This window comes from Leptodactylus fuscus, chromosome 7, assembly GCF_031893055.1.
Source record: "Leptodactylus fuscus isolate aLepFus1 chromosome 7, aLepFus1.hap2, whole genome shotgun sequence".
In the NCBI taxonomy this organism is placed as follows: Eukaryota; Metazoa; Chordata; class Amphibia; order Anura; family Leptodactylidae; genus Leptodactylus; species Leptodactylus fuscus.
Genome location: NC_134271.1, coordinates 84,565,667 through 84,709,845, shown reverse-complemented (window position 1 = coordinate 84,709,845; position 144,179 = coordinate 84,565,667). Strand labels below are relative to the sequence as shown.

Here is a 144,179-nt window from a genome sequence, read left to right as displayed (position 1 = left end):
GTCTTCTTTTAACGCACCATGTGTGAATTCCTACGGGCACCCTTTTGTATGCTGTCATTTTAATCGTTATGGAATAAAAAATTGGATGTTTTAAAGGCTCAGGAGTGTCTGCAGACCATCTCTTCACTTCATTCTCATCAACTATAAAATACAGCATTTTTTTCTGCAATGTTGGACCTTAGCTTAAATACTGCAGTGCATTGTTACTTGAGCTGTCGGTTTTAATCCTGTGGCATGTCTGTCACTGCTGTAGAGTTTACCAATGGCTTTCAATTTTTGTGATGTAAAGGTTAAAAGTATTTGGTGATTCACAGTGATTCCTGCAGAACAGACAACTGCCAAAACCTTATTGCTTTTAGGAATACATGCTGCTGAATTGTCCTTGAGAAAAATTCAGGAGCATGTCTGCTGCGTGTCCCAAACTTAAAGGGGCTCTATCAGCAAAATCATGCTGATAGAGCCCCACATATGCGTGAATAGCCTTTAAAAAAGGCTATTCATGCACCGTAAATGTTATATTAAACTACCCCCCCCCCCCGTTTTAAAATAATACCCTAAAAAAGAATGTGATCTACTTACCGAACGTGTACGCTGGGCGGGCATTCAGTGTGTGTGTTCATCTTCATCTACGTCCTTGGGTCCCATCCTCCTCCGGCGCTCGCGAACGGACATTGAAAAAAAAATGACCTGGGTGCATGCACAGTATCATGCGGCTTCTACTATGGCTACTGCGCATGCGCCCAGGCCATTTTTTTTTTCAATGTCCGTTCGCAAGCGCCTAGACAAGGTTTCAACAAAAGATAATCTAACGATAAAGATGCATAGTAAACGTAGATGTTATAATCTGTAAAAGAAATGTTCATACCTATCATACCTGCTGCATTTGGGGGAATTTTACAAATTTTTAAGGCCGGGGCTACACTGCAATTTTTTGTAGCGCTATAAATCAATTCTATTGACCTGCGCCTGAATTCCATATGAATACACTAAATACACATCGCCAAACGGATGTGAACCTAGCCTGAACTGCACGCAATTTTGTGGCTGTAGCAGTCACTCAATAGTCGCAATCAATCAGTACCACTAGAAAAAGCCGCAGTGTTGCCCTGGCCTAAATCTGCATTTTTGTTCTCATTTGCGTCACAGTTTGCAACATGGCGCCACAAATTTTAGGCCTGAAAAAATTTGCTGTGTGTGACATCGTCTTATTTTAAAGTTTTATCAAGTTTTATTAACATTGTATTACAGTGTACAACCTCAAAAAGTAACAAAGGATGGAACAAAATGTAAAACAGGAGGCTGTGTAGCACCACACTGCAACGCAAACCAGGGCCGCAGGCCCAGAAAACAAGACAGTCAGGAAGGTGCAGTTCAAGCTCTCGCAATAACACAATAAACAAAAGAGAGAAAGGGCTGGAGAATAGAAGACTTCTCGAAGACAATTGCTCCCATGGGAGCAAATGTAAGTAGGATCAGGAAAAAGTTAGACCAAAGACAAGGGGGACAACGAAGGAGAGAAACAGAGGGAGAAAAAAATGGACAACAGACCTGAATGTAATAACAGAAATGCATCCCAAGTTATCAGGGGCTCAAGAAAGGGAGCTAGCTAAATCAGTCGACTCCTGAAACACCACCCATGGCCACCAGAGTGCATCAAACCTGTAAGAGTAGCGGAATCCGCTGCTACTAGCACCTCCATACACCGTATGTGGAGGAATTCCTGGAGCTACTCATGTAAAGAAGGTGTGGCGTCAGTGTGCCAGGGCCTAGAGATGACTGCCCTGGGAGCCGCAAGGAAGCGTCACAGGTCACCCTTAACTGGTTCGTATTTACCTGGTATAACTGGGGGGAGGGCGCGAGGGTGCAACAACTGATCTTAAAGTAGAGGTCGAAAACAGAATTCCAGAATGGTTGGATCCCCACGCACTCCCACCAGATATGGAGAAGAGAGCCCGTTTCTGCACCACAGCGTCTAAACCGATGAGACACATGGGGGTACATCTTATGTAGGAGATCTGGACAGTGATACCATCAGCTCAGGAGGACATTGTAAAGGAAGAAGACTACATGTGTAGGAGTGCCAGATTGAAGCAAAGCCTTTTCCAGTGCGGTGGGATCAGAGGAGGAAACTCGCAGTAAAAAGAACTTATGGATGAAACAAAACAGTTAGTGATGTTCCAACCAGGACATAGTGAGGGGCGGACTGGAAACACGCAGCTGGTCCAAGGAGCCTGAACCTACAATGACATTACATTGTTGTGGTCAGACCAACACAGGAAACACCGAGAGGAACAGACGGCGGGAACATGGCGTTGTGAAACAATGAGCTCAAGGGGCCGGGGACCTTCGCTATACCCAGTCTACGACATACTGAATCCCAGACACTGAGGAAGTGAAAAGATAGAAATGTGTGACAGACCTATCGCGGCCGGTAGTGATTGGGAATTCAAGGTAGGGGTGTCGCGAGCAGCTCTTTCTCAATAGCCATCCACTGCTTGTCGGAATTCTGGTAGCGCCAATCAAAGAGGTTCAATAGGATCGCAGCACTATAGTACAAAAAAGGATCAGGTAATCCCGCTCCCCCATTGCATTTATGGCGTGACTATGTGAGAAACCGCAAGCGACTGCAGGCCGACTCCCATATAAATCAGCCAAAGATGGATTAGAGTCTAGAGAAAAAGGATCGAGGGCCCAAACAATATCCATTTTTAAAGCATTAATACGTCCAAACCAAGAGAGGCCCAGTGCTCCATATTTCCGTAAGTCTGCCTCGGTCTTCACCAAGAGGGCGAGGTAGTTGCTTGTAAACAAGCCAGCAGGGTCAGAGACAATATGAAACCCCAGGTACTTAATGGAGTGGGGCTGCCACCTAAAAGGGAACTGCATAGCCAGTTACCTCCGCTGATGGTAAAGTAATGTTCAAAGCCTCACTCTTAGGTTGACTCTGAAATTACTCACCAGTCCAAATCTGTGACACTCATGAAATATCGAGTGGAATGATACCTTCGGCTGCGTAACATAAAGAATTAGGTCATCGGCATACAGAGCCACCTTAACCTGTTTATTCCCCATCTGCATACCATGTACACTGGAGCTGGCCCGCAACCGCCAGGTGTTCCATGATCAGGGTGTACAACATGAGAGACAAAGGGCACCTCTGTCTCGTCCTATTCCGTACTGTGAATAGGGCGGTCCGAACCCTGGGGCAGGCGTCCCTGTATAGAGAAAAAGTCTTCCCTAAGAAAGTTGGGCCTATGCCCACTTGCTCGAGGTTAGCCTGCAGAAAGCACCAGTGGACACGATCGAACGCCTTTTCAGCGTCAAGTGAGGGGAAGACACAGCGGCAATGACCCATTTCGGGCCGCATCGATCGCCAGGAGCATTTTGCCTACGTTATCCCGAGCATCGCCTGATTTCAAAAGTATGCACACCCAAGGATTGATTTTTTTTCCAGGCTTAGGCTAAGGCCCCACGTTGAGGAAACACCGCATTTTTAGTTGCAGATTTTGCTGTGGTTTTTGGAGCCAAAGTCAGAAGTGCATTTAACAGAAAGGAAATGCCCGAGCGCTTCCTTTAGATTTTCTAATCCTCTTCATTCACTCCTGACTTTGACACTAGGAGTAACTCAGCTATCCCAAAGGTTGCATATAATAGATTATTTATAGAGATGAGCGAACAGTGAAATATTCAATATTCGTTGCGAATAGCCCCTCAATAATCGACTATTCAAATGAATATCGAACCCCATTATAGTCTATGGGGAAAAATGCTTTGTTTCAGGGGAAGCCACTCTTCGACTCAGGAGAGTCACCAAGTCCACTATGACACCTCAGGAAATGATGCCAACACCCTGGAATGCAACTGGGACAGCAGGGGAAGCATGTCTGGGGGCATCTAGCATGCTCAAGTCCCTGTATATTACCCCACTAATAATGCAATAATAAGAGTTGAGCGGGAGCTGACTGTTTCCCATAGGAATGCATTTGACCAGCGTTGATTGGCCGAATGCCATACAGAGTACAGCATTTGACCAATCAACGCTGGTTCTGTGAGAGGCTAATCTGTGAGGAGGCGGAGTCTAAGATCGGTCCACAGCAGTCTCCATTGTGGTCTGATCTCAGGTATAGCAGAGTTGACATAGCTCTGCTACACCTGAGATGCAGCAGGGTTCAGCACACAGGCAGCTCTGCTGCATCTCAGATGTAGCAGGGTTCAGCGCACAGTCAGCTCTGCTGCATCTCAGATGTAGCAGGGTTCAGCGCACAGTCAGCTCTGCTGCATCTCAGATGTAGCAGGGTTCAGCGCACAGTCAGCTCTGTTGCATCTCAGATGTAGCAGGGTTCAGCGCACAGTCAGCTCTGCTGCATCTCAGATGTAGCAGGGTTCAGCGCACAGTCAGCTCTGCTGCATCTCAGATGCAGCAGGGTTCAGCGCACGGCCAGCTCTGCTATATCTGAGATCGGACCACAATGGAGACTGCTGTGGACCGATATTAGACTCCGCCTCCTCCAGCAGAACCAGCGTTGATTGGCCGAATTCTGTACATTGTATGGCATTCGGCCAATCAACGCTGGTCAATGCATTCCTATGAGAAAATGTCAGCTCCCGAATAACGCAAGCTGACAGGGATCCTGACGAGAGAGCCCCAAAGAGCTGTTTGAGTAACATTCCCACCTAAATAAAGGTAATCCCTAGCTAACCCTGCTTGTACATCTGTCCCTGTCTCACAGTCATGTAGTTCACAGTCTCATAAGACCTGGATCTGAAATCCACTATTCGTATAAATTGGAGGTGACCTGATTTAGCCAGCCAATTGTCGTAGTTCCTGTCTCACCTCCCCTGCAGAGTTATTGGTGCAAAAAAAGCGCCAGGGAAGGTGGGAGGGGATACGAATTTTTAATGCGTTTGCCGCGTGGTATTCGATTGGAATCGAATATCTTGAGAAGCCTGATATTCGATCGAATATCAATTCAATCGAACACCGTTCGCTCATCTTTAATTATTTATTCAGAGAAATCCATCAATAGAGTGACGTTTCGGTCCTATTGGGTTTTTCTCAGACTTGGTTGAAAGCAGGAAGTATGGATTAGGAGGTAGGTCTTCCTCAGAGAAAATGCAGATAGCTGCTAATGAAAGCTGCCATCGCTCTAACTCTATTTATGGATTTCCTTGAATAAATAATCTATCATATGCAAGTAGTAAGTGCTGAGTTCCTTCTAGTGCATATTACAGGGTTGGGAGTTGGGACCCTATTCAAACACCCTATACTTTGATACGCAGAGTGCCACATACTATATATCTGTAATTAACTGTTTTATCCATATGGCAGGGGAAAAGTTGGTGGGGGTCTGAAGATCAGGAGAAAGGCTTGCACTCACTGTAGTATTAATTTCATTGAGAGTGCCAAAGGTAGCCTGTTCCATTCACAACAATGATCAAACTCCCATGTTCTCTTATGGATAAAATATGCAGCACGTTATGTGCGCCATGGAAAATTTAGCTCCACCCACTTGTACATTGATACCCATTCTCATTAATTTTCCTTGTGCCCCATACAGTATAATGCTCCTTCAGTCACCCGTACATTATATGCCCCCACATTATAATGTTCCCTTCCAAGTGCCCCACAGTATTAAGTCCCTCTCCTATTCCCACAGTTTAAACTGGGGGAAAGTAGAGGGGAATATTAAACAGTGTTGGTAGTTGGAGGGGGCCAATAAATTGATGGCAGCTGGAGTGGGACATTAAACTCGGGCAGCTGGAAGGGAACATTAAACCGTAGGGTGACATTAAACTGGGGAAACTAGAGGCAGACAGGTCCCCTTCCAGCTACTCCCACTGTTTAATGTCCCCCTCCAGTTGTCCCCAGTCTAATGTCCCCCTTAATGTCCCCCCTTCATCTGCCCCCAGTTTCATGTCCCCCCTCCATCTCTGTCCCCAGTTTCATCTCCCCCTTCATCTCTGCCCCCAGTTTCATGTCCCCCCTCCATCTGCCCACAGTTTTATGTCCCATCCCTCCACCTCTGCCCCTAGTTTCATGTCACCCTCCCCCCATCTGCCCCTAGTTTCATGGGCCCCCTTCATTATGTTCCCCCTCAATTTGCCCTCAAGGTTTAACATAAAAAAGTGATATTTACCCTTTCCTCGACCCCCCACAGCTCTGTCTGCAGTCTACACCTCCAGGGCCCAGAGCGCAGTGGTGAAGCAGGAGCTTCCAAAAGCTCCTACTTCACTCGCCTGTGTATTCACTTGCCTGATGAGTTGAAACCGGGACATACCTCACGCCAACTGGGACTGTGGGACAGGACCCCGAACCCGGGAATGTCCCACAGAATACGGGATGGTTGGGAAGTATGGGATAGGGGATAACATGGTAAGAAGGAAATATCACCATATGGCAATAGAAAGTCTGTTATATCTATTATAATGAAATTAAAGGAAAGCATAAGCCGTCTGGACACAAGACAGAGTATGAGCAATTATGTAAATATGAGAGGCATAGGGTTCCATGTATTAAATTTTAAAGCTTTTCTGCCATCTAGTGGTCAATTTTGTTTATGCATTATAAAATATATACAAATACAACATTACTGAAAAATTACATAATACATTAACATTCTTATGGGTTTCATTTAAACTAAGCTTAGTAAAATTATGATATTAAAAATACATTTTGTGACATAAAAAAATCATTACAAAGGCTGCCATGAACCTAAAGAAGCAGATTTCCACCAAACCATTAAACAATAAGGGTACAAGCCCAAAGTTAGGTTATGTGTCAGAAAGTTCTCATACATGTAAAAAGAGTTGTTTCTGAAGATGCATAGATGTACACAAACGTCATATAACGTCTCTGCCTGTTCAAGTCTCTGCTCTACCCTTCGCTCGTACATTGCGGTGCTGGAGGCGTGATTGATTCTTTGCTTAGATTTTTTTGTTGCTCTTTGTGATCACTACTCTATTACCTCTCCTCTGTAATTGAAATTCCACCACACCCATCTCCTGCACCTTGTCTGTCCATCTAATAGTTAATCTTAGCCTTGCCTATGTGATTGACAGCTGGCTACCAATCAAGTCTGAGGCAGGTCCTGGGCTTCCTATATACAGGTCATCAGCCCACACAGGTTTGCTGGCTATTGTGACTCTGTCCTGTGACTTTGTCCTGCTAGCTTACTACTTCACTTATTACATACTAACTTCTGACCTTTGGCTTCCCTTTTGACTACTCTTTTGGATTACGATTTTGTACTGTTTTGTCTCTCTGGCTTTAACCCTTGGCTTGCTGACTCCTCTTCTGTGTTGTTTGTCTTGTTCTGTGTGCCACATATATCTAGGAAGGGCTTGTCTACCAGTTGTCCTCTACCGCCTAGGGCAGTGAGGCAAGTAGGCAACAGGCAGCAGGCATTCAGCTTAGGGCTCACTGTCTTGTCGTGCCCCTCCCCCCAGGGTTTACCAGCAGCTACTGGGGAATTGCTCCTCTAGCAATCCTCTTACACTTCAATTAAATTTATGTAAGATTTTCTTTTGTGGAAATTTCTATAACAAATCTAGTGTGAACAAATTCTTATATAAGTGTCTACAGAGACCTTCAATAGTTTCAATAACAGTTGAAAAATGTACTAGAAACTTGCCTTGACTGTGAGAAGTTTTTTTTTACTATTCATTTAATCTATTAGGAAAAATACACCCATAAATTGCAAAATGAGTTTTGGTTTATATGGATATTTTGTAAAACAAATTGGGGCAGGTTCACTATTCAAAAAACACCAAAAATCTGACTCAAATGGAGCCAGAATTCCATGGGACATATTTATTAACACTGTCCAACTTTGTACTGTCTAAAACTATGAATCCCATTTGTAGTTTTAGACACATTTATAAATCTGTCTCAGTTTCCGATACATTAAAAATCTGTCTCGTATGTTTGATGTGGCAAAAAAATCTGTCTCCATTGCCGCGTGCCCAAATTCTGTCTCATTGAATTTTTAACTAAGTTTACCATGGTATAATTTGTATAAGAAAATCTGCGCCATATTCATACTTTACAACTTATATATGAAACAGAAAAGTCAGTCACTTCTAATCCATGTCCATTCTGGTGAATATTTTTCACCAGTATTGAGCCAGTCGTATTTTTCTGTTCTTTCTGATAGTCACTGTTCATGAATATTTTGCAAATTTTGGCAGAAATGTAGACAAAAAAAAGTGCTGGACTTCTATTGATAGATTTGCCCCCATGTGTCTTCTTTATGCATCTTGAAAGTGTGGCATTGGCACAACAAATACATTAGGTTTATTAAAAGTGGGCACTAGTAAGTCAGCCTTGACTGGTATAATAAAAAAATATCTAACTTCATGCAAGATGCTCCAAGTCACATGGTGTGCACCACTGTAATAAATGTGACTACCTGGACTAAGTTAATGCAATCTAACTATTAGATTAAGAGAGAAGATTTATCAATCACTCTACGCATGTATTCTGGTGTAGCGTGTAGAGGAATGATATTGTGGAGCCTTGTTCACCACATTGTACAAATGTAGGCAGAGCAGGGTGGGCCTGGGGCAGAGACACCTTGGCCCAGCATATTTATTATAGCTCCTAACTGGTGTGGATTTTCATTCTGGCACTGGCCTCTTCATAGATCCTTCATTCCCTGCACCAGTTAGAGCCTTTATGCTTGCTTCACATATCATTATGCCATCCGTTTGATTTCAGTTTGAGACTAAAAATTGACTGATGCACATACTGATTGTATACTGACACCTTTTTATGCTGATAGCAAACTCTGTCTGTCCCCTAGAGGACAGATAAGGGGATTAAAAGTAGCAATTGTAAACAGAGTAGAGATAAGGACATTTATTATATGACATAAGGGCATTTATTATATGTCCTTATCTCTACTCTGTTTACAATTGCTACTTTTAATCCCCTTATCTGTCCTCTAGGGTATGGAGAGTGTTTGCTATCAGCATAAAAAGGTGTCAGTATACAATCAGTATGTGCATCAGTCCGTTTTTAGTCTCAAACTGAATTCAAACGGATGGATGGCATACTGATGTGTGAACCAAGCCTTAGGGTTGGTTCACACTAGTGCTTGTATTCCGTCCAGAAGGAGACCCCCCCGAACGGAATACCAACACTAATGCAAGCGCTGTGCAGTTAAGCACACGGAGCCCATAGACTATAATGGGCTCCGTGTGCTTGCCGCGCACAATTCATTACGGTAGTGCGGGCAGTGCGCGGCAAGCACACGGAGCCCATTATAGTCTATGGGCTCCATGTGCTTTGCAAGCACATCGCTTGCAATTGCATTCCGTCTGGGGGGGTCTCCATGCGGACTCCTTGCGGATGGAATACAAGCGCTAGTGGGAACCAACCCTCAGTAAGACTATCTTAGTATCTGCCCCATTACTAGTAAATGTCCTCCTTTTCACCTCACTTTAAAGTCATAGGTTATGCTGCCATCTATTGTCAAGAGTTAATAATGCTTCTGGTTTATTCGCAAGCACCGATACGTATTTAAGCAAATGTCTAGTTTTTATTACCAACAGTCTATATCTATAAATACATTCTAAATTAAACATTTTATCAGTCTGTAACATACATTGCTTTATTTTTCCTGTACTGATCCTGAATTGTATATCCTGTATTATACTCCAGAGTTTGCACTCACTATTCTGCTTTTAGAGTCACTGGGGCAGATTGATTAAGACTGACATTTTGTACACCAGTCTTAATAAAGGGCCTGAGAGACGCAAGGCAGCCTGAAATATAAAGAGGAGAAGGCAAGGTGCAGAGGAAAAAGGCCCAATTTCTGGATGGATATCTAGACGAGACTCCAAGCTATCAACAAACAATATTCCATGTGGTATCCTGTGAGACTGCAAATCGTAACACTTCCATCTCTGAACACCTTAGGGTGGTTGGACAGCTATGAGGCCTGAACCAACTGCTGAGAGTGAGGGGACGGTTGTGGTGAGCCACTTGGGGCTGGAACTATCACCAGGGGTCTCTTATGACTTTGTGTCCCTGAAGCAAGGTAGGGTATATTTTTTTATTAGTTGATATGATTTTATATTTTCTATGTTAGTGGATTTGTTCTAATATTACAGGTGGAAGGATCCTGAGCATTATATCACCGCTTGGTTGTAGCAGAAATGTGATTTCTTTGATGAAAATATTAGTCTATATGAGGAGACTGAGCCTGGGCATTAGCGGGGTGGTATGTGATGGGAGACCCTGCTTATTACTGTTCCAAAGCATAGCACACAGGAATGCCACGTAGTATAATGCACCCTAGAGCCTTACCACAGTATAATGCTTCACAGTACCCTCCATATTATGAAATAATCCCGAATCCTCATTGTGGCCCCACATACTATATAACGCTCTATACAGTATAATATGATCCCCAAGAGTCTCAACACAGTATAATGCTCCACAGTGGCCCCACACAGTATAAAAAGCTCCCAATAGTGCTCCCCAGTGGCCCCACAGAGTATAATACTTTCCCCACAGTGGCCTCACATAGTATCATATGTTCCCCAGAGCCCCCACCACCCCAATATAATGCTCCCTAGTGCCCCCCCCCCCCACACACACACAGTTTAATGCTCCACAGTGGCCCCCACACAATATAATATGCTCCCGACAGTCCCGCCCAAGTATAATACTCCACAGTGGCCTCCCACAGAGTGTAATATGCTCCCAAGAAAACCCACACAATATAATATGCTCCACAGTGGTCCCACACAGTATAATATGCCCCGCACAGTGCAGAAGAATAAATTTCACAGTATAATTGGCTCCCCACACTGCCCCAATATAAAGCCCGATAGTGGCCCTATACAGTATAAAACTCCACAGTGGCCTCAAACATTAGAATATGCTCATTAGAAGCCCCTCAGTGTATATATATACCCGTCTCCTCGAAAATAAGACAGAGTCTTACATTAAATTGCCGTCCTAAATATAGTACCTGTCTTATTTTTGGGGGACATCTTAGGACAACCGGCAGTCATGCCTTCCTTAGCGGAGTGCCAGCATGACTGCCGGTTGTAGGTAGTGTAGGGGGGGGGGGAGGTATCCTACTCACCTTTCCCATCTTTGTAGCAGCACTGGTGCTCCTGTTAGTCCCGGCAGGCGGGGCACAGCGAGGCTTCCAGCACAGCCGGCTGGATGCTGTGCACTGTGCCTCTGGGATGAGCTGGGAGAGCCGACTCTCCACAGCATATGCACAGCGGGCATCTCCCAGCTCATCCTACAGCAGCAGGGACAGTGGATACAACAGCAATGGTTTTTGATCATGCCTTATTTTCGGGGGGTGTCTTGTATTAGGAAATTCTACAAAAAAAGTAACATGCCTTACTTTCGGGGGGTGTCCTACTATCGAGGAGACACGGTATATATATATATATATATATATATATATATATATATATATATATATATATATATATATATTTCAACTTGTGTATGTCTCACTGCACTTATGCCCGCATCCGAAGCACCGTATGTGGGGAATCTCTCAGGTAGATGCTTGTAGCAATGCAGGAAACAGGGACACAGACACTGGGTTGCTACAGGATAAACAAAACAATATCCTTAACTTAAACGTAAGGAAACTTTTCCCCGACTATACAGGAGACTGGCTACCAGTCTCCCACCTTGGTAACAACAATAGGTGGCACAGTATCTGCTTTGGAGGTCCGGTCTGGACAGTTCAACTCTGTCAGAGTCACTGACGGGTGATTTACTCAAGGTACTTAACTAAATCACTGTAGGAGTAAATAATACTAAAACATAACTTTTACTAATATTTGTTTAAAATTAGCCTAAATAAAATGATAGCACAATTGCAGTATGACTTCACTATTATCAGGCAACAATTAATATTTTTATTGCCTTTCCTATACAGTCATCTACAAAATATCTTTTTTCCCATACGTAGCTCTCAGATAGTTTGTTGAGAACCACAAAGTTAACCCCTTGATATCTGGGTACTAACAAATGCAGAGAACAGAGACCCAGTTGATCAGGTAGCAATCAACATCACCCAACAGGTGAATGAAAGCTCTGTGGTCTATTTACTACATATGCAAGGCTGGCTGTGGCACAACAGGTCCCAGCCAGACCTTAACAACGTTTTGCAGTGATGTTCACATATGCTGCTAGGTATTTCTATATTGTGGAGCCTGTATTTAGCATTGCATCCACAGTATACCAGTAATAAGGTCTAGAGCACTTCCTATCACTGAAGCCTAGCCACAAGCTGTAGTTCCATCTCTCCCTGTGTAGTGTTAATCAATTGTCTACCCTACAGCCTCATAGGAGCCCAGATGCAGCACGGCCCCAGGGTTATTTAGTCTCCAATTTCTCTGCTATACTAAATTACCAGGTCCTCCCCATTTGCTTTAGAGGTCCCTGGTTTTCCCGTATGTGGGGAATCGCTCAGGTAGATGCTTGTAGCAATGCAGGAAACAGGGACACAGACACTGGGTTGCACACAAGTTCAGGCTTTATTCACATGTAACGCATACACTGCTTTTGCAAAGCTACAGGATAAACAAAACAATATCCTTAACTTAAACGTAAGGAAACTTTTCCCCGACTATACAGGAGACTGGCTACCAGTCTCCCACCTTGGTAACAACAATAGGTGGCACAGTACCTGCTTTGGAGGTCCGGTCTGGACAGTTCAACTCTGTCAGTGTGGTGCCACCTTCCTAGTCTTCACACACAGACTGTTATTAGGACCTGATTAGTCAGCTGACCTCCCTGGTGTTAATCTTTACTAAACACCCTTTAGCTGCCTGGCTGGGACATACGTGTCTTCCCAGACCACACCCTTCACTCTCACACTTGTTTCTCTATTGCAAACTTAAATCTGTGCACTGTTTCTCATTTGAGTACAGGAGAGTTATTTCAGTTATGTCTCAGGCATTAATTGCCTTTGCAAAGGCACAAATAAACAAAACAAAACCTTCTCGGCTGAGAAGTAAACTAAACACAAGCAAACTTTTCCCTGTCTATACAGAAGCCTGGCTACCAGACTCCCACCTTGGCAACAACAATGGGTGGCACATTACCTGCTCTGTAGATTCAGTTTGGACAGGTCAGCTCTGTCAGTGTGGTGCCAAACTTCCCAGTCTTCACACACAGACTATTATCAGGTATTGATTAGTCAGCTGACTTCCCTGGTGTGGGCCTTTACCAAACACCCTTTAGGTGCCTGGCTGGAATGTACCTGTCTTCCCAGACCACACCCTTCACTCTCTCACAATGTATATATGCTACCTTGAAGATCGCCCTAGTATAATATGCTCCTCACAGTGGCTTCACATAGTCTAATATGCTCCCTAGAGGGACCCGTAGTATAATATACAGTGCCCCCCCAGTATATTTCTCCACGGTGGCTTCACACAGTATAATATGCTCTGCAGAGCTTTTCCCCACTCGCTGTCTCCGACGGCTTCATCTTCAGGTCTGTGACTGACATCACACATTCTGGATGTCGCCACTGAGGCCTATGCAGTGAAGTCTGCAACACGTGATGTCACCTACAAGTCATAAGATAATGCAGGATGCCTAGGAGAGGTAAGCAAAATTGTTACTTTTACACACCTCCCCTGGGCAGGCTTCTATTGGGAAGGAGCCTATAGTACATGACACCAGGCTTCTTTATTTTATCGATGTGGCTGGGCTGATGTGGGGGACCTGGGCAGTTGCCCCAATGGGCCAACCCGAGCCTGGTACAGTGCTCATGGTTAGAAATTTTGAAGAGCCGGCGATGACATCACAAAGAATTCACATATACTTTACCCATGAAGCACTTCAGCTTCTGGAGGCATCATAGACTAGTACTGGAGGTAGGAGACTCTTTTCTTATATCTCCCTCTATGTTGTAGGGGTGCTCCCGACAGTATGGGACATGTGGAAATAGGGAATCATTTGCTGAAAGTGTAAAATGCTTTATTTTCGGAGAATCCTGCTGCCAATTGCCTAGGGGTCTAAAGGAGGAGACCGTACCTACTATTAGCAGCGATGAACGTTGGTGGGAATGCAGAGATGCTGCATTTGGTGTTTGGCACTTCTGCTTAGGTATTTTGTGCAGCATAGCGGTGTATGACACAATTGGGATGAGATGTGTTGATGCAATGTGGTTTTTGGTGCTGCAGCTGAGGTATAGTGTCCTACAAAGTGGTATTTGTTTACCACCACTAGGGTGAGATCTTCTGCTGCATTGTGTTGTGGCAGATTTGGAGATGTATTTTGTGCTGCACTGAGATGTTTGGCTCTTCTGGGAGATATTTTTTACTGGACGCTAATATTTGGCACTGCAGGGGAGGTATTTTGTGCTGCTATGTGGTATTTGATGTTGCTACATATGTTATGTGCACTGTACTGTGGTATCTGTTTGCCAATGGTGAGGGCATGATGTACACAGCATGGAGGCTCAGTGGTTAGCACTGTTGTTTTGCAGCACTGGGGTCCTGGATTCAAATCTGACCACGTGCAATATCTGTATGGAGTTTGAATGTTCTCTCTGAGTTTGCGTGGGTTTCCTCCTGCATTTCAAAAAAATATACTGATAACTAAATTGGCTCCCTGTACAAACAATGGTACGAAGGGCCAGTATGGTAGTCACTAGCTCCACAACACCAACACTCCATGAGAAAACTGCATTACAAGTGTTTGCCATTGTTTGGTGTTCTGAAACTGTGAGGCCCCGGCCTCACGATTGATTGGTAAGAATCAAGTCAAAAAAGTTTGAACAGCCCCGGTTTAAAGATAATATTTTCCATTTAAAGGGGTTGTCCCGTCACAAGGATCCTATCTATAATGCTTGTTAATGTGAATGTAAGACTTTTCCTAAATACATTGCTTCAGCAAAACTGCTTTGTTTGTCCACTATCTAACTTTATTCATTTTTTTGTGGCCACAGCCCTGACCTAGCTGCTCCTGAGTCAAGTGATGTATCTGCTGCTCTCAGGGGGGAGGGAGGAGGGGCTAGGTGCATGGGAGCGAGCCTGGAGGGGGGGGTAGTTTACCCTTTGGGGGAAGGGGCTGCCAATGCAGGGTTAGACGCCGGCACAGTTGAAGCCAGCAACATCGCTATGATTCTGCCCTGCATGAAGCCAGCAGCGGCAGAAGCGATGCTGCTATTCCGTGGGGGGTGGGAGGAGCGGAATAACAGCATCGCTTCTGCCGCTGCTCGCTTCATGCAGGGCAGAAGCATAGCGATGTTGCTGGCTTCACCTGTAATAGAGAGGCGGATGCCGGGGACAGTTAGACGCCGGCACAGGTGAAGCCAGCAACATCGCTATGCTTCTGCCCTGCATGAAGCCAGCAGCGGCAGAAGCGATGCTGTTATTCCGCTCCGCGGTCACATATGCAAAGCCAAGCGGCGAGATGCCGCCGGCCCTGTGTGCGCGCTCATACACCAATCTAGCCTTCACAATGCAAATACAGACCCGATAGGGTGTCGGGTCTGTATTTGCATTGTGAAGGCTAGACTAGTCTATGAGCGCGCACACAGGGCTGGTGGCATCTCGCCGCTTGGCTTTGCATATGTGACCCCGCCCACCAATGACGAAACAAAGCCGGAAGACAGAAGGTTTCAAAGAAACGAAGACTGGTGAGTATGCGACGTGGGACAACCCCTTTAAAGGGGTATTCCCACCTCACATACTCATCAGTCTTTACTGCTGTAAAATCTTCTTTCTTCCTGGTTTCTTGCATCATTTGGTGAGCGGGGTTTCAGATGCAACCTGCCGTTTAGCTCCGCCCCCAAAATCTCATGTAGCTCCGCCCACCCATATTGGACTATGAAGTACAAGCAGCAGCAACTCCATTCTGTGTTACATACAGAGACTGCCTGACTCTGCCATAATGAACACAATTGAATTAGCTAACCTGATAACTGGGAGAACAGAAGAAATGAAAGCAGCTCCTCTCCCCTATCTGCTAACAGGAAGCTAGGTCACATGGTATAGACACAGGAATAGCTAGATACACAGGCTTGCTCCTGTGCACTTAGCCCCTCCTCCCTCCCCCTGAGAGCAGCAGATACATCACGTGACTCATGAGCAGCTAAGTCAGGGCTGTGGCCACAAAGAATTGAATAAAGTAAGATAGTGGACATACAAAGCAGTTTTGCTGAAGCAGTGTATTTAGGAAAAGTCTTACATCCACATTAACAAGCAGTATAGATAGGATCCTTGTGATGGGACAACCCCTTTAAGTAACAGCAGTGTCACATAACACAGACAGTGTCAAACACTCCTGAGGGATGGACCTCATGGCTTTGATACAGTACGATTTGATACAGTTTTACCTATTCTGCTTCTTTCACTGTTGTTGGATTTTTATACTTAAACTTCAACACCCTTTTGATGCTCTACAGCTTCCATTGCCTGATAAAGATGATAAGTACTGGAGACAAGAGGCATATCAAGCCATACATCTGAGCTGCCAACAATTCTCTTTTTAAAGGGGTTTTACCATGAAAACAAGTTATCCCTATCCATGGGATAGTGATAACATGCGGATCAATAGAAGTCAGACTACTCAACCCTTCCCCACTGATCAGGAGAACGAAGGACTTCAATCTATTCAGTTGACAAATTTCATTAACCATCTTCACCTGTGAACCGTGAAAAAATAAAACATGCTCTATTTTTTCACTGATTGAACTATCGGGTCCGTTTTTACGGATCCAGTATACCACTTGAGGTGAATGAGTCGATAAAAAAATATGCGCAAATATGTTTAACACACATCCAAGTCTCAGCTTGGTTGTGTGAATAGCGCCTAACCTTGATATTCTGTAATTTCCTTCCTTTACCCATCTTTCACATAAGAAGCCAGTCAGTGCATGCACTTTATGTCCATGCTAATTTGCTGGACCTTTCAGTCAAGAATTGTATGTTGAGTCCAGTTTTAAGTTAGAATAGACCAGAAAAGACTATTATATATTAAAAATATTGTATTCAGAGACCACTGTAACTTGAGAGACTATTGTAAATGTTATAATATACTTTATTAACATATAGTGGCCCCTGCACACAGTATTATCCCCCATAGTGGCCCCTGCACACAGTATTATGCCCCATTGTGGACGGTTGTCACGGGATGGTTAGAGTCCGGCAATAGGCAATGTGTAATATATATTTCATGTGGAATGTATTCTCTAACCTGTTGTAAACATCAGTGTGTAGTTGGCTGATTAGGGTCTAGTGTGTTAGCACATTGTATGCAAATACCTCTAACTAGTGAGGACCAGTGAGGACAATGGGTGGAGATAATCTGATCAGTGTCTCCAAGAAGATGTTGGATGGTGCATTGTCCATAGTAGACAGGGAGTCTGCTCTCCTTGGTATAGGTGAGGGGGGAAGGATCTGTGACTCAGCCCTTCCCACCCACAGATATAGGTGTAACAGTTTTAGTATATAGTTGTAGCTGGAGTTAGTATGTGTTAGCCGGCCTGTGCACAGCTCTGTAGAGAGCCAGGATTTAGTTACAGGACCAAGGAACCAAAGTTATCATTGGATTGTGACTTCTGTGGACTTATTGTTATTACGGTTGATGTGACCGCTGCCGGCTACTAACTTTGTGGATTACAATAAATTGCTGTTGTCTCCCGACCTCTTGCGTCCATGTTGATTCAAAAGACCATCCGGAGGAAGACGTATACCTTTGCTCCGTGACAACTGGTGGCAGCGGTGGGATCAACAGCGGACAGCGAGATGGACTACAGCAGCTCAGCGATTAATGGAGCCACAACCTCAGAATACAGGAACTGGACTATGGCAAGTCTACAAGTAAGGGCCCTGGAACTAAACCTGAGTTACCAGGGAAGAACGAAAGATCAACTGATCGAGGCACTGGAGGAGATGACCCTGCAAAGCGACCATGAGGAGGGCTGCCCCCAGGAGACTGGAGAGATACGGGAGTGGCAGGTACAGACCCAAAAGAGCAGATGGGTTGTTTTGTATGAGGAGGAATTGGCAGTGCTGGGGCTAGGAGCAACTGCAGAGCAAAGGAGTAGAGCATTACAGAGGGCTCAGGAAACGGAGAAGGAGGAACAGAGAATGGCGCATGAAAAGGAAAGAATGGCGCATGAAAGGCGAATGGCTGAGATAACTACGAGGAATTATAATCAAACGCCGACCCCCAGCCCAACAGTGAGAGAACCACCATATGTCTCCCATAAACACTTCAAGACCTTTGATGAAGCGGCTGGGGATGTTGATGGATATTTTCAGGACTTCGAACACCAGTACCACCTGATGGAAGTCCCAGAGAAGGATTGGGTCCGGTATCTGGTGGGGCACCTACGAGATGGGGCTGTGGAAGCTCTCAGAGCTATGGACCCTAGTGATCAGCGGGACTATGAGGCCATTAAAAGAGCGGTGCAGAAGTATTATGCAGTCACTCCAGAGACCTACAGAGTTCAGTTCCGCTCTTTGTCTTACAATGGGGGAAGCTCCTTCCACATGTTCGCCCACAAGTTGAAGCAAGCATGCAAGCGCTGGCTAGAAGGAGAGGAGGCTGTCACAGTCGATAAGATCCTCCAAGTCATACTTAAGGAACAGTTCTTTTCCCAGTGCCCCGCTGAGATCCGTGAGTGGGTGCTGGAACGGAACCCAGCCACAGTTGAGCAAGCTGCTTCTCTTGCAGATGAGGGCCTGACCATCAAGCCGCAGTGTAAGAGGTTGTTTGCAGAGGAGCGGAAAACTACCACAGTCCGCCAGACACCCTTCAGCCAGCCACCCACCTTTCGTGTCCGGCCTCAGGATTACAATTCCCCCTCTACCCTTGCCCCAGCCCATCGGCCTCCAGCTATGAACAACCCTGTCCCTAGACAACGACCCACTGGAAGAATGCTAGAGAGCAGATGTTTTGGGTGCGGGCGGCCTGGACATTTGCCAGCTAGTTGCCCTGCTAACATGGGGGCACGGGCCACCGTGGCATCCCGGCCTATTCACTACCTGGGAACCACCCCTAGGACAGAAAGTTTGGCCCCATTTCCAGATGACTCCATGAATGACTCATCTGTTCCACCTCCAGGGGTCTATGGGATTCAGCCTTCCGCCACACATCCCGCAAACCTTCAGAGGAAGCACTTGCAGGAGGTCCTACTGGATGGCCGAACAGTTGTTGGATTCCGGGACTCGGGAGCTTTCCTAACGGTAGCGGACCCCCGAGTTGTGCGACCCGAGGCCCTAGAGGAGGGCCCTGGCATTTCTATCAAGTTGGCAGGGGGTACTCAAAGACGTATTCCTAAAGCTACCGTGGAACTCGACTATGGTTATGGACCAAAACGATGCACAATTGGTGTGATGAGCGGGCTGCCGGCCGATGTTCTGTTAGGCAACGATGTTGGAAATCTACAGTGCCACTTTGTGGGAGCAGTGACCCGAAGCCAAGCTCAGAGAGACGCCAACATGGATCGACCGGATTTTTTGCCAGATGCCAGCCCTTCAAACCTACAACTTTACCATTCAGTACCGCCGAGGGAACCAACACCAGAACGTAGATGGGTTATCCCGGCAGGAGGACATATGAGCTATAGAGACTGATGTGCATTCCCCAATTTACCTGTGTAGGCCAATTGTGTCATGCACATGTTTTGAGAGGGGGAGGGGTTGTCACGGGATGGTTAGAGTCCGGCAATAGGCAATGTGTAATATATATTTCATGTGGAATGTATTCTCTAACCTGTTGTAAACATCAGTGTGTAGTTGGCTGATTAGGGTCTAGTGTGTTAGCACATTGTATGCAAATACCTCTAACTAGTGAGGACCAGTGAGGACAATGGGTGGAGATAATCTGATCAGTGTCTCCAAGAAGATGTTGGATGGTGCATTGTCCATAGTAGACAGGGAGTCTGCTCTCCTTGGTATAGGTGAGGGGGGAAGGATCTGTGACTCAGCCCTTCCCACCCACAGATATAGGTGTAACAGTTTTAGTATATAGTTGTAGCTGGAGTTAGTATGTGTTAGCCGGCCTGTGCACAGCTCTGTAGAGAGCCAGGATTTAGTTACAGGACCAAGGAACCAAAGTTATCATTGGATTGTGACTTCTGTGGACTTATTGTTATTACGGTTGATGTGACCGCTGCCGGCTACTAACTTTGTGGATTACAATAAATTGCTGTTGTCTCCCGACCTCTTGCGTCCGTGTTGATTCAAAAGACCATCCGGAGGAAGACGTATACCTTTGCTCCGTGACAACACCCATGAACAATTATTATACTCTGGGGTCTTTTCAGACTCCAGAGTATAATAACCGGAGACCCAGGGAGGATAAAAACATATAAAAAACCACTGTTACTTACTGATCCCTGGCTCTGCTGCACTCTCTGCTGCTGTCGGCCATCTTCAATGACGTCTGGGACATCATGTGACCGGGTGGCCTGTGACGCATATGGACGCAGGTCCCGGTCATGTGACATCAGGGACGTCATGCAAGTAGGCCCGAAGCCTGCCCAGAGAGGTAACACTGTTTTTTATGTTCCGTTACCTCTCCTGGGCCTGCAATCATTATACTCGGGGGGTCTGAAAAGACCCCCGAGTACAATAGTGCCTGTGGGGCCCGCCGCGTCATTTACTGATCCCAACCCCTGCCAGGATCGGTAAGTAAATAGGGCCCATTACTGGCTGGAGTAACTCCAGCCGGTAACAGCCTATTAAAAAGAACTTCCAGCTGAAACCTAGAAGAAAAACATCTTTAACTGCCCACTTTTTGAGTACCCTACCAACCTTGTCTTCACTTACACAATCTCATCATTCTGCTACTACCCCCAATTCTGTGAATGTCACTGCCTAATTGGACTTATTACTGTATTTGCGGTATGATACATTATCCCCAAATAAAATAACATTAGCGGTGCCTGAATAGCCTTTTTAAAGGCTATTCATGCATATGTGGGGTTCATACAGCATAATTTTGCTGATAGAGCCCCTTTAATGATAAAGTTTCATTGTTCTAATTGAATACACAGAACCAACATATTCCACCCCAACCCACAGTGTTATAGACCTATAGGGAAATACTGAATAAATTAATGTGGAGGAAGATAAGCAAACCTGCTCCATCAGTATTAAAAAATATTCACAGCTATGTTGTTGCGGTTGTTATTATTTTACTGTTTTCTCACAACCTCCCTCACCCTTCATTCCCTTCCCTCCCTTTCTTTTTGCCCAGATCCAGGTGAAGCGACCATGAGTTGTTGACGGAAGGAGTCGTACTTACTCATGTGGTGTGCAGTTGTTCTTCTATTTCTGTTTAATATGTATGATGTCACTCCTTCTGTGCTATATTTAAGGTCTTATGTAGGAGCGTGTTATTATTTTCCCTGCATTCTTTTTCCTTTCCTGTATTTGAAAAATTGTCTCAATAAAAACTAAATTTAAAATAAACAAAAAATATTCATAGCTACATGTAGATAGATAAACAAACTCAAAAAATATTAACACTAGTAGCAATTGTGAAACAAAACCCAAAGAAGGATAGTCCAAACCCACCATCTACAAAGTATAGATTAAAAGAATAAACGTTATTATTATTTAATTTAAAATATTACAAAAAATCATACCGATTAGTGCTGAAAGGGGAGCAGGCGGGCATTACAGCTCTTCTTAGATAGATAGAATGAATACTAGAAAGATAGAATTACTCACCTCTGATGAACAGTTGTAGCAATAATAACTTGGAAATGTGTACGGTGTATACAGTAGTCCCCAATGCTAAAAGCAGGTCTCTCTTTTACACCATAGTAGGAGAAGGACCAGACGTGGAGCCACAGGACACCAAGTCTCAGGAATTGCGCTTTCACCATAACAAATTTTGTATTGGCTTTATTTGGCAAAACAACACACTACGCGTTTCGAGCTTCACACAGCCCTTTATCAAGTGTAATAAACTGCATTGAATAAAAACAAATTCAGATCGTATGATGCATCCACACATCCATAAAAACAAATAAAAGCATTTTTTCAATTTGCATTTGGTGATAGCTGCTATAAAACGAATGAACAGTGGCATAACTACCGCCATAGCAGCAGAGGCAGCTGCCACAGGGCCTGGGACATTGACAGCTACCCCCGCTCTTATCACAGACAAACTGTTGTAACTGCGATAAGAGCGGGGAAAGATTGTAGGACCTTGTGTGACGTCATCTGTCACATGACTAGGTGGGCGTGTCTATAGCCCGTGCCGTCCTGGAAGAGAAGGAGAGATGTGCTGCTAGGTAATGAAGGGGAGGGGGAAGGGAGATGCAGGATGGAGAGTGTCTGTGTGTGTGAAAGTGTGTGTGACTGATATCTGTGTATTAGGAGGAGAGGTCTGTGAGTGATATCTGTGTATTAGGAGGAGAGGTCTGTGAGTGATATCTGTATATTAGGAGGAGAGGTCTGTGAGTGATATCTGTGTATTAGGAGGAGAGGTCTGTGAGTGATATCTGTATATTAGGAGGAGAGGTCTGTGAGTGATATCTGTGTATTAGGAGGAGTGGTCTGTGAGTGATATCTGTGTATTAGGAGGAGAGGTCTGTGAGTGATATCTGTGTATTAGGAGGAGAGGTCTGTGAGTGATATCTGTGTATTAGGAGGAGAGGTCTGTGAGTGATATCTGTGTATTAGGAGGAGAGGTCTGTGAGTGATATCTGTGTATTAGGAGGAGAGGTCTGTGTACTGAGATCTGTGTATTAGGAGGAGAGGTCAGTGTCCTGATATCTGTGTACTAGGAGGGGGAGGTCAGTGTCAGTAGATGGATCAGTACTCTACACATTGTTTGCATTCAGACTTGCCTGCAATTGCTGTTACTAATGACTGTCTAATAGTAGTCAGGGGGCGCTCTGTGTATTGTATTGTATTGAACTGATGGGGGGATGTGAGATGCAGGATGGAGAGTGTGTGTCTGTGTGTGTATGTATGCGTGGTGAGGAGCAACAGTAACCTAGGGGCAGAGATGGAGGGGAGGACATGAAAATGGGGGTAGAGATGAGGGGTGCATGAAACTGGGAGCAGATGGAGGGGGAGCATGAAATGTCACGTGACATCCGTGCGTTATTAAAGATGGCCAACACCACCAAAGACTGCAGCGGAGCCGGCGACAGGTAAGTAACTTTTTTTTTTATGTCTGTATCTCCCCTTGGTTTCCGATTGTTATACTCTGGGGTCTGAAAATACCCCAGAGTATAATAATTATTCGTGGGTGTTCATTATGGGGCATAATCCCGTGTGCAGGGGCCACAATGGGGTATAATACTGTGTGCAGGGGCCACTACGGGGTATAATAGAGTGCACAGGAATGCGGGGGGGGGGGGTGTCGGTTGGTCAAGGTTTTTGGTGTCGGTCAGGAAGGGGGGGGGGCCCCATGTCAAAAGTTCGCCACGAGGCCCCGCCATTCCTAGTTACGCCACTGCGAATGAAGTTATAGTTTTTGGTGATCTATAAGACATTTCAAACACCATTTAAATCGCATGAACAGCTGGGAACAACTGCTCAAATAGAAATATGTTGCATGTTTAGAGGAGGCTAACAACTATAGCCTCAATCTACTGATGGAAACCAAAGCAAATAAAACTGAAAAGGGTCTATAATGCCAACTCTATAATATTGGACAATCTGCCCTTGTTTAGTAGCCATATAGAAAACCCAATAGTTTAAAGGTCCTCATATTCTAATGAACCAGGAAAAAGTAGCAAAATGTCAACAGAAAAAGAAAACAAGGGAGTGATAATGATCTTACCTGTATAGCCGTACCAGATGCATACTGGACACGGCACAGGGGATACATTTATATGCCTATAGTGGGCCGTCCTATAGCGCTCGCGGTTTTTTCTCTACGCGCATGTCATGTGTGGATTTATTTTATTTTTTTTTTAAATGCTTTTATTTGTTTTAATGGATGTGTTTTCTGTTTTGTAATAAAATAGTTAAAGAAAAAAAGCTTTAAAAATAATTAAAAAATGAAATAAATAAAAGTTCTAAATCTGCTCCTTTCCCTATAATACATATAAAAGTAGAAAATCATATGTCAAACACATACACATTAGGTATCCCTGTGTCCGAAAATGCCCAGTCTACTGATAGTTTTCCTGTACGGTGAACGTCAAAATCAAAAGTGCTAAACCGCCAGGTTTTCTTTCACCGTTTTGCCTCTGATTTAAATAAAAGGTGATCTAAGCAATAGACATTCCCCAAAATGGTATAACTAAAAAGTACATCTGTCCCCGCAAAAAAACGCTCTATGCATCCCCGTACAGCTGCAGGGTCACCTGTCAATGTGCCCTTGCAGCTGTTGCAAAACTACAACTCCCATATATTAAATATTTTACCATTTTTTGCTTCAAAATTATTTTTCCCTATTTTCCTCTTATAAAACCTAGGTGCGTCTTATAGTCCGAAAAATACGGTAAATTAATTTATAAAAGATTTTTGCATAAACCGCATCCTCTTAACATTACCTATATCTACGTATTATTTATTTGCATTATTGCAATAATCCCCCTAAAAATACTAAAAAAAAAAAAAGCAGGATATCGTTGAGGTCTCCATCAGGGACCTCAATAAGCTAGAAAGGAGAACCTCCAGCAGGCCATAGCACTGCCATAGTTTATATGCAGTTTATGGTACAGGCATTCAGCAAGAGTGACAGATATGTGGTGGCCACCGCTACACTGTTCTGCCTATGTTCTGACGTTTTCTACCTCTCATTCACTTCTCTGGGAGCTATACAGGCAGAATTCACCTAAAGATTTTGCGGGACTCTTTTTAGCTAGAGGAAGAATAAATATAGGTTATAGGTGGAATTTGGAGGCAATTCTGAGGTAGAATCTGCTGCAAATTTCACCTTTTACTATCACCAAGCTCTCTTAGAGGCCCCACATAGTATCATGCTTCCCAGTGGCCCACCACACAGTACATGCTCCCTAGTGGCCCCAAGACACCTAGTAATGCTTTCCAGTGGCCCCCAAACACCAGATAATGCTCCCCACTGCCCCTCACACACCTAGAATGCTCCTCAATGGTCCCTAGATACCTTATAAAGCTCCCCACTTTCTCCCAGACATCTAATAATGCACCCTTGTGGCCTCCAGGCAAGTAGTAATGTTTTCAGTAGCCAACAAGCAAGTAATAATGTCCTCAGTTACCTCTAGACACCTTATAATGCTCCCTAGTGGCCCCTAGACAACTAACAAATGCTTCGCAGTGCCCTCAAGACAGCTAATAATGCTTCCCAGTGGCCCCCAGGCAAGTAATAATGTCTCCCAGTGGTCCCGTGACCACTAATAATGTGCCTCAGACAAGTGATAATGTCCTCCAGTGGCCCCCTGACAAGTAATAATGTCCTGCAGTGGCCTACAGACAACTATTACTGTTCCCCAGTACTGGTTAGGTGATTGGGTGCCACACATCACACAGGTCAATGCCAAACGACGCCTCGCTTGGTGTAAGGAGCGTAAACATTGGACGATTGAACAGTGGAAAAACGTGTGGAGTGACGAATCACGGTACACAATGTGGCGATCTGATGGCAGGGTGTGGGTATGGCGAATGCCCAGTGAACATCATATGCCAGCGTGTGTAGTGCCAACAGTAGAATTCGGTGTTGGTGGTGTGGTCGTGTTTTTCATGGAGTGGGCTTGCACCCCTTGTTGTTTTGCGTGGCACTATCACAGCACAGGCCTACATTGATGTTTTAAACACCTTCTTGCTTCCCACTGTTGAAGAGCAATTCGGGGATGGCGATTTCATCTTTCAACATGATCGAGCACCTGTTTATACTGCACGGCCTGTGGCGGAGTGGTTACATGACAATAACATCTCTGTAATGGACTGGCCTGCACAGAGTCCTGACTTGAATCCAAGAGAACACCTTTGCGATGTTTTGGAACGCCGACTTCGTGCCAGGCCTCACCGACCTACATCGATACCTCGCCTCAGTGCAGCACTCCGTGAAGAATGGGCTGCCATTCCCCAAGAAACCTTCCAGCACCTGACTGAACGTATGCCGGCGAGAGTGGAAGCTGTCATCAAGGCTAAGGGTGGGCCAACACCATATTGAATTCCAGCATTACTGATGGAGGGCGCCACGAACTTGTAAGTCATTTTCAGCCAGGTGTCCAGATACTTTTGATCACATAGTGTATGTCACTAACTGTACACTATCCGACCAGGATTGCTGATGTGTGACTAACAAAACCATTTTGTGGCATATAACTATGGGGTGTGTCCGAATATAATTGGTCATTAAAGGGGTCATCCAGTTTCTAACATTGATGGACTACAAACTGTACCGGCAAGAGTAGGTACTGCAGCACTGCCGCATATATTTCAATGGTATAGTGCTGCGGTGACCACACTTGCAGTTACGGTTTGTACGAGTGAGTAGCGTGGCTTACAGTATGTAAACAATACCACGAACCACGTTGTTTCAGTACCAGTGACCTGCAGTGGTACCAGGTGTGGGGCCCCCACAGATCTAATATTGATGGCCTGTGCTTAAGGATAGGCTGTTAAAGGGACTCTATCATTGGGAAAAGTCATTTTTAACTAAGCACATACATGCATAACCTTTAGAAAGGCTATTCTACACCTACCTTTTGTATGTAAATTGCCTCAGTGGTTTTTGAATGAGCCCATTTCTATTCATATGCTAATAAGCCTCTTGGTGCACCCCGGAAGACTCATTGTGCACCCTCTGCCTATTCTTTCCTATGTATGTATACAGCACAGGCTGCTGCTGCTGACTTCCTACTTCCTGTTTGCACACAGATAGTAGATAATAGCAGAGAGGAGGCTGCTGGGAACTTCCTGTGCTGGCTGGAAGCTAATTAGCATATGAATAAAAAACGGGCTCATTCAAAAACCACTGAGGCAATTTACATACAAAAGGTAGGTGTGGAATAGCCTTTCTAAAGGCTATGCATGTATGTGCTTAGTTAAAAATGACTTTTCCCAATGATAGAGCCTCTTTAATCATAATCGAGGTAAAACTTAAATTAACTGTGATTTTACTTTGGGTCACAATGGCCCAGCACTAGGATTCACCACAGACTATGTCTCAGTAGTTGATGTCTCTCCCCACAAGTGTTTGGGGACAATGCACTCTTGAGGTAATTTCTGGGGAAGTGGTGGACAATATTTATTATGTATCTGTTAATGATAATAGTGTCAATACTACCCCCCCTCATTTATCAAGTAACTGTGTGGAAATTACGCTATGTTCACACATGCGTTCGGTTTTCTGTTCGGGGGGGGGGGGGGGGGGGGCTCTGCCATATTAGGGTCCACCATATTAGGGTCCACTGTTTTCCACACAAACAGGACTTCTCTCTTTGCATTTTTCAAGCAGAATGGAATCCCCTAGCAGAGACCGAGCGCTGGTATGAACCTGGCCTTATTTGTGCTGCAATAACTTTTTGGAGGTAACACTGAGGTGATTTTTTTTGGGGGGAGGGATATGACAAATATATCTATTAGGGGGTTGTATTACAGATAATACTATCTCCCCTCCTTTCTCACTCACATTATTTGATATCAGGTAAATAGACATCTTTGAAGAAACAACAGGGGTGCAGGGATATTGAGACATTACTGACAATTATCGGGGTTCAGTTAGGACTCCCATGAGGTGAGAATCCAATATAGGATACCCAATAGTGATTACGGGAAGAATGTAAAAAATATTTAATAGGGTTGTGTCACCCTATATAGGTGATTCTATAAAAGAAATAGTGGGGTGCCGCACATGTCATCGAGGAACATATGGAAATATGTATTGGGGTACCCTACAGGTCCCCTTCTGAGAGGTGCATTATTGAGCCCACTATTTTACCTCACAACACTTTTGGGATATTTGGAGAGAACATGATTTTATGAGGTAACACTGAAATAATTACCGTACATTGAAATATGTGTAAAATATTTATGGGGTTCAGTCAGGGATTTGGGGTTCTTAAGACCTCTGCTTAATAAACATGGCTGATCCCCCGCACTTTACACCTCATATAAGGGGAATATTGGGGTGATCTCGGTGACCCCCTCCTCTTCTCCCGGGGGAGGGGGGTTAGTGAGTGAGCGCAGGAGGGAGGGGACGAGGGAATATGGCGGCGGCGCTGTGACGGACACACTGGGCCAGGCACGGCGGGCAGAGAGGGCGGGGACACCGGGAGTGAGCGGAGAGCAGCGGCCGGGACTCTGAGGACAGGCCCGGGCTCCTCCTCTCATCTTCCCGCCATCAGAACAGAGAGAGCCCCCGGGCTCAGGCCCACCTTACCTCCACCGGGGACTGCAAAGGGTTAATCAACGCTGAGAGCGGGAAGCTGGCCTGAGGAGAACAGCACTCGGTGGCGGCGTCACGACACACCGGCAACAGGAGGCCTACAGAGGCGAAATAAGACACAATCGTGGTTCTCGTTTCAGGAAGAGCCGTGCATCGGGCCTGTGCTCCGGGCTGAGGAGAGCGGTGGAGAAAGAAGCCGCTACGGGTGTCAGGAAAGTCCGGGGATCGGGCCTGGAGGGCCGCTTCGCGAATGTGAGAGGAACCCAAAGACCAGGGACGAAACGACGGACGGGCCGGGCTACGGCCTTTAGGAAAGCCCGGAGATTAAGACGTATTTTCCGGTCTACGGCTAATAGGAAAGCCCGAGTAGCGGGCCCTGCTGACCGGGGGACGGGTGTCACGACAGCCCGGGGATCGGGCCTCCCGGAGCAAAGAGCCGCCAGGATGACGGACACCCGGCGGCGGGTAAAGGTCTACACACTGAACGAAGACCGACAATGGGACGACCGGGGCACCGGCCATGTGTCCTCCGGCTACGTGGACCGGTTGAAGGGCATGTCCCTGCTGGTGCGGGCAGAGAGCGATGGTGAGTGGTGGCCACAGGGTGAGCCCTGGAAGTGACCCTAGTAATAATAATCTAGTGTATGGCGGCCATAGCGACAGTCACGTGTGTAATGTCATGTCTAGGTCCTGATGGCAATCATCTACATATTAGCCGCCAATTATGGCAGTAATCATTATATAATAAGGAGCTGCAACTTTCTCCTCTCTCTTATTGCCTCAGTGCTTACAAGATATCTGCCTGCTGTTTGTAAGCGGAAGCATTCCTGTTTACATCACAGGCTAAGGCTACGTTCACATCTGCGTTGGTGACTCCGCAACAGTGTTCGTTGGTGACTCCGCAACAGTGTGCGTTGAAAATTACTAGGTGAAAAGTCTGACGGTTTCAGTTTAAAAGAGCGGGCACCCAATGGGTCTCAGTTTTAGTCAGTGGGGTCTTTCGGGCTCTGTTTATGACTGCTGTTGTGGTTGATGGCCTATCCGTTGTTCTGGTCCTCCAATGGAACATAACAATGGAGAGTTTTCTTACATTAGGTTCACATATCTGCCTATCTGACCCAATGCTGCTCACAGCTGATGGTTAGCTATAGTGTGTCAGTGCAGACAATCCCCTGTGAGCTAAACCACTAACTAAAGATGTTGACCGGGATAAAAAATTAATTTTTAAATTGGGCTGGGGAAGGTGAAAATTAAAAAAAAAAAAAAAAAAAAAAAAGAGAACTCTTACTTACCTGTCCCTGGATACTCCAGTGACTCCTAGCTTGGGTAGTTCTGCTGCCCTGCTCTCTTCTTTTGCCAGAAGTCCTCTTCAGCTCTGGCGTCCCATGTCCCTTTCCTTAGACTGCTGATTGGACTAAGAAAAGGACACTGGACGTCACGTGTGGCAGGGAGGTCCGCCGGAAGAAAACAGCGGAGCTTCAAGACCAGACTGTGCTGGTGGGTTAGGTGGTATGGTGTTTAGGTTTTCTTAAAAAAAAATATATATATATGTATCCTGGACATCCCCTTTTAAAGCTTTAGGCCCCATTCACACAGGGCACGGGACTGCATATTTTGAACCTGATTTTGACACGGGAAGCTGCATCAGAATAGGACCAAAATGTGACTGTCCTGGCTTCCCGTTCCGGAGTAGGCCCAAATGAATGGGCGTAGCCTGGAGGGTGCTGCCGCGAGGCGGACACCGGGGCTGAATCAGCCATGGAATCCGCCTGAAGAAAGGACAGCTCATGAACAAACCAGAAAAGAAGGACCAATAGGATGGCACTGCTGGATCTGTAAAATATGATTCCTGGTGGGCTGGAGGTAAATCAAAAGGATATAACCTTGAATGTAGAGAGCCGTGGAGGTGCTACACAACCAGAGACAAGGCAATGTGATAATGTAGAAAAAGTAGAAAAATTGGAAGGGCACTCACCCACATAACGGCTCATCTTCATAAAAAGACTTCTTTATTTAAGTATCACATCTTAAAAACAATTCTTGAAGGGAGGGAGAGACAGCATCAAAATGGCAAGAAGGCGTGAAGAATGGCCTTCTTGCCATTTTGATGCTGTCTCTCCCTCCCTTCAAGAATTGTTTTTAAGATGTGATACTTAAATAAAGAAGTCTTTTTATGAAGATGAGCCGTTATGTGGGTGAGTGCCCTTCCAATTTTTCTACTTTTTCTTCATGAACAAACCGCTAGCGGAAAAAAGATCGCTAGCGGTCTGCATAGACCTCTATTGTGAGGGGGCAGATTTTGAGGAGGATTCAGTGCCAAAATCCGCCCCCTCTTGCCCCGTGTGCAGGAGCCCTTATACGCAAAACCGTAGTCATGTGCAGGTCAATGGAAAAGGAAAGGACGGCATTATTAGGCTTGATGGACCAAGGCATGAAATGGGCAAGAATAGGACCGTAGTGATGAGACCTCCATCAAAGATAAGATCTCAAGACGCCCATTTGAATAATTTGGTGATCAAGCATGTGCACTATCACTCCATTTGCTGGAACTGATGGAGATAGCAGAGTACAGCATGTTAAATGGTAGTGAAAATGCTCGACCACTTCTTCTTTCACCTAGAGCTCTAGGGATTTTAACATCTCGAAAATTTGCAGAACTTCTTATTCTTCACCAAGGATAACCAGCTTTCTTTAGATAAATACTTCATCAGTGACCTGATCTTTGGGCCTTGTTGCTGGATCAATTATCACTGGACATTGCTGCCTTTTTTTCTGGTGTAAATGTAGTGTGACATGGTGCCATTGAAGTAATTTGCAATACACAGTTGTGCATTCCTGAGGGAAACTACTACTTATGGGTATAGTTACATGATGCAGTTAAAATCACATCAATTCTGCAACAGAAAATAGCCCATGCAGTTTTTATGCAATATTTAGTGTCATAAGGTGTTTCACCTGTAAAATCTAAAATCAAGAAACTGTACCAAAACAGTCTTAGGGCCCATTCACACTGAGTAAACGCGTGCTCATTTTGGCAAAATACACGTGTAAAAAATACATGTGTAAAAATAAGACTCCCATTGACTTCAAGGACATTTTTTTACACATGTCAAAATACACGTGTAAAATGTCATTGATGTCAGTGGGAGTCTTATTTTTACACGTGTATTCTGTTCACGTGTGTTTTGCCAAAATGAGCGCGCGTTTACTCTGTGTGAATGGACCCTTAGGCCGGGTCCCCACGTTGCAAAATAGTGTTTTTGCCAGTACCTGGAAAGTGAGTGGGATTTTGGTTAATCTCATCCACACAAAAAAAATTCCACAGTAGAAAAGCTGCATTTTTAAAAACACTTTTTTTTTTTGTTTGGTTTTTTTTGTTTGGTTTTTTGAAAATTGCAGCATGACAATTAAAACTATGGAAATGCTGACATTTTCCATGTAGGTATAATATGGACAGAAAGTCACTTTCTGTGAAAACTGCTTCAGAAAAAAATGCAGTGCGTTTCTGCCGCGGTCTTTTCTGCAGCGTTTTTCTTTGTTTTGCTGCGCCTTAAAGATGACTTTTCACTACCTCCACAGAGTCATTTAATAGATGCTGCTCTAGCATTATAAGCGCAATTGGGACTTTTTTCTCTAGCCCTCTCTTTCCTGTGCAGTTAGTTTATGGGCCTAATGTACTACTTAGGCGTTCTACTGTCAAGTGGACAGTGTAAGGCTTCATGCACACGACAATGTTTGCTATTCAAGCCATGGGGAAAAAACGCGTTGTTTTACAGCCACAGCGAAGTTATTCGCTAGAATCCCATCCCCACCTTTTGGAAATTGCAGCATGTCAATTATACCTATGGAAATGTCGGCAGTTACACTATAGGTATAATTGAAGCAGAAAGTCTATAGAGACTTTCTGTCAAAAGCGCTGCAGGAAGAACGGCGATGTGCTTCCATCACGGGTGGGGCTTTAGCTTTAAGTGGCTTAGTTTTCCGTTCTTTCAGGTTCCCAAGTGTGAACCTAACGTCAGTCGAATGTCATCTTGGTCCGTGTGCCCATTCCGACAGCTCCATAGAAGACCTGCTCTAAAAGTATTGGAATGGAGCTGAAAACCGGGATACACTGGGATAGCACACTTACTCATGTGCATGAAGACTGATTCTAGCCGATGACACTGTTCACATCTGTTTGCAGCTCAAAATCGTACCCCTTGTCTGCTCCCTTGCCTGACACTGCCCACTTGACAATACAGAGCCTAAATACAATATCAGGCATCTAAACTAACAGCAACTTCTGCTTGGGGACTGTGGGAGGTTGAGAAAGAAATTCAACTGTGTTGGATTAATTGGAGCAGCGCCTATTAACAGATGCTAAGAACTGGAGTTGATAGAGGTGCTGAAAGGTCCTCTTTAAAACTGTATGCTGTTTTTCTGTTGCAGTTTTAATTTTACCGTGTGAATTCAACTTAAGAGGCTCCCAAGTGAGTGGCCTGCCTCTATAAAGGTAGTCTGTCACCAGAATCCAGCCCTGCAGATAGGTTAGTGTTCCCGAAATCAAATGGTGTTTTACCCTTGCGAATTGGTGCCTCCATTGCTGCGTTGTCACTGTTGCCATTGATTAAGCTCATTTGCATATTGAAAAATGGTAGTATCTTGGCAGTGGAGGCGCTGATTCACAAGTGGAAAACACTGTTTGAATCATGTTTGCGTTTTTGTGACCGTTTTTAAACACAGTTGAAATAAAGCGTACTTTTCTGAATTTAAAGAGGACCTTTCATCAGTTGAGGCACATGCAGTTTTATATGCCGCTAGAAAGCCGACAGTGTCGGCCTTCACGATCTGTGCCCCAGGTGAAGAGCTATTGGTCCCGGTACCGTAGCTCTTCACCGTCAGAAAGGCGTTCCTGATAGTCAGTCAGAAACATCCTTCTTCACAGCAGCGCCTATAGCACTGTACTGCAAGAGCAGGAGGAACGCCCCCTCCCCTCCTGATAATACGCGTCTATGGACGAGTACTGTGAGGAGAGGGAGGGGGCGTTCCTCCCCGGTCTCACAGTACAGCGCTATAGGCGCTGCTGTGGAGAAGGGTGTTCCTGACAGACTGTCAGGAACGCCTTTCTGACGGTGAAGAGCTATGGTATTGGCACCGATATCTCTTCACCTGGGGCACAGAATGTGAAAGCTGACAGTGCCCTGAATTCAGCGCACTGTCAGCTTTCTAGCGGTATATAAAACCGCATGTGTCCTAACTGATGATAGGTCGTCTTTAAGAAAAGGCATAAACAAAGCGGTTGCACACAGTGACATTTAGAATTCTATATTTGCCAATGTGTGCATCTATTACTTTACTTATGCATTTTTAAAGGGGTTATCTGGAAAATAATAAAGTTTACTAGTGTATTCCCTGCACTGGTTAAGCTTTATAACTAATATACATCCCAGTTCCCCAGAGCAGAGGGCAGCTAGGGAGGCCAGAACTTTTACTCCATTGACACTCTTACTATCAGTCATGTTGACATCACAGAGTTGCAGTGGAGAAAGGGAACATGAGTTCTGGACTTCCCAGCTGCCCTCCACACATGTAAATTTTGGCCTCTTAGGGACCGGGGTATGTTAGTTAAAAAGTTTAACCAAACCAGGGAATGTACTAATGAGTTTTTATTACTCCCAGGATAATCCCTTTAAACTAAAAGCATGTGCTTTTAGCTAGACTTACAAAATGCCATGTGAGAACTCGGACTTACGGTATGTCCACACAGAACGTGTTCACTACTAATTTTTCGCAAAACTAGCTGTGCATTAGCCAATATTCTGTCTCTACATATTCAGCAGGTGCATAATCCAAAGGGTGAAAATTGTATGAAAATGTGGTTTGTAAATGTCTACAATAGGTCAATTTGCACAGCAGGTTCTTTGCTCAAAGTGTAGATGAGATTTGTTAAGTTTTTTTTTTTTGTTGTTAATTTCACCCAACTCATTGAAATTTATGAAATCCACATGTCATTTTCTGTGCTGAAAAAAAAAAAAAAATCCTAATTGTGTACTTAAGAAAAGGTCATTGATTTAAATGCTACTGTATTACGCTGCAGATTTTTTACAAGTAAATCCTACACCAGTTTTCATGTGTCAGAGCTTAGGCTAACTAGTGTGTTGTTTCTATTGAAGTCTTTGTAAAATTACCAGGCAGCCCAGTAAGGAGGAACAAGGGTCTTGTGGTCTCCATACATTTTGGCCAGTTGTACACGACTATGTGCTTCTGGACGGCCATGAATTAAAGGCATGGGCGGCACATGGGGGACACATGGATGTCACCTGTGCAGCAGCTGTGCTTCAGCGGTCCCTTTCATTAAATGTATGGGCCCATAGAAATAAATTGTTCAGTTTGCTATCTGGGAAAAACAAAGCGCACTGATCTTGACATGGATGTCTGCAAAAGGTCTTACACAAATGGAAAAAAACAAAAATTGGGTTTTGACTGGAATTTTGAAGTTTTATCAATCCACCAGTTTGAATTAATAGGACTCGCGAATCTTAAGATCCCCAAAAACTTCTAGAAGGAGCGCCCCAAATGCTGTTCTTTTAAAGAGGATCTTTCATGTTCTCGGGCACATGTGATTTTATATTCCGCTATGGTCAGAGGGGGCATTCCTTACTGCCCAGCCATTACGCTGAGTGGTGAGGATCGTCCCTTTTCCTGACAGTACTCTCCCATAGACTGGGGGGTGCATTCTACACCGCTCAGCGTCATTGCTGGACGGCAAGTAACGTCCCCTCTGACTGCACAGAGCTATGGACAGTACTGTCAGCTAGACTTTTAGGAACGCCCTTCTGACAGTGAAGAGCTATCGGTAACGGCACAGATTGCATTTTCCATGGGGCACATGACGGGAAAGCCGACACTGCACTGAATTCAGTGTACTGTCTTCTTTCTAGCGGTATGTAAAACCACATGTGCCCGAAGACATGAAAGGTCCTCTTTAAATCCAGATCTTGTGTTTAAGCAGATGAACAATCTGTAGGAAGTTAGTTGATCCACTTACTATGTTCTTGGCACCTCCATTGCCAATATTCTTTGAGGAATCTGATATTATGATGCTGCTAGTTGGATCCAAATGACAAAACAATTCTTCAAAGTGTAAGGCTTAACAATGCATTCTCTGCTCCCACCAATAGCAGGTGTTATCCAGGGCTGGATTTCTGTGGTGTTTCCCAGTTTTTACTTATTATCTGTCATAGCTCTAGTAGCATGTTATATAATAATAATAACAGCAGAGCCTCCAAAACAGTCCATTGCTGGCCTTCTGTGTAATGTGCATTATATTTTTGTGCCATGTCTCATACAATGAACCTGTTTACATTTCTGATTCCTTAGTCTCAAGTGACGTTTGTGTTTTCCTTATATTTTCCAGTGAATACCACCCACTTATATCAATATATTTGGCAACTGTGGGGTTGTGTTATACAGAAATTGCAGCCATGTTGGATTTATTCATAAAAAAAATACATATTTTGCTTGCTTTTTAGGCTCATTACTTTTGGAATCAAAAATTAATCCAAACACTGCTTACCAGAAACAACAGGTAAATACCTGGACATCTGCTTATTTATAACTTGTACAATGGTCAGTATGCTTAAAGGTTTGTTTTTGTTTTTCCAATACGTCATTAATATCTGATTGGTAGGGTCTGATATTTGGACCCCAAATCAGATGTTCGGAGATGGGAGCTGGGCACACTACTATACAGTGTACAAAGCTGGAAGCAAGTTAATCTGTATGTTATGCCGTATTACTGTGGCTTTGCTCTCATTGAAGTGAATGGGAACTGAGCTGTAATGGTGTGATTTGGCTGCTTTATGATGTACGTGGTCTTCTGTACAGAGCAGTCCTGAACAGCTGATTGTGGGAAGCCCACATATTGTACCCACGTATTGTACCCACTAGTCAGATATTGATGACCTATTTTAACAGTCCATCACATAAAACCCAGAATGCCCCTGACATATAGTGTATTTTAAAATCTGTTACGGTACCCTGAGATTACCTAAAATTGAAGCATGGGAGCAGACCTAATCCCATGAGTACTGTGTCCTCTCTGCTCATACTGGCTTTGTTTGGCTCTTCCTAGGATCATAATATCTAGAAACCTGCTGATAAGTTCTGTCCTGTTACTGACACTGACCTGTGTTTTGGGGTCTTTTCCACCCTCTCCTTGTCTTATTCATAGATTATTTCCCCATAACTAAGAAGCTGTACTAGGTGAAGTGCCATTATTTTGGTGTCCTTTCCTGCTTCCCACAGATCTCACAGTACAGTGAGCACGATATTCACAGCCAATCGGATTCATGTCTTCCCACTCCTGCATCTCCGACCTTCCCTACTTTGTCTACTATTTACTTTGGTACTGAGGATGTCACTCCACATCTAGTGCCCATGCACTACTCAAAGCTGTCTTCTGATTGAATGAAAAGATACAGTATAGGCTCACAGCATGCTATATAAGCACTATAAGGCCGGGGTTCACACGATGTATTTTGGCACGTAATGTGGCACATAGACGCTGCAGGAGCTTTTGCGGGCCGTATATGCTCTAATTGATTTCAATGGGAGCTGGGACCGTATATGCGGTGCTATTTTGCGGCCGTGATTTTGCGACGGCCGCAAAATAGCGCCGCGTATACGGTCCCGGCTCCCATTGACGGCATTCTCTTTCTGTTGGTGATACCCAGCAGAAATGCAACAGATTTTACTCACTGTATTGAAATGGGTGAAATGTGAAAATATGTGCCTGCAGTGTATGAACAGGCCATTGCTGAAGACATTGCACCAGTGAATGGTTAATGGGTATGAAAACTGACAAGTAGATTTGAAATCAATGGGAGCCTATACGGTCCCCAAAAGCTCCCGCGGCGTCTACGTGCCACATTACGTGCCAAAATGGAAGATTATAAAGATAATCTGTTTTCCCTTAGCCCAAACAGCAGCACAAGATGGGGTATTCCTGCCCCTGTGTGCTGTTAGGACAGGTGGAACTTTTAATTAGCTAACAGTTTTTCCCCCTATAAGAGGCCAGAGCGACCTCCTCCCCCCTGTGTTAGTCAAAAAGTATAAAAGGCAATATAACGATACAAACATTACCATAAACAATGGGAGGGAGCCTTGTGCTGCTGTTTGGGCTAAGGGAAAACAGATTATCTTTATAATCTTCCATTCCCCCTACGCCAAACAGCAGCACAAGATGGGGATCTAGCAAGTAAAATCCCAACTAGGGTGGGAGATCTTGGCAAGCAGATGCCAAGACAGAATGTCCGAAGGCTGTGGCCTCTGAGCTGCGCCAGTCCAATCTGCAGTGTCTGGCGAACATCAGATGAAAACTCCAGGAAGCAGCGGAACATATCTGCTCTAAGGAGAGAGAGCGTCTCTCTGACCGGGAAGTTGGTCCAATTCCGGTACTGGTAGGTCTTGAGCGCGAAGAGAGCAAGCGATGGCCTCCCTGATCCATCTTGACAGGGTGGCTTTAACACCTTTGTTACGGCCGTAGGTATTGATGAGCAGGTTCTTCGAAAGGAAGCTGTACAATCCAAATATATGCGCAGATATATGCGACCCTAGGACAAAATCCCTGGATGAACCCAAGTTGAACCCTATCAGGGAAAAAGGTAATGAATGGCTCCGAGGCAGCCAAAGCTTGTAATTCTCCAATCCTTTTGGCAGAGGTAATTGCCTTGTAGGAGAGATATCTCCAGTCCACTTCTGTTAAGAGTTCAAACGGGGGAGAACAAAGCCCCTGAAGAACCGCAGCCAAGTCCCATTGCGGGACAGGGGGCTGCATCTGAGGGCGGAGCCTAGAGGCCCCTTTAAGGAATTACTTTAATAGAGGATCTTGTTATAACCAGGTCCCTAGAAGAGCGGAAAGTGCTGAAACATGAACCTTCAGGGTAGCTGGAGTTAGCCCCTTATCCAGGTCACTCTGTAGGAACTCAAGACCGATTTGATAGCAGAGTTATTAAGCTGCCTATCCGAGATCCTTTGGTAACTCCTGTTAGTTGAATCCGCTCTTGAATGGGCCAACGTTCTTAGAACGGCCTGGGATAATCGTCTATCTCCGTATACGATGCGGTCAACCTCCAGGCCATGAGGTTGAACCTGTCCAGGTCCTGGCAGAGCTGTCAGTTCAGAATTACCAGGTTTTGGACTTGTGGAAGCCTCCAGTAGGTCCCTTGACTCATTAGGATGAGGTGGGTAAACCATGCCCTTTTTTGGCCAGAACGGCATGATCACTATTGCCGAAGTCTGGTCCTGCCTGAGTTTCGCCAATACCTTCGGAATCATCAGAATAGGAGGAAAAACATATGCCAGTTTGAACCTCCAAGGTATTGACAGGGCATCTACCGCCAAAGGATTGTCTTCCCGGTAGAGGGAGCAAAACCTTGTCACTTTGGCGTTGTACTGGGTGGCCATCAGGTCCACCTCGGGGAGACCCCACATCTCAGTGAGATGATGAAAGATGTCCGGATTTAGGGACCATTCGCCTGTCATCACCAGGCCTCTGCTTAGCTGATCCGCAAGGATGTTCAGCCCACCTTGAATATGAACCGCTGATAGTTGTGAAAGATTCCTCTCCACCAGGAGAATATTAGATTTGTCACCTGCAGAAGCGAGGGGGATCTGGTTCCCCCCTTGTTTGCTGATATATCGGACTGCTGTTAAGTTGTCTGTTTCACTCTCACAGCTTTCCCTTGCAGGTGGGGTGCAAACATTAGAAGCACACGGTGCACCGCAGTGAGCTCTCGCCAGTTGGACAAATGAGCCTTCTCTAAGCTGGTTCCAGGTCCCACGTACCGGGGTCTCCCCCAGAAGCACTCCCCATCTTGTGAGGGAGGCATCTGGTCAACAGGGTCCAGGATGTCTGGACCGTGGATTTCCCGTCTCTGAGCTGGGACCACCAAGCCAGTGATCGACGGGTTCTGATGGATAACTGGATAGGCTTCTGTAGCCCCGAAGGACTGTGGTTCCCGACTCTCAGGATCTCGCACTGTAAGGGGCGCATGTGCCATAGGGCCCACAGAACTGCCTTGATGGCTGCGGACATGAGACCTAGGACCTTCATGGCGGTCCTGATAGTAACCTTCCGGGTTGTGGATAGGTGATGAGCCGCTTGACCAATCTTCTCCTTCCAAGGAGGAGGCAGGGAGATCATCATGCTGAGAGAATCCAAGATAAACCCAGAAATTGAATCGGGGTAGATGGAACCACTACCGACTTCTGCCAGTTTATTAGCCAGCCCAGCTCATTTAGGAAAGCCACAGTGGATTCCAACTGTGTGGCAAGCACCTCCTTTGACCGGGCTTTTAGGAGCCATTCGTCTAGTTATGGGACAATAAGATCCCTTGGAGGCGCAGGGCGGCTACGACCGGGGCCACTACCTTTGTGAAGGTGTGGGGGGCCAAGGATTTGCCGAATGGGAGAGCTGTCTAGATAAAGTTGCTTGATGCCCTGGAGAGGGAGGGTCCTTACGTATTTGTCTGGCTTGAACAAGTTGAAGGACCAATGGATCTTGGATAAGCCGTGATCAGGCGGACATATGATGAGACCAAATAGCCTACCCAGCCGATCTAGATGTGCTCTCCTCAGAGAGGGAGGCATAGGTAGTCAACAGGGTCTGGCGTTAGATGGACCATGGCCACTCTCCACCAGAGAGGGATGCATCAGTGGTCAACAGGGTCCAGGTAAACTGGACCGTGGACTCTACATTTAATTTCATGTTCCTCCTATGGAATGCTTCTCTAGATGTGCTCTCCACCAGAGAGGGAGACATAGGTAGTCAACAGGGTCCGGCCTTAGCTGGACCGTGGACACTCTCCACCAGAGAGGGATGCATCAGTGGTCAACAGGGTCCAGATAAATTGGACCGTGGACTCTACATTCAATTTCATGTTCCTCCTATGGAACGCTTATCTGGATGTTCTCTCCACCAGAGAGGGAGACATAGGTAGTCAACAGGGTCCTGCCTTAGCTGGACCGTGGACACTCTCCACCAGAGAGGGATGCATCAGTGCTCAACAGGGTCCAGATAAATTGGACCGTGGACTCTACATTCAATTTCATGTTCCTCCTATGGAACGCTTATCTGGATGTTCTCTCCACCAGAGAGGGAGACATAGGTAGTCAACAGGGTCCGGCCTTAGCTGGACCGAGGACACTCTCCACCAGAGAGGGATGCATCAGTGGTCAACAGGGTCCAGATAAATTGGACCGTGGACTCTACATTCAATTTCATGTTCCTCCTATGGAACGCTTATCTGGATGTGCTCTCCACCAGAGAGGGAGACATAGGTAGTCAACAGGTTCCAGCCTTAGCTGGACCGTGGACACTCTCCACCAGAGAGGGATGCATCAGTGGGCAACAGGGTCCAGGTAAACTGGACCATGAACTCTTCATCCAATTCCACTTTATTCCTATGGAACTTTTCTCTAGATTCGCCCCACTAGTGAGAGAGGGGCGTTTATAGTCAACAGGGTCCAGCGCTAGCTGGACCATGGACATCCCGTCCTTAAGATGGAACACCACCTGGATGAAAGACAAATTTTGAGGAATAACTAAATTGGCTTGACCCAGACTGCTGAGTTTTTTGTCAGCTGGATGACACAGCCTCCTCCATCCAATTCCTCATTGCCCGTATGGGAATCTCCTGTAGATGCGCTCTCTACCGGAGAGGGCTGTCTCTGTGGTCAACAGGGTCCAGACTATCTGGACATGGACATCCAGCCCTTAAAATGAAGCCCCTCCAGGCCCCACGGGTTGTGATTCCAGGCCTCAGACTTACCTTCTGCAGGCCGCATGCGCTATATGGCCCAAGGGACTGCAACTGCATACCCTGACATAAGATCCAGTAACCTTTGGCAGTTAGGATGGAAACCCGCTGTATTACCTATAAATAATGCACTGCTGATATGATCTTTTCCCACCTAGAGGAGGGAGATTTTCAAGCAGACAGAGTCCAGCATGAAGTTTAGAGACTTTCTCCATGTGAATGGACCATGAGAACCACAAGTACCTTATTAACTTTTTTTTTTTTTATATATCACAAAAGCAAAGTGCAACTGGGATTGAACCCAGGATACTGTGGATTCAGGCATACAAGTCTGTAACCCTACAGCTTGAGCCACTAGGGCTTCTATTTCTAAGTAAGACCTCTTATGAAAACTGGGAGAGGGAACCTTACCAGAAATCTGCATGTACTCCTTCACCCAGGAGATGACAACAATAAATGAAGGGCTCCTAGCTGGAGGACCCCGTACTGACAGCAGTGCAGACATGCATAACCTTACAACAAATTGCCTTAGAGCATCCACCATCATGTGAGCAATAAGCAAATATGCACCTAATAAGTAATGATAGTACATAGGTATCTGAACCCTTCTTTTAGGTTCACAGCATATAGTCCCCGCTTAGGAATTAAATGCACATTGAAAAACCGCAAGAAATACAAAAATTTGGTTGGATCTTACCATAATGGCGGTGAATCGACTTCGATATTGTGAAGTTGACAGAGTGCCCATAGCAATAGAAATTAGTGCTTTTAGTCTCTGCAGTGAACACAGAGGGAAAGCTGAAAGAGGACACGGCTTACCTTACTGCAGGGCAGTAAATGAACTGCAGCTGAAAAAAAGTCAGTAACCTGCACAAGGCAGGTAAGACAAAAGACTGCAGTATAAACCTAGATCTTTCACTCAGAAAGAAGGGAAAGAGAAGAAAGGATCTAAGACACCTTATTCTAAACCATAGAGGAGGCCACAGCCTCCTCCACCTGTCCAGTCGCACAGGACAGAAAAAAACACAGGGGGGAGGAGGTCGCTCTGGCCTCTTATAGGGGGAAAAACTGTTAGCTAATTAAAAGTTCCACCTGTCCTAACAGCACACAGGGGCAGGAATACCCCATCTTGTGCTGCTGTTTGGCGTAGGGGGAATACGTTGTGTGAACCTGGCCTAATAGTGATCTGTACAACATAGATCTTTAATGTGCCTACTGCAATTGAAAATAAACTACAGAAGGCTATACTAAACAATTCAATATATACTTGTATTTCTAAATTCTGCAGAAATTAATAGGTACTCTTAAAAAAAATAAAGATATATGCTATACATTTGTCAGCGAGTTTACATGCATAGTACAAATACAACAAGTACAATAAACCCACAACTAACAGGATGACTAGCGTGCTACAAGTAGGAAAGAGGACCTTGCAAACCTTATTTTCCACTGAAGTACATGTTCTTTTTCTGGCATCCTGCTATTGACAACATGCACAATGATAGGGATTATAGCATCCAATATTGTGTCAACACTAAATTGATAAACTGCAGGATACAACCTGGAGAACTTTAACTTTCTTACAGTTTATTAACAGATTATTTCAATTTTTGGAGTGTGATTACTCTTACAGACACCAGTTCTTGATTTAACAAGGACTTTTCAATGTCTCTGCCTCTGCTGCAATGATCGATAGGGGTCATCATTTTACCTGGCCCATGTAGGGACATTTATATTGCACCCAAAAGAGACCCAGGTGTATGGGGTGAATGATGGTCCATAATCCCTTGTTTAAAAGTATTGAGCTGAAAGGGGTTGTCCATACTCAGACCTATATTAAGAGACCAATATTATTGTTTGTACAACGAAAATTTTCTGTATCGTTTTCTAGATCTGTTTGCTGTCATTCATTGTTTACTCCCAGTGGACAAAATCCGTCCATGGTCATGTGATGGACGCAGAGGTGCACAGCTCGTTATCAGGCAGATGTCTGATTACTGAGCTGTGACTGTTAATGAGCTGTGCACCTGTGTGTCCATCACATGACCATGGACTGTATATCACATGACCATGGACTGATTTTTATCCACTGGAAGTAAACAGAACGAATGACCGCAAACAGAGATCTAGAAAACTACGAGGGATTAACATAGAAAGTATATTGGAAAACTTTTTACTGTACAAACAATAACATTAGTCTCCTAATACTGGTCTCAAACTGAACAACTCCTTTAATATAGATACCCAATGAATTTTCCATGTGGAAGTCATTGGCTTTTTTTTATGATGTAAAATTGCTGATCTTTTATTCCTCTTTTGCAGGACACGTTGATTGTTTGGTCAGAGGCTGAAAACTATGACTTGGCTCTTAGTTTTCAGGAAAAAGCTGGATGTGATGAAATTTGGGAGAAAATCTGTCAGGTGCGTAAGGAGAATCTACGCTTTGGTGAAACTATCAATGTAGATTGGAGGCAATGTTAATGAAGTAACAGCTGACGGCATTCTCTTTCTGTTGGTGATACCCAGCAGAAATGCAACAGATTTTACTCACTGTATTGAAATGGGTGAAATGTGAAAATATGTGCCTGCAGTGTATGAACAGGCCATTGCTGAAGACATTGCACCAGTGAATGGTTAATGGGTATGAAAACTGACAAGTAGATTTGGCTGTTGTAGTTTAATGCTGTGTTCGCATGTTGCAAGTTTTTTTGACTGTTCCTGCAACAAAATTCATTGGTGATGCGTGTTGTTACTGCGTGAGGCAAATGGCCATTCTCATTTCTACTGAATACAGCCTTTTACAAATCTACAATGGCTACTCCATTTTTCCTCCAATGTTTTTGTCTTATGCAAATGAAATAAACATAATTGAGGGCCAAAAAAAAAGCTTGCATCTAACATCCAGAAATTGTTTTGTTTTTTTTCCTACAGGTACAAGGGAAGGACCCTTCCGTGGACATCACTCAGGATCTGGTGGATGAATCGGAAGAAGAACGTTTTGAGGATATGTCCTCTCCAGGCTTGGAATTGCCATCCTGTGAACTTAGTCGGTTAGAGGAGATCGCTGAAGTTGTGGCCTCTTCATTGCCATCTCCACTTCGCCGTGAAAAATTGGCTCTGTCTTTAGAGAATGAGGGGTACATTAAAAAACTCCTTGAACTTTTCCATGTGTGTGAAGACCTGGAGAACATTGAAGGATTACACCACTTGTATGAAATTATCAAGGGCATCTTCCTTTTAAACCGAACTGCACTCTTTGAAGTCATGTTTTCTGAAGACTGCATCATGGACATCATTGGCTGCCTGGAGTACGACCCCTCCTTATCTGTACAGCGTAAACACAGGGAGTTTCTAACAAAAACTGCTAAGTTTAAAGAGGTGATCCCAATATCGGACCCTGAATTGAAACAGAAAATTCACCAGACTTACAGAGTGCAGTACATACAAGATGTGGTATTGCCCACACCATCTGTCTTTGAAGAAAACATGTTGTCTACTCTTCACTCCTTCATATTTTTTAATAAAGTGGAGATAGTTGGGATGCTACAGGTGAGTCTGAAATGTCCGCATACTCCATGCCTAGCTATTAATTGAGAACACGAAGTATGGATTCACATCTAGCAGCTTTTGTTACAAAAATTTTACTCTGAAAATTACTCTCTGACAAAATAACGCACCTACAAGGTATCAAATGAAACGTTGTGTGACTGAAATGATATGTGACTACAATATTAGAATGAACGGATAACGTTATTGTACAGTTGAAAGGAGGCGCTAGCACCCTATTGGGCTGAATCTAGACTAGATACAAGATGAGAAACGATCAGGCATATAGGAAGATTCTGCTTGTACTACACAGATGTTGCTGTAGAGCTTGCACACTTGCAGGTTGTCCAAGCTAGCATCCCAGCTGGTCCCATAATTACTCAATTTACAATAAATCTTCCAGGAAGGCCAAGGATGCTTTGCAAACGGCAGCAGACATTGCTTGGAAACCCTTGCTGCATGTGGGGTAATATTATCCTGCTGAAAAACGGCTGTTGGAAGCCTGGAAATTGTATGGGCAGAGATGGGATGTGTAGTGAAGGTGCCGCCTGTATTTTGGATGATGGAGAAAGAAACTGTAGCAGCGATTTGTCAGCAGTTAAATCAATCTTCTTTACTAGTAGTCGGTCTGGGCCATCCAGAGTCTCTGCCATGTGTTTGTTCCTCCACGTAACCACTTATTCTAACCTTCTAACTCAGAACAGCCTAGATCGGCATTTAGTTAAAATGGCCATCCTGATTCTCTGATTTCAATGATACGCCCCATCTGTGAGCTTTTAGAAAGGTTATTCTAGTCCTACCTTCCTAACACAAAGAAAATGAGAAAATGGCCGCTTGCACGGTATTGTAAGCGACCATTTTCTCGTGGCCTGTGAGCGTGTGCAGTCTGCTCTGCCCAAGGCCCGGGTCGTCCTGTGGGGCCTTAGACTTAAAGGGATTTTCCCCCAAAAAAAAGTTGAAGCCAAAAAATGTTGGAGTAGCTAATAGTTTATGGGTTTTTTCTCGTTTTTTTTTTTTTTTAATTTTAAACTGAGGGCTAGTTTACACGGGGGCAGAGAGGCTGATTTTGACAGCGAATTTCGTGAACAGCTAGATTTTTTTTTTTTTTTCTGCTAGCAGAAAAAGAAGCGACATGACCTTTCTTCAGGCGTTTTCCGCCTGAAGAAAGCAATAGAAGTGAATGGGAGGCTAAAACCGCGTGGTTTTTTGCAAAAATAAGCAACGCTCTTTTTTTGCAAAAAAAATATACGGAAAAAAACGCTAGCTGTTTTTTCAGCCCTTTCACTTTATGGGAGGGGAAAACAGCCTGGCTTTTTTTGGAAGCTGTTTTTACAAAAAAAAAAAAAGCTCCAAAAAAAGCTTGGCAAGGTAAAAAAAAAAAAAAAAAAAAGCTTCCTAATTAGGAAGCTTTTTTTTTTCCAGTGCCAAAATAAGCCACACGTTATTTACATGTGAACTAACCCTAAGTTCAAATCCCCCCCACTTTCCCTAGAATATAAAACTAAAAAATTACTGTGAAACACATACACATGAGGTATCCCTGAGTCTGAAAACATCAGGTCTACAAACTTATAAAAATATTTTTCCTGTACAGTGAATGCCACAGTGGGAAAAAATCTAAAGTTCTGAGCCTCCGTTTTTTTAGCTGTTTCACTTCTAATAAAAATTTGAATGAAAAAAAAAATAATAATAATAAAAGCAATGAACATTCCCCAAAGTGGTATAACTAATACACCTGGCCTTGCTAAAAAAAAAATAAAATAAAATGCCCTATGCATCCCTGTATACGGAAATATAAAAAACTTACCACTGTCAAAATATAGTGACATTACAGAAAGTCTATCATTTGGTTTAGTCAGATTGCACTAATGACATGTTGGAATAGCCTTTAGAAGCCTATTCTATCTCTACTTGTCTTCATCTGTACTCAACGCTGTTTTTGAATAAAACACTATATTCTTATATGCTAATTCTGTGCTCGGAGCTCAGGGAGTGTTCCCCCTCTTCACAGAGCACAGCACCGTCATCCCCACTATTCCGCCTCCTCCTGCTTTCTTACATGCCCCTTCATGTGAAGGCATCTTCCTCTTATTCTTCACTTTGGGTACTCTGGCCTAGAGTACAGTGCATGTGTGGGATTTGCATGTGCTGTACTTGAGTGCTGCTAGTGACGTAGGGAAGAGTAAGAGGAGGAGGATGCCTTCACATGAAGGGGCGTGTAACAGCAGGAGGAGGCGGGATATTGGGGATGATGGTGCTGTACTCTGAGCAGGGGGAACACAAAGCAATAGAGACTTTAGGGACTGTTAACATGGTGGAAAATGAAGAGGAATAAAGGCAGACTGTCACCTCTGTTTCCTCTCCATGTGCTGAACCTCTGGTTAACCATGGTGGAAAGCTTTCAAACACTGATCCTCCTAGGTAAATGGGGTTAGTCAGCTGAGTGTCTTGCACCACAGGTTCTGCAGCTGATCAGCCACGGGAAGAAAAAGCAGGGTGCTCCTTCCCCCCCCCCCCCCCCAGAGCCTTGTCTTGATTTCTGTCACCTATTGAATATAGTGGGAGACAGAATCTACCTCAAAATCACTGACAATCCTGTGTGATCATACATTCAGATTTTGCACTTACATAATGCCCAGCAATACATATATATACTGTGTGTATGTGTGTGTATGTATGTGTGTGTGTGTATATATATATATATATATATATATATATATATATATATATATATATATATATATATATATATATATATATATATTTTTTTTTTTTTCCCAACATTGCTATGTCAGTATTGTAGTTTTTACTATATTTTTTTTTCTTCTTGTTCTACAATGGGCTTCAATGACTATTTATTTATTTTTTTGCATGTTATGATTCAGAAGCCCTAGCAGTTGTATTTCTGTTGTTACCAAAATAAGTGTTGCACAATTTTTCCCGTAACTCACAGGGCTATTTTTAACAGAGCTTGGGGGCACCAAGGACAACTACTCCCGGACATCAACTTTAATCTTTTTACCTTATTTATTTTATTTATTTATTTTCAATTTATATTAGTACTTTTTAAATTAACACAAATTTTATAATGAGTTCCCTATAGTGTTTTGGCCATTTTGATATGTGTGATCTTGAGTGAACAGTGTGATTATGGTTATTTAATTTATGTATTTTTAAAATAATTTGCACAGATTTTAATTTTTCAATTTCTCACTGTAACTGGGTCAGGGGATAATAACACTCCTTGAGGAGTGGGCACCTTTGCAGCCGTATGGAGACTTACAAAGCCATTTTCGCTCCACTAAGAGATTATGGGGAATATATGCAGATCTGTTTCTCAGGATGTAATTAGGAATACAGTGCCTCTGTTTGCTGCCTCTCAGGACAGCCCCCTTACCATCATGCATGACTTTTTCAATAAGCCTAATAACATGATGCTGGATTATTGCCAAACCAGTATATCTATTCCAAAAGGATCCATTCCTGGATGTACTGGTTTAGCAATAACCCCACATCATGTTATTAGGATTATCGAAAATGTCATGCATGATGTTAAGGGGCTGTCCTAAGAGGCAGCGTACAAAGCCACTGTTTTCCTAATTACATCCTGGAAAACAGATTTGCATATTCCCCATAATCACTGTATAGGGGCCATCTGTAGGAGGTTACAGGTCAAAGCAGCACCCTGAACGCTATATAGACTGCAAAGAAGGCAGAAGTATATACAAACCCCTTCTGTCTTGTAGGTGGGAGTCCCTGGCTGTCCTGACCTGCCTCTGCTAGATTGCATGAGCTTTATCCTGGTACTGTACATATTCAAATGCATTGGACTAAAACCCAACATCATGCGCTGTACACATACTGAATTTTCAGATTGAAGTATTATTTCTGCAGTGATCACTTCCACAATGTTATCTGCACCTCTACCAGCCCAACAACCAGTCTATGTACATTTGTTGGCTGAGATGCATTACTTGAGCAGTGCTGAAATGCTAGGCTAGGTTCACTCTACCATTATTCAATGTCTATGGCTTTCATCTGTCACAGGATGAGAGCAACAGACATTAAATTACACCTTTGGGTGTCCATCTGTATTCACCCTAGCATTCTTCCGTCACTTGGTCCTAACTTCTGCATTGATGTTGTTTAGGTGGTGGTAATATTTAAAGAGCATTAAAGGGATATTCCCATGACGCTTGTTCACTAACCTGCAGGCTGTTGTGCTCTCTTCACTTCCTGCTTCTCTTGGCACATAGGTGGGCGGGGTTTCACTTGCACGGGATTGGTTATAAATGAATTACCACAGTGTGAAGCTGATGTAGCAGAGCTTTATTTGAGTCAGCTTGCATTACATACAGAGGTAATGGACTCCCTATCTCAGCCCTTCTCAGCCAAATTCAATTAAACCAACTGATAAGAGCTCAGAAATCCCAGAGCTCTCTGAGAAGCTCCGCTACTTAAAAGACACAAACAGCTCAGAGCTGCTCCCAGCCCCTCCCTCCCCCTCTAAGAGCAGGCAGCTACATCACTTGACAAATGAGCAGATAATCCCAAGGGCCACAGAAACGGAGTGTAAACAATGAAGTGAATAAATTAAGATAGCGGCCAAACAAAGCAGTTTGGATAAAGCAATGCATTTAGGAAAAGTCTTAAATCCACATAAATTAGCAGTATAGATAGGATCCTTGTGATGGGACAACTCCTTTAAGAGTGTAAGCTCCTGTGAGCCACATCATCTTCACTATTTAAGTTCTCAATATCAGTATTACTATGCAGTATTATTTCTCTTCTATTCATTTGTAGTCTTCTTTAATTGTTTCCTGTCAGAGTGCTGCATTTTCATATCCTAATGGAGATTGCCAACCAAATTATTTTTATTATTCACTAAATGGGTCATCTGTACTTCTTTTATAGTGATAACCTATCCTGTGGACCCAGACTCTGTGCATATCAGCTTTTCAGGAACCCACTAAGCGGCAGAAGTTACAGCAGTGGACGGGGAGAGTGTGCAGTTCCCCAGAACCAACGCTATATGGTAAATGGGGCTGCATCACTGCTCCTGTTACTTGAATAGGCGCAGCTGCACACTCTGCGCCCACTGCTTCATTACCAGGGCCTAGAGTCTGGAGGCCTAGAGCCAGAACAGTGTTGAACCCCCAAAGATCACACACTGATGCCCTATCCTGAGTCATTCTAACCCAAAAATTACTGCTCAGCTTTTGGAATATATTTGATTCAATTTTTCCTTATGGTTGCTTGAAGCCCACTGTGGGGATATGGTCGTGTACAATGACACTTTTTAGGTAAACCTCCTTTGGTGAGGATCAAGATTCAACTGGTACATTTTTTTTAAAGAAATAAGATGGTACCTCCAGAGCCATAACAACCCAGAGGAAAAAGGTAACATTATTTAAAGTCATATTGCCAGTGGCCAGAAGCAGCCCTGCACCCATTTAAATGAAATGCGACCAGCGTTGCAGTTCAAGGCACCACCGCTACAGTATAGTTGGCTCTATACACTTTACAAACCGTACAGTGTAGAGGCACCTAAAACTGCAGCCTCGCTCCCTTCACCATGAGTAAAGCGCACCTGCTTCTGACTGTATATCTAGTATATGACTTCCAGTGACCAAATTGAAGTTTTGAATTGATGCGCAAACTGCTACACACAGTTACTCTGCAAGCTGCTAACACCTGTTTTCCACTTTAGGAGGATGAAAAGTTTCTAACAGAATTATTTGCGCATCTCACAGATGAAGCAACAGATGATGAGAAGCGTCAAGAACTGGTATGCATAGCTATTGCAAATCGTATAGTGAAACGCTCCACACCGTACTAATGATTCCTCACCTACTATGTGTGTCACTCATGTTCTCTTCTGCTCTTCAGGTGAACTTCCTGAAAGAGTTTTGCGCTTTCTCCCAAACATTACAACCTCAGAACAGAGATGCTTTCTTCAAAACCTTGTCTAATATGGGAATCTTGCCTGCCCTAGAAGTCATTCTTGTAAGTAAATGTTGTTCAGTGCCATTTTGGTATTACATTGTTTTATTTACCATTGAATTTTAAAACATATATGGAGTCGTTCATCCATAACCATGTATATTCTGAATGAGCTGCTTATAGTGTGAACTATCCATCCTAGACTCCAGCCTAATACATTGTACTTGCACTGTTAAATGGTAGCAGACTTTCTCTATTTAGTAATATTTTTTGTACTTCCGTTCTCCAGGTTTAAGATCTCTGCTTGCTGTCAGTTAATGGAAACAATATTTTAAAGTTAGGAACAGTTATCTAGAGTAGAGAGTGGAGCCCCAGTAGGAGAAGAAGCGCCCTTAATGCTGTGCCTAGGTTGTGCAAATGCTGCAATTTGGCCATATCAAAAAATGCTGTGTTTTATAGTACCTGAAAAGTGGATGGGATTCTGGCTAATCCCATCCACATATTGCTGAAAAATATCTGTAGCCGAAATGCATACAAGTTCAAAAACCATTACATTTTTGTAAATCACAGCATGTCAAATATATCAATCTAAACACTGACGTTTTCCATATAGAAATAATAGAGGCAGAAAGTCTGCAGAGCAACACTGCGGACTTTATATTAAAAGCGCTGTTAAAAAAACCAAAACTTGGTGTTTCCACCTTAGGCTTTTCAGCAGTGCTTTTTGGCTACAGCTCACTACATGGGGCCTTAGCCTAAAGCCCTTTTCAGGGAGTTGTCTTAGAATAAAATGTTGATTTTCCTGAAATTGGAGCTGCTATGCAGAAGAAGAGAGGCGTTTTTGGAAAGTGTAGAAGCCACTCTACAAAGTACTGTCATTAGTTTAATACAGATTTTTATGCTGACAGACTCCCTTTAATATTAAGAAGCTAGAAAACAAATATATAATTTAGGACTGCTGAAGTTTTACAACAGATGTATGTAATATACTGTACTCTGCTTGGTATTCAGTACAGTACTGGAATTGTGACAAACCCTAAGGATTGAGAAGTATTAGGACTGTACAGGTTTTTAGCATCTGGTTATAAACATGTCATGGAAAATGTCAATAACTCAGAGTCAAGATCAGTTTTGAATGGTGTCAAAATTAGAAAAAAGTTAGAGACTGACTCCATCTCCAAAATAAAACCATTTCAATATCGTATGGTATTGTTCACTGCAAATTTACTTTCATATTGTTTCTGACAGATCATGACTGTTGGTCATTTATGAAGGAGTCGGAGCAGGAGTTGCAATGTATGTTAAAGGAGTATTCAGGAAAAGTTACTGTTGGTCTGTGTCAGGGATTGGCTTCTGACACCCCTGCCGATCAGCTGACTGTTGGTCCCACCATGCATGAGAACTAAGTATAGCTCAGTAGACCGTGTACTGCCCAGGAGCACAGCGCCTTACCTGGTTACTGCACTTATATCTCACTCACTTGATGGTTCTGTTTGACCCTGTGTTGATCATAAGCGGGCCATGCACCTCTGATAGCTGTTGGACAAAGGTTGCTGTCTGACACCAGTTCTGATTTATAGGCAGGCAAATTGTTCTTCTTGGCAAATGTTATTAAGCTCTAGATGTTACCTTTATATTGTGTTTTAGTACTTTCATTGTCATTTTCAGGGCATGGACGATACACAAGTCCGCAGTGCGGCCACCGATATCTTCTCCTACCTTGTGGAGTACAACCCATCCATGGTGCGGGAGTTTGTAATGCAGGAGTCGCAGCAAAACGATGATGTAAGTACAATTTTTGAATTCACTTGCAAATGGAGATTTATTTCAATGTACCATTAATGAACCTGTAAAAAAAATGTACATATTTTTTTTTTTTTTTATATGTATAAAAAAGGACATCTTGCTGATTAACTTAATCATTGAACATATGATTTGCGACACTGATCCTGAGCTGGGAGGAGCCGTGCAGCTAACAGGGCTACTGAGGACTTTGGTAGATCCAGATAACATGCTGGCAACTACAAGTGTAAGAAAATGCTCAATTATTTCCAGATTTTGTGGGGATGTGTGTGTAGGTAGTCTATGTATAACTGGTATAGGGTTCATGTTATGCTACATATTTATCTCTAGGGGCTTTTTAGCACTTAATAATAATAAATCTGATTTAAATGAGTTGGTCACCTTCTTCCTGCCATTAAAGGGTTATTCCCATTAACATAATTCTAGTTAGATTTGCAGACATTAACCTATTCCTATAGCAGCCATTGTTCAATTTTAGTTTATTACTTCCTTGCTTTCCACAAACCATAGATTTATTTGTTCATTCACACAGAGCTGTATGAGGGCGACAAATTGTGGCTTGCAATGTTACCATATTCCATACTGGAAGCTGGAAAAAAAAACTTAGAATGGAGTAGAATTGGAGAAAATCTGTGCTTGTGCAACTTTCGTTGTAGCTTGATTTGTAAAGCATTCACTGTGCAGCCAAATTGACAGGTTGCCTGAATTCTTTCGGTTGGAATAGTTACGGGAATGCCACATTTAAATTGTTTTTGTCATACTTTTTAACACCTTCACAGAAATCCAAAACGTTGCCAAAAATTAAAAATAGAAAATTCTTGGGGTCGCCATATGCCGGTAACTTTAGTATATTTCCGTGTATGAGGCTTTGCGGAATGCATAATTTTGTTTATTTTTGTCATCGTTATTTGTCATTTGTTATGTGTCATGTACATGTCTGTACTGCACAGACATGTACTGTCGTCATGGCTATGCCCCAGCATACAATGCTGGATGGTACAAAATAATATTTAGCCTTATGTCCCCTCCATCCACAGTAGGATCTATTCCAAAACTTGAGAAAAGGGGTTTGCCCCGAAATGCCATACTTGGCGTTGTGTGTTTTTGTTTGAATTGTAAATAAAGATTCTTTGATGATCATCTGTGGAGCACTGTGCCCTGCATCAAGATTTCTTCTTCCATCCATTGGTTGGGTGCTGATTTCTGGGTTTGTTACTGCTATTTCTTAATAGCAGATAGAAGATGGCCAAACCATTTAGCAACATATAGTGTACCTCCTTTTTCTTGTACATTTGCATTAGGGCTCGTTCACATCTGTGTTCTCCTCTCCGTAGTTCAGGTTTCCGTTTCCTGCCTAAAACAGAGGCAGGAGACGGAAACCTGTAGGAGTCTTTCTCACCTATTCATTTGAATGGGTGAGAAAGCTGTCCGGCCGTGAGCGGCGGTGAGCGTTTTAGGCTCTCCGCCGCGAAACCAGGTTTTATAATCCGGACACAGAGTCGGACATGCAGTACTCTGTGTCCGGATTAAAAACTCCGGTTTCGCGGCGGAGAGCATAAAACGCTCACCGCCGCTCACGACCGGACCCGGTCTGAGCTTTCCGACTTCTGGCATGCAGAAGACGGAAAGCTCAGAACGGACAGGTGAACGCTAGTGTGAACCTAGCATTACTTTGTATTGTACCCTGTTTGTGTTCAAGAGTGTGAAGTTTAAGGCTGTTGTGCTCATTGTTGCACTCATTCATATTGCACATTGGGAACAAACCTTTTTGTTTTATTTTCATAGAAAACAGAGAAGACTGAATTCTTGGGCTTCTTCTACAAGCATTGCATGCACGTCCTCACTGCTCCATTACTGGCTAACACTACAGAGGAGAAACCCAGTAAAGGTCAGCAAGACCAAAGGGGTATTATCAGATATCTCTCTTCATATATGGTAGCCAATGGAGAGAAAGTGGCCAATACAAATGGGTGCTCTTAAGACATCCACTGTATTTTGTTAACACTTTGGTTGTGTGGCCTGTGGGGTTACTTTAATATTTTTTTTTTCTGGGCGTGTGTACAATGATCCCTATAATAGAGAAAGATCTGCATCCAGGTAGTTTTATAAACATGGATTCCATTGGCAAATTAATAAGATTAAGTTTAACAAACCTGTCAATAATCAAAACCGACCATCAATCCGGATAACCCCAAACTCATATTGGTTATTTCGGTTTGGTTATTACATTATTTGTGAGACTTTTCCGTCCGTTTCGTTTTTGGCTGAACACGTCCGAGCCAGAACTGCTTCAGACCCCAGAGTATAATTAGTGGAGGCCAGGATGAGGTGAGTAAATATGGGAAAAAATTGTTATTCACATCCCCTGGGCTCCAGTGCTGGTCTTCATCTTTTTCTAGGCTCCTGAATAACGTCAAGGACCACTGAGTACCACTGAGTCTCAGCATCAACAGTAACATGACATTGTCATACAAAGATGTCAGTCATATTTCTTTGCGTCGCAATGCCACGTACTACTGAAATCCAATTATAGGCCTCACTGGTCCCTGATGTTATTCAGCGGATCTGAAGAAAACCAGGGGCAGCAACGGAGCCAGAGGGGAGTTTAGTTACACTATCTAAAGAGACCCCAGAGTATAACAGCAGTTCCAGTTTGGATGTGGTCGGTCTGAATAAAACCGCCGGGAGAACCCAACACACTCTCATACCTGTTGCAGTGTGTTTTAAGGGCCGTGGCCTAAACAATTGCCATTGATCGTCATCAAAATAAAATGCCCAATTAATCGCAATTATTTTGATTTAGGTCATAATTGCCCAGCTCTGCTTGTCGTTACTTTCTCCAACAATACTATAAACATTTTATTTTGGGGTTTTTTTGTTTTGTTTTTTTTTACTGGTGTTTGAGGCACAAAGTGTAAAGTATATTTAATAAAAAAAAGTTCACTTTTCTATTATCCTAGGCAGTTTGTTTGATGATGTGTAGACTTTACTTGCTAGGATCATCTGCTTTTCCACATAATAATTTGTAATTCACTTTCAGATGATTTCCAGACTGCTCAGTTGTTGGCACTGATCTTGGAGCTTTTGACGTTCTGTGTTGAACATCACACATATCATATAAAGAACTACATCATCAACAAGGACATACTGCGCAGAGTGCTGGTACTTATGTCCTCGATGCACTCTTTCCTGGCTCTATGTGAGTACCTCAGAGACTCAAGTTCTGATCTTTTGTTATTCGCTACATTAAATGGATTCTATAATGGGGAAAAAAACAGTTTTTAAACTAAAACCATGTAGGAATAGCCTTTAGAAAGGCTATTCTTCTCTTATCTTTATTTTGAAGGTCTGTGCTGCTGTTTTTGAATCTTTCTTCTTTATGTTAATTGTGCTCAGAAAACACAGACGACGTCCCCCTGTGCTCTCAGTACAGCGTTGTTATCCATTCCAGTGTTGCCTCTGTCTTCTGCTCCTTGTGTGTTTCCTCTTCTTATATGAGACCATCATGAAATGGTGACGGAATATGCACAGTCGGCTGTTCTGTTGGCCATTTTGTGATGGTCTCTTACACGAGACCACCACAGAATGGCGGCAGAACGTGCGGTCGGCTGTTCCGTTGCCCATTTTTCAGCGGTCTCGTATGTGAAGAGGAGACACATTAGGAGCAAAAGGTAGAGGTAACACTGAGATGGCTAAAAACGCTGTACTGAGAGCACAGGGGAACGCCGCCTGTGTTTTCTAAGCACAATTAGCATAAAGAAGAAAAATTCAAAAATGGTGGCGCAGACCTTCAAAATAAAGGTAAGAGAGGAATAGCCTTTCTAAAGGCTATTCCTACATGGTTTTAGTTGAAGAAAATTTTTTTTTTTTTTTTTTTTAATGATAGAATCCCTTTAATCCCAAATTTGCTACTGCTTTTGATGATGACTAGAGATGAGCGAGTACTGTTCGGATCAGCCGATCCGAACAGCACGCTCGCATAGAAATGAATGGACGTAGCCGGCACGCGGGGGGGTTAAGCGGCCGGCCAACGTCAAAGCGAAAGTACCAGGTGCATCCATTCATTTCTATGGAGCGTGCTGTTCGGATCGGATGATCCGAACAGTACTCGCTCATCTCTAATGATGACGGACACTGTGTCCTTAGTCTGTATTGCTGAAAATGCAGCTGGATCACTAAACTCACTCTAATGATTTGCCAGGTTTTCTATTTATGCTGCTTCTGTTGATTGTGGCATCCTCTTTGGTATTAAAAATGATACTGTATGTTCTGTCATTGGACGTTCTTTAATATAGCCGTGTTTCTATTGCAGGTGCCCTGCGGTTCATGAGGAAAATAGTTGGTCTGAAGGATGAGTTCTACAACAGATATATAGTGAAAAGCTTCCTGTTTGAGCCTGTGGTTAAAGCATTTCTCAATAATGGGTCTCGGTATAACCTTTTAAACTCTGCCATTATTGAGATTTTTGAATATGTCCGAGTGGTGAGTATTGTGTTTTATTTGATCAGTACAATGTAAAAATATAATGAACCATGGTACTTCTGAATTATAGAGTAGTCATATTTTCATGTATTCCTTTCCTACATTGAACAATTCCTATCTCTTACAGGAGGATATCAAATCATTAACAGCTCATATCATTGAAAATTACTGGAAAGCTCTAGAGGATGTGGATTATGTACAGACATTCAAGGGACTTAAATTGCGATATGATCAGCAACGTGAAAGACAAGACAACCCTAAACTTGACAGGTTTGTATCAGAGAGTGATGTTATTGGGACAGATATAGAAAGACTGACGTTATTAACACCACCTATTAACCTGTGACTTGGCAGAGGGTATGTCTTGGCATAAAACGTAAATGAGGTGTACCCTTTACCAGGCCATACACAATGCTAAATGTGGTGGGGCTGATGACTCTGCCCCCTGCATGATCCCACCATGCCTCCTTTTTTGAAGAGTCAAGGATTACATAGAAATGAAAAAAGACTAATTTGTTCAAACAAATGTGAGTTTTTATGTCTTGTACTACATAAAACTGGCGTACATTAAATCTGCCCCATTGAGTACTGAGTCCCATTGTGTGAATTATTACTATGTAATGTTTCATTTTGTCTTTACTTGAACCCTACAATTTGTAAAGTGCTGCGGAATATATTGGCAGTATATAAATAAAATGTATTATTATTACTGAGTAATGTTTAGTAGTGACTTGCGTTGTCCTTTTTTTTTTTTCTCTCTGTTGCTTTCTCTTTTGACTTGTACTTTGTTTGATCCAACTTGCACAGCATAAGGCAGTGAAGAGGAGTAGCAGGAATAAACTTCCTGCCCATGTCCCAAGGCATTTTTGGGGTTGAATTCTTTTAAGGTTGTTATCGACAACTCCTGGAATGATGTAACAAACTCCTAAAACCAATTTCTGTCCCTTTAAGTAGACTCAAAGATTGATGACTTTACTTGATGGTGGGGAATTCTGGGTATTGGACCCCCATCAATCTCATATGGATGGCCTATTTTTAGGACAGGTCATCAGAAGCCCAGAAAACCTCTTTAGGCTGAGGCCCATCGTTGCAGAAAGCAGTTTTTTTGTTGCAGATTTTGCTGCGTTTTTTTAGGAGCCAAAGTCAGGAGTGGATTGAGCAGGAGAGAGAAGTGTAAGAACTTCCTTTATATTTCCTTTCTTGGCCAAAGCCATTTTTGGCTTTGGCTATAAAAACCTCAGCAAAATCCGCAACAACAAAAAAAGCTGCGTTTCTTCAACGTGGGGTCTCCGCCTAAACCACAAATATTTCATGTTATTGGAGATTTTAAGCACCTTAATTTATCTCTTCAAGATGCATTAACAATACTTGGTATACACAACGCCATTTTTTTGATGTAGCCATTTAAATGCTTTGTCCTTCTCAGCTTTTGACCTGTTCAGCTGATCTTTGCCCTTTGACCTATTTTTGACATCTGAAATAAGTGAGACACTTAATGCTTTAGTGTTTGTTTTGCTCTACAGCATGCGGTCCATCCTCAGAAATCACAGGTACCGGAGAGATGCTCGTTCTATAGAGGATGAGGAGGAAATGTGGTTTAACACTGATGAGGATGACCTGGAGGATGGAGATCCAATGGTGCTACCTTCTGACAAAATAAAGAACAGTGATGATCTCATGGATCCCATCAGCAAGTTCATGGAGAGAAAGAAATGTAAATATTTCATCCACTGGGTTATATATTCATCATTTGGTCTATGTGTTATTAACTTTCAACCTGGCAAAGAATGCTTTACATGGTGAGGTCAGACAGGGCATTGAGATGTGAGGTTCCATTTCTCTAGCATAGTTGCACTAGTCTGAAGTAGACAGTGATGCTCTGGAGAAAGGATCTTTTAGTTCATTTCCCAAATGCTGACCAAATAAGTGGTGGTCTGATCCTGCAGCAGAACAGCTTGTCAGGTAATCGTTGATCTCCAATATTCTTGCTAACCATAGCTGTAAAGGGGAGGTTAATACATTTTTCAAACAGCATTTGGAAAGGGATATACATCGAGTCAGCTTTAGGCTAAGTTCACAAACCTTGTGAGTGGCAGAGTGCCAAGTTTGGCCTCCACACCTATACAGGGCACTGTAAGGGTCCACTCATACAGTGTTATGAGACTCATTTTTGTCAACTCTGATAATGGTATCTGTGTGGCTGCAGCCTTATAATACCACTTGTTTTATGACCATTCTTTTACCATCATTTTGTCTTTCTTGCTCTGCAGTGAAGGAAAGTGAAGAGAAAGAGGTTCTTCTAAAGACCAATCTCGCTGGCCGTCAGAGTTCAAGTTTTAAACTTTCCTTTTCTGGAGGGACAAAGACAAACCTCACCAGCCAGTCTTCAGCAAGCAGCTTACCGGGTTCACCAAGTTCTCCTGGATCTCCTGGCTCTCCTGGTTCCCCTGGATCAGTTTCCAAAAGCACACCCCAGACGGCAGCTATTACTACAAAGGTATTAATGTTAGTGATGACAAATGCGAGATCCAGTGAGTTACTTAGAGTTGTCAGACCAATACGTTTAGCAATTGTTGGCAAAGTTTGTCACATCATGTGTAGTGCAGTGTCTTCATAACTCTCATCTCTTCTGTATATCATTGTAGGACACTGCACCATGGGTATAGGCCTGTCAGCTAGGAGGCTGACATGAGAAATCTAGAAACAAAAGGCTATACCCTCTTCTCAGATACTAAGCTAACCAGCTTTAGCCTTGCGTTTGTGGGAGGCAGACACAGCCTGCTTGCAGTTCTTCTGGGTTTTTTCTTACTGTTAATAAGTTGAAAGAATTTTTCTACTAAGTCCAAATAAGTCTTCAGTCCATAGATATTTAGAAGAGTGGCAGTGCACATGCTTGGCTACTGATCTAAATTCCTCCTCACTAGTGTTGTGTGCTGAGGAGCAGTCTAGGACTAGATTCAATGATCGCTAACCTTTTAAGCTTGGTGTGTCAAAATTTGTAAGAAAAAAACCTAGCTTAACTCGGGTGCGCGTCACATCTACAAATGTCCATAATTTTGTGGTATTTATATCTCTAGTAACAAAATAGTTATATTTTTGATATATTTATTTATATTACCGTATTTTCCGATGTATAAGACTACTTTTTAACCCCTATAACTTTTCTGAAAAGTTAAAGGTCGTCTTATACGGTGGGGCAGGGGGTGGAGGAGCGGGATCACAACCATCCTGCCGCCGCTGGCTTCCTGCAGCGGCAGGAGTGGAGCGATGCTGCAGCTCCGGCCTCCACGGCATCTGCCGGGTATAGAGCCCCTTCACACGGAGGATACGCTGGCTGATTCTGAACATGTAAACGTTCTGAATCAGCGGCGTTTAAAACAGATCCCATTGCTTTCTGTGGGAGCCGGCATACGTGCGCTCCCCATAGAAATGAATGGGCTGCTTTTTTCCATTGATTTCTATGGGGAGCGCACGTGTGCTGGCTCCCATAGAGAGCAATGGGATCTATTTTAAACGCCGCTGATTCGGAACATTTACACGTTCAGAATCAGCCAGCGTATGCTCCGTGTGAAGGGGCCCATAAAGCTAATGGCGACCGCTCTGCTGCCATAGCAACCTGTTATAGCAATATTACTATCGCAGCTAGTAATGTACAGAATCTCCCATAAACGGCAATACACTTGTATTGCCGTCTATGGGTCATTCCATATCAAGTGATCCAAATAGGAATATTTTTTTTACCTGACGTCTTTAGATTTTTTTTATGAAGTACAACTTAAGTTAATTACAAATAAAAAGTTTTGAATTTTTTTTTCTTCATCAGTTAATTTTTTATAGACTTCTAAAGTTTTGAAAAAGTGTGAATTTTGGCCTGGTATGGCTTTACATTTTTTAACATAACTCGGGCTAGAATTAAGATAAAGTGGTGGGGGAGGCATCATTTTTCTCAGAGCGGTACCGGCTTTCATTTGATATGTCACAAGACGATGTTTCTTTATATTTTGTTTTGGAGAAATCAAATTCAAAATTTCGATGCGCAATTGTATGTTTTAAAATTGTGAAAAAATGCATTTGTGTTACTTGTGTTCTTGATTATATTTGTACAGGTTTTCAACTTGGGACCAAATTGGGATCAATTTTTTTTTTTTTTTTTTTTTTTTTTTTTATTTTAAGCCTTGAATTATCTGATTTTATGTTTGTGTGGCTTCTTCCTTTTTTCTTTTCAAATTACAACTTGCTGAATTCAACATTTATATGCAACAATAAAAAAACATAAAAAAACAAATACTGTAAGTGCCAGAACAAATACATCTTATCATCAGAACACAGCTTGTTCAGCATTTTCAACCTGAATGCATTGAACAAACCGAAAGAAAAAAGCTGCTCATATCCTCAAGTGCGATTTTCTAAATAGTCTCATCCTAATTATATGTTAACAAGAGTACAAGAACCAATATTTATAACACCTATTTCTACATGTAACAATTGTTTTTTATTATATCACTAAACATGTAATTTATTAAGAAAAATAGTCCAGTAGATAAATCCTCATTCTATAAAATATGAACTAATCAAACAATTAATAGGACATTTATTTTTTTATATATAATTATACATTATTTGGTAATTACCGTATTTTCCGGACTATAAGGCGCACATAAAAACCTACGATTTCCTCAGAAATCGTAAGTGCGGCTTATAGTCCGGTGTGGCTTATATATGGATGGAAGCGGCGGCAAAGACTGCGTGCCGCTTCCATACATACATAAAAGGCACCGTAAGGGTGCATTCACACTACCGAACGCCGGCGTGTATCACAGCCGTACACGCCGGCGTTACAGCAGGGCTGCCGGACACTTCATATTCATTTCTATGGGAGCAGGCATGCGAGCGCTCCCCATAGAAATGAATGGACAGACACTTCCCATTCATTTCTATGGGAGCCGGCATGCGAGCGCTCCCTATAGAAATGAATGGAAAAAAGCAGTCCATTCATTTCTATGGGGAGCGCTCGCATGCCTGCTCCCATAGAAATGAATAGGAAGTGTCCGGCAGCCCTGCTGTCACGCTGAAACAGAACGTGAAACTTACCCAGCGGTGCAGGGCGGGCGGGCGGGCATTCAGGCCTCCTCTGCCTCCGATGTTCCGTCCTTCTCCTCCGGCGCTCGCTGATAATGGCCTGGGCGCATGCGCAATATCATAATGCTTCTACTGCGCATGTGCCCTGGCCATTATCAGCTTGCGAGCGCCGGAGGAGGACGGAACATCGGAGGAAGAGGAGGCCTGAATGCCCGCCCACCCTGCACCGCTCGGTAAGTTTCACATTCTGTTTCAGGCTTTTATTTTAAAACGGGGGGGTGGTAGTTTAATCTAACGTTTACGGTTGGGCTCTATCAGCATGATTTTGCTGATAGAGCCCCTCCTCGCCTGCCGAGTGCTTCCAATAGAAGCGGCTGGCACGCGGGGGGTTAAGCGGCCGCTGGCAAAGTCTGCCTGCCGCCGCTTTCAATAAGATATAATGCGCACCGGACTGCGGCTTATAGTCCGGTGCGCCTTATATATGAACCGAGACGGACTATAAGGCGCTCATGGGCAATGCGGCTTATAGTCCAGTGCGCCTTATAGTCCGTAAAATACGGTATATGTTGCACACCTAATCAGTTGACACTGGTGTGGTGGTGGTGGGGGGTTATATTCTTTATTAACATTCATCTGTAATAATAAGGGACATGCATCAAACATGGAGATTAGGACCTCCCTTCTTCTTGTTATCTGAGGTGCACTACAATAAGTGTCCTTCCATACTACCTAGTAATTGTACATTAGCATCAAGTCCTCAGTCATTCCTTACATCAGTGACTGCATCAACATATACTGAGCAATGCAATATGAGAACATAACAACATGACTTCTGTATTAATTACTCTGCTCTACCTTTAATAATAAGGGACATGCATCAAACATGAAGATTGGAACCTCCCTTCTTGTGGTTATCTGAGGTGAACTACAATAAGTGTCCTACCAGAAACACACCTCTGAGATACATGGTCCCACTCTAGTGTCCTATTACAGGACCTGTATACTGCTAGTCTGACACTAGTTAACATTAACATTTTGTGAGGTGGATCATTCTCTGTACATATCTCACATATAGACCCCACACTTTTAGACCACAGGCTGAACAGATCTGAATTCAAGATTTTCGGAATGACACTGTAATAGTTATATTTTAAAATATTATCCCATCGCGATCCCAATTTGAATTTTGGTACAGATGTGGCTAAGGGCATTGCAGGCCCAGGTGCATTTTTTTAAATTTTTTTAAATAAAACGTTTTTTTCGGAAATGCGTTTTAAAATTTTGCGTTCACATGGGTAAAATATTAACAAAGATACTCTTGTGTCATATTTGGTGAAAGCCTGTATAGTTCTGAGTAGAATGGCGTTTATTTTGTTTCTCTATCTTTTTTCTAGCCTAAGTTATGAGGAGGAATGTAACGGCAGGCAACACAGAAATTCGCACTTTTTCTGAACTCTGAAAATCAATTAAAAAATCAAAAAAAAAATCTAGAATTTTTTTTTCTTCACATTTTGCATTCTCTGACACACTATTACCAAATAACAAAATCTCAAAAGAATTAAAAATATAGAGGGAAAAATCATTGGTTCACTTGACACGGAATGACCCCTATGGGGACTTGCAATCAAATGATTGCAGGTTCAAGCCCCCTTGGTGGGGGCTAATAAAAATAGTTAAAAAAAAAAAGTTCTAAATCACTTCCTTTCCCTAGAATACGTATAAAAGCAGAAAACTACTGTGATACATATACATATTAGTTACCCCTATGTCCGAAAATGCCCGGACTACTTATAAAATATTTTTCCTGTATGGTGAATGTCAAAATCAAAAGTGCCAAACCCCCTTTTTCTTTCACTGTTTGGCCTCTGATTTAAATAAAAGGTGATCTAAGCAATAGACATTCCCCAAAATGGTATATCTACGGAAAATCTGGCCCTGCCAGATTGTCTGTGCAAAAATAAAAAAGGTTATCCAGGTGGAGAGGCCGCATACGGACATCGGCGGTTTGCTTTACAACCCATTCAACCATTCAAATGAATGGGTTGTAAAGCAGACCGCTGGCAAGCCGCCGCCTGTCCAGTTTCCGGCGGAAGTGTGAACCCTCCTTTACATAGAAGATTGGGTCGAGACTAGAGATGAGTGAATAGTATTCAAAACTATAGTTTCGAATACCTCGCTCCATAGGAATGAATGGAAGCGGCCGTACACCAAGGGGTTAAGTGCCGGCGTCGGCCGCTTCCATTCATTCCTATGGAGCTCATCTCTATTCGGGACTGGAAAGCAAATAAAAAAAGCATTAAAGAGTATGCCATGGGGTAAGTATGCATTAAAAAGAGGTACCCCACAGAAGAGGAGTAGTCTTATACGGTGAGTATATCCCAAACTCTAGATTTTAACTGGAAAAGTTGGGGGTCGTCTTGTACGCCGAAAAATCCGGTATATGCATTTCTGGTTCATCACATGGTATATGAGCCCATTCTCCTGGCCCATCACATGACATATGACCTCCTTTTTTAGCCTTCACACGTTGACCCCATATTCTTACCCCCACAGTATATCAAACCCCCCCCCCCCTTTTTTTTTTTTTTTTTTTTTTTTAGGGGCTCTATCAGCAAAATCATGCTGATAGAGCCCCACATATGCGTAAATAGCCTTTAAAAAGGCTATTCAGGCACCGTAAAAGTTATATTAAACTACCCCCCCCCCCTTCCCGTTTTAAAATAATAACCTAAAAAAGAATGTGATCTACTTACGCATCGTGCAGACTGGGCGGGCATTCAGGGTGTGTGTCTTCATCTTCACCCACGCCTCTTCTTCCTCTGATGTCCTCGGGTCCCGTCTTCCTCCGGCGCTCGCGAACGGACATTGATAAAAAAAAAATGGCCTGGGCGCATGCGCAGTAGCATGCGGCTTCTACTACGGCTACTGCGCATGCGCCCAGGCTATTTTTTTTTTTTAATCAATGTCCATTCGCGATCGCCGGAGGAAGACGGGACCCGAGGACATCGGAGGAAGAAGAGGCGTGGATGAAGAAGACGGCGCACCCTGAATGCCCGCCCAGCGTGCACGATGCGTAAGTAGAGCACATTCTTTTTTTAGGTTATTTTAAAACGGGGGGGTGGGGGGGTAGTTTAATATAACTTTAGCGGTGCCTGAATAGCTGATAGAGCCCCTTTAAAACACCCTTCCTGAACATACAGCATATGATACCTCTATTTATGGCCCTCACACAATTTGACACCTTTCATACCCCCTCACAAACACACACACACACACACACACACACACACGGTATATGACTCCTTTTTTTTGTAAAGCTCACCCACATTATATGACACCCTGTTACCTCCCCACCACCACACAGTGTAGTGGCTATTACTTTTTACTCACCTGTCCACTCTCCAGACCTGGACACTTTCCTCTACTGCCTCTAGGGTGCACTGTTGCTGACGCTGAAGAAGGCTGGGATGCTGTACATAGAGTCCCAGCTTTCTTCAGCATCATGATGTCAGTGTAGTGCTGCCTACAGCGGAGGGCAGCCAGGACCAGAGCGTGGACAGGTGAGTAAAAATATCGGCAGCTGCTTATTGCAATAACAGAATAAGTAGCTGCCAATGCATGTCACCTGTGACGCGTTTCTTAGGTTCGCCATCACTGGACTGGGAACTCCTGTTCTGATAATAGTTAGGTTCCCCAGTATGCATACATTTATTAGCTATCCTATGGATTGGTGAGAATTGTCTTTGTAGGTGATCTCACTTGTAGCTTTTCTTTTTTCCTTTTTGGAAAATGTTTTGATACAGTTCTTTGAGTGGATTCATCAAGAAAATCCTTCCTTTATAGTTTCCAATCCTTTTGAATCTACTTCTTTGCTAAAAAAAAGCAGTGACATTTTTCTAGAAAACAATGCTGTGTGTAAGGCCACCCTTGAGGTAAGCTTTAAATTAATTGTATGTTTACTTTTTTATTTTGTTTGTTTTTTCAGGGAGGCCTTGTGGGACTTGTAGACTATCCAGATGACGATGAGGAAGAGGATGATGACGAGGAGGAGGAAAAAGAAGAGACTCTACCACTCAGTAAGAAAGCAAGGCTTGGCTCTTAATACCAGCAATTTGTTTGGACAAATTCCATCAAACAACTGATCTCCCACAACAACAGAAAATCCTTCACAGCCGGGCACACCGCGCTGTGAGCGAGTCTGACACAAACCAACATGTAGATATCTGCTCATAAGTGCCAATTCCCAGGAGCACGAGGGAGGGAAGACATGACATTTGGAAAGGACATAGACGCCTTTTACTCTCCCGCAGACCACACATTGCCCTTTTCTCAGGGAAGGAAATAAAGTCAAATAAAAAAAAAAGCCAACAGGGCAGGAGTTTCTTGTTGAACTCTCGATTGGCTGGTCATATGCTCCGAAGCGTAAAGCAAGAAGAGGAGAGAGGTTCTGAGATGGCGCCATTCAGGAGAGGAAAGTCTGCAGCTACATATACAATGGATGCCAGCACTTCTGATTGGGTGGAACATTTCTGCCTATATAGGATTCACACATCCTGAACATTTTTTTTTTTTTTTTTTTTTTGTCATTACATTTGCCATAACAGGTTTTAAAAGAAACCCTTGGTGGGGTGAGCCGATTATAACATTTTTTTCCTCAGTCTTTTTTTTTTTTTTTTTTTTTTTCTCTGATTTTGTTTCCAACTCGATATTCCCCTTCCCCTCCCTGATATGCCCTTAAACTGCAGCTTTCTTTTGAAGGTGTAGGGGAAAAATCTCAACCCCATCTTGATTAAAAAAAAAAAAAAAAAAATTGAGTGGAATTCTAGATGTGGTCACCTCGTGTCATGATTTGTATCATTTTATATTCCTTTTTACCCACCCTGGGTGTATGCTGAGTTGTTGAATCTATATTTGGGACCATTAAATTTTTTTCATGTAATATGATTCCTCTTGTGATGGTTACCTGCTTTCCATTGCTTGTCGGCGGCAGAGCATTGGATCTGGAAAAATGGAATCTGTATTAAGTCAAATATCTCCAGCTAGTGAGTGTTCTGTTTTTTCTTTGTATATATGCCTCTTTATGTAACTAGAAAACACAAACCTTGTTACAACAGATCCCTATGGTAACAATAGTGTTTGGTTTTGTGCAGAATTGTACAAAAACGTGTCATCCACATTATCATGAATTACTATAGTAAATATACTTGGGTCACCAGGAGGGAAAAGTAAAGTAGCACCACATGCACACATTGATGAAAAACAGACTTTTTAGCAAGTCAATTGATACATACATGTGTCTGTGCAGGTTTTGTTTGTTTTTGTTTTTTTAAATGTCAGTTTAAAAAAAACAAACCTATTTTTGGTCATTTTTCAAGTTTGTACCCAATGCAAGTCTGTTTTTTGATAATGTATCAATTAAGAAAAAAACAACAAAAACCTGACAATTAAAAACTGCTGCAAAACATACATTAATAACTCACACACAGCCAGAAAACTGAAGAGAAATATGTGATACACTGTAAAACAGACATTAAAAAATGACAATTTCATCCATTTTTTTGTTGGTATGTAGCCTTAAAGGTAGCTTTCTTGTCTTAAAGAGGGTGTTCCAGGATAAAGTATACATGGGTTTGATTTGTGGAGGTACATTCAACTTGTTTTGCCTGTAGAAGACCAAAATTGCCGAAAGAAAAACAAACATTGTTTAGGCTGCATGCCTATAAAACTCAATACCAATGTCATTTGTAAGGCAGGAGAGAGCGATTTGTGTGACTGTTGTTTATCTCATAGAAGATTGCCTAGGCTGGAAATACCTGTAACAAAGCCTTTTAGCTGGGAACGAGACAACATGAGGAAGAGTTTTCAGCCTGTGGATGCAAATAAGAATATTTTCACTGAAAATATTCAGTCACAAATGTGGATTTGCAGTAATTAGAGTTGAGCGAGTACTGTTTGGATCAGCCGATCCGAACAGCACGCACGCATTGAAATGAATGGAAGCACCTGGTGCTTCCGGTTTGACGGCAGCCAGCCGCTTAACCCGCCGCGTGCCGGCTGCGTGCATTGATTTCAATGCGTGCGTGCTGTTCGGATCGGCTGATCCGAACAGTACTCGCTCAACTCTAGCAGTAATCTCAAAAATGGGAAGGAATCAAAACACAAAATATATTAGAAACTTACTTAAATTGAATTTACAAAATAGGACAATATATTTCTGTAACCGTATGCATAAACTCTTTTCAGTTTTCATCCAATCGGGCTGTGTTCATATGGCCCAGAGTACAGTACAGAATGTGTGAATGACTTTAGAAAAACTGCTTCACCACCCAGGTAATAAATGACATTTGGGTTATCATATGGTCTTATTCTGAATTACAAATTGTTGTCCACATTTACAAAGTTGATTGTGTCCATTTTTTAGACAAGCTGTGCCACTAAAATGACATGCTACATTTCAGAAGCATTTTATTGTACTTTTCCTAAACTTTAAAGTGACACGACAAGTGCACGTAGTCTCCAAGAAAATGTAATTTACTCCAGATCTATAAAGCGGATTATACACCAGTTGTGGAATGAATCTGTACCAGTTCATAGCAGGTATAAAATTCTCTTCTTAATTTCTTAATGGACAAAGTGCCAAATTTCAGGTGCGATATTTTTTATTTTTATTTTTTTTAATACATTTTGTACACACACCTGAATTGTACTGGTACAAATGGAAAAGTGAGGGTCAATCAGTTTATTTTACTGCAATAAAAATACAATTTTAACTTTTCCGCCGCACTATTCTAAGCTGTCATATTCCTATAAAAATCTGATTGACAGTTTCTCATCTTTTCAGGGTATGCAGTGTAGGCAGAGACTTCAGTAATTCAGGTTGCAATGTTAGTGTTTGTTTGATGCGGCCACTTTATTGGCACTTGTATATGTTGCTAGGAGCTAACAGGGAGCGGTGAACTATGTACATACCATGTCTGCTCAACACTTGGCAAACCCTTCCTCCTAAAGTTCACTTTCATTGTTAAAACCTGTTGCACATCTGCAACAATAACCTTTTATTAAAGAGAAACCAAATGAAATAAATACTGTATAGTATCATAAGATGTGACGCCGTGAGATGTATTTCAGTGCAACTTTTGCTTATGCAAATGAATTTCTTATGGTAATCGATTATGTGTAAAAGAATACGTGCTAAGTTCTTCATTTCATGTCTCTGAATAGTCTTGGTCTTAAAGCTTTTCTCCAGTGCTGCTGGGGCCACTCACAAATAATTTCTATGAGATGTCATCCATTACCTAGTGTGGTTTAGCTGGAAAGTATTCTCTGTGTTCCTTTTCTGTTACTACTTTTTTTGGTGAAAGAATTGTAACCGGGTCTAGTGCAACTACCATCCTCCTGCCAATATAGCCTCAAACTGAAGACCCAAGTAATATGAGGGAGACTGCTAAAGACTCACTATCTAAGAGACCTGTTGTTACAGTGTATCCAGGCTGTCAGACAGGGCCCTGTTATCAGAGCTGCAAGTTTATTTATTTTTTTTTTTGTTCCGAAAACCTCAACTCTTAAAGAAACTTTGTTTTACATGCTGTAACATCTTTAGTATGGGAAAACTGTCACTGACTGCACCGCTTTCTGTTATCACTTTAGTACTGGATGCTACAAAACCTTCTATCATCTGGTTATACAAATGACTGTTTGCCTTGAAAATTTTCAGCTCAGTAGTTATACCATTTTTTTTTTTTTTTTTTTAAATACTGCACAATATGCATGGAGAACCCCCACTTCCCAATGACCACTAGAGGGGGTGCCAGTGAATTGATAAAATGGAATGTATATGCCTGCTATAATCAAATTGCCACATGCCACCCCGCGTCAAAAAAAACCCTGCAGGAAAAACCATGGCAGCAAACCATCACGATTCTTCCCGCAGCACTTTACACAGGAACTTTGTTTCAGATATACCTGTGGGGAAACTGATGGCATTTCCGTAGGTATAATTGACATGCTGCGATTTCCAAAACCATGGCATGTCTGCTTCGCGATTTTTACCGCAAAGTGGGTATGGGATTCGCTAGAGTTCTATCCACTTTGCTCTGACTGTAAAACACTGCAATTTTTCCCCACAGCGTTTCCATCGTGGGCAAATCGTGGCGTATGTGCCATGTGGTCCCTGACCTTTAAAGCAGTTTTCCACAGGTTAAAAAAAAAAAAAAAATGCAACTAATTTACGGTTCATATTAGCACCTGCCCATGATGGACCCGAAGGATGGAGAGCCAGACAGCCGGACAGCTAAAACAGTTATACATAGAGAACAGTGTACCCCCTCCCCCTTGACTTCAATGACCATTAATAACCATTTCAAAGCTGAAAGTGGTGAAGAAAAAAAGTCCTTCATGCAGGATTTTTTTTTTCCCGCCAATTTGTGGTGGTCTCCAATATAGATCGCAGATATCAATCTAGCCGCACTGTAATAAAGGTATCATGCAAAGTATAGAAAAGGAAATACTATTAGAGTGTGACACATTACTGATAAACATAAAAACATTTGATCTCTGATTTCAGACTCATTCACATATACAAGCACAGTGACAGACAGGCAAAGGATATGTCAATCACTATGACACTTTAGCAAGGGGCTAATGCACTGGGTGACAAGTTCACACAAAAACAGCGACCTCAAAGTTACTATAGATGATAGTGGAAATATCACATAACTAGTTTCTGTCTCCGAAACTGAAGACTAGCAAAGTCTAGAGCACAAATGTATAAACTTACAAGACATAGAAATGGCACATGAGTCCAAAACACAAGAAATTTAGATTGGTGAATGTAAGAAACCCTTTCTCTGCATGCATCTTATTTTCTTCTTTTGTCTCCAGGACAGAGGGTAATAACTTCTCTTGAGGAATTCCATTCTTAAAAAATTCTGCCAAAACATGAGCAAAAAGTCATAGATGGAGAAGTCAGTATTGGCGCAAGTCCAGGCCAGACATCAACATTAAGCACCTGCTTCAAACAATATCCCAATTCTTTATTCAACTTCCTGCAGCTGCTACAGATGGAGATCAGAGATAAGATAACCGGTAATCACACAACCCCTGGATCATGTGCAGATTACACCTATTATAGTGTTAGGTGTGTGGCTCTGTATATATAGGAACAGACTGCCTATAATGTGTGGGTGTAACATAATGCTCAGTCCTAGCAATGGTGATCAGCAGCATTGCATGTAATATTTGGCTGCTGCAGAATAAGTGAAGTAATTTTTACCTAGAAATCTCCACACTTCCTTTTATTATCTTTATTATAAGTTTTATGTTTATACAGTAGGACCAACTCCCACCGCACACTGCCCCAACATGCAACTCAGTCTCATCTCTATCCGGTCTGTAATAACAGTCACAGGCGGATGACATCCTGTCTTCAATGAGCCTTTGCTTGTATCAGTAATAGAGGAGTAACTTGAAGCCCCTTGGCTTAAAGGGATTTTCAGTCCCAAATTGTTTACTCACAGTGACAAACTATCCACAGAATATGTAATCAGAATGCGATCTGTCGGGGTCCGAATCCTACACACATCAGCTTTGCTAGCTAGCAGCCCCCTCTGGGTGCTAGAAGCTGTTTGTGGTCCGCTCCTATACAATGCAGTGTAATTTTACTGAATGATTTACGGACAGCTTTATTGTAAAGCTATATGCTCCCCCTCGGACTTACAATCCAATTTTACTAGAGCTTCGGACTGACTATTTGTACAAGAAACACTGGGGGGGAATTTGCTAAGGCCAGTCCATCATGCGCTAGTCCTAGTATTGTGCATGCTGGCAACAAATGTATCAGAAGTTCCAACCCCTTAATAATTCTGATACATCACAGGAGGCCAAGCGCACCAGAATCCCTGCTGACTTTACTCAAAAGTGGCAAGTAGGTCAGAAAATGGACAAAGTGGCACATATTTACCATCAGAGGAGTAGAGAAGAGGTTAGTGCTTCAGAGGGGAACATATAACTTCACAATAAATCCCTCAGTAAGTTATTTTGTCCTCTCAGACAACAAGTATACAGAATGCAGATTAAAGTGTCCAATGTAGTCAGCAACCATGTACATCCCCCCCCCCCCAAAAAAAAAAAAAAAAGAATTAATAATGAAAGAGATCTAAAAATCATGTATTTTAGTCTCAGCATGACATCAGTATTTTACACAGGCCTAGACTAGGACTAATAGCCACAAGTTGCTAGAGCTCACACACATAACCATATGGGTCTGTGACTGTCATAACCTGGTGACCTGTACATTTCCTAGTTCAAGATGGCAGCATCAGTTTTGTTGGTCCCCAGCATTGCTTCCCCTTCTCATTTATGGTACTAAGTATGGTATCCCTTTAAAGGGATTGTCCAGTTTCAGCACATAAATGTTGTTTGTCTAATGAAAATCTATACAATTTTCCAATATACTTTCTGTATTAATTCCTCACGGTCTTCTGGATCTCAGCTTGCTATAAATCACTTTACCTCCAGAGCATAAAAACCAGTTGCTGGTCATGTGATGAACTTACAGATGTGACTGTAACAAGCTCTGCACCCGTGCACTCATCACATGACCAAAGGCTGAATTTTATCCACTAGAAGTAAATTGAATCACAACAAGATCTAAAAAAAGCTGAACAATTGATATCGAATGTATATTGGAAAAATGTGTAACTCTTATGCAAACAATAACATTTATTTTTTGAAACTGGACAATCTCTTTAAATCTTGGTCTCCAGCATGGCTCACCCTCAGTGTCGCTTTAAATTGTGGTCCTCAGTATGATTCCTGTTCTCATTTCTAGACCCCAACATGGTGTCTTTCCTTTCCATTTTCCCCCACGTTTTTCTTAAATGGGTGGTCTGGTGAGGTTTCACTGTATGTATGACCATCTTGCTTACGTTACTAGACATTTCCACTAGAGGTCACTGTGATCTAGTTGATCAGGACTGACCTAGCCTATGATCGCCTCCTCACTGCTCATGCATCTCATAGACAGGTAAGATACATGTATATCTGCATCATTTGCCGCTAGACTCCATTGATGAATACATAACACAAACTTTACAATGCAAAACATACAAGTGATATCCCTGGTGGATAACAATAAATATTCATGTCTCCATATTTACTCATGCATTGAAGGTGGTGGTTATAAATAAATATTGTACATACAAGTGAATATCAAATAGTTCCTGTGGGTAGAGCAGGCACAGAAATAATTCCGAGCTTAAATAGCAATTCTTCATTATTTTTTGTCCCTGCCAGTTACTGAACTCCCTTGTCCAATAGACCTTTGTGACCTTTCAATGGCTGAGTGACCAGACAAGCTCATCTAATGGGCTCTCTCCTGTGATTCTGCAGTGGCGAGTAGCTGACATCATCCATAGAAACTATTTGCTTGGCTGCCATAGAGAGAATATAGTATTATGTGGTGATAATTTATATGATAGCCGTCAATGTCATGTATGGAAAGTTTCTATGTACCAAAGCTTTACCGCTTAGGTTAAGGCCCCACGTAGCAAAGCACGACAAAAAAAACGCGGCGGACATACATTTTTCACAGAAAGGTCACCGTTTTCTGCCCCTATTATATCTATACGGAAATCACCAGCGGTTCTGCAGGTATAATTGACGTGTTGTGATTTCCAAAAACGCATTATTTTTCACAGACACATATACATGTATGAAGTGATGTGTCTGCATCAGTGAAAAATAGCAAACGTGCTTCCGTTAATTTACATGGATCTACTACCCATGAAAAAAAACCCCAGATGTCTGAAGAAATACATTAAATTGAATGAATCCGTATGCCATCTGCAAAAAATGTGGACGGCACATGTAAGATGCAGATGTGTGAATAAAGCCCTTAGGCTAAGGATTCTGTTTGAAGTTCATAACACAGTAGGTTATATGGGCAAGGCCTTCATGTACCTAATCTTCTTATATAACATGATTTCTTCATGGCGGCGTGGCGCCTCCAGTGGTCACTTTACCAGTGTTATATGGCATACAGTATAATATGATTATTACAGTAACATCTAGTGGATTGTCTAGGCTGTGGGTCCATGGGACTGCAGGGAATTGCACAATATAGCTGACACAAGGTGACATTACATCTAATGACTATTATCGGGGTTGTGATGTTGTAAACCAGCTACATTTATTACAGGTTATAAGCCAAATTAGTAATATCGCACTACTAAAATAGTTGTTTTTTATTTTTAGTTGAGCAACTCAAATTATATAAAAGTTGCCCATAAGTAGCTATGTTGTGTTATGTGATGTGCATTGCATAAAGGTGTCCATTTTCTTAGTGCACAATATTGCAGATCATATTGCCCAGGATCCAGACTTGCAGGGCACAGGTGCAGCTCACCCAGGACCCAGCATTGTTCAAACCCCCAGCCAAACCCTTCTAACTGAATTCGGCCTCCAATTGGTGTAGACAAAGCCCACTCCACCCACTCTGCTCTGTGACTGGCTGTGACTGGTGCCTATCCACCTCTCTATGCTGTCTGTACAGTTGCTACCTGAAATTAGTTGCACACAGAGTGAAGTGAGTGTGAATTGAGTGCTAAGACCCCCTTGATCCTGCATATGCCTGATGCATGGGGTCTCTGCCTGACTGCACTGAGCACCTTAGAACAAGGCTGTAGTGAGCAGCAGGAGGAGGAGGTGGGGTGAGGGTTGTGCCTCTGCCCCCTGCAGAGATGAGACTCTCATTGTTCAGTTGTTAGCACTCAGCTCCCTCCAGGGGCACAGACAGCAGCATGGACTATTCTCCTCTACTGCTCTGCGATTAGGGCTCCAACTCCTAGGAAATTATGGATATTACAATCTCTCAGCTCCTGGACCTGTTCCTGGAGAGTCCACTGGTCACATGGGTAAGTGTCCTGCATGGGGTTAGGTATTGTGGTTGCTAGGGATCCCCTAAACATTGTTATATTGTAACCGTTCACAGGTAAACATTGTAACTCACCACCACTGGGATCTGCTGCAGTTCACTTACTTTGTTACAAGTTTGTTTCTAGCATTTACATTTAGTAACATTTGCTACAATTCTAATGTATGTGTGTTCCCTGCAGCGGGAAGTTCCCTGAATGTAGAGCTATACTATGTAAATCCTCCCCCCACACCGACCACCTGCTGCTACATTATACTTACCTACTTTTATGTTGTTGGCACTTTATTCCCAGTATTGAACTGTCCTGAGCTGAATGCACCAAGCAGCCCCTGATCTCCCTGCCCTGCCCCCATCCAGCCTGCCTAAAACTAAATAGCAGCATTCCTGGAGATCTGGGGGGTGACAAGCAGGTGATAATATCCCAGGACAATGTGGCCACTTCCTGTAGACCCAGTATATAATGTTTATGGCTATGTGACAAAACTGCTTTCTGTCTGGTGTACACTTAACCCTCTAACAAATCTGCCCCCTTAATAAACTACGAGGCCATTAGATTACTAGATTTTTAGGTTGCAAGTCCCTATTGTAAATGTATCTGCTTTAATTATCTTGAAAAAGAAGTGGAAACATGTAAAAAAAAAAAAAAAAGTTTTGGCAATGTAAAGGGGTCCGGGAGAAGCAGGTGGTGTAAAGTAAGTATTTGGAGGAGAATAAGATCTAGCTATTAGGAGAAGAGCTGACAGTGGCGAGAAACACTCCTCATTTACTTATTATCTCTTGTTGGCATCTTGTTCGGATGGCTGAGTTATAACTTGTTGTTAAATTGTTTCTTCTTGTAACTGCTCAGATTTCAGTCGGATGTTTCTATGTGGCTGTTATATGGACACATTTTACCATCCAAGTTGGAGTCTGCTGAAATGAAGCTGGGTTTGGTGGTTCTAAAGTTATATAGTAGATGAGGTTGGATGAAGACATCAGTCCATCAAGTCCAGCCTGTAACCCGACAGTGTTGATCCAGAGGAAGGCAAAAATCCCATGAGGCTCATGCCAATTGCTCCATTTCAGGGGAAAACATTCCTTCCCGACTCCAATCTGGCAGTCAGTATAAAATCCTGGATGAACTTGCCCTTAAAATCTAGAATTAATCTGGGTTTATGCATTTGCGACTGGAGGATGCAGTTATGTCATTGGTCCTTGCTCTGACTATACTCATCTTGTCAGGCCAATATCTTTAGGGCTGCTATATAGTGAGATTGGATGTATTTTGTGTGCACCCTCCATAAATTACAGTACTTGGGATATTCTAAGTGCATGGTGTGTCTATATGTGGGTGCGGTACGCTGTGTGAACTGTAATATGAAACACTTCATTACACACAACAAAAATACTGGATCGTCTTTCACCTTTTTCAGATCTTCAAGCTCTCAGTGATTGGGGAGGGGATGTTCTGGTAGGCCTAGGGAGCAATAGTCCATGGTTTAACCCCCTCCCCCATGGGCCTGAGATAAATGTCTATCTGCGTGCTGTAGGAAGGAATTTTACATTTTTCCATCAAGGAAGTGTTATTTGCATAACTTTTCTACATATTTTGGATGTGACTCTTTACAATCTGCGACAAAACTGTACAAAAAAAAGTTGTATGCCCATGTTTACTACATTGTCTATGTGTCTAGACCTTATAGTTACAATTCGTGTCATGTGGGGCGAAGACGTACAGTCCTCTTGTTAAGCCAACTCTTACTTGGTTTACTTTAAGCCGATACTTTGCACCAGGAAACTGGTTCAGATTAGTAGAATATCTGCCACGATTTAGAACTTAACCAAGCTATACCCCCTTGTCCAGATACTTTTGAACAGTGACTGGCAATGTGCAAGCATCTATTCTTTTTGGTGCAGATCAATAATAAATTAGTCTAAATTGATTTGCACCAAAAATAAGGTTTAATTTATGCCGGAATTCTAATGAAAGGGCCTAGGACGGTAAATGTGGACTAATGTGTTTTGGGTTTGAATGAAGTTTCAGTAATGGGGAGGGGGATCATAGATCCAAGAAATGGATTCTGCTGATCTTGGATCATGTGTAATTAATGTCTATTAACTGGTTGGCCAACAGTGCCTATGTTTGGGCAGTTATGGTGCCACGACCACACAGGGTGTAAATCTGTCACCACAGGTGCTGGTGGGGGGGCATATGTCTATTAAGGGTCAGGTCTCTTCTGCACTGTCAGAAAAGTTGTCTCTGTCATCATAAGACAGGTGCTGTGAGGTTAATGGTTCTTTCTCCAGAGAGAGATAGACACTGAAAGAGAGAGACTGCCATGACTGCTGAGGAGTCTCATGGGGGAGCAAGGCTCTGTAGCTGCTGCTTTTGTCTCAGCTCTGGGTCACATTAACAATAACATCCTTCTCAGTTCCAAGGCTTTTGTTTGCCTGCAGAGCAGAGCCGGGAGTGTTGTGTCCTGACTGCAGAGTGAGGGATCCCGTCTGTAATGAATGCCAAGACGCTGATGCTAAGGAGGCTGCTAATACTAAGGCAAGACGCACATTGGTGTTGATGCTGTGGTCCACTTGGTTACAACAGCAAGCCATGTGTCACCTCTGATCACTGTTATACATTTTTCATACACATGGGATATAATCGACTTAAAAAAAAAGTGTTGTCCCCACTGATCCAGAGTCACACTGCATTCACTACTTATGTGTGAGTCTTAACCTTTCTATACCCCAGAGCTGGAATTACCGAGGGGAGGGGGTGTTCCTATACCAGTTTAATAAAGTCCCCAACTGGTGCAGAGTACTTATTAGGGGGATTCAGCTTTTTAACAAATCAATACACCGCCATGTCCCAGAAATCTGCTCCAGTGAGAAACTGGTGTAAATTTCATGGTGATCTCATGGCAGTTTTCTGTTGTTAGTATAATAATTTGTCAGGCTGAGATGTCGTCACCCTGGACCGGCTTGATCTCTGCCCTGCTCCACTCACGTTTGTAAAAAGTGGTGAGTAAGGTGCAGAACAAACAACGTGGTGCTTCTATGGTGCAAAAAAGGGCCATGTGCCAAGGACGCTCCACAACTACATTCGTCTACGGAAAAAAATGGTGTAGATGGGTTAATAAATCCCCCCCCCCATAGACATAAAATATATTACTTTTCCTTTGCTCATCTGGGATTACAGCCAGGTATATACTACAGAGCTGCGCTCGCTTGTTTTTGTGTGATAGAAATAATGCAAATGACTTTACAATATAAATCTTGAAAGGTTTTTATGACAATTATTTATGTAATAAATCCTTAAAATGTAAAGGTTAAAACTACCTAAGAATGTCATTGTCTTTTCCTGTCCATTTCTTTATTCTCTTTGCATGACCTTATAGCTTGTATTGTACTTACATCCAAAGCTGCTGGACACACTGTAGCAGTCTAACATGTTGTATAGCAGACTACCTAGTTGTCTATTTTACAATGTCTGGTATCACAAAGCGTACAGTATTTTAGGATTCACTGTCCATACAAGTAGTAGTTGGTAGTATGGAGGCGTTAATTGTCTTGGAAGTAACAGAGTCCGAGGCATTACATACTCCCAAAGGAATGTGCAGTGTCCCAGGTCGGGCAGTAATCTCTTCTATTCCCTATTGAATTGCTCCTAATCTTCCTTCTTACAGTTCACATCCATTTTTATTTTTCCACTTCTCTAGGTGAAAACGGTTGGGCCATGTGGCAATGAGAATGAGAGTAAATTGGCAATGTACATGGATCTAGTAGACGGAGTGTTCCTCAACAAGATAATGCTCCAAATGTGAGTATGTCGGGTGATACTTCTATGTTTTGGGGATTTTATTTCCCACCCACTTGGTGAATAAGAATGAATTTACCCAGAATCTTGCAGGGGCCATATCTTATGAATGGATGGCCAGATTGCTGAAGGTCACAGCAGTTATCAGATGATGGGTGACATTTAGTACTTGGCGACAGATCCACTTTAAGTGTTGACTGATGGTCCTTTGGCTGACTGAGGTGTAGTGAGTCCTACAAAGATGCTCATGGCACATTATTTATACCTCATTTATATATGACTAATCACTATATAATATAAGCTGTATACTCAGTCCAGAGATGAATGTGAATCTTCAGCAAGAAAACTGCGAAGCAGCATCTCAACCACTTCCTTTCCAGCTCAGAATAAGTCATGTGTGAAGGGGCCGTGCTCGTATTACAGCTTCACCAGTACAAAAATAAATGTGCAGATGAAACCACCTGACATTATTGCAAGTCTTACCCCATTATAACTATATAGCTACTTCTCAGCCCACTTTCCTACCATGCCAGTCTTCACTGTACCAGTGGTGACTGACCAGCATGAATATATTCCATGTACCTCCACTGTATACTTTATTAGGAATTGTATAACTGAAATGTGAGCGTGAAGTTCTGTCTGTAACATTCAATAGCACAAGTTCATTAGGATGGCCGTTCATGTAATACATAGATGGGCAACAATACGCCAGAATAGTCGCCATTATTGCAGAGCAGAAGGGGTATGGGTACTGCATGGGGATGGTTGGGGCTGGTGTGAATTTATGGTGCTGGTTATCCCACTGTTCAATGAGACGTAAAGCACCTCTGGTTCTTAGCATGGCGTTGTGGTCACATGACTTTCCTGAATAGCTGCACTACCTTTCTGATACTATGGATAATTCTATTTATGTCAAATCCTTAATATTTATTAGCATCTATATTGTTGCCTTTACAAGGTATAAACTTCTGATCATCTGTAGAAACCAAATACAGGTGGCAAGATGTTGGATTCGATCTTTTGACTCAGTAGGCCCGGGCTGCTTTGTGTCATCTCATGGGATTGGTAGGGGGAATTTGATGGACCATCTCCAGCTATAATATCAGAGAATTAGTAAACGGTATAGAAATATATAGCGGATTTTATTTTATTTTTTTGTGCGACAGAGATCAACAAAAATGAAATATTGGGAAAAAAAAAAAAGGGACGAATCTTGCAGCAATCCCATTGGGACCTATAGGGGTGAAGAAGTTGTAGTCGCAACATGGCCTTAGTAACCCAGAAAAGCTCTATTCCATGTAAGTGGTCTTAAGTGCTATACAGGTGTATTGTTATGGGAGCCCTATGATGGTAGAGGCCCCCTCAGTAGACCCGGAAAGTCCTGTATCTTGGATGCTGTCCCAGATGGCAGGTAGCGATTTCAAATCTATCTCTGCCCTTAGGACACAGATAGTTTAATACAATGGTAGAGGGCAGAGCTATCAGCTCCATGCCCCACTATTCAGGTTTCGGCTGCTGCAGGGAGACCCCATAATTGCTGAGCCGCAGACATCACTAGAGCCGGACACTGCAGGCAGCTTATTGGGAACAGGGTTGTTAAAGGAGTATAACTTTTTTTTCTTTTTTGTCATATATATCACTGGAGACTGATGGGCATTAAGTGGGGACTAGTTAAGGGGGTTGTAAATTATGTGTGTGGGAGGAGAACCCGCTTAGGAAAGGAAAGTGACCCACTAATGTATTAAAACAGCCCTGGGCCCAAGAGCTACAGGCTACACCTCTAATGCTATAAATAAATGATGTGTTGTAGGTGTCTGGTGCCTCAAGCTCTGGAAAGGCCAAACCAGGGGTGGAAAATAGTCTTATACTACAACATGCTTGTGATCAGGATGTTACATGTTTAGTTACAGTGTCAATATTACAACCGATGGAGGTTTTGTGCCCTTTGACCTACGATTTTTGTACTGCGCAGCTGTCACCTCTGGCCCCAGAATGAGGTCTTTCTTTCTGATCTCATGTGACAAAGGGGAATAGTTGACGAAGTTGTTTGGATACTGATGAGTCTTTACACAAGCAGTGGACAGCTGAATGCTATAGTTACATGTGCCGGACACATGAGACTGCTGCGCTATAATCAGCTTGTTATGGGATTTACTGTCAAAGGAGCCAGACATTCACAGCTGTGTATCCCCAGAATGAGGAGAAGCTCATTCATAAACTGCAAAGACTCTAGTGCACGCCTGCAGCCATCTTCCTTTGGAATCAGGAATTTCATAAGTAGCAGTTCCATGATACAATATTAATATACAATATTAATACTGAGCTCTTTCACTATAGGAGCTGTCCAATATTAACCTTTTTGATCTGTGCATATTTCATGTTCTTCCCCAGGTATTCTGGTAGCATAACAAAGAAGGAGTCTAACAGCACTGTGAATGCAGCTTTGAATGTGACTAGAGCATAAGCATATATCGGTGTAATTGATTCTGTGATCTCTCTCCCTACACAGTGATCCACGGCCGTCTAACCAGCGAATCAACAAACATGTCAATAATGATGTCAACCTGCGGATTCAGAATCTCACTATTCTGGTACGGCACATCAAGACCTACTATCAGGTATGGTGATGGTTTCCTGTTTTAGATACAGACAGGAAATCCTCAGTGTAATTAACCAGTCATGTGCTGGGATGGATTGCAATAGCTGCCGTGCCTTTAACCCTTCATTCCCTGAATTATTTATATTATTAATGAAATTAATAAATACATACTTTAAATTCTGTGTGGTGTGGGAAAAAAACTACAAAGTAAGGCTTTCAACAATAGAAGCATTAGTAGTTTATTTATTTTTTGTCAAATAACAATATTAAGTGAATGAACACAAGAAAAATCTAAATCAAATCAATCCATCCTTTGGAGGAGAAGTCCTGGAAGTGATGATGTGGCCCGGGCAGAGCCCTAATCTTAACGTTATCCAGTCTGTCTGGGCTTGCATGAAGACACAGAAGGATTGGAGCAGGTCTGCAGCTGCAGATCACCTCAAGACTTATGGGACATCGTCCCTGCTGAGTTCCTTTAAAAAATGTGTGCAAGTGTACCTAGCAGAGATGATGCTGTTTCAAAGTCAGTTTCCGGTTACACCAAATATTTATGTAAGTTAGATTTCTCTTTTGTTCATTCACTTAATGTTGTTAATTGACAAATACTTTGGAGCGTTTTGCCTAAAACGTTTGCACATCACTGTATAAGATACTGCACCAATTTGGAGGCCTGTGGATCAGTTTCATGGACTTGAACCAATGATAAAAGCTAAATGCTGTGTAATGTCTAGGTTTCTACTGTGTAATACTTTGTATGAGCTGCCATGAGGAGTGGGGTAAGGACGTGATCATTTCTACGGTATATCATAAAAGTGGTTGTCACTTCTATTGGCCATTCAGTCCCAGGGGGACACCCTAGTTTGGGTAGATTATATACACTAGCTTGGTGGCATACCTGGCCTGCTTAGGCCCATGTTATATGATGACTTTGGACATCTGATACATTAGTCTGATGTCTTATACTGTATAAATAGAACTGCTCTTCTCTAACACAAAGTATGCATTCACTTACAGCTGTTTGTTATGCCATTTTTAAAGGATGCAACATGTATAGTTAACCATTTCATTACTTAATCCTCATGAAGCTAAAGGTATGAAAAGTTGCATTTGCTTTAGAAATTGGCTCTTTGCACAAAAAGAAAAAAAAAGAGAATTTTTTATTTCTGTGCTTCCCTTGCCACTTTCCTGAAAAATCGCATTCTTAACTAAATGAATGAGATTTTATTTAATCTCCGTACATACATTGCAGGGAAAAAAAGTTGCAGAAAACCCATAATTTTCAAAAATGCACATGTAAATTAACATTCCTGTGAAAATGCTGTGTTTCACCCCTGGACTTAACCAGGGGCATAAAAATACAAAATGTAGTGGAAAAGCAGTGAAATTGCAAGTATTTCTGGGATTGCGTTTTCACTGCCCAAGATTTACCAGTAGTTAGATGTGTAAACTTATACAGACAGCCTAATAATGCACCAGATTTATCACAGTATTTTTTTCACTGTTAAAGTTTATATTACCATTTTGCTTGCGTACTCTGAGACAGATCCCTCGCTGATCAGGAGGAAGGAGGACCTAAAGCCTCCTTGTGAATGGGAGCGCCATTGTGCTTGTGTAACCGGAGCTCCATTCACTGCCATAGGGCTACTGGACAGTAATCTCCAGCAGCCACCGCAGCCCCACAAAAGTGGAGTGAATGCGCTTGCATGACCAACACTCCAGTTACCGGCTTTAGGGGGACTCTAAGTCTTCCATCCTGACAGGGGAACCCGGCGATTGGACACTTATCCCCTGTCCTGTGGATAGGGAATAAGTGTCCATAATGGCACAACCCCTTTAACCTGCTCAACGTCAGTACTTCCTGTTCCTCTGCTTTAATTCAAAATGTCCCAGGTTTTTAGGGTGATAATTGGAAACTTCTTTTATGCATTTAGTCAACTTAAAATGAAACCTCGTGATCTATGAGACAAGATATTACTGAATGTCACCAAATGATGATTTGTTTCAGGAATTCTAACCAGCGTATCACTTTATATGACCAAATATAGTTGTGCCACAAAGTGTTAGACGTTAAATGTGGGTCACTACTTTGAGCTTCTTGCTGCTTTTTTGTGGAACCGAACATAGTTGTCATCCATTTTGTGTTGAAAAAATCTATTTTTGTTCTGGTTATGAATAGCTGCTGTAGAGACGCGACTGTTTTCTTATAGAATTGACTATTTCCATATTGTTAGCAGGTATTTTGTTAGAAAGCAATAACAGGAACATTATGTGGCTGCAGCTTCCTGATCTGCGTGAAGGGATCATTGTATATTTAGGCGCTCACTAGCGGCACGTTGTATCACAACTGCAGGGTATTATTTGGCTATGATACCACACAATGGATGGCACTCCTAAGCACATTAACACTTAGAATGCAATAATACCCCAAATGTTTCCACTGTTTGTTGTGCTACAGGAAGGAGGAGAGGGGCACATGTTTACTACTTTCTGCCTTTGGCAGGTTCAGTGTTGGGAACTTTGGTTTGATATTATATTATACACTAGCTGGTACCCGCGACTTTGTCTGCGGTGATTGTAGCAGTGGGTATATACAGGCGTGGGTAAGGTTTATGAAATGTAAGTTTGTATCTTGTTTTTGCTGTAATTCAGAGAATACGTGAGACTTTTGTGTTGAAGTTAATTTGTATTTGAGCTGCTATACGGTGTTGTGAGAAACTTTACATAGTGACTTTGGGACAGAAGTATTTGAAGTTAACCCTTTCCCGCCGATGGCATTTTTTTATTTTCGTTTTTTGTTTTTGACTCCCCTCCTTCTAAACCCCATAACTTTTTTATTTCTCCGCTCCCAGAGCCATATGAGGTCTTAATTTTTCCTGGGACAAATTTTTCTTCATGATGCCACCATTATTTATTCTATATACTGTACTGGGAAGCAGGGAAAAAATTCAGAATGGGGTGGATTTGAAGAAAAAATGCATTTCTGCGACTTTCTTATGGGCTTTGGTTTTACGGCGTTCACTGTGCAACCAAAATGACCTGTCCCCTGTATTCTGTGTTTCGTTACGATGCTGGGGATACCAAATTTATATGGTTTTATTTACATTTTGACCCCTTAAAAAAAATCCAAAACTGTTAAAAAAATTTTTTTTTTTTTGAAAAGTCACCATATTCAGACAGCCGTAACTTTTTTATACGTGCGTGTACGGGGATGTATAGGGCATCTTTTTTTGCGGGGCTGGGTGTACTTTTTAGTTCTACCATTTTCGGGAAATGTTATTGCTTTGATCAGTTTTTATTAAAATTTTTATCAGAATCAAAACAGTGAAAAAACGGCGGTTTGGCACTTTTGACCATTTTTCCCGCTACGGCGTTTACCGAACAGGAAAAATATTTGTATAGCTTTGTAGAGCGGGCGATTTCGGATGTGGGGATACCTAACATGTATGTGTTTCACAGTTTTTAACTACTTTTATATGTGTTCTAGGGAAAGGGGGGGGTGATTTGAATTTTTAATCCTGTTTTGTTTTTTTTGGTTTTTTTAAACTTTTTTTTTTTTTTGCATTTATTAGACTGCCTAGGGGTATTGACATGGGTGGGCGGTGTCACGGATTGTCAGAGCGGTGGGGGTTGGCAAACATGGCTGCTCCGGAGCGTTAAAGAGAGCCTCCTGGAGTATCGTTAAGGTGAGGGGCAAAGTGGTGAAGTATATGTATATGTGATTGTGTGGGGTTAGGGGCTAGGCTGCAGAGGGCAATATGAATTTTGTGGCTTGCTATGGTCCAAAGTGTGTGAGATTGCAGAGATGGTGGTGTGAGTTTGGGTTTTGTGGGGGTCCTGGCACAAACGTATGTGCGCTATTGTGACGAAAAGTAGCCTATTGCGCAATCGGGTGTATTAACTATGTTTGTGGAAAATTTCAGCCAAATCGGTCGAGCGGGTTTTGCGTGATTGAGGAACAAACATCCAAACATCCAAACACACAAACATCCAAACTCACAAACACACAAACATCCAAACTCACAAACTTTCACATTTATAATATTAATAGGATATTTTTTAAGACCTTTTTGGTATTTTTTTTCCCATGTCATCTATAATGCATAAGGCGGGTTTGGACCACAATTATCAAGTGTGGTTAATCAGTCATGCACACATATGATGATAGTGTGAAAAGGGCCTTAGTCTAAATAAATCCCCAAAGTATTTTATATTAATGAATGATAATCCCTTTATAATGAAAGGTTATGTAACTTTCTCTTAAACTATCACCTCCTCACTATTTTTATTATGAAAACTGGCATTTTGTATACCTGCTTTACAAAGAGACTCGCTCATCTTTATCAATCAGGCGCAACGTGTGTGCCAGAATGGAAACCTACACCATCAGGTCAAAGCCTCCCCAGCCTACCTCACCCACATTGGTAGAATGTGGAGAACAAGGCGCAGGATGTGGAATGTGGTAGCACGTTTGGCACCAAAATATCCCCTCTCTATACCAGAAACTGCCAAAAACACTTGACTAATTCCACCAATATCCAACCTTACCCCTGTGCCAGAAGGACTATGTTAGAGCAGGTCTGAGAGCAAGTAGAAGAGTGAAACGAGTGGAGTAAAAGCAGCAGATTTGTGTAAGTGTTATAATTGTGGACGGGCGCCATTTGTATTTGTGTTTTGTGACAATATGCATCAATACGGCTCATCATTATGACTAAGGCTCTCATAGTGGTTGCTCCAAATTGTTGACTTTTTTGATATTTGGGTATAAATGCAAGGTGTCATGGGTGTTTCTGGTAGTTATTGGGGTTGATAAAATTATGTAGCTTTGTAAAATACATGTGTGAATTCTTACACGTTGACCCATAAGGTAATATTATTGGCTTCTTATAAACACATGGAAATTTATTGACGTCTTCATGGAAATAGAAACCGGTAAAACTTTACAGAATAACAAAAATATCAGTCAGTGTCTATTAGGTTTACATCATTGAAGAAGTTCATAGTTAACCTCCATATTACATTAAGGAAAGCTATCAGCCTGGAACTTCATCTATTCTTGGATGTTCCTCTGTGTGTGTGTGGTCCTCTTGTGTTTCTTCACATGACATATCTCCAAGCAGGACAAAGAGACAGACAGACCAAGGCATGTGTCTGTCAATCATTTTTATTCATTGGAGGGAATGTACCCCGAACGTCCTCAAACTCACTGCCACTCTATATGGATAACTTATACCCTTCACACCCCCATATCAATATGAATATGTTTTGTCAAATTAACCCTTACATGTCATGAATATTGTAACCCAATAATATTTAACAAGATTGGTGCCACATTGATAAATTTGTGCCATATTTAAATGCCTTGTTTTTCCATTGTGAATGTGACTGTTGTTGAAGGCCCCATGTATCTGCAGTGTAACCTGTGCTGCCCCCGAGTGCTGACAGAAGCCTCTTGTCATATTTACATGCTGACACCGGTAATTGATGGCTTATGACTATGTATCAATGATTCTATTTAGAGGATCTGAGCAGCGAGAATTATTCTGTAACATTGTGGTTTGTAGGTAAACACTGAGAACAAAGCCACAGTGCAGCCTCCTGGCTAGTTGCGTGGTGCCGTCACGCTTGTGTGTTCTATCTTGTCCTGTCCTAAATGTTCCCACCTGTGACAATGACCCCTCCCCCACAGGCCTTATGCAGCCTCTTCTGGAAACTTCCGTGAGTTGTTTATTGCATATGTGACCATGGTGATAAGCCGATCATTATATTTCTATTATCTGCTTCTAGTTATGTCTACTGTCACATCTGCAATGAATGAAATATGAATCAAAGGGACACTAACACCCAAATCCTATTTGCTGTATATCCAATATTTCAGGTTACATCGCGGCTGACTGTATGCCCCCTATGTGGCTCATGATTGTGTTTCCTCCATCTTTGATGCTGAGAACTACCATATAAATTTACATCCTTGTGTGTGAATGATATCAGAGGCTCCTCATAACACTCTTTTATAGAGGCACTAAACCTCAACTCAAGTCAAGCTGGCCCCAGCGCTGATCAGGTAGCGATGACAAGAAGGCCCCCCTCTCTACCATGTGCTGCTCCCACAACCTGTATTCAGGTTCAATGGCTACAAAATCTCAGAACAAAACACACCCAAATGGTCTGGTACCTTCCAGGTGATGTTTGGGTCCTGTGGCACAGTGTTATGGAGCTTTTCCTATAACCTCAATTACTTTCTTAGGGCCTCTATAATATCTTATTCATTCTCCTGTATCTTCATCCATGCTGAGACTTTGTATTGGAAATGTATTCCTCCTTCTAATCTTCATTGTAGTAAACACTACATGGGCCCTGGGGACACCTTCTCATAAGTCTCCAAGGAGGTTGGGGAGTGTCAGTCTGCGGGCTGAGAAGCTTTAGTATAACAATTAACCCTTCATACTGAAAAGTAGCTATGGAATATACAAGCAAAGTGTGTGTATGTATGTGTGGTGGGTGGGTGGGGGTTTGGGGGTTTAAGTGCTTCTTGTTGAATAAATGTCATATGTGCACAGATGGAGCAGAGTTCATTGCTCTGAACATTAATTTGTACAGCAAGTCTAACGTCTCTATTTCAGTTCTAAAATGGAACCATAGGAATTGTGTACTACAGGCTACCCTACAGCCTACTCCTTTTGTAGGGGTAACCTCATAAAGGGAGTCTATCGCCCTCCCTCCAAGCTTATTCAACTGCCACCAACACATTACAAAGCACATTACAGTAATAAACAACATGCCTTTGTTATCTGTGTCACATTTGTAGATTTGGATCAATTGGGGCATTAGGGGCGGGACTACATCCCTCTTGTCACTTAGACCCCCTACTACTTCCTGCCTGCGCCATCCACTGATCTTCCCACTGCTATGACATCACACTACTTGAACAGCAAAAGCAGTTCTCCCAGGGCTGAAGACCCGCCCCTAGTGCACCAATTGCCTCATTTGCATAAAAATTTCAAGGTTTTTTTTTCCTAGACCAGCAAAAGTGACATATATAACAAAAGTATGTTGTTTATCACTGTAATATACTCTGTGATACAGCATTGGCAGTTGAATATTCTTGGTGGAGCTGATAGATTCCCTTTAAAAGGAACCTGTCCGTTGGATTTTCCACCATAAAGTGGCACCATCATGTGTAATTTTTCTGCTGTAGTAAAGTTATAAATGTCTGAAAACATAAAATGATATGTCAATTAACTTAAATAGTGGCGATGGGCAGAAGCAGCTTCAGCCTAGTCATTCTGTCCAATTGTTAACAATATCTCTTGGGTATGGCTGACATCTCCCGCACAGTCCCCTCACTCCCTGACGTCATGAAGTAGATGACAGTGATCCCCAGGTGGTGTTATTAGCAAGTGAACAGTGTGACTAGGCCGAAGCCTCACCCGCCCCCTGTGACTTCTTAGGTTAATTTCCATATGACTTTTAAGGCTTCATGCACACAACCATATGCAGTCTGTGGGTCAGTGTAAATGGTAAGAAGTATGTGTGTTATCTGTGGTTTTCACTGACCCATACATTGAGCCCATTGAAATGTACGGGTCATTACTTTTAGCATGAGGCCTTATGTTTTCAGGCATTTATAACTTCACTTTACTGCAAAAGAAAAATTGCGGAGGGGCAGCAATGGAAAGGGGGCTACTTCATCCTGCACATGATGGGGCCAGTTTATGATGCAAACAACCTACAGGTTCCCTTAAATTATCGGCACTTGAAGCTTTTTTTGTGCTGTTCACTGTTTGCATATTCAAGGTCCACTGCCGCTACCCTGAGCATATTTAAGGGGTACCCTACTTTGTTCTGTTCCTCAAATGCAGCCTGCAATGCAAAAATCTCTTGTAGATCCGAAGGTTAGTAAAACATATGTTGAAATTTCTACAATCTGCAGCGGTGGTCTGATTGAGATTCCTATGAGGGTGTGCTGAGCTAATGGGGAGGAGGTTGTCTTTGTCTTTCCTCTATGGGATTATCTGTCAGGTCACTCAGACAATTGGAGCTTGGCCTGTTCACATTTACACATGAGTGAATGCTGGAAGTCTTTGCTCCCTCAATTGGTAGAGCTCCATATGGCGGTGTAGTGCAGATGTTTTGGTTTTGTTATTCAGGTTGTAGCAGATGATGTGCTTGACTACCCCCTCATCTTGGCATGGGGCAGACATTTATGTATTACCAGTCAGTTCCAGTGGACTACGCTATCAACTCCCAGTTTTTGCTGGAGGTAAATTTGTGGTCAAGTGAACCCTAATGACAAGTGTTTATTAAGCTAAGTAACCCACCATACACAGTGCCTATGAGCAACATTTAAAGGGGAATTCCATCTACACATCTGTCAGTCACTTGTGCAGTGAAACCTCCTGCTTCCTCCCCATCATGAGACTTCAGCGACTCCTTGCAATTCAGTGAACCGTTGTCTAGAAAAAAGGAATTCAGAGCATTCAAATACTAAGCAAATCTAAGGGGCGACGACTGCCCTCTTATTTCTGTTCAAGCAGTGACTTTCAGTGGAGTTATTTTCATTGTAGCAAAATATTTCTGAAAGTAAACTTCATGCATAATAAATATAATAATAATAATAATAATAAATTTTATTTATATAGCGCCAACATATTCCGCATCACTATACAATTTGTAGGGTTCAAATACAGACAGATACATAACAAAGAACGTCATTTCACACAATGGGACTGAGGTCCTTGCTCGCAAGAGCTTACAATCTATGAGGTAGAGGGGGTGACACAAGAGGTAGCAGGGGCGGCATTGCTTATACAGTATTCAGACAATTTTGTAATAGAGGTGACTGTCATTACACAAACAAAACTTTATGAGCCGTCACTAGTGGTGTCCTGTAACATGTGGATGGAGCTTGGACAAATAAAGTTAGCCTGAAAAGGCATCATATCATGTGGAGTAATGTGGGAGCGGGGACAGAGGAAGGTTAAATTTTGGGGATTCTAATTATAGTACGGAAGGGTTTACGTTAGAATGCATGTTCATCGGATGGCAAGAATGCCAGCAGTATAGGTAGAAAGTTGTGGTAAGCTATTTCTATATCGTTTGGCTAAGTGAAGGGGCTGTATAGTAAAGATTACAGCGGGTCTTCAAATGCAGGTTTACACACCACTAAATTGGGGACAGGGGAACTTTGTGCATCCCCCTTCCCCCTTCTTATAATTCTTGACTTGGTTCCTCTTAAAACATACTGGAGCTCTTTGCCAGGGATTTCACCATTCTTTAAAGTAAGAGACTTGACCATACTTCATTGGAGGCTCAATAATGGTTGCATGGTTTGCCCTCTATGGTAGGTATACCCTTAGTCCTACTGGGAAGAGAGAGACACATGGTTAGACCCATTAGATGTTGGTAATGCCAGGTCAAAGGCAAATTAACCTTTCACTTCCCCTAAATGTGACATTTCACTTGCAAGTGAATTTTAAATTTATCCCTTTAAAAAAAAAAAAAACAACTTTCCATTTTTCCGTTGATGGATCTTTCATGTAAATTGGAGGATGTTGAGGTCACAGGGGTTGACACTGAATTATATTAAATCCAGCTGTGTTTGCTGAGGACTCAGACATACAGCGGCCCCCGTGGGCCCATTTATTATTAATATTGATCCACATTTACTGATTACTTCTGTGCTGGAGTCATTAATTAGTCCAAGTGATTACAGATGGAAATATGGGGTTACAGCAGCCTGGGCAGTAGCACCGTCTACTCCCTCGCACTTGCTGTACTCCATCCTGTGCACTACATGGCCTGTAGTTACAGCGTTGCCTGTTGTCAGGGATGGCACATACTTACTCTTGTATCGGAGGTGTAATTGCTCTTGTATACAATGGGTGTCCTCATTCCTCTCCATGTTAGTGTAATAATTGCATGTGATTAGCAGGAGTGACTTAGCCACCATGTACACAGATTATTGGCCCTGAGTCCCTATAGAAACTGCTGTGTATTGTGCACACATTGACCGAAGTGTCCTCACATTAGTCCTATTATGTTATTAAGTCTTGCAGCATAAATTCTTGGTGGATGGTTGAGCAGTCTCCATAACTGTAAATTATACCACCACCCCATTTTAGGCCTTGTACGTCTTTCCAGTATAAGACAAGCATATTGTTTGGTATATTTGATGTTTTCTGCTCTCACAAAGGTCTTACAGTTTTGTACATATGATCATTTGATAATCCAGAATGTCTAATAAACTGTTTTTTTGGACTGTGAAAAAGGAACACTTATAGTTTGCTGTGTGAAGTAATCTGTACATTTGTGTGCTTAAATAGTCTTTTATTAAATTATCACAAACATTATCTGAATATAGACTTTTGTTCCGACCTAAATTGCATCAGATTCTGACATATTATATAAGTTTTGTTCTAGTCTACAGCTAAGGACCAGATAGTTGCTGGAAAAATATAGTTCAGTTTAATAATGCACATTTATTTCCAGTGTCACATAGAGAGACATTTAGAGAGCAAAAGTAGGGACTGTCCCTCCAAAAGAGAGAAACTTGGAAAGTAAAACTGTACTGCTTACCAGAAGATTGCTACAACTAATGTATAATATACAGGAATAGATCCTATCACTCTCAGCACTGGGTTTTGTCTATGTAATATTTTCTTTATATGATATTTGCCACTGTATCTAAGCCTAGTATGATACTGTCTGCCAAGTTGTGCTTCTAACCTCATGATGTATGATTCTCTACTAAAACACAGTCCTGTAATGTTTTACTGCCTGAGTCGCTCTATACAAGCCCCTCATGCTTACTACTGTAATCCATGCAGAGACTCCCCTGATCTGGGCTGCATCCATCTTTCCAGTGTATTCCTCCTAGCAGCAGTCTGAATACTTTGTTATTCATGCTGTCTCGTCACAGCCTGACTGATCGGAGCTGTCATTTCATCATCTCCCCTGGCAGCAGTGCCTGGCAGCCCCTCAGCGGCTTTGGATTGAGGGCTGATAATTGCCAGGACAGTGGTAGCTGGTTAATCTTTCATGAATACTGGTAATAGCAACCGTCAGTTCACAGCTGCCTCTGCAACAGATGGTGCAAGAGACGAGTTGATCTGGGGGTGCAGCTGTCATGTGTCACTCCTCATCAGGGGTGCAGGTAACAGGAGGCCTGATGGCTAGATGGATCTTCTACCGCCCTGTAGTAGAAGAAGTCTATAGAGCCACCATCTCCGGTAATGGTTCAGTCACACAGAGCAGTCATATCATGGTTTTCTGAAAATCATGGCAAAAGCTGCTATTGACCTCATGATTTGTACAAGCCTTTAAAAAGTCAGTCATCTGATAAGTTATTGTAGCTGTGAGATAGTTGTTCGTGGGAAAGTTGGATGGCAAAAAAATGTCTCTGTATAAATTTATATTCCAGTGTTCTGGAAAAGTTGGGTTATGATTCCCACATGTTATAATGTTGAGTATACTGGTTGCAACCCAACATTCTCTGAACCAGTTATAACGAAATACTGTAATACTTGTTGGGCATAATTGTTATGCCCATAATTGTTATGCCCATATTGACAAAAGCTCTTCCCAATGGAGGCATTGATTTACAAGGGGAAACCGCCATATGATTCAGATGATCCTAACCCATTTTATCTGCAAGGCCAGGTTCATATGCTGGATTCTGGTGACAGACTCCTTGTAAAGGAAGTCTACCACCTTCCCCAAGCGTATTCAACTGCAAACACAGTGTTACAGAGAACATTACAGTGATAACTATGATTCCTTGGTGACATCTGTCACTTTTGTTGGTCTGGAGAAAAACATCTTTGAAATCTTCTGCAAGTGAGACTATTGGTGCACTAGAGATGGATCTTCAATACTGCTGAAGTAGGACGAGTGATATCAAAGCAGTGGGAGGATCAACTGTCGCTGCATAGGGTGGCACAGGTACAAGATGGTACGGGTCTCAGTAGCAAGAGAAGTGGTCTAGGGAGCCGCAGTCCTGCCCCCAGTGCACCAAATGCCTCATATGCATATGACTTCAAAGATAAGCTGTTTATCACTTTAATGTGCTCTGTAACACACTGGTGACAGTGGACTGTGCTTGTGGGAGATGGTAAACAATCTAAATGCTGTCAGATATCTTCCCTATTGAGCACACTGAAATCTATTGTACCCCTGACTTCTGCCATTGGAGTCAAAATTAGGATGTCCACTTACAATAATATTTACATATACGGAATATGCCGGATGTATTTACATGGCCAGGTGTTCAGATGCAGAGTTTGAAGCCAAAAACCAGAATTGGTTTGAGAAAAAATAAAAAAAAATTAGTAACACCCGTGCTTTATACCTCTGACATAATACATACATACAAACAGTCCTGGTCCTTTTTTGCTGCTGTAGTCCAAGTTGATAATGAAAGGAACAAGGTATTGGACAGGAAATGGAGCCAGGATTTACAGATTCACATTAAACTGATTTAACATGCAATATTCTGAGTTGTGTGGAGTCACCATCAAGGAAAAAAAAACTCCAACACAAGGAAGCAAACATGGGGAGATCAGTCACCAATTTAATATGATGCGTTAAATAACTTTGTCTCTTCCCAGCACCATACAATCCCTACCTATTACTTAGAGAGGTTTTCACCATGAACAGAACCATTTTTACATTTGGTACACAATTAACAGTTAAATATTTTCTGCAAATTTAAAAATTATTGCAGTTTTTAAAGAATCTTTTTTTCTTTAACCACCTTGGTGGTCACAGTCTGTTTTCTTGATCAGTTGCTAATGGCTACAACTATGAACACAGGAACTTTATACGGTCTTGGACTTGGCTGGGATTCTAACATGATTCATTAGTGTGGCTGGACTATCCTTCATGCAGTGTCTGTGCCTGATATCCAGTCCACAATAACAAAATCATGGCTTTGTTTCTGACAAGACCAGACCATAGAAAGACCCTGAATTCATTGTTATGCCCATAGGGCTGTTTTTAAACCCCAAGAAACTAGATCAATTGTATGGGTCCCCCGAGATCATGGAGGGCCCCACTGACCACATGCCCACCAATAGTAGCAGTATTAGTATGACTATCACCACTAAGATGATTGATTGAGAAAATGTATTATATTTGTAAAAATGTTTACCTTTTAATGATCTACAATTTTAGACATGGTTATGTTCATGGGAAAAACATTGTAATTATATCCTAACTAGCATTACCTGCGACTTCGTCCGTGCCGCCCTCACTCCCTGTGCGAATCACCTCCTACGCGGCCCCAGCCTCCCCCGAGTACCCGTCCTCCTTCCCCTTGCATGTGCGGCAGTGCCGAGGCAGTTTACCCAACGTGCCGCAACCAAGGGCGCCACTCCTATCCATGCACAGCAGCCGGACCCGTCCGCGGCACGTAACGCCCCCCACCATTGCTTTACATACAAACTCCAATGGGCGGCCCCACTACCTATTCCCTCCCACCACCCCTCAGGGGCTGACGTCATCTCAGGTCCTTGCAGCGGAGCCGGCGCAGACTTTCGCCGGTAACATTCGGGGTTTCGGGGGCTGGAGTGGTATACGAAGTAGCTTATCTTTCCTTCCCGGTGGCCATGTAGGCATGTGTCAAATCTCACGCCAATGTGTTCAGCCGTTTGGGCATCATTGAGGAACAAACATCCAAACACACAAACTTAATATTAGTAGGATGTCTCTTGCTCTATTCACTGAAATAATCTGTGCTGCTGCGGGATCATCCATTATGTAACTGTCTGTGACCTCTTTCCAGTATACATCAATCCTGAAATACTCTGTGTTGCTAAGAAATTCTCCTCTTTTCACTCTTTAACCCTTAGTTTGCCACCTCCCCACAGCAGCACAATCTTGCAGGTGATCTTTTCTGTAATGTTTGTTCTTCAGCTGACTATAGGTGACTCTTTGTGTAAATTTCGTTGAGATTTTATGATGTCGTAATATTAAACAAATGTCATTCAGGCCGGAGCTTGTCGCCTGGAGCTGCCCTATTGTGCTCTTTTGGCATCACATTCATGACTTAACCTGTTGCTAGAGGATTTTATTTAACCCTTAGTTGATTAGTAGATATGTTTCTCTGGATCAGAGCCTATCTCAGTCAGACTATTGAAATGGCATGTGTTTATTTCCCTATAGATGATATACAGTTTGCCTGTGTCTGGCATGGGATTCATAGGAGCTATGTAACAGAGTTTATGGAGTTGTACAGGGTTAAGATAAGATAAGATATTCCTTTAATAGTCCCACAATGGGGAAATTTCAGTGATTCAGTTTCATAGATGGTACAGTAGTATATAACAAGAGAGAAACACATAGAAGCTCATGGCAGATAGAGAAATCCTAGGAATCAGAATTAGCAAAACATGTCTTGATTTCTTTCAAAAAAGCTCAACGTCAGTCCACAGGTTATGTGCGGTTTTGCAATTTAGCCACCTTCAGATCCCATGGATTGCTGTGTTGCTGTTTCGGCCAAATCATCCATGTTTTTCCCATCCTTGACAACTCAATATGTATATTGTAGAATTGCTATTCCCCTCATCCTCAACAGGTCCTCCATATTCCCCTGCTGTCCACATCCTATCGCTGCTCCCCGTCTTCGTGCCATGCTGACTGTACTTAGTATTGAGGCCAATGAACGCTTGGTTTATTTACTGTGTGATTTTTTTTATTTTTTTTTTTAAATCCGTTTAACTCTTTATGGTGTGAGTAGATTCATTCTTGCAGCCCCCCATCCCATTAATAATGTAATTAGTCTCTATACTTCTGACCGCCTGTTACAGGGAATTACCAGCAGCTCATCCTCTAAATCCAAATATTGATTTTTTTTCTTTTTTTCCAGAAAATCTGAGGTCAGAATTCTCCTTGTTACTATAAAACTGGATATTTGTACTGTATTGTACCACGTTCTATCCAGTGATTGAATATAGTGAAATTCTGTTAATTCGCCATGAAGTGGTCATGTCAAATGTAATAAATATTACTGTATAATTATATATACCCAGCTTTCTCAGGATCCTGAGCATACACTCAGCAGTATGGGATGTTGCAATTCGTAAATAGACTAATTTACAATTCAGGGTTTTGGGAAAGCTGAGTATCAGCTATATCAAGCTTCAGTGTGCTGTTTCTTTATGAGGATGGACTTTGGGACTGTCGATATCTTATGTTTATTTTAGGGGGATTGGCATAAAAAAAAAGTCATTCAGTGTTGTAAAACTGGTTCCTGTCCGCACAGAGTGTGACAAAGTTTCAGTCTTATTTATGTGAGTACTATGTACGACATGGGAAACATTGTTAACCTGTGGCCCTAACCGTGCCAAACAGGTGTCCATGCTATATATTCCCTTATTCTAGCAGCTGAGAGTTCAGCACAAATCTGGTCACTGGACTCCATAATAATAATTACAATAAATCATAATTTGTTATAAAAATTGATAGTATCAGAATCTGGTGGATCTGGTTGCTGCAGTTTGGAACTAATATATGGATTGTTGTCCTTTTCTGGCTGGATCTGCAGTTGCCTGTGAATGGGTTAATGGGGTGGGGGATGAGCTCATGCTGGTTTTGTTCTTTTCAGTTTATTTAGCGGCCTCTTTCTCCACTGCTGCTTTTTTTTGTCCTTTATATTCAGGCATCTCCATTTGGCTGTGACTAATTCCTTCAGAGGTTCTAGGGGCTGGAATGTGGGACTCCTCGCTTCCAGTGACGTTGGGGAAGATACTGTCATATTACCCATAGTAATCAGACCATGAGGCTGGCTGTAGTGGCACCATTTTGTCATCTCTAGCCTATGGCTTGAGGATGGCTAACAAGTTATGCTAAGCTTTATTTGTTTACAAAAAAAAAAAATCTCACACACTCTCCTAAGGCTATAAAGGCTAGCCAAGGATTCCAAATTTCTGCCCTCTGATCCAAAGCATTATCCCTATCAGGGGTGTAACTACAGTGGTAGCAGCTCTCACAGGGCCCGGGGCATTAGGGGCTCGGCGACAGCCGCTACCGCTGTGTTTTTTTTTGTTTTTTTTTAAATAGGCAGTTACTGGCTGGAGTCACTCCAGCCGGTAACGGGACCTATATACTTACCGATCCTGGCAGGGGCTGGGATCGGTAAGTGACGGTGCGGGACCCACAATCACTATTATACTCGGGGGTTCTTGCAGACCCCCGAGTATAATGATCGGAGGCCCGGGAGAGGTAAGATAACATAAAAAACTGTTACTTACCTCTCCAGGCAGACGTCATATGACCCGCACTGCAGGGCCCCAGTCACATGACGTCCCGGAAGATAGCTGACAGCGATGGAGAATGCAGGGGAGTTGGGAGATAGGTAAGTAACAGTAGTTTGTTATCTTTGGAACCCTCTGGGTCTCCGATTATTATACTCTGGGGTCTGAAAAGACCCCAGAGTATAATAATTGTTCATATGTGTCCACAATGGGACATAATACAGTGTACTGGGGCCAGTATGGGGACATAATACTGTGTACTGGGGCCACTATGGGGACCTAATACTGTGTACTGGGGCCACTATGGGGACATAATACTGTGTGCAGGGGCCACTATGGGATATTATAGTGTGGGCGTGGCGGTGGTAGGCGTCAGTTGGTCAAGGTCTTCAGCGTTGGTCGGGGGGGCCATATCAAAAGTTGGCCACGGGGCCCCGCCATTCCTAGTTACGCCACTGTTCCCTATATTAAAGATAATATTCCTGTTTCCCTAGCTCATTTACCTGGAATTTCCAAGGATTGTACTCAGGATTGTACTGGAGGAAAGCCGCAAAGTAGTAAGACGCTTGCAAGCCACAAGCAACAACCTATAAACAAGTGCATTCACATCTGAATGTTCAGATTCACCAGCTACATCTCCCAATATACATATTTACATTGTAACTGTCATTTCAATATCAACAATGCTGGATATAGATCTTACCACTGCTTCTAAATATTTCACATTGAGCATTAATGTGAGGCCCCTTCCTCTCAGGCGATCTACATTTCTATCAGTTATAGATTATCATATAGGCCTCATATCGAAACAGACATTTGTAATCGGTGACCTCATCTCTAATTTATGCTAATTAATGCTGCTTTACAGTAGCGTAACTAAGGTCTTGTGGGCCCCGGTGCAATCTTTTGTCTGGAGCCCCCTACCTCATCCCTACAGTGAGTTCTTGCTAGTGATGGTTATGGGTGCTAAGGAGTTTAATCCACCTTAGTGTGGTTAGGGTAATCTGTGGGTCTCCTTGGCTTATGGGCCTGGTGGAAGCTGCAATCTCAATATTAATGACAGTGCTTATGGGCCCCCTAAGGATCCTGGGCCCGGTGCGACTGCACCCGCTCAAGTTACGCCCCTGCTGTTTTATGTTTACCTACATGGAGTAGCCCAGATTCTGCCTTCCATTGTCATTACCAGGGCTGTGCAGTCAGTAGGTCATACCACTGACTCCTCTACTTTCTACAGCCTTGCTCCAACTCCTACTCTGACTCCGTCATAAATGGCTGACAGGCAGCCAGTCAGAACCAGTAAAAATTCTCAAATTCATTAAAAAGCCTTCAATTGACTTTCTATGAAAGTAAATATGCAACACAGCCAATGAATTCTACAATATTAATAATTGTATTGGTAACTATTGTCGACGCCCAACACCACCCAAAATTGGTTGGTTTTGGTCACCATATCGTAATGGCGGTCTATGAGTACTGTTGTGTAAGGGAGCCTTCACATGGAGTTTACACTCGCTCATTCTGAACGTAAAAATCGTTCACAGCGAGCGGCGTAAAAAACAGATCCCATTAACTTGAATGGGTGCCAGCATATGCACGTTACCCATTGAAATTAATGGGAGGCTTTTTTACCTATTACTTTCAATGTGATACACGCATTTGTTTTTTTTTTTTTTTAAAGAGTTTCTTTTATTTTTTTGTTCCCAGGAGGTTCTGCAGCAGCTGATCGTGATGACTTTGCCCAATGTTCTTCTGATCGGCAAAGACCCTCTGACAGGTTTGTGATCACATGACTGCAACATTTTTAACTGTAACCCTTTGCGGAAGTGCCACCATCTTGTATAATGGAATAATGATATAATTTTGTTTTCTCCAGGGAAAAGCATGGAAGAGCTGAAGAAAATCCTCTTGCTGATGCTGGGCTGTGCTGTACAGGTGAGTCCTGCTTCACTTAGACTTCCATGCAGTGTTGTCAGTGCCATGGCTGGGATTACTGGCGTGTTAATGGTTTATAGCATGTAATAATGTGAAGAGACGTTGCTGGATTAGAATCGACGTGTTCCAGCAGAGCGGTTCTGTAGCCTCCAGCAATGGGAAAATCCGCACTATCAAGGTCAATAATTAGCTGAGATCTTCAACAATGGGGGGATTACAACCAGTATGGCTGCCTTACCTCACCCGAATCATGTTCCTTCCTGTTATATTGGCTAGATCCGCCGCCATCGGCATCTTCTCTAAACTACAGATTATGACTTAATACTTAGCTGTTTTTGGAAATGCTGCGTGCCAACCAATATGGCTGCCGTAAAAACTCCCACATAGGAGGTCACAAAGCTTTCCCATGTCCATGAATAACACTTTTACCTGTTCTTGACTCACTGGAAGATCTGTCTTTCAGAAATGTCTGGTGTCAGCTAGTATAGCTTTTATTACAACTCCCATTCTCATTCATCTTTCCTTTAAGTATTATTAACACTTGTTTAGCCCAGTTATCCTTTTTTCCTGTAAGTCTGGAGGATAGGGAAGGAGGCTGGAAAAACATGGAGTCATCCTCTCTTGGAGCTGTAATGGAGGCTATACTACTGGTCACCCACCTTAGTTTTATTAAAAGAAATCTGGCAGTCATATGAGAGCATGGATAGCATCACTAAATGGCTATCTTTTTAGGCTTATGGGAAAGTTGGATGACCAAATGTGCCGGGATTGTAACATTCAGATTCCTTACCTTACTCTGTCCAGATACACTGTGAAACAAAGGCGTAACTTGAGGTTCCATGGCCCCATTGCAAAATCTGTAATGTCACCCATTCTACCATGCGCCGTCTCTGAGGACTTAGAAAAGCTGGGAGCCATTTATGTAATTTGTCTTGTTCTTCTCCCCAGTGTGACAGGAAAGAAGAGTATATAGAGAAGATTAAGCAGCTGGATATCGAGACACAAGAGGGAATCGTATCGCACATCCAGGAGGTAACGCTCGCTGCCAGTCATTTATTATTCATTGTAGAGGAGCTTATGTTAGCAAGTCGTCCTAAAGACAGAACTATGATGTGCACTGTATGGACATTGCATGACCTGGAGAAGACTGGAAGAATCCACCGATTGTATCTTGTATTCAGATATAATATAGCATGCAGTCACTGCTAGTACTGACTTGTGATGTACAAGTAGAGAATTGGCTTTTTATGTAGTATCACTTATAATGACTGGCTATCATTCAGGAGCCTGAGGGACCTGGGTAACATCACTTTTAGAAACTGTAGTGATGGCCATATTTTTGTCACCCAGTTTACTTCGGAACAAATAAAGAGGAAACTGATTCACCCCTTAGCTTTCCACTTAAGAAGAACTGTGCTTTGTCTTCCTGTAATATAAGGACTGATTTTGCTGTGTGACAGGTGACCCATAACCAGGAGAATGTGTTTGATCTACAATGGCTGGATCTACCAGATATGGCCCCAGAAGAGCTGGACTCTCTGTCCCGGAATATGGCGCTCCACCTCAAGAGACTGCTTGATGAAAGGGATGACTATAAAGAGGTAAGATGCAACAATGCAAGAGCAACCAAATGCCAGTCTTCAGCACCAGAAGTTTTTAACTCTGCCCCCTAAATCTTCTAAGCTATGAATCCAAGAAGAGTCACATGATTTTCCTCTGACTCCATCCTAAATACATGGGATCACTGTTCATATCTGCGAAATATGTAATCCAACTGCTTGCTATGGGTAACACTGATGAATTGTCTTAGCAGTGCAGGGCCCCCATATGGGGTGTGAGTCACACTTTGGCAACAGGGTTTGCCAGGTCAAAAGCCATTCTACGTTATAGCTCTAGCTTGTACTGACCGCTAAAGTTCAGGTTGAATAATACCCCATCCTAGTGGGAGATTTCCTGTGACAAGGTCTGGCTCCTAACCCCTCTCCCCAGCTGCCACCCAAAATGCTGATTCTGAGTAGCAGTCCACATAATACAGGGGCTTCCATTTCTACATTGTATCTCTAGCTTGTAAATGGGGATCAAGGCTAGGACACCCCTTTAATGACTCCAGTCTTCCCTAACAGGACTTATGTAAAGGGGTTATTGCAATACTGCTTGATGTATAATTTAGAGGTTCAATTTTTTTCATTCTGGGAAGAAGGGTATGTGATTTATTTGCATATTTGGTGTTATTGTACAACGATTTTCCTAGAGGGGGGGGGGCTGTCTGACTTTAGTGGGACAACTAAAATCTAACCCCGCACATGCATTGTAGCTTTATTTTTTTTTCCCACTGATTGGAGAGGAAGGGAGCAGCCGGCACCTCTTCCCTGTTGGTGGCAGTGACCTCTGGTGCAGGACGCAACGCTCACTCGTCCTCTTTGAACAGCAGCCAAAATGAATCTGGGCTAGGGGTTGGGAATTTTTTTACTCTGCTCCTCTGACTGAGCTCATTTTATGTTATCTGACATTGGGTTCATGACAGGATAATGTAACATGATGCTGTCTACCGACTTAGGGTCTCTTTTTCGAAATGTCCTGCATGTATGAAATGACCCCGTCAATTGAATTCAATGTGAAATGTCAGTGGATGTGATGAGGATTTGGGAATAGAATCTGAATGTGAAAATGGGAATATTGCCTAATGCTTACTGAAGAAACATTTTTGTCCCCCTCCATAGAGATTAAATAGTTTTCATAGGATCCTGATGATAAGCTACAAATAAGATGGGGTAAAGCTATAGCTGGTGCAACAGTAGCAGTCTCATTTTGGCCCTTATTAATGGCTTCCAAAAACCCATCTGCTACAAAAGTTAGCAAATGAAAGCTGACACCTACTTTAAAGCAGAAATGTGCTCCAAACAGTTGTCACTACGGTTCCCCTATTCCACATGGCATCTCTTACATAGCACATCACATATTGGGGGAGACTCTAAGCACAAGAGAAGCTTCTCCCAGTGTACAGCCGCTATGGAATTTGTCCTCCTCCTCAAGACATGATATGACGGACATTGTCAATTGGCTGATTTATTATTGTACATGTTCTTTCAGGTGATTGTAGATCTCACCCAGGAAAGAGATTATCTCCAGTCTCTGAATCCACCCAGTCCAGTCAAGTCTTCGAGTACAGATGTGTCATCGAATGTGGTCAACCATTTCTCTACAGAGGATAAGCAGCATCTGGCTGTAGAGCTTGCAGATAGTAAAGCGAAATTACGACGATTACGGCAGGAATTGTGAGTTACTCCTTGGTGGGAAGACACCAAACAGAAATGTGCAGAAATCATAAAATATGATTGAGAATTGTAATGTAACCTTTGGGTAATGTCATACATCACGGCCAGATTGTGATTTTTGCAGTCATTTGCATAGAATCGCAGTAAGACCATGTAATTGAGCCATAGTTTTGTGAAAAACACTGCAAAAACTATTTTTGTGAAATCTGCTTTGGCAAAAATAAGGGACGCAGCAAAGATTTGGATCGCTGGGGCAGATTGTATAGTGTTGAGCGAATACTATTCGAATCCTAGATTCGAATACCTCCGCTCCCATAAGAATGAATGGGAGCAACCAATCGCAAAGGAGTTAAGCACCTGCCGCCGGCACCAGCTGTGTGCCAGCCACTCCCATTCAATCCTATGGAGCGAGGTATTCGAAACTAGAGTTTTGAATACTTTTTGCTCATCTCAATGACCTATAAGACTAGTATGTGAGGACCATGCATTTCAACAGCACTTGGGAAAGTCATTTTCCAAGTAAAGTTGCTTATAAGTAGATATAACCCACCTAAGTATTCATAAATGTATTATAAGCCCTTCTGCTTGTGTTGTATGCAGAGCTGCTCTTACAGTTCTGCTAAGTGTTACAGAAAGCATGACAACAGACACTTCCGTTACAGCTTAGCCAAGCTCTTACAGTACAGTTATGTTTTTTCCTACAAGAATTGTGACTTTACAGTGTTTTATACAAATCACCAGAACAACCTCTATACAGGCAATGAATAAGCAGGAAATGGGATGATTTCAGTACTGACGACTGCAGAATCATGAGTGCAGCTCTGCAGGACTATACAGAGTACAATGTAGATTATCCGTATCTTCAAATTTATAAATAAATCATTTTTGTTGTTTACTTTGACAGGGAAGAAAAGTCTGAAATTCTTTTGGACACTAAACATGAAGTTGAAAGGCTCAGTCTGGAGCTTCAGAGACTCAAACAGGAGGTAAAAGACAAATCTATACAGTGCAAATGTTTTAGGCGTGTATAAAATATGCTGCAAAGTAACAAATACTTTAAAATAGTGTTTACAAGTTCATTTTTGCCAGTTAACAAAAGGAAGTGAATGAACAAAAAATCTAAATCCTATCAATATTTGGTGTGATCGCCCTTTAGAGGAGGAAGCCTTGAAGTGATGATATGGCCCTTATAGAGCCCTGATCTCAGCATCAGCCTGTCTGTCCTTACATGAAGTGACAGAAGGAGACATATTGGCAAGTCTACATCCGCAGAAGATCTGTGCTAAGTTCCTTCAGAAACCAAGTGCAAGTGTATCTAGAAGAATTGATGCTATTTTGGATGCAAAGATGGTCACACCAAATATTTCATTTAGATTTCTTTTTCCTTCATTCACTTTTGTTATTAACACTTCTAGATTTGAGAGCATTGTTGTTTTTCAGCATTTTTTTCACACCTGGCTATAACCTAAAACCTTTACACAACAATGCACATTTGTAGGGCTGTCACACACTGAATATCCCCATTGTGGGAATATTAAAGGATTATCTTATCTTAACTCCCTAGTGACATTTGGGTTGTACATCAGTTTATGTAAAATTGCAGCATTACTGCGATTTGAGGAACCTTCAGCTTTCCTATAAGGAGTTCTTGAGTTTGTCATGTGACTTTTCTCTCATATGGAAACATTGGGGGGATTTTGTTAGACGAGCGTCTTCAATGCCAGTCATAAATCTGTAAGCCCACAAACTTGAGATGTGGCAGAACTTTTAGCAGGCATTTAATTGTGGCACCCTGGGAGCCGAGATTCCTGCTCTAACCGTTTTTTCACGTGAGTTATAGCAAGTCCCTGCCCCAGCCCACCTTGATCCCCTCCCCAGTCACTCTCTTAAAAAGTGTTGAGTGAGGAGATAAAATGACAGTGGCACATTTTTGGCACAAATGGTGTAGTGATTGTAGTAAATCGCCCATATGAGATACTGGTAATTCTGTAATTGTACCACAACACATGGGCAGCCTAATGTCTTTTTGATCTGCAGTCATATTATGTCAATTAGATCATTAATTAGAGTTAATGAAATTGAAATTTAAAAAAAAACAAAAAAACTATTTCCATGGTTTCCTCGGCTTCCTGCATTTCCCAGAACACCCAGCTGACGGCTGAGGCTCGGACCGCTCGCACATACAGGGATGAGTTGGATTCACTGAAGGAAGCTGCCAGCAAGGTTGACCGTCTGGAGAGTGAACTCATTCGCTGCAGAGAAAAGCTTCATGATGTTGAATTCTACAAAGCCCGAATGGATGTAAGTTTAGGTTTCCTTCAGTTACATAACCTTATGATCAGGTTCACACAGTTTGTAGCTGTCGCTCTCTTCTGGGGCATCAAGCAATAAAAAAAAAAACACACGAAGAGCCTCAATTGCGTAAGTAGTCTGGCGATACTTGGTAGGTAAATATAAGATGAGGAGTTTATTCCCCTCTTAAGGTGCTGATGACTATTACGGTGTTATTACAGCTCCTACAGGGGGCTCTTGTCACTTATGTTATTCAGACTCCTACATGATAAACTTCCTAGTTATATATGATTGCGTCCTCTGTTCTCGCACCACAGAGCCATTCTCTTGGTGCGATGTTCCAGGTTTCGTGACACCCTGAAAATGAACTTTGCTGGAATATTCTTTGCTGTAAAAGATTAAATTTCCAGTTTCCCTCTGGAGGAGAAATGTGATCTCATTAACATTACATGTAAAGAGCTGCGGTGAAACTGAGACAAGACGCTGATCCCGCATAGCATTGTGTGCAGGGGCACTGACCCGGGACGACTCCCAGCGTCCTGCGTATAGATTATTCTGTACATTATCATATTACTGCTTCTAATGAACATAGGCACCATTTCTAGAAAGACTTCCATTATTCCGGCATTAATTCTTGTTTTAGAATAGGTATTTGGAAATGAGTAGAATTGCAGGAAAACAGTCTAAAATGAAACTAGTTTTTGTGTGCAGCATCTATCTGGAAGTATGTAGGTTGTTATTCTGCTCCTCTCATCTTACTAGTTTGAGAATATAATGCTAGAACTACAGTGAACACTGACGCTTCTATAGGCAGTAAAGGTTCCTGAGTGTTTTACTGCACAGATGAGGGCTGTGTGGTTTTGTATTTTATTTGAGTTATATAATATAAGGTCTGATAAAGTTAATTTTAACCGCAGGAGCTGAGAGAAGATAATCTGATTCTCATTGAGACAAAGACTCTGCTGGAGGAGCAGTTGGAGACAGCTCGGGCCCGGACTGATAAAGTGCATGAGCTTGAAAAAGAGAATCTGCAGTTGAAATCAAAGATCCACGACCTGGAGTTGGTAAGGGGTCAAATCCTTACAATAACAGTTTCAGTAAGCAATATTGGTGTAGTAAGTAATATTGGTACTCAGTATATTATACAATCATCTCTTCGCCTCAGGCTATGTCTTCCTACATATCTGTAGGCTGCAGCGCTCTCCTATGTATAGCTGTATTCATCCGGCTTTTTCTAGTTATGAATAGAATATCAAAACTGCAGTGAAGACTGGCACACCAGCGAGCACTACAAGAGTAGAAGTGGTGCAGTTCTTCATTGTTCAGATTCCCATATCATTCACAATCTTATGATAAGTTGTGTACATCCTCTGCGGACATCAGATTGCTGACTATTAGTGGCTATTAATGGTTTATGACTTTTGAAGGGGTTTAACATAAATATCAGATGTGCAGAAATGACAGAATCTGGCTTGGGTGCTATGGATAACAGAGTGTTCATTGGATAATATCCCTGATGTGCTTATTCTGTGCTGTTAGGACCGATTCACAGATAAGAACCGGATCGAGGAGCTGATAGAGGAGAACATGGTGCTGGAGATCGCTCACAAGCAAAGCATGAATGAGTCTGCACAGTTGGGCTGGGAACTGGAGCAGGTGTCCAAGAGCAGTGACCTCTCCGATGGTAAGAACTGCAGCATCTTGGCGTGCTATTTATAAGAATTGTAACCAAAGATGGGGAAGTTATACCTTCTCATATGTACCGTATTAAAAAAACCTGTCAAGCAACAAAAGTCTGTTTTATTCCACTGCTATATGTCCTCCTCCAGCCTTGTGATCTGAGGTTGTCATTAGCTCACTATTTCCCATGTCCTGTTACCTGCTCAGTATTTAGACAAGATGTTTACTCAATATTGAATAGCCTACAGTTGACAAATGTAGCAGAGGAGCTCCCCCTAGTGGTTGTTGTCAGTGAGTGATGAATTAGAAGAAATTTTTGATCTTGAATTGAAATTATGTTTTACATTTTTTTTTTTTTTTTTTTTTTTTTTTTTAAATGTAGATTGTGAGCCCCACAGAGCTCACAATGTACATTTTTCCCTATCAGTATGTCTTTTTGGAATATGGGATGGAAATCCATGCAAACACGGGGAGAACATACAAACTCCTTGCAGATGGTTTTTTGCCCTTGGCGGGATTTGAACACCAGGACTCCAGCGCTGCAAGGCTGCAGTGCTAACCACTGAGCCACCGTGTGGCCCCTTGTTTTACATTTTTTTGGGGTGCAGAGCTAGTAGTCGGGTCATGATGAGAGATATTGTTGGAACATCTTGAGCTGTACAGATTAGAGGTTAGACTATGGCAATTTACTGCTCTTTGTGTCCAGTGGGTGGATTGATCATTCAGACATTGAGGTAGTCCTGTTTACAACACGCCTTCAACACAAGTGTATCCTGGCTCATGTGTTGCATAACCTTAAAATGCACAAGGGCCCGGTTTAGTCTTCCCATGGTCAGATACTTAGTTTATTCCTTTTCTCACAGCTAGGAAATCATTTGTGTTTGAGCTGAACGAGTCGGCATCCAGCCGCATTCTGAAACTAGAGAAGGACAACCAGAGTCTCCAGCAAATCATTCAGGAGCTACGAGAAGCCTCGATCAGTCTGGAAGAGGGTAGCCTCAGGAGCCAAGAAGTGGAGAAGGAGAACCAGCAACTCAACAAGAAGGTGTGTATTCAGTCAATGGGAAGCTGTGCTCCTCCTTGCTTGGCTGATTTCTTCACTTCCATGGAGGCTTTACGGAGATCATTGTGCTATAAAGGAGGCTAATTATAGGAAAATTTTCTATATATATATATATATATATATATATATATATATATATATATATATATATATATATACACACACTCACCGACCACTTTATTAGGTACACCTGTCCAACTGCTCGTTAACACTTAATTTCTAATCAGCCAATCACATGGCGGCAACTCAGTGCATTTAGGCATGTAGACATGGTCAAGACAATCTCCTGCAGTTCAAACCGAGCATCAGTATGGGGAAGAAAGGTGATTTGAGTGCCTTTGAACGTGGCATGGTTGTTGGTGCCAGAAGGGCTGGTCTGAGTATTTCAGAAACTGCTGATCTACTGGGATTTTCACGCACAACCATCTCTAGGGTTTACAGAGAATGGTTCGAAAAAGAAAAAACATCCAGTGAGCGGCAGTTCTGTGGGCGGAAATGCGTTGTTGATGCCAGAGGTCAGAGGAGAATGGCCAGACTGGTTCGAGCTGATAGAAAGGCAACAGTGACTCAAATAGCCACCCGTTACAACCAAGGTAGCCAGAAGAGCATCTCTGAACGCACAGTACGTCGAACTTTGAGGCAGATGGGCTACAGCAGCAGAAGACCACACCGGGTGCCACTCCTTTCAGCTAAGAACAGGAAACTGAGGCTACAATTTGCACAAGCTCATCGAAATTGGACAATTGAAGATTGGAAAAACGTTGCCTGGTCTGATGAGTCTCGATTTCTGCTGCGACATTCGGATGGTAGGGTCAGAATTTGGCGTCAACAACATGAAAGCATGGATCCATCCTGCCTTGTATCAACGGTTCAGGCTGGTGGTGGTGGTGTCATGGTGTGGGGAATATTTTCTTGGCACTCTTTGGGCCCCTTGGTACCAATTGAGCATCGTTGCAACGCCAAAGCCTACCTGAGTATTGTTGCTGACCATGTCCATCCCTTTATGACCACAATGTACCCAACATCTGATGGCTACTTTCAGCAGGATAATGCGCCATGTCATAAAGCTGGAATCATCTCAGACTGGTTTCTTGAACATGACAATGAGTTCACTGTACTCCAATGGCCTCCACAGTCACCAGATCTCAATCCAATAGAGCATCTTTGGGATGTGGTGGAACGGGAGATTCGCATCATGGATGTGCAGCCGACAAATCTGCGGCAACTGTGTGATGCCATCATGTCAATATGGACCAAAATCTCTGAGGAATGCTTCCAGCACCTTGTTGAATCTATGCCACGAAGAATTGAGGCAGTTCTGAAGGCAAAAGGGTGTCCAACCCGTTACTAGCATGGTGTACCTAATAAAGTGGCCGGTGAGTGTATATATCTTTAAAAATGGTATATCGTCTTATTTGTAAGGGTAATTTTTGATCATTAGTTACTTTTCCATTGTATTACTTCTCTTTCTTGCCCAGAAATACAAGTACATTAAAAGTGGGTCAGGTGGTATTTATAGTTTTTAGGGGTGTCATGTTTTTCAGGTTTCCAGATTTTGTGCATATAGTCTTAGAACATGGTTTGTAAGGTCAAATGCATCTGTTTAGGGAAGATGTGTGACGGATTTCAAAGTTTTTATTTTGTTAATTCAAGATTGAAAATCTGCAGTCTCAAATTGAGAGAGAAAAACAGAGCAGCGCTGACTTGGAGAGTCTTGGGGAAGATTTACTGAAGGAAAAGGAAAAACTTTCTCGAATTCTGGACAATGTTAAATCGGAAAAAGAAAAGCAGGTCAGTAATTTTAGGTTTTTGGGGGTTGTTTTTTTTAATAAAAAAAAAGAACCGATTGATATCATTATAAAAACATTTGATTTACAATGCAAATTTTATCCTCTGCAGATTAAAGAGCTGGAACAGGAAAATAGACACTTGTCTCAAGCGATGACAGCTTTACAACAAAGGGCTCAGGAAAGTGCAGATTCAAGAGTCAAAGAAGTTGAGATGGAAAATAAGATTCTGCATGAGACCATCACTGGCACAAGCAGTAAGCTGAATGAGGTGGAGCATGAAAAGAAGCAGCTGCAGAAGGCATATGATCAGGTAAAGGACAAGGGGGAAAGAGTAGAAGAGATGGAGAAGGAAGTCCGACGCCTGGAGAAGCAGAATGAAATGTTGACCAAGAAGTTGTCCTCCATGAGGATCATAGAAGAGAAGGTGGAGATTCTGGAAAAAGAAAATGGAAAACTGGAAAGTGAAAATAGGATATTCAAAAAGTCTCTAGACACATTGCAGAATGTCTCCATTCGGCTGGAGGTTCTAGAAAATGAGAACAAGCAGCTGGATGAGGAGAATGTGGAGCTCAGGAGAGCGGTGGAAGCCATGAGGTTTTCATGTGCCAAGATCACCCAGATTGAAAGAGAGAACAATGAGCTCCATAAAGAGAAGGAAGAACTGCAGAAAAATGTGGAAATGCTGAAGGCGCTGGGGAAGAAATCAGAGCGCCTAGAAGTAAGCTACCAAGGCTTGAGTGAAGAAAACTGGAGACTTCAGCAGATGATTGAGACTGGAAAAAAGAAAGTGACTGATGTAGAAGCAGAGCTCAAGGAAACTGAGAAGGAAAATAAAGAACTGCAGAAGACCTTGGAGGAAATGAAGATTTCTAGCAAGAGGTTGGAAAGGTTGGAACAAGAGAAGAAGATCATGGAACAGGAAATGACACAGTTGGAGAAAGACAAGAAGATGTTAGAGAAGGAGTCAAAGAGGCTTTGGCAGCAGGTAGAGCTGAAAGACGCCATACTGGATGATAACACTGTCAAACTGGCTGACCTGGAGAAGGAGAACAAAACACTTGAGAAGGAAGTTTCAAAGCTGAGGGAATTGTCTTCTAGAACTCGAGAAGTAGAGAAGGAGAACAAAGACTTGGTGCAACAACTAACTGTGGATAAAAGAACACTGGCAACACTAAGAGAGGTATGGAATTCAGTATATTTTACTGATACTGGCTGTGACTTAGAATTTAAAGGGGTTGTCCAATTTAGGAAACTCATTTTCATGCATTCTATTGTGAGTTAATAGAGGGAGGTCACCATTTTTGGATCCTTGTCTCTTTAGAGTGAAAAGAGGATACAAAGAACGTCCTCCACTTGCCCTGTGTAATGTATAGTTTTCTTTGTGGTGGTTCTGCAGGAAAACGCATGCTGTCCAAAGATTCCTGCTCAGTGCTGGAGGGAGACATAGTCATTATAGTGTTTTCAAGGGAACCATCTAACAAATAAGGATTCTAAGCTCCCACCTTGCACTGTGTTCTGGTGACTAGAAATCAGTGGAATTGTAGCAGCTTTGGATGTATAAAAATCTACAATGTAGGCAAAAATATATTGTAAGATATTCTAAATGAGATGTTTGTTCTAGAAATTCACTGTTCTTTGAGTTCACTTATACTGTATATGTTGGTAGTTCACATTTACTTACTCAGACCTCTTTGACAGGACCTGGTTTTGGAAAAGTTAAAAACCCAACAAATGTCAACTGAGTTGGACAAACTGAGCCTAGAACTGGAGAAGATTGGCTTAAATAAAGAGTTAATGCTGCAAGATGAGAACAGTAATGCTGAATTGTAAGTGATTCCCATATAACAAGCTAAGGTTTAGCTTTTCTTACTGGTGGCATACTGTAGTAACGTAACATATTGGCACGTGTAGAGGCTATTGTCTGAGGAAAGGTAGATGGAGCTACATTATTTAATACATAAAATGTTAAAATCCATTAAAACGTTAAGTTTGGTTTGATGAAAAATAAGGATTTATAGGGCAACTGAACTTACAATAAATAGCTCTTGACTCCTTTTGTTATACATGTGAATACAATCTATGTCTCTCTATTGTCTTGAGCCAGACTTGCCATAGGACAGGTGTTACAGCCTATTGCTCTGTTTTAGGCATGGAACACGCTGACTGCATTGTTAGTAATAGGGCAATGGACAGAAAGGGTAGAAATATTCCTGCCCTCCACGATCAGTCCATTATATGTAATATAAGTGGAGGTTCTCAGCACTGAAACCTATAATCTATAACAAGTGACTGTTGTTATTCTATGTTTTACAGGAAATACAAGGTTCTGGAAAGTAAAATTGAATCAACACTAAAAACAAATTTGGCTTTAAAAGAAAGTAAAATTCTGGTGCTTGAGGGTCAGGTGGAAGAAGTCCGGAGTATTAACCAGCAGCTGCAGAATGAGCTGAATTTGGTAAGAAGTCAAGGATGAGGTGTACGATTCAGCGTTATGTGGCATATTTTTGATGTAGTTAAAGGAAATCTGTTACATGTAAAAAATGCAGCACAATTTGCAAGTAGCATTCGATAGAGCAAAAGGAGCTGAGCAGATTGATTATATAGGTTTGTATGGGGAAAAGATTGTTATCCATTAAAATCTCTAGTCTTTATGTGTAGAAGGTGGTCCTATCTGTGACTAACAGCTATCTCTGTATGTACAGACATAGATAGGAGGCTGTCATTCATTGATAGGAACACCCATTGACTTCTCAACATAGAAAGAACAGAGATTTCAATGAATAAATGAGAAGTTATACTGAATCTTCACCAACAAACATATTGATCTGTTCCGCTCCTCCTGCTATATAGCATGGTGTCTACAGATTGAAGAACCTTTTTCATGTCACACGTTCCCCTTAACTGTAAGATTTAGATGTTATTTTTCCAATGGAAATGGCGCTTGCTGATGCTGTAGACTTATAGACTTAGGGGATATTAGTATGGATTGGAGCTAGTTTTCAGTCTGATAGCAGGCAGAGATTGTAAAAACCATGAGACACTAAAGTACAAGGTATGTTGGAAAGTTGCAGATCTTATTAACACAAGATTGAATGGGCCCTTTTAAGTATATGAATGCTGCAGATGGAAGGACGATTAATATCCTGGCAGAGTTAATGCAGGCTCTGCTGTGTATATATATATATATATATTGTATGTACAGGAAACATAATCAGCACCAGGAAGGGACAGGCCATCACCAGCAGGGCACACAGTACCAGCGGAGCGTGAGAAAGACACATAAACTTTACATGAAAGGAGGAAAGTCAGATTGGAGATTTAGATTGTCAGCTGTTGGGAAGCCAACGGACAAGAAAAATAACCAGTATCTTGCTCTTTGCTGCTGTGGTTGTTAAATATTCTTTGTCCGAAATTTTAGCTGAAGCAAAACGAGAATGTAGAACCGACTGTCCACAATTCCCGCGGTAGGAGTGGCCGTAACATCCACAACACAGAGACCCTGGAGAATGGGCAACCAGAGAGTACCAGGGAGCTGTGGAAGGTGAAGGACCGAGTCATTGAGCTGGAGAGGGATGTAAGTTCACATTGATGTGTGTCACTCCTCTTAGTCTATTACATGTTAATTCCTCAGAGAACTTGGTCACCAATATACTGTGTAGATTAATTTCATTTATATCTTTATAGAGACTGCAGCTTCTATTTTTCTGATGGAGAGTTTCAAAGTCTCTTCTTACATCCATGGTTACAGGATAACCTGTTGACACCACTATGGGAAGCAAACTTTATATAGATGTATATATATCTTCTGTTAAAGACTTATCCCCATCTCAGCAAATGGATGACATGATGGGAATAACTTCTTTCACTCCAATCTCCTAGGGTAGGATGTGTGGGAACAGTCAAGCAGTGCTACTCTATGCTGTTCCCATAGAGGAGAAAGAGAGCTACAGAAATGGTGTAGCTCAGCTGTGCTACATGGACTCAGTAGTTCCCATTCTCCTGTAAGGATATAACAGGAACTGTTTCTGAAGTAACTGAAGGAAAAATAGATTCTGGTGGAAGGAACTGTTTCTGTTCCCACAATTTCCAGCTGTAGTACTCAGTAAGGGGAGCAGATCTTTCTACCCCTGCAGTGATTTGTTAAGCCCAATAACAATCTGTTTCCATAAACTTCCCTTACTGATGACTGCTGGCAGACAGAATTTTAGCTGGTGAGGCATGGCAATGCATGACATAGTTTAACATTATGTTTACCTTTAATATATATTGGATTTGTTTGTTAGTTTCCTCATTTTTCTCCCTTTTTTTATTTTATTTAGAATGCCGCTTTACAAGCAGAGAAAAAGCTCATGAAAGACCAACTGCGGCATCTGGAGACACAGAACCATTCCCTTAATAACCAGATGGGGGCGCTGCAGAAACAGATCACTTTCCTGCAAGAAAACAACACAGCTTTGCAGACACAGACTGCAAATTTGCAGGTGAGTGGTTTGTTTTCACACATGGATGACACAAGAAGTTGTTGGGATGTGAAAAGCAGATAATCTATAGATGGGACTATTTTATAGATGGCTACATATTTTCAATCTAGTTCCAATAGCTTAGTTTTGGGGGAAATTATACATGAAGCAGATAATATAATATGTACAGCATGGATTGTTGAGCCTTAACAGGGGTTGTTAAGGATTTAGGAAAAACATGCTTACTTTCTTCTAGAAACAGCACGATGTCTGTCCATGCATAGTATGTAGTCCAATTGATATAAATAATGCAAAATACAATCCATAGATGTAGTGTTGTAAGATAGTTGTGCCTGTAGGAAACTCTTATTAGTTGGGAGAAGGGATACGATGACAAGTGACAGATCTACTGTACTGCTGAGGATTCCATTCATAGCATGCAATGACTATGCTTTTCTCGACATCCTCTCAAGTATGGCAGATATACCTCCCTAAATATGGCGCAGGCTCAGGAACTAAGCACCATATCCACTAAATATTTACTGTTTAAACAGGTTTTAACTTTTCAGATGCTTCAGTCAAATGTGACAGACGCATCTGATATTCGGGGGCAGCAATCTGTTTCCACAAGAGGCAGGCCTATTGAAAGCTCCCAGGCTTGTTACGATCCTTCTACAATGGGCTGCCAAATACAGGCTGTAATAGAAGTGAATGGATTCTCAATATACTACAGTTCATTAGTATTGTAGTATATGATACTTGCGAACAGACCCCCTAGCGTTCAAGTAAAAGCACAGTGAAAATGAATGAATGAATGAATGAACATTAAAAAAATAAATAAATTCCCGATTGGATATAAAAATAAAGTTAAACACAATCAAAACACTTTAGGTGTCTGAAAGTGGCCAAACTATAAACTAATAAAATATTTATCCCATATGTTAAACTCCATAGCAGGAGAAAAATAAATATATAATTGTGGTATTGCTGTAATTGTAACTGATCACTGAAAATAAACCAATCTCTGAGCAGCAGCTAAAATGTAACATCTAAAATGAGAGCAGAATCTCTGAATGTACCGACCTATATGATATTAAAAACCCCTACATGTGTAACCCCAACAATATTGGTACCAAAGAATAACAATGTTTTCTTAATACATTAGACAGAACAAACAGCTATCCACCTAACAAATATTAAAAATATAGTGGGGGGTCAAGATTGCGTCTGCCAACGGGATATGGTAGTACATTCAATATTACGCTTGCTTTCACAGTGTAAATAATGCAGACTTAGTTTTTATTTATAATATCAGCCAAGCACTGTGATTATAAGTGCAAAGTACATGTACATGATTATATGTATATAATTCATAATCTCACCATACCCAAAATGGAAGAATATAGACAAGAAACAATGTAATGCTCCAGTCAAAAACAACCAGCACCTCCGCCTCCAGTCCCAATGTGTGTTTTGCCCCGGCCCCTTCTGGAGGCTGGCAAGTGGAGACATTATATCATCTCCTTCCCGTTTTGTTTCCAGAACAGAAATTGTTCTAGCCTGTGTGGAGGTTTATAATGTGTGTGTGTGTGTGTGTGTGTGTATGTATATATATATATATATATCGTATATATATTAACCTATTAACATTTATTGCAGGTTGAGAGCTCAGCATCTGCTTCCCAAAGCGTTTCCTTAAAATCCCAGATCTCCCAGCTCCAGAACCAGCTGTCCACTCTTGAGGGAGAGAATGAGAAGGTAGTGCACCAGCGGGAGGAGGCTCAGGCCAGTCACGATGCTCTGCTCCGAGACCACAATCACCTGGTGTCCCTGTATGAACGTCAATCTGCAGAATATGAGGGCCTTATTGGTCAACACAGCAGTCTGAAGACGCAACATAAGGGCCTGGAGCAGACGTACCGCAGTTTGGAGGACAGGTGATTAACTACACATGGCTGGCAACAGCTTGATGAATTCGGGAGAAAAGATATTAATATTATTAGAAAATTTAGATGTAAAGCATAAATAATACCTAACCTTTCCACAAACTTCGAGGGATCAACAATGTAGTTTGCATATATACAGTCCTATGAAAAAGTTTGGGCACCCCTATTAATCTTAATCATTTTTAGTTCTAAATATTTTGGTGTTTGCAACAGCCATTTCAGTTTGATATATCTAATAACTGATGGACACAGTAATATTTCAGGATTGAAATGAGGTTTATTGTACTAACAGAAAATGCGCAATATGCATTAAACCAAAATTTGACCGGTGCAAAAATATGGGCACCTCAACAGAAAAGTGACATTAATATTTAGTACATCCTCCTTTTGCAAAGATAACAGCCTCTAGTCGCTTCCTGTAGCTTTTAATCAGTTCCTGGATGAAGGTATTTTGGACCATTTCTTTCTACAAAACAATTCAAGTTCAGTTAAGTTTGATGGTCGCCGAACATGGACAGCCCGCTCTCAAATGATTTGAAAACAAAGATTGTTCAACATAGTTGTTCAGGGGAAGGATACAAAAAGTTGACTCAGAGATTTAACCTGTCAGTTTCCACTGTGAGGAACATAGTAAGGAAATGGAAGACCACAGGGACAGTTCTTGTTAAGCCCAGAAGTGGCAGGCCAAGAAAAATATCAGAAAGGCAGAGAAGAAGAATGGTGAGAACAGTCAAGGACAATCCACAGACCACCTCCAAAGAGCTGCAGCATCATCTTGCTGCAGATGGTGTCACTGTGCATCGGTCAACTATACAGCGCACTTTGCACAAATAGAAGCTGTATGGGAGAGTGATGAGAAAGAAGCCGTTTCTGCACGTACGCCACAAATAGAGTTGCCTGAGGTATGAAAAAGCACATTTGGACAAGGCAGCTTCATTTTGGAAACAAAAATTGAGTTGTTTGGTTATAAAAAAAGGCGTTATGCATGGCGTCCAAAAAGAAACAGCATTCCAAGAAAAACACATGCTACCCACTGTAAAATTTGGTGGAGGTTCCATCATGCTTTGGGGCTGTGTGGCCAATGCCGGCATCGGGAATCTTGTTAAAGTTGAGGGTCGCATGGATTCCACTCAGTATCAGCAGATTCTTGAGAATAATGTTCAAGAATCAGTGACGAAGTTGAAGTTACGCCGGGGATGGATATTTCAGCAAGACAATGATCCAAAACACCGCTCCAAATCCTCAGGCATTCATGCAGAGGAACAATTACAATGTTCTGGAATGGCCATCCCAGTCCCCAGACCTGAATATCATTGAACATCTGTGGGATGATTTGAAGCGGGCTGTCCATGCTCGGCGACCATCTAACTTAACTGAACTTGAATTGTTTGTCCAAAATACCTTTATCCAGGATCCAGGAACTGATTAAAAGCTACAGGAAGCGACTAGAGGCTGTTATCTTTGCAAAAGGAGGATCTACTAAATATTAATGTCACTTTTCTGTTGAGGTGCCCATACTTTTGCACCGGTCAAATTTTGGTTTAATGCATATTGCACATTTTCTGTTAGTACAATAAACCTCATTTCAATCCTGAAATATTACTGTGTCCATCAGTTATTAGATATATCAAACTGAAATGGCTGTTATAAACACCAAAATATTTAGAACTAAAAATGATTAAGATTAATAGGGGTGCCCAAACTTTTTCATAGGACTGTATATATATATATATATATATATATATATATATATATATATATATATGAGAAATAACAATATTACTAGGCATTATATGACTTGCATGGTGCATTTTTAGCAGTTTTACCCTTTACTAACCCTTTCCAGTTCTCTCTGACCTTGTTGGTGTAGATTAGAGATGTCTCCCATACATTGTACAAAGAAATTAGAGGAGGATCTACTTTATAACTCTCTCCCTCATTCAGGGAGCAGCAGTTTCATATAGGACATTACAGAGAGGTACTGACCTATATTCATGCAAATAAAGCACTTGAGATGAGATAGAAACTTGCTATTTAGCACCAGCAGCTGCTCTGGTTCTGTTTGTTTCCATCCTCTCCCACTTAGACCTTGCTCCTTCCTCCTTTCTCCCTAAAGATGTCCACCAAACAAATTTTTCTCCTGTCCCAGACCACAGCAAATTGTTCACAGGAACATTGGGATTTTGCTCAGTACCATTGAGTTTTCAGTCTGTGATCTGTGTGTCTTTCATAAGTAGGCATTTTTTGTTTGTTTTTTCAGCTATAACAACTTGTTGCGCTATAAAGCAGAGTTAGAGGAACGGGACAAAGTGTTAAACAGTGAGAATGAAGAATTACAGCAGGAAAAGAAGAACCACCTTCTGGTGGCAAGTGAGAAAGAGAAGCTACAGGAAGAGCTGGAGAGGTAAGAGAAGCTCACAGGGGTTTTCTATAGGGATGTAGAAACTTTTTGGCAACTTGCTTTGATTTTGTGTTTCCTGATCTGTACTTAATCTTCTTCTTTTTGTATGTGTGAGTGTCCATGTAGATATGCAGTTAAAGGGGCTCTATCAGCAAAGTCATGCTGATAGAGCCCCACATATGCGTGAATAGCCTTTAAAAAGGCTATTCAGGCACCGTAAATGTTATATTAAACTACCCCCCAGTTTTAAAATAATACCCTAAAAAAGAATGTTATCTACTTACGCATCGTGCACGCTGGGTGGGCATTCAGGGTGCGCCATCTTCTTCATCCACGCCTCCTCTTCCTCCGATGTCCTCGGGTCCCATCCTCCTCCGGCGCTCCCAAACTGACATTGATAAAAAAAATGGCCTGGGCGCATGCGCATTAGCATGCGGCTTCTACTACGGCTACTGCGCATGCGCCCAGGCCACTTTTTTTTTATCAATGTCAGTTCGCGAGCGCCGGAGGAAGAGGAGGCGTGGATGAAGAAGACGGCGCACCCTGAATGCCCGCCCATCGTGCACGATGCGTAAGTAGATCACATTCTTTTTTAGGGTTTCATTTTATAACTGGGGGGTAGTTTAATATAACTTTTTACGGTGCCTGAATAGCCTTTTTAAAGGCTATTCACGCATATGTGGGGCTCTATCAGCATGATTTTGCTGATAGAGCCCCTTTAAAATCAGGGGGATGTAAACTTTTTTATTATTATTATTGTTATTATTATTATTATTATTATTATTTTGTCCATCTGCATTTTCTCATTGCTGTTTTTGTGTGTTTAGGCTGAAGTTTCTGCATGGTGAACTTCAAGAAGAATATAACAATTTACACAAACATACAAAAGATACAAAGAGCTCTCTAAACAACGCCCAGATGGAGCTTAACCGATGGCAAGCAAGGTTTGATGAGTTAAAGGAACAGCATCAGACTATGGACATCACTCTTACCAAGCTGGACAACCGCTGTGAGGTAGGACAAGCCATAAAATTACAAAGTGTTAAATACAGGTTTCACCACTGTATAAAGCTCCACTGTTTGCCAGTGATTTGCAACCCATAGCATGGGGCTGATGTCGATCTACTACACCACCTTTATGGTTGTAGGCAAACCGCTGCATTATGATTATCTAGGCAGACTATGTACAGTATATATATTCAATGTTCTGAAAATTTTCTATTACTTGTTCAAAACGTTTAAAGCTAGAGCTAAACAATGGACAGAAAACATCCATCAGGTTTCAACTATTTGTGACCATTGTCAATGCCAGGGCTGTGGGGTCAGAGTTGGGACCAATTTTGGTCAAGTCAGAAAAAAGTTATCAACCCAGCTTCAAAATAAAATGATTATTATCAATGTCATTATACTGTTATTAACATTGTATAATTAGTTGCATAGCTTGTCACATATTTACTTCCATAGGGATTCAATCACCGGCTTTTCAATGAAATAGAGAACGTTTATGGATTCTGACCTTGGTTGTCAGACCTTTGTGAAAGAGTGGGTTGGAGCAGAAGTTGGAGCCAATCTGTGTATATATGTATACTTCTGTTGGTGGTTTGATCTACCGACTCCACAGGCCTTGTTAACGCAACCTGAAAGTCGCAACATATCCACTTATTAGATGCAACGCCATCAGGGCAACATGTGTTGCAGACAAAGTCACTGTGTAGCCCTAGCATAAAGCGGTTGTTAAAGATCAGAATTTTTTTTCTTTTCCAAAAATCAGCCCAAGATATTGCAGCTAAACCCTTTTCAAGTAATTCCAGTCATGCGGACAGATCTGAAGCTGTTTCTATAAAATAGGCAAATTTTTCTGAACCTATACATCCACTTTACCCAGGAGCATGCTAAATCTATTCCAGTCATGTGTGACTGACTTACAGCAGATAGAAAATTCCGTAACCGGCCACTGGATGGAGTTGTTGTATTTTTATATTTTATTTCCTATTAAAGGGAACTTGTCACACTGAAAATTCATTGCAATCTGCAGCCAGTATATGTCTATACAGGGGCTGAGCTGGTCAGTATAGTTTTCTGGGAAAGAAAAATGTTACGCACCTTGTAATGTATTGCACTACATCTCTAACCATACTGTCCTTAGGAGCCCAGTGGGTGGTCCTAACCGTGAATGAAAGCCCTCCATGTATGAGTGGGGATATAGAGATAGATGTCAATCACTGATAGGCCTGCCATGTAACTTCACCACTGTTTGTAAGCATAGAAAAGCAAACAAATCAATGAATAAGTTCTGCTGAATCTTTGCTTATATCAGCTCCTCCTGCTCTATATTTGAATCTTCTCAGCTCCTCCTGCTCTATAACATGCTGCCTGCACATTGCACTGCATTTTACATGTGATAAGTTCACTAAAGTAGAGAATCCATACCAGTTGCCTGATAAATAACACCACATCCCTCTACTATCAAACGACACTACCACAATGGTGTAGAGTACAACAGGGTCAAAAATAGTTACAATTACTTTATTAATTCGTAAAATCATGAAGATCCTTCTCATGAAAACTTTACATAAACATTGATATATATATATATATATATATATATATATATATATATATATATATATATATGAGATATATATATATATATGAGATATATATATATATATATATATATGTGTGTATACAGTACAGTGTGTATGTGTGTGTATATATATATATATATATATATATATATATATATATATATATATATAATGTGTAAAGCTTTTATGAGATGGATTTTTGTGATCTTACTAATTAGTAAAGTAACTGTGATTATTTTTGACCTTGTTATGCTCTACATCTTTATGGTAGGGTTAAAGTAGAGAATTGTATTACATATCACCAAGCTGGATCCTCACATTGACTTTTTGTTTTCAGCTGATGAGCCGCCTGAAGCGTAATCTCGAAGAGGAGAACCATCACCTTCTCAGTCAGATCCAGATGCTGAATCAGCAGAACCAGATGTTGTTGGAGTCAAGTATGGAGAGTAAAGAGCATTATTACGAGGAGCAAAAACAGTACATGTAGGTGGAGGTCCATGTACCCCAAAGTAAACCTTGTAGCAGGGACCCCCTCCCTAAACATCGCATACTATATTTGTTAGTGTTTCCATGTCTCTACTCTTATCTGTACATATAGGAATATGTCTCAGTCTCTTAGTACTAGAGATGAGCGAACAGTGTTCTATCGAACACATGTTCGATCGGATATCAGGGTGTTCGCCATGTTCGAATCGAATCGAACACCGCGTGGTAAAGTGCGCCAAAATTCGATTCCCCTCCCACCTTCCCTGGCGCCTTTTTTGCACCAATAACAGCGCAGGGGAGGTGGGACAGGAACTACGACACTGGGGGCATTGAAAAAAATTGGAAAAAGTCATTGGCTGCCGAAATCAGGTGACCTCCATTTTAGACGAATAGTGGATTTCAAATCCGGGTCATATGAGAATGTGAACTTTGTGACTATGAGACAGGGATAGCTGTACAGGCAGGGATAGCTAGGGATAACCTTTATTTAGGGGGGAATGTTATTAAAAATAACTTTTTGGGGCTCTATCGGGTGTGTAATTGTGATTTTTGTGAGATAAACTTTTTCCCATAGGGATGCATTGGCCAGCGCTGATTGGCCGAATTCCGTACTCTGGCCAATCAGTGCTGGCCAATGCATTCTATTAGCTTGATGAAGCAGAGTGTGCACAAGGGTTCAAGCGCACCCTCGGCTCTGATGTAGCAGAGCTGAGGCTGCACAAGGGTTCAAGCGCACCCTCGGCTCTGATGTAGGAGAGCCGAGGGTGCACTTGAACCCTTGTGCACCCTCGGCTCTGCTACATCAGAGCCGAGGGTGCGCTTGAACCCTTGTGCACACTCTGCTTCATCAAGCTAATAGAATGCATTGGCCAGCGCTGATTGGCCAATGCATTCTATTAGCCCGATGAAGTAGAGCTGAATGTGTGTGCTAAGCACACACATTCAGCTCTACTTCATCGGGCTAATAGAATGCATTGGCCAGCGCTGATTGGCCAGAGTACGGAATTCGGCCAATCAGCGCTGGCTCTGCTGGAGGAGGCGGAGTCTAAGATCGCTCCACACCAGTCTCCATTCAGGTCCGACCTTAGACTCCGCCTCCTCCAGCAGAGCCAGCGCTGATTGGCCGAATTCCGTACTCTGGCCAATCAGCACTGGCTAATGCATTGTATTGGCGTGATGAAGCAGTGCTGAATGTGTGTGCTTAACACACACATTCAGCTCTACTTCATCGGGCTAATAGAATGCATTGGCCAATCAGCGCTGGCCAATGCATTCTATTAGCGTGAACTGAGTTTGCACAGGGGTTCTAGTGCACCCTCGGCTCTGCTACATCAGATTGCTACATCTGATGTAGCAGTGCCGAGTGTGCATCAGATGTGTAGTTGAGCAAAACTGACTCAGCACTGCTAAGTCTCTGCATTCGCATAGGAATGCATTGGCCAGCCTTCGGCCAATCAGCGCTGGCTCTGCCGGAGGAGGCGGAGTCTAAGGTCGGACCTGAATGGAGACTGGTGTGGAGCGATCTTAGACTCCGCCTCCTCCAGCAGAGCCAGCGCTGATTGGTCGATTTCCGTACTCTGGCCAATCAGCACTGGCCAATGCATTTCTATGGGGAAAAGTTAGCTTGCGAAAATCGCAAAATGACAGGGATTTCCATGAAATAAAGTGACTTTTATGCCCCCAGACATGCTTCCCCTGCTGTCCCAGTGTCATTCCAGGGTGTTGGTATCATTTCCTGGGGTGTCATAGTGGACTTGGTGACCCTCCAGACACAAATTTGGGTTTCCCCCTTAACGAGTTTATGTTCCCCATAGACTATAATGGGGTTCGAAACCCATTCGAACACTCGAACAGTGAGCGGCTGTTCGAATCGAATTTCGAACCTCGAACATTTTAGTGTTCGCTCATCTCTACTTAGTACTTATTTATCTAATCTTTTTTTTTTCCTCGTAGAGATAAATTAAATGACCTAAGACGACAGAAAGAGAAACTGGAGGAGAAAATAATGGACCAGTATAAATTTTATGACCCTGCGCCCAAGAAGTATGTATTACAGATCATTTTCCTGTTATATGTTCCTTGCAGCAATGACATGGGCATCTCCAGTAGGCAGAAGGGTCATATTTATGACTGCAGTACACATAATGTGGCCATGTGCATGATCCCTGCTGCTTCATTGCAAATTTGTTATGCAGAACCTGAATTGTGCTTGCAGTGTATAATTTTATGATGAAAACGCATTGATAGTATTATGTTTGTAAAAGTATGGAGCTAGATGTCCACTGTTTGACAATATAATATACACCCTGTGTTACACTATGACAGTATCTGTATTGTGTTTAAGCCTTACTGACAACTAGGACTTTGAAACTTATTGCTCTTTCAGGACCTGAACAAGCACCATAAGTGCCAAGTATTACACTGGAGACCCCGCTAATAATTTGAGTGTGTGTATTTAATTCTATAGAGGCCTTAGTCAGTTGCCACTGAGACTTCTGAAGAGCAGCAGTGCATGGACACCGTCTTATTGATTGAGATTGCTATACCTTGCAGTGTCATCTGGGGTGGCGATCAGTTCCTATGATAGACGGGAGGCTAGAGACTTGTTATTAGTATACATTTATAGACGTCAATGGATTTTATATTATACTGCAACACATTAATTGTTTAGAGCACCATAGCGTTCAAATCCCCTAGGGAATCTAAAGATAAAAGCACTAAAAAATATACAAATCAAATCGCCATCCATTCCCTTGATCACATATAAAAGTAACGGAACAAAAATAAACATAAACACATTAGGCACCATGTCCAGAAAAAAAAAAAAAGACTGAACCACTGTCTATTTTATCATTTCACTTCTATAAATAAAAAAGTCCTCCTACACAACTCCATATATTGAATTATAAAAAGTGGGTGTCAGAATTTAAAGACATTTTAGCATTTTTGTTGAATTTTTGAAAAAAGGTATTAAAAACATGACTCACGGAGTATAGGTAATGCCTGTATAGTGAACAGTAAGTGTAAAAATAAAGCCAATTTTTGTATGGAATATTAAATGGTACAATTGTGAAGTACAATTTGTCCTGCACAAAATCTGCCCTCATAAGTTCTGTGAACTAGACTTGTCACAATACCAAAATCACGATACCACAGCAGTACTTTGGTATGGAACCAGTCTTGTAATCCAAATAGCATTGTAGCCATTTGTATTCGTACCAGTTGGTGATCACTAATAATATTGTGTTCTCTGTGTTGTATGGGTTGTTACAGTTTCGGCAATATCAAATACACTTGTTTTGTGAAATTCATTTGCTAAAATTGGTTTATTGTAAATTACTTTACAAAGGTAAATCTTTTGTTATATGTACATATACACTACAATGTACTGGCATAGAGAGAGGTGTCTATATACCAGCACAGTATGCAGAATCTTGTGGAGGTTTTTAGTCAGGCTTAAGAAAATCCTCCCATTTGTACAACTGAGCCTTCCAGGAAAATACAGACAGAAAGAAAATTAAATGTCTGGGAGTGGGGCCTCTGCTCAGTAGAAATCCTTGTACGGCCACAGGGAGTTGTGGCAGCGGGGTAGGAGGTTGGGGCTGGTCCCTTATATTCAGCAAGGAGTCCCAGCAGCCAAGTGTGGATGGGGCCTACAATATTCAAACTGAATAAATCATAGTTATTAATATTATGGATTAATGTTCTTCATTCTACACTTTCCAACAAATGTCAGAGTGCTTTGCTGTAACACCTCATATGTGTTTGCAGGAAGAATCACTGGTCTGGTGCTCGAGCTCTTGCCAAACTTATCAAACCAAGGAAAGAGAGCTCAAGGGAGAGACCAAAGTCAGTAGGTGACGTTGCCAACCAAACAGTGGAGAACTTGGAGACTGCTTCATCGCCATCTTGTACGCGGCCACTTAGAGTGAAGTATGAAAATATAGAGAATTGTTCTCTGGTGTCTGATGAAAAAGACTCTCCAAAGATCACTACCAGTAAAGGTGAGTTGTGTAAATTCATACTTGTAGCAATTCTTGATAAGAACAGTCTGGAATTTTATCTGGCTTTAGATGAATCCCTGCTAATAAGTTTTGCACACATTTGCAGATTTAAAGGGATTAGAAAACATTGGTCATTTCTTCCTCTGAGGGAATGACATCTTGTCTCTTGGTCATATAGCCATGCTGCAGCTCAGTCTTATTCATTCTAATGGAACTGAACTGTAGCACGGCCATGTGACCAACAGACATCATTTCCTGAGAAGGAAAAAATCTGCCATGTTCTCTGATACTGCACAACCCCTTTAATGAATTAACTATTGTTGATATTGTATGGCAGCTATTCTCAGTCCACAAGTTCAGAGTAAAATGAAAAATGCAGATAGAGCATGCAGAGAGGGAAAACCACTAAATAATGCAAAATATAATTTATGTAATGACTAGAAATGGTTACTTACATGTACGTACCTATGGCAGCTTATCCTGAAATGTCAATGGAAGTGACAGGTACTCTTTAGCTATTTCTTATTACAAACCTCTTCTACCTCCACTTACTGCAGCAATATTAGGCTACATTCAGATTGTGAAATAGGGCTTATTTTCAGTGTGGGGAAATAGAGGTTTTCAGTGAAAATATCTCCCATTAGCACTTGGCGCTCAAAATTTTTGGAACTCAATGCAAAGTTGCTTCATTATTTGCTAGGCTCTCCTGTGAATATCGTCATCTGAATCTTCATGTAAGTACAAGTGGATGTAAAGGTTTTTTTGGGACTAGGGTTTTTGATTCTGTTCATAAGCAATACCCATTGTAATTATATTTATCTTCGTTTTTACCACTTGGCTACTGCTGGTGGTTCTTGCACTGGAGTAGATGCATGACCGCGCTCAACTTGCGATGGTAACATCAGTCAGAGGCGGGTGATATTGGAAGGAAGGGGGCTTGTTGGAGTGACAAAGGAGGGAATGTAGAACGGGAGGAAGTTTGGCTTGCTCAGGTTGGTAGGTTCCACTGTGTCTATTGCACATGCACGAGAATACACTGCCCAGACTAAATCAATGGGGGAGGGATGGCTACAAAGTGCAAGTCCCGCACAGGATGTAAAGTAAATCCCATTGTGGAGCAAAAAAGAAGATGGATTCATGGGAGCCAGATGAATGTGAAAAACAAGGTATGATGGTATCAGGGAGATGTTATCAAGCAGGGGTTTTCTTTTCTGATCTGCCATTTCATAAAGAGAATCAGACGAGATTCATCTGTGATCAAAAAATACAAAAATCGCCCATTCTCTCTGCCAGGTGACATAGTGTAGTTGATTGAGTTGGATTGAATTGGTAGTTGGATTGAGTAACAGATGTATATGGAGGGAGGGAGAAATCTTGCCTTGTAATGAAACTGAACTCCAAATCTATTAGGGTGCTGTTTTCTTACAAAAAGGTCATGAAATATTCACTTTAATATGTCTCCAAATAGTCCACATTTAACACTGTTTAATTCATGTAACTCTCACTTCTCTCCTGTCCTGCCTGGTGACCTCTCTATCTATCTAGCCACCCCCCGCAAAAAGTTTCCATTTTTGAAAAGCAAGAGTCAAGAGAAGAAGGCGTCACAGAGTCAGCGCCGTTTCTCGGAGCGCCTGCGATTCTGGTCATCTGTAGACATTTCACCCACTACTCACAAGAGCTCTGTCTCCCTCCCGGAGATCAGGGACTTCTGATGCTCTCTCTGTCGTCTCTCTTTCTAAAGAATACCTCCCATATTTTCTTACTATCTGCAAATTCATACATACCTCATGGACCATAGAACCTTCATATTTAATCTGTATTGTCTGTAAGTTGCATGTTTATCAAGAAGTGGCGTGAAGATTATTAGACCCCTCCCCTTTCTTAACACTGACAAATCGCCCTTTCACCACTGGCCAGAAAGCGTCTGTCCGGGCAGTGTAAGTCTGACTGTTCCTTGCAGCAGTGATATTTTTGCCTACTAGATGTTGCACTGCTGTGTTACTGTCCGTCACCTGTTGTGACAAGGGGAAGTATAATTTCATTTTCTAGAAGTCGCCATTGATTTGCTGTGTCTAATAGCAAATGACAGTGATCTACAGTTATGTATAGTCAAGGGTTCATTGTGTTGTACTTTATAGTATGAAGGTCCTACAGAACTTCTTAGGGGGGCATAGGAGGGTTTATAACACATAGCATAGGCAAAACATTTGCCATAGCCGAGTGAGTACAGATAATGATGTTTCCTTAGGGACCATAATAATTTTAAAGTGACGTGTCATATTCACTGACCTAGACTATAGAATTATTCCAGTATGCAGTCTCGGTGTATATCCATTGCTTATCATTTGCTTGAAATTAGGGTTATACTATGACCTGCAATCTTTTATGTTGAGTTGTCATGTATTCTGGTTATAAATGAGATTTCCCACAAGGGTATCTGATTCCCTCTCCCCGATGCTCCAGTTTAGTCTTTGCATTGTATACATGGAGAAGTAGGTAGCTGTTGTCAGTATATTGCAACGAACATGAAACCACTCCATTCACAGCTACATCATTCTTAAAGTCTTTAGGAAGTCATAACCCTCAAACCGTGATGTCAAGGAGTCTGGTTAGTCTGGGCAAAAAGTGCTCATTTTCAATATAAGACAAGTTACATCTCTAGATCAGTGGTCCACTTTATAAATGTACATAGAAATGAATGAATACTTCCCTTGTCACTCTATGGCTTCCTGTCATGTCTGACAAGACGTGACTATTGATCCTTTTTTTGCCCAGAAGTTGCACTGCATGTCCATTTTCTGCTTTCTCCCTTCTAACCTGCAATGCGCGATCTGTCTATTAACACTCTGTTAAATGTGCAAGTGCCTAAACAATGCGTCCGGTTTGCGTAAGAATACTATGAGGTTCATATACAACATGTCATCACTTATTCAAGAACAGGGCTTATTTTATATAGGCCAGGTTTACGTCCGATGACTCCTCAAGAACGCTGGTTTTTGTTGTGTGTTTTGCCACAAGCGGTTACCCATGTCCTGTGCCTTATATTGTCCTCCCCTCTGTGAAGTGGATAACATTTGCTTGAATATGTCATTGCTTTATCCATGTCAAGGTCTGATACAGCGCACGGTGGATTTGATGCTTAGTATATTTTGTTAATATTCCAGAAATGGTCTTAGATTTTTCTGTCTCGTGTCTGTAGTGTAAGCACATCCCTAATTCCTCCAATCCGTTGTCAAGGAGGCCATAGGCTTTACATATATGGTGAATATTTCCACCTTGGAGTCTATCCTTTCTTCTTCTTTAACAACCTGCACATGAAAACGTTGCAAATAAATGCAGGTTGCTTTGACCTGTGACCAGCCAGCTTTACAATAAAGAGTAGATAATGGTCTAGATACAATAAGCTCTTGTTTTAAAGTAGATGAGAGAATAAAATGGACCGTACAATACAATGTACCCAGTCTAAGGACTATTATCTGTCAGCATCCACTGCTGTGCGCTGTGTCGGAGCTTCTTATACTTGCTCCATGTACAATCTGCTCACTAAAGTTTTTCTTCTCTGGTCTGTCAGTCCTGGTTGATGTTGCTCACAAGCAAAATAGGATATCTTATCATGGAGAAAGCAGTGAGGATATGGAGGGTTCAGAACGAACTTCTCGATCCAGGAGGATCGAACCAGGATCCAGAGCCTTCTCCACTTCTGCAATTCATCTGAGCCCAGCAGCAAGTCTGAGGTCACAACAACCAGGTAGACCACAAGGTGAGTGTTCGCAATGACATACTGTATACAGTAGATCATGTTATGTAAAATACAGTTTGAAATATCTCATACAGATGTGTGATTTACCAGATATATACTGCTGGGTATTGTTTTATACAAGACACTTTCATTAGGCTGCTCTATGATCCTAGCGCTCCTGTGTACCCCACCGATCATAGAGAAACAAGGACCTTAGCTGACCACTATTTAGATTCCACCAAAAAAAAAAAACAAAAAAAAAAAAAAACACTTAAAGGGGTATTCCCGACTGGCTTGTTCACCAACTTGCAGCTGTGTGCTCTGTTCAATTCCTGTTTTTTGTTTTTTTTTGGTACATTGGTGGGTGGGGTTTCACTTGCTCTGCTATCTCTCTTCATAGTAGTACATGTTTGCAGTCAGTAATGAGGCATGGTTGTAAATAAATCAGCACAATATCACTGGAAGATGCACAATATGAAGCTGATGTAGCAGAGCTGGATTTGATAGGTGATGAGAATCCCAAATTTACATACTACAAGAACAAGAGTCAGCTTGCAATAAACTCCTTTTTAGGTCTGTGTTTACATACAGAGATAACGGACTCCCAGTTTCACCCATTATCAGCAAAATTCAATCAACTGACTGATAACTGGAAGAGCAGGAAATAAACAGCTCAGAAATACAAGCGTGCTGCGGAGTCCCATCAGCACCCCCTCCCTTCCCTGAGAGCAGGGAGCTACATGACTTGTCCTGGGCGGAGAGATAAGACCATCCCCAGGTCTGTGGTTATGGAAACGCAGTGTAAACAATGAAGTAAATAAATTAAGACAACAGCCAAACAAAGCAGTTTTCATGAAGCAATGTATTTAGGAAAAGTCTTAGGTTGAGTTCACACAGAGTTTTTTGGTCAGAAATCCGCATCAAAATTAGCCTCCAAAAAAAAAGCCTCCCACTAGAGTTCTATTTGGAGGGTTTTTTTTGTAGGCTGATTTGAGGCAGATTCCTAACCAAAAAACTCTGTGTGAACTCAGCCTTAAATCCACATAAGCTAGCAGTATAAATAGGAGTCAGCAAAGCCAGCATGTGATAGAAGATGGGGGGGCAATTGTCTCGTGTTCCATTATCTGGTTGGGTGATAACCTTGTGGGTTGGCGAGGTTTCTCTACATGGACTTTTTATATAACGGTAGTTTATTTCACCACTTTGTATAACAGTCTGAATTTCTGATGTCTAGGTTACAGTTCTGATGACAACATCTTTGAACAGTTACCGGAGCACGAGAGCAGCCCTGGAGGACTTCGTGGTAATTTGATGTTTTTGCTAGAATTTTAATCTGTTGTTTTTGGATAATCTTCAGATCTGTTCACTAGCTAACACTAATCACAACCAACCAGATTTATCCATCAATAATAAATGGGTAACCCCCAAAAACCAATGCAACTATACCACAACAAAAATTGAGGAACACAAAAAATTAGATAAAAATATCAAATATATTTATTGAAAAATAATAAAACACATACCAAAACATATAACCCACAATGGAGGGCAACACAGAGGGGTCCGCCTGTATAAAAACAGGCGGACAATACCGTACGGACAATACCGTACGTATTGTCCGCCTGTTTTCATACAGGCGGACCCCTCTGTGTTGCCCTCCATTATGTGTTTTATGTTTTGGTATGTGTTTTATTATTTTTCAATAAATATATTTGATATTTTTATCTAATTTTTTGTGTTCTTCAATTTTTGTTGTGGTACACTATCTAACACTATACATATCTTGGCCGGGTACTTGTTTATGGGTTCAGATGTTGGCCACAATTGAATTTCTACTTACTATAACACACTGTTGTTGCCATTTTATTTTTCAGTCCCTCGGCCCACCAGTCTGGAGAACAGCAGAAACCCTTCACCTCTGACCCTAAAAGGTAAGTGATGGAGATAAAAGCTGTCAGTATATTTGACTCACATAGGATTGCCTAGGCTGGATACAATTCTTTATTTTGCTGATTTATATAGCGCCATCATATTCTGCCGCGCTTTACAGATATTGTCATTACTGACCTGCAAGAAGATATCTACAAAATGATAAACTAAATTCACATTGATTTTTTCCATAAATATGAGGCTGAAACTTTGATTTGTGAAGCAGATGTGCTAGCAGATCTACATGCTCATCTCCATTGTTATTTAGTTGGATTATTTTGCTGCTTTTTATAGACTGAATCTGTGACAAGTGATCGACATTGACTTCCTTATCGTGCAGGGATTTATTCCTCTGCATGTGAATGAGATATAAATTGCCTAACTTGCTTGCACCTAAGTTTGAAGCTTGCACCTAAGTAAGAAAAGTTAAATTATGTGCAGGGTCTTCCTGGGAAGTCTGTTCTATGACTGTAAAAGCCTTCATACATGATGTCCTAGTTGTTTCTGCTACTAATGATCATGTGATGGCTGCCGCACATAACTCCGTACACTTCTCCCTGACTGTGGGTGTGCAATAAAGAGCAGTCCTTCCCATCACCTATCCATTACAACTACTACTGGTTTGACATGTAATTCTACCAGGAGTAACACTGGATTGCAAATACATGTAGGCATGATGCTGCTAAAAAGATCCATGACACAGGAAAACAATAATCTATGAGCACAGTCAAGAAAACTGCTGTCTGTGAATACCATCCCCATCTGTATTCAAACAAGGATCTAGAAGTACATAGAGGTCTTTTCATACATTGTAAAAGTGAGATGTGCAGAATGTTCAGCACAGTGCACAGAGAAAGCAGTTTGCAGACTTGCTGTGAGGAAATCCATTCCGTCCCCTCTGCATTCACTGTATAAAGGTAGAACATTCCTTCCTCCTTAAATTCAATGTGAACCTGCCTTAAAGGGGTATTCCCATGTACATAATCATATCTATATTTGTAGATAATTAAAAGTTAAACATTTTTTTCAAATATAAGTAATTAAAAATTCTGCAGAGTTTTAAAGATTTTCTCTAACTTTCTTAGTGGTGAGAGTCTGTTATCTTGATCAGTTGCCATGGATACGACCACTAATGCAGTAACTTTCTATGGTCTGGGACTTGTCAGGAACCCAGCTATGATTTTCTTATTGTAGCTGGTTTATCATGCAGGGACACTACATGTATCAGAAGATATCCCGGCCACAATAAAGAAATCATGGCTGATTTTCTGACCTTAGAAAGTTTCTGCATTGGTGGTCGTATCCATGGCAAGATAATAGACTGTCACCACTAAGAAAGTTAGAGAAAATCTTTAAAACTCTGCAGAATTTTTAATTACTTATATTTGCAAAAATGTTTAACATTTAATCATCTACAAATTAAAAAATAATTATGTAGATGGGCATACCCCTTTAAGCCTGATGCATCTATGGATGGGACTTACCTAGAAACAGGGAATGAACAGCAAATTAGTTAGAAGGGAGTCACCTACTGTTAGAAATTTTAGAGAGGCGATAGCGGCAATATTTTTAAATAAAGTTCAAAACGTTTTGCTCCAGAATCACATGCTCTATTAAAAGAGACTTAAGTTGATTGAAAAATTGGTGTCATTTAACTGTAGATTTTGTGCCTAAATCCTGACAAAATGCTCAAAGTGTGAATATGTCTAATTTGTGTTACAAAGTTGTGGAACATTTCATTATACAGTAATTAAATAAATATGAAAATCTCCTAAATAATGTCTCTATTATAAATATTCAAACATTGCAGTCTATTCCAATAATCTTCCTCCTGTTTCAGTAGAATTATTAGTACGTGTCTCTCATTTTTTTTTTTTTTTTAATTAGGTTCATCAGGTTTCCTTCAAGGAAGACCAGGGAGTATGAGCAGTGATGATTTTGTCCCCACCAAGGAAGCTGCTACATTACCTAGAGATAGCTACGTCAGTCGCGTCAGTTCCACTCTACCAGGATCTGTCAGTAAATCAGAAGTAGCTTCTAGCCGAAATAGTCTGGCGCCCTACAACAACCTTGAGAAGAGGCCACCAAGCCGTGCCCAACCAAGGCCACGGTCAGGGTCTCCAGGCAGTGAGATGGTGACTTTGGAAGAATTTTTGGAGGAGAGTAATCAAAAGTCTCCACCCACAGTAAGTATGTGGACTAGGGTATTATTGCCTGGCTAGACTGCCAGTGAAAGGCTAACTTCAGGTCTCAAGATTGAGCTGGAAGTGAAGCGCACATCAACTCTCAAGCTGAGAGGCAGAGATTGCTAGGGTTGGGACCCTAAACCCCAGCTGCAACAGGACATGGTGGTTTAGAAGCCCCAAACCTCATGATAGGTTCCCTTTTAACATTTTGATTTAACCCATTTTCTAACTTGCAAAACATCAGTAGTTAGAAAATAAAATAAACCACAGCTCCATTTGAGCATTTTATTATTCACACAGTGGTCAATCAGTCTTCATTATTTCTATACTTGCCAGATAAACTTTTGCTCTAGAACAGATCCAGACCTGATTTCACAATTCTTTTTCGTTCCCTTGGACCTATGGTATTGCTGACAGAATAGTTACCCATTGACTCTCTGTACCAGGCTCGGACTGGCCTACCGGTGTACCGGGGAATCCCCCGGTGGGCCCCTGAGCCCTGACTTAAAGTTTTGATTTTTACCAATGCAGATGCATTGGTCGGGGCCCGATCGGGATGGCCAGGGGCCCCAACCGGGCACCTGGCCAATGCATCTGCCTCCACACACAGGAGCCCCCATTAGCTGATGCTGAAGAAGTACACATCGGAGGACAGTGAGTGTCTCTTCTTCAGCATCAGCTAATGGCTTCTCCCTTCACTTACCTGCAGCTGCTGTCCTGTGAGATCTCCCCTGCTGCACGCACGCACTTCCTCCCCCTCCCCCCTCCTCCTCACACTGAGTCCTGTTACATCGCAGCGTGTGGGGAGGACAGGGAGCCGACTGCTGCTGGAATAGGTGAGTAAACTTTGTAAAATCTGTATGTTTAATATGTATATATGTACATTTGTGTAAAGTATGTGTCTTGTATACTGTGTGAGTACTGTATGTTTGTATACAGGTATGTGTGAGTATATACTGTATGCTATAATAATGTGTATGTATATATGTGTGTGGGTGTATATATAGTATTCATACAAGTATATATATGACTTATATGGTATATGAATGTATATGTGCTATAGTATTGTATGTGTATATTGTATTGTATATGTGTGAGTATATATGGTATATGTTTAAGGCCTGGTTCACATCTGCGTTCGGTGATCTGTTTGGGGAGTCTGCATGGGAACCCCCTCCCCCTTCCCCCCGAACGGATTACCAAACGTATTAGCAAGCGGTGTGCAGTGAAAGTACGCGGACCGCATAAACTATAATGGGGTCCGTGTGCTTTCCATGCGGTGTCCGCATGAGTCATGTGGACAGGAAAGTAGATTGTAAAGTACTTTTCTGTCCGCATGTTGTATGCAGACACCGCACGGAAAGCACATGGACCCCATTATAGTCTATGTGTGCTTTCACTGCACACCACTTGCTAATGCGTTCGGTAGTCTGTTTGGGAGGGTCCCCATGCGGACTCCCCGAATGGATTACTGAACGCAGATGTGAACCAGGCCTGAGTATGTAGGTATATAGTGAGTGCAATCCCATCCACACATTGCAGAAAAACACACACGGCGAACACACTGCAATTTCCAAAACTGTTGCGGTTTTGGAAATTGCAGCATGTCACTTATATCTACAGAAACACCTGCAGTTTCACTATAGGTATAAGGCTAAGTTCACAGGGGGTTTTTTGGTCCGGAACCTGAGGCAGAGGCCGCCTCAGGTTCCGGACCAAAAATCGGGTAGCCGCGACTGGATGCATCGGCATCCAGTCACGCACTCTGCTCCAGATTAGGCCCAATAAATGGGCCTAGATGGGAGGAGGGAGTGTCTTCAGGCTGAATCACGAGGCGAAACGACCTGAAGAATGAGCACCACGCTTCTTTTTCTGGGAGCTGGAACAAACCGGCTCCCGGAAAAAAAAGAACTGACCGGCTCCCATTGATTTCAATGGGAGCCATCTTTTTGGTCAGGATTTTGAGGCAGATACGGCCTCAAAATCCTGACCAAAAATCCCTGCGTGAACTTACCCTAAAGGAAACAAAGTCCTCAGAGGAAACCTCTGCGGAGTTTCTGCAATAAGCGCTGCAGGAAAAACTGATGTGTTGCCGCCGGGGTTTTTCCCGCAGCGCTTTTTGCTTTGTCTTGCTACATGGGGCTTTAGCCTGACGCTAGGTTCACACTAGCGTTCGGCAGTCCGTTCTCAGCTTTCCGTCTTCTGCTTGTAGAAGACAGAAAGCTGTCAGACCGGGTGCGGCGGTGTGCGTTTTATGCTCTCCGCCGCAAAACCGTTTAACCGCTAAGGACAGATGAGTATTCTTTTTTTATTTATTTGTTTTTTTATTTTACACCTCCCGCCCACCACATGAGTTGCTCCAATTCCTGGACAACCACTTTAAAGGATGTATCCATCTTTCTAATATTGATGGTCTGTCCTTAGGATAGGCCATCAATATTACATCTGCGATGATACAACAGCCAGGACCTCTGCAGATCAGCTTTTCCAGGACACTTCAGCTACGGGTAATAGTAACATTTCTAGGAGCCATGCTGTTCACTTGCCATACAAGCTGAAGCAGTAGGTATATGTAGTGCGCATGGTATAGTGCGTGAGTAGCATGGCTCCCAACATGTTATTACCTTTAACCGCCCTGTCTCGGTACCGCTGATCTGCAGGGTCCTGGCGGTGGGCCCCTAGAAACAATTCCACTGGTGGGCCCTAGACATCCCAGTCCGACCCTGCTCTGTACCCTGGTGCATCGTATTACTGAAGTATAACACGATATGATTTAATAATATAGAGTATCCAGTATAGCTAATAATATCTGCCATATGTGCTCTTTGCTGACATGGTGCCGGCAGAGGGCAGCAGGGTGACATGAATGTGACCTGAGAGTTAACAGGAAAGTAGCAGGTTTTTAAAAATGCGGCTTTGATATAATAGTTTCTTATGTAGATAAACTGTAAAATGAAAGCCCAGGTTTTGGATTTGTTTTTTGCTTCTCATGGCAGGTTAGTGATCTTTGCTCTTACGCCCCATTTCTCCCCCAGCGTCGGCACAGTATAATTGACAGCGAGCTCATCACTCTTCAGGAGTTTCTCTTAGAGGCCGATTCCCTCCACCCTTCTTCTCCTTCCCCTTCTCCCACGTTTCACTTCAAGGAACCTTCAGAGTCATCATCAGGAACCTCTTCACCATCTATCGAGAATTGCGCATGGAGGCAACGCGCAGACCAGGCCAACAGAAGAGCAACCTCGCTATATATCCCCAGGGTATTCTGCTCCAGTTCTCTGTCCCCTTAGCCTCTGTATTTCTTTTTCTCACCCCACCGTCTTTGCATGCCTAACAAACACTGTGATGTTTTGGAGGTGCATTTATTAACCCACTGGAACACTCTCACTTGTGGGAGTCTCTCTGTTATCTACATGTGCACATTAACATTATGGGATGGTACAAGGTGGATGGCAGTCTAATCTCTACACTGTGCAAGGCTGCATTAACTAACTCTGATTTATGTCTGAACATTCCTGACATATTTTTACTGGAAATATTTAATGTTGTGCTCATAAATCAAGAATATTTCTGTGTGATAGGAAGAAGGGTGGTGTCAGAGAGGCAGTGCACTGGATGATCATGCTGCAGTGAATGTTGGGGTGGGGGTTTACCTCTTATTATTATTTTTCAACCTCATCAAATAATATTAATATTGTGTAATTAATTAGTATAGTTTACTTTCATAGGATTTCATCTAATGAATTACAGGAGCTTTACAGCTTCTGACTGACCATGGCTGTCATTAAATAAAAAATAGAGAAGTCCGAGTCTGTGCTTTGTGCTCCACAGCCCTGCACACTGGACAGAATTGCTGTAGGTTAGTTCCCGCAAAGTTGCCAGCTTGGCGACTTGTGGCCATTGTACAGTTACAGCATAGTGGACTGGATATAAAGAAATTCTATTCACGTGCTGTGTGAAAAACATGCAGCAAAGCAAATATTGTAAGCCATGTGGGATCTACACAGCAACATATGTGTAGTGGTTTGTACTATGTGGCTGAGAACTGCATAGCTAAAACCATATCATGCTTCTATAAAATTGCTGCGGTTTTGCAATAACCTTTCATTCACGGAGCTTGAACAAGTTGAGCCCATTTAAACCACATACCTCAATTGTACAAGCCACGTGGCCGAAAACTGCATTGCAAAACCATGGCAGATAAGATGACTGAAATCGTTACATGTATGTTAAGCTCTAAAAGGGAGTTGAAATCTAGCACTGTATTAAAGAGGACCTGCCACCAAGTAGAAAATGCTTATTATTTTTACCTGTTAAAAACATATGGCCCCTGCAAGGTTATATGTAATAAGGTTATATGTAATTAATTAGGTTTTATTCTCCACATGGACAATAAATAAGAAGTTACCACCATCTTGGAGAACTGGAACTACAGAGCATGCAACAGAAACCATATGGTCCACATTGGCCACAACCAACAATAGAGAACCTCAGTTTTACTGTGCCCTCCTATTGGAAATAGAGAGAGAGAGGTAGACACTAAGTGCAGTATATGACAGCAATGGTGAAATAGTAGCGAGAACACAAAAATGACCAGGTGGCCTGTCACCTGTAGGGGTTGTGAAACAGTCACAACCACATTTAGAGTACATAGACAATAGTGCTAGGTCAAAGTGACAGCGGCACAAACTGTAGACACCAAAGAGACGGGAAAATACAGTGGACAACACGGGGACCAAGGGTCTGCAAACAGAGAATCTGCGCTCTCTGGTGATGGAGGTAGAACACAGTCCAGAGGGTTGCTAATACAAAAACCTCTTTATTGAGAGAATAACACAGCGAAATGGCATGACGCAAGGTTTTTTTTTAATTAGAGACCCTCTGGACTTTGTTCTACCTCCATCACCAGAGCGCGCGGATTCCCTGTTTGTGGACCCTTGGACCCCATGTTGTCCACTCATATTGGAAATGACTTGTGTAAATGAAGCCAAACCATGTAAAGTAAGTTACCTTTACTTAGCAGTTGACCTGCCTGAGCTGATGCTTTTCTTGATAATGCTTTGAGTATTAATATTTTTTGTTACAGTTGGAGCAGACCTCAGTTCAGTCTGGAATGATGAAACCGCATCATGATAATACAATTGACTGATCTTTCTATTTTCTTTACAGGACACATCAAGTGGTCGGGATGATTTGCTGGGAGATTACTTCAAGAAAAGTGACTCTGCTGACTTTGCAGGCCCGCAGGTTCAGGTTGGTTATAGAGACTCAAGATCCACACCACCAAACTATGTTAATATGTCAGCCAAATTATCAGGAGATGTTGGAGATGTCAAACCTGGGAGGCCAGGACAATATGTTAAGCCAAACCTGCGACCAATGGATCCCACGTCTAACCCGTCAGCTTCACTCAGACGACTTCAAATGCAGCAGCCTGTTATGACTTCTAAGCAAGTTCCTGAGCCTCAGCACCCAGGGTCACTGGCTAGTAGGGGCAACTCTTTGAACAGGGCTTTTAGCCTGGCAACTGCAGATCTTCTCAAGGCCAATGGTCCAGACCTGAACCGTATGGAGAGACCAGAGTTGGAAACTCCTATGTTGAAGGACTTCAGTGGTCACATCCTAAGAACATCTACACCTACAGGCTCCCCTAGAGAGAGACCACAATCTGCCAAGCTGTCCATCCCACCAAAAAGTGATGATTTGCGCACACGGTCTTTAGATACAAGACGCCTATCACTGGCTGTCTCCAAAGATGACAAGACACTACAACCAGCCCTATCCACTAACTCCTTACATCAGCCTTATACTTCTACCCAAAATTCCGGTAGAGGCAGGCCCAGGCCCATTTCTCGGTATGGTGAAGTAGCCATGGTTTCACCAGTCAGACCCATATCCAGCATTCCCGAAGTGGAAAGTCAGACGGGTGCTGTTAATCCTAAAACACCAAGCACATCTTCTGATTGCCATCCCTCACCAACTACTGAAGAAGAATCTAACAAAACCTCCCCAAAAAGTACTCCTGCCTCTCCAGACCCCAATGCAGACCCCCAGACTGTTTGGTATGAATATGGATGTGTCTGACAGAATAAACACTGGACTTTTTTTTTTTTTTTTAATGTAGATTGTGAGCCCCACATTGAGCTCACAATGTACATTTTTCCCTATCAGTATGTCTTTTTTGGAATATGGGATGGAAATCCACACAAACACGGGGAGAACATACAAACTCCTTGCAGATGGTTTTATGCCCTTGGCGGGATTTGAACACCAGGACTCCAGCGCTGCAAGGCTGCAGTGCTAACCACTGAGCCACCGTGTGTCCCCAAACACTGGACTTTTGTGCGTGACGGGAGGACTTAGGAATATGTATTTACAGAATGAAATTTAAGCATAAAACACTTGTACTTACATTTGTACTAGCTATTCTTAGATGGTTCTCTGCTGCTCTTCAGATCAGAATTAGTATTGGTTGGTATCTTCTACAGCTGATCTTAAATGTGTAGGAAGTTAGTACCTGTGTAGATGTGCAAGAATCCCATGTCTGTACTTTCTCAAGATGACCCAAATTAGACTGTCTTCCTCCTAGTACTTTCATTGGTGTCTAGAGGTTGCACGGGACTCTGCAGTGTAAGTATTGTCTGTCACTACCTGGTGCTTAGTAAGTGGATGCCCCATGCTCAGCAGGTACAGTTAGTCTTTCTTCTTTAAAGGAGTCTTCTCTTATTTATTACCTACTCCACTAATGAGTATATGTGTATTTCTAAGTATGGTCTCATGTCTGTGTTCTGCTGCTCTTCATCCTGACCTTGCACTTTCTTCATCTCTTCTCTTGCTTATAACTCTCTTATGCAAATGGAAAGCCTATAGTGTATTATTATAGAGATTCAGATTAAGCCATCAGATTCACATACAGATTTATATTAGAAAAACTGCTTTCATATTTAATTTATTAAACTGATTCACTACTGAATATTTGCAATTAGAAGCACATTGCCTTACACGGCAGGATACATGCTGGACTATATGGTAGGGTATACCTGCTTCCAGTTGTGTTGTATAGGGTCATGTTGTAAAGACATGGCAATAACACTGGATTCCATGGGCTAGTAATAAATATTGGGGGACAGTTTACTGAACATATTCACTATATACTGTGTCAGGAATATTTTCAGGTCTTTACTACTGCTGTATAAATCCAATGCAATATTACGGTTATATGTGTATATATTATCCTTTACAGATTATACCATTTTATTCTTACTACTGGACCATAGAGATAGTCAAAAGCAAACATTATGGCAATCCCATGCCTGAAAAATCAAAACCTACTTATACACTGTAAGAAACAGAAATGATTCTTGATGGAAGTCCTCTATATGCTGCTTAAAGGTCCAATAAATGTGAGATACTATTCAATAGAATGTTACTTTACTGTGTCTTATGTAAATTTCAAAGAAAAATCCCCAAAAGTTTATAGTAATGTTGAATAATGTGACGTTAGGTGCAGCTAAGCTGCAGTAACCCGGTCCAGCCACTACATACTGGACGGCGCTGCCTGCTTGCTCTATTATTAGCTGCTGAGAATAGCTGATCCCATCAATGAGATAGGTCATCAATATTTTTAGCCCAGAAAACCCCTTTTAATAAATATAAAGAGAGGCACAGGTTTCTGACTTTTCCCTGTGGCAGCCTCATGCAAGCAGCAAGTTTTTGCATCTTGGCTGCAGCGGACATATTCTAGACACACTTGCACTATGTCATGATCCTGCTGTGTTTGGTTCAGGCTTGTAGAATAATTTGCCGCCTTGTTCTGTACATCAGATGTAAATGATTGAGATTTTTTTGTACAGCTTTCTATTGTAAATATATTTTCATGATTTAATTATTTCCCAGATTCTGCTCTCTGACCTGTCACCAAGAGACGGTGGGACAGGCTTGAGCCAAAACTCAGTATAACAACGGTGCTACATACAGCCATATTGTACAGAGAAGAGCACTGCAGGCAGCTCTCCTCTGCATCTCATGTGTATAGCCAATAAATGCCAACTGATCATTACATGTCCTATTTGGATTTTCCTTCCATTCTGTCCATGTATTCTACATTGTGAATAATGTATGGAATAAGCCTCAATCTTTGTAATATGGAAATAAAAGTGTGGTTTCCGATAGTCCTTGTTTCCTTTCCTTGTTTAATGCTTTATAGAGATTATTAAAGATATTTCTTTCTTTTTCTTAGCCTATTCTAGACAAAATCTAAGGTGCAGCTCAAATCATTCCCATGTTCTGTTATGGTTGTAATTGACCCAACATTCAGAGTCAATTTCTTTGCACATACACAGCAAACATTCATAGCAGCCCCTATTGACTTTTATTTGCCAGATCATTTGTATCCAAAGTCTTATTAAAATAAAAAACAAAAACACAGATACACAAAAAAAAAAAAAAAAATCAAACCTGAAAATAACAACATAAGGGGAGACTAATGGCAGATATCTTGTGGTCAGCAGGAAGGGGGAAAAACCCACGTGTATTGATACTCCTGCAAGCAGCTTTGTTTGTGGTATGCAACCAAACCAATCCCCCATAACTATGTATATCATGTCCCATTAAGTAATGAAAGCAATAATTACATAGGTACAAAGCTTGTGCCATGAATAACATGAATGCCACGCTACTATTTGCCGTGTTCTCACTGCACATGTGTTAGAATAGTTCACACATGCCCAAAAGAATAAGATTGTAAGTATCCAAAAAGTTTACAAGTTTATAACAATCACACACTTCCACTCACAATCCACATTATTCATGTGGACACCATGTGGAAAACACATGGAACCCATTATAGTCCATGGGGTCTGTGTGGTTTCTTTGCTAACCGCTTTTTAATGTGGAATACCGAATGCAGATGTGAACCAGGCCTTAGGCTCCGTTCCCACGAAGTAACGCACCGCTCATTCTGGCACGTAAACACGTGTAATAGTGAGGCGCTTCAAAACAGATCCCATTGACTTCAATGGGTGCCGGCTTACACGCGCTACCCATTGAACTCAATGGGAGGCTTTTTTACCTATTGCTTTCAATGTGATATGCGCATATCACATTGAAAGCAATAGGTAAAAAAGCCTCCTACTGAGTTCAATGGGTAGCGCGTGTAAGCCGGCACCCATTGAAGTCAATGGGATCTGTTTTGAAGCGCCTCACTATTACACGTGTTTATGTGTCAGAATGAGCGGTGCGTTACTTCGTGGGAACAGAGCCTTAGGAGACCCAAACTGCTATCTGACGTGGTCCCACTGTGCAAAGAATAATAAGATGGGGGTCATACAACAGCAGTAATAAGTTACCAGGCATGTGCAAAACAAAATTGTACAAGTTTTTAATATTTGCGCATTACCACATCAAGTATATTAGAGGATCCAAACTGCATAGTGTATGACACATTAGACGATCATATTGATCAATATGCTAATATGAGTAGCAATAAAAAGAAATAAAAAAAAATACATAAGGTATATATACCATCTAAATCTGAGTAATATTAATACATTGAGGGTAAGGAGAAGTAATATACGACCATATGAGAGCAAAAAATACATATATTGTAGACGAAGTTCAAATTCTACTTTAAAAATCCCATTTGCAGCCATAATGAAACAACCCTTGAGAGGGAAGAAAATTCTATGTCCACTCAATGTTGGGTCCCTCTAAAAAAAAAATTCTATATATATATATATATATATATATATATATATATATATATATATATATATATATATAAAGTAAAATGAGTGAAATAATAATATGAATAATAATAATAAGCCAATTAATAGAAGTTAATCTGGATATTTATCAAGTATTATCAATGAAAGTACAACATTATTATAAAGTGAACATCAATTGTGCAAAGCCTGAACGCCAATAGTGTAGATTGTGATAAAACCAATTCTCCAAGTGCAAATAAAAGAAGTGAAGAGTAATATATCAAGACTAATAATCCAGAACAGCCACAAAGAGCATTTCCTTATGGAGGACCCACATAGTGCCAAGTTTCCTCATAGATGATCGCTGATCTCTGGATGTCCCAGCAGAGTTCCCTGCTTCTCAGGGTACATTATACCACCTAGAACAATCACCGCTAACCCCCTCTTCACATGCTCATGTGTTCATTTTTTATATTTTCCTTCTTTTCTCTTTTTTCATGCACATATCTGTATACGGGCTTGTTTGTGCAGGACAGATATTACTTTCAGCTTCCATCATTCCATACAGTGTATTGGGAAGTTAGAATAAAAGATATTAATGGGTCGAATTGGTCGGGGAATGCCACATGCTGTACTATTTTGTCCAGAATTTTTGACCGACTAATGGGGGGTTCTAGTAAAGAAGTGACATGGCCTAAACATTTCAATTGGGAGGAGGGGCCCCAGACAGAATTTCATTTGGGTCCCCAAAATGACATGTCCGCCTCTCTTTCTGTGGCTCCTATTTTCCTCTATGGAGGTTACAGGAACGTCACAGAGTGCCCCTCCTCGGCTCTTCATGTAACTCCTGCCCTGGGCACCAGGACTTCAGTGCAGTTATTCCTATCTCTGAAGGAATTTTCAGATTCTTTGAGGAAACCAACAGGATTTTAAAGAACAGCTCTGGATGTGGCTGAAGAACACAAAATAATACCAAAACTATACTTCTGGGGTTTTTTGTTTGTTTTTCTATGTTGACAACTTTTATGCCTTAGACATAGACAGCATCTGCAGCAGATCCTCACATGGTTGCATCATTAGGCCAATGGTCAGTCTTTATGGATGAAAAATAACTTTTCCTGGCACTGCTGCTGAGCGTATCTCCTTGATACAAGCAAGTCTGTAGCTGAGCAGATCCTACAGTA

General features: G+C 42.1%; 2 protein-coding genes across 4 annotated transcripts; both read left to right on the top strand.

Annotated features, from left to right (window-relative positions):
- The first annotated feature begins 28,101 nt into the window (after window positions 1–28,101).
- On the top strand, window positions 28,102–66,982 carry PPP4R3A (protein phosphatase 4 regulatory subunit 3A). The gene is made up of 15 exons (XM_075282396.1): window positions 28,102–28,883; window positions 35,809–35,864; window positions 43,420–43,518; window positions 44,029–44,646; window positions 50,354–50,431; window positions 50,533–50,649; window positions 52,255–52,371; window positions 52,484–52,615; window positions 54,175–54,277; window positions 55,430–55,588; window positions 56,702–56,871; window positions 56,999–57,141; window positions 58,395–58,585; window positions 59,142–59,368; window positions 65,936–66,982. Exons 1-15 carry the CDS (start codon window positions 28,742–28,744, stop codon window positions 66,050–66,052), a joined length of 2,469 nt encoding a protein of 822 aa, XP_075138497.1. The 5' UTR covers window positions 28,102–28,741; the 3' UTR covers window positions 66,053–66,982.
- Window positions 66,983–74,528: 7,546 nt separating this feature from the next.
- On the top strand, window positions 74,529–141,446 carry CCDC88C (coiled-coil domain containing 88C). 3 transcript variants are annotated; one of them, XM_075282389.1, is made up of 31 exons: window positions 74,529–74,861; window positions 78,577–78,677; window positions 81,184–81,292; window positions 99,228–99,297; window positions 99,397–99,455; window positions 100,404–100,487; window positions 100,916–101,056; window positions 102,546–102,730; window positions 103,635–103,716; window positions 104,873–105,031; window positions 105,940–106,086; window positions 106,562–106,706; window positions 107,566–107,747; window positions 109,419–109,556; window positions 109,665–110,735; window positions 111,254–111,381; window positions 111,869–112,010; window positions 112,974–113,129; window positions 113,875–114,036; window positions 115,675–115,952; window positions 118,222–118,365; window positions 119,190–119,376; window positions 121,288–121,433; window positions 123,390–123,479; window positions 125,208–125,440; window positions 129,012–129,200; window positions 130,414–130,482; window positions 131,054–131,110; window positions 132,996–133,294; window positions 136,330–136,551; window positions 138,461–141,446. In XM_075282389.1, the coding sequence occupies exons 1-31, from the start codon at window positions 74,802–74,804 to the stop codon at window positions 139,373–139,375; spliced, it is 6,150 nt and encodes a 2,049-aa protein (XP_075138490.1). In that variant the 5' UTR covers window positions 74,529–74,801; the 3' UTR covers window positions 139,376–141,446. The 3 variants fall into 3 exon arrangements, 2 of the variants coding, with proteins under 2 accessions (XP_075138490.1, XP_075138491.1); XR_012717249.1 differs by lacking the exons at window positions 130,414–130,482; window positions 131,054–131,110; window positions 132,996–133,294; window positions 136,330–136,551; window positions 138,461–141,446 and adding an exon at window positions 126,986–127,265 and having other exon boundaries at window positions 129,012–129,064; XM_075282390.1 differs by lacking the exons at window positions 129,012–129,200; window positions 130,414–130,482; window positions 131,054–131,110; ... (1 more) ...; window positions 136,330–136,551; window positions 138,461–141,446 and adding an exon at window positions 126,986–127,371.
- Window positions 141,447–144,179: the final 2,733 nt, after the last annotated feature.

Coding starts and splice junctions, on each gene's coding strand:
- PPP4R3A (XM_075282396.1), top strand. CDS start 28,742: ATGACGGACACCCGGCGGCGGGTAAAGGTCTACACACTGAACGAAGAC. Junction 50,650..52,254: donor CTGCCCTAGAAGTCATTCTT/GTAAGTAAATGT, acceptor TGTCATTTTCAG/GGCATGGACGATACACAAGT. Junction 55,589..56,701: donor GCACTCTTTCCTGGCTCTAT/GTGAGTACCTCA, acceptor TTTCTATTGCAG/GTGCCCTGCGGTTCATGAGG.
- CCDC88C (XM_075282389.1), top strand. CDS start 74,802: ATGGATATTACAATCTCTCAGCTCCTGGACCTGTTCCTGGAGAGTCCA. Junction 105,032..105,939: donor TCTACAAAGCCCGAATGGAT/GTAAGTTTAGGT, acceptor TTTTAACCGCAG/GAGCTGAGAGAAGATAATCT. Junction 131,111..132,995: donor TTCACCTCTGACCCTAAAAG/GTAAGTGATGGA, acceptor TTTTTTAATTAG/GTTCATCAGGTTTCCTTCAA.